The 144,179-nt window shown below is 43.5% G+C and overlaps 1 protein-coding gene across 2 annotated transcripts; it reads right to left on the reverse strand.

The window, feature by feature from the left end:
* Positions 1–18,563: 18,563 nt before the first annotated feature.
* NRIP1 (nuclear receptor interacting protein 1) lies at positions 18,564–119,858 on the reverse strand. Of its 2 annotated transcripts, none has more exons than XM_073584477.1 (2): positions 119,737–119,858; positions 18,564–29,161 (listed from the first exon to the last, which is right to left on the reverse strand). In XM_073584477.1, the coding sequence occupies exon 2, from the start codon at positions 28,868–28,870 to the stop codon at positions 25,460–25,462; it is 3,411 nt and encodes a 1,136-aa protein (XP_073440578.1). In that variant the 5' UTR covers positions 28,871–29,161; positions 119,737–119,858; the 3' UTR covers positions 18,564–25,459. The 2 variants fall into 2 exon arrangements, with proteins under 2 accessions (XP_073440578.1, XP_073440577.1); XM_073584476.1 differs by lacking the exon at positions 119,737–119,858 and adding an exon at positions 112,496–112,703.
* Between the last annotated feature and the right edge of the window lie 24,321 nt (positions 119,859–144,179).

A 144,179-nucleotide genomic window follows, 5' to 3' on the forward strand; every position in this document is an offset into this window, starting at 1 on the left:
TGAGAAGCACCTGTATATAGCCCATGGGACTATGGACAAACTGTCACTATTCATTCCTGTTTCATTTGTCAAAATTAGCATCAATTGCATTGATTTAACTCATATTACCTTGGGATCATCAGATTGGGATAATTATGACCGACTGAAGACCTATATCCCGGATATCCTGGAATGTTCAGTTTACTTAGATAGCAATAGTTATCTGGGGTTAATGATTCTTTCTACCTAATTACTCTCTTTCTGTGGTTCTGTGCTCTATACGGTACAGACCAAAAGTTTGGACACACCTTCTCATTCAAAGAGTTTTCTTTATTTTCATGACTTTGAAAATTGTAGATTCACTCTGAAGGCATCAAAACTATGAATTAACACATTTGGATTTATTTAATTAAAAAAAAAGTGTGAAACAACTGAAAATATGTCTTATATTCTAGGTTCTTCAAAGTAACCACCTTTTGCTTTGATTACTGCTTTGCACACTCTTGGCATTCTCTTGATGAGCTTCAAGAGGTAGTCACCTGAAATGGTTTTCACTTCACAGGTGTGCCCTGTCAGGTTTAATAAGTGGGATTTCTTGCCTTATAAATGGGGTTGGGACCATCAGTTGTGTTGTGCAGAAGTCTGGTGGATACACAGCTGATAGTCCTACTGAATAGACTGTTAGAATTTGTATTATGGCAAGAAAAAAGCAGCTAAGTAAAGAAAAACAAGTGGCCATCATTACTTTAAGAAATGAAGGTCAGTCAGTCCGAAAAATTGGGAAAACTTTGAAAGTGTCCCCAAGTGCAGTGGCAAAAACCATCAAGTGCTACAAAGAAACTGGCTCACATGAGGACCGCCCCAGGAAAGGAAGACCAAGAGTCACCTCTGCTGCGGAGGATAAGTTCATCCGAGTCACCAGCCTCAGAAATCGCAGGTTAACAGCAGCTCAGATTAGAGACCAGGTCAATGCCACACAGACTTCTAGCAGCAGACACATCTCTACAACAACTGTTAAGAGGAGACTTTGTCCAGCAGGCCTTCATGGTAAAATAGCTGCTAGGAAACCACTGCTAAGGACAGGCAAATAGCAGAAGAGACTTGTTTGGGCTAAAGAACACAAGGAATGGACAATAGACCAGTGGAAATTTGTGCTTTGGTCTGATGAGTCCAAATTTGAGATCTTTGGTTCCAACCACCGTGTCTTTGTGTGACACAGAAAAGGTGAACGGATGGACTCTACATGCCTGGTTCCCACCGTGATGCATGGAGGAGGTGTGATGGTGTGTGGGTGCTTTGCTGGTGACACTGTTGGGTATTTATTCAAAATTGAAGGCATACTGAACCAGCATGGCTACCACAGCATCTTGCAGTGGCATGCTATTCCATCCGGTTTGCGTTTAGTTGGACCATCATTTATTTTTCAACAGGACAATGACCCCAAACACACCTCCAGGCTGTGTAAGGGCTATTTGACCAAGAAGGAGAGTGATGGGGTGCTACGCCAGATGACCTGGCCTCCACAGTCACCAGACCTGAACCCAATTGAGATGCTTTGGGGTGAGCTGGACCGCAGAATGAAGGCAAAAGGGCCAACAAGTGCTAAGCATCTCTGGGAACTCCTTCTAGACTGTTGGAAGACCATTTCCGGTGACTACCTCTTGAAGCTCCTCAAGAGAATGCCAAGAGTGTGCAAAGCAGTAATCAAAGCAAAAGGTGGATACTTTGAAGAACCTAGAATATAAGATATATTTTCAGTTGTTTCACACTTGTTTGTTAATTATAAAATTCCAAATGTTTTAATTCATAGTTTTGATGCCTTCAGAGTGAATCTACAATTTTCATAGTCATGAAAATAAAGAAAACTCTTTGAAGGAGAAGGTGTGTCCAAACTTTTGGTCTGTACTGTATATTGGCATACGTTTGCATATTTATGTACATACAACAGTAGTATAACGTGTTAAGGAATTCACTTCTGGACTGATGGGGGCCATTTGGGCATGTGGGATCATCTAACCTTTACTTGATTTATCTCTTTATTTAAGTATACCATTTATACTTTGGCATTATTAAAGATCATGTATTACTATCAATGCTACTTCCACCTTTCCATCATGGACCACTGTCTGGAGGATATTTTCCTTGAGGGTCCATGGTTTTCACTTCATTCCACTACCTACCCAGTTCCATCTTAAATGAGATATGATCTCTCATGGGGTGCATGCTGCATGCACATGTGTAACTTGCATTTATCATTTATATACTTATACTAAGGCAATGCATGGTATGTACACTCCACTGGATGTTGACATCCATTTTTTATCAAAACTTACTTAGTCTGCTTCCTATTCGGTGTTACGGTATTTACATTTAATTGGCATTTATATAATTACTAATTCCTAACATCAATACTGCTTGTTACATGGATTACCCTATAGGACCACTATTACCTTTTTCTCCAATATCTTGTGCTTAAATTTTTTATACCCTAGATTTGTCTTTAATTTCAATTCACTTAAGTGCAGGCTTTTACTCCACCCATTCCAATGGATTACCCTAGATACTTGGGATCATTTGTTATGAATAATCCCATTGATTACTCTAAGCACATGGGTTCATTTGGCATATCATAGTTATTTTTCCTTTATATATATTTTTCTATTATTTACTCATCCTTTTGCTCACCTGAAGAATACCGTTATGATAATGCTTTGAGAAGGAGATTCATTGGCCTTGGTTACATCATGGCATTTATAATTTTGAGATGATTTTTTTATGACATAACATAGATCTAGGTTCTTATCGGTGTTATCTTTGTACGTAAGGCAATATTCACAATTTACATCCCTTTGGTTATTATATATCTGCGTTACATAATTCTGACGGAATCCATTATCTCGTCGCTGGTTTCCCTTTTTACAATAATTGTTTACCATCTATAGAGTTCATAATCTTGTCATTGAACCCGTATGTATTTTGTGCCTTGTACAGTGCCTTGCGAAAGTATTCGGCACCTTGGAACTTTTCAACCTTTTCCCACATATCATAGTTCAAACATAAAGATACCAGATGTAAATTTTTGGTGAAGAATCAACAACAAGTGGGACACAATTGTGAAGTTGAATGAAATTTATTAGTTATTTTAAATTTTTGTGGAAATTCAAAAACTGAAAAGTGGGGCGTGCAATATTATTCGGCCCCTTTAACTTAATACTTAGTTGCGCCACCTTTTGCTGCGATTACAGCTGCAAGTCGCTTGGGGTATGTCTATCAGTTTTGTACATCTGGAGACTGAAATTCTTGCCCATTCTTCCTTGGCAAACAGCTCGAGCTCAGTGAGGTTTGATGGAGATCGTTTGTGAACAGCAGTTTTCAGCTCTTTCCACCGATTCTCGATTGGATTCAGGTCTGGACTTTGACTTGGCCATTCTTACACCTGGATACGTTTATTTGTGAATCATTCCATTGCAGATTTTGCTTTATGTTTGGGATCATTGTCTTGTTGGAAGAAAAATCTCCGTCCCAGTCTCAGGTCTTTTGCAGACTCCAACAGGTTTTCTTCAAGAATGGTAATGTATTTGGCTCCATCCATCTTCCCATCAATTTTAACCATCTTCCTTGTCACTGCTGAAGAAAAGCAGCCCCAAACCATGATGCTGCCACCACCATGTTTGACAGTGGGGATGGTGTGTTCAGGGTGATGAGCTGTGTTGCCTTTATGCCAAACATATAATTTGGCATTGTTGCCAAAAAGTTTGATTTTGGTTTCATCTGACCAGAGCACCTTCTTCCACATGTTTGGTTTGTCTCTCAGGTGGCTTGTTGCAAACTTTAAACGACACTTTTTATGGATATCTTTGAGAAATGGCTTTCTTCTTGCCACTCTTCCATAAAGGCCAGATTTGTGCAGTGTACGACTGAATGTTGTCCTATGGACAGACTGTCCCACCTCAGCTGTAGATCTCTGCAGTTCATCCAGAGTGATCATGGGCCTCTTGGCTGCATCTCTGATCAGTCTTCTACTTGTTTGAGATGAAAGTTTAGAGGGACAGCCGGGTCTTGGTAGATTTGCAGTGGTATGATACTCCTTCCATTTCAATATGATCACTTGCACAGTGCTCCTTGGGATGTTTAAAATTTTGGAAATCATTTTGTATCCAAAACTGGCTTTAAACTTCTCCACAACAGTATCACGAACCTGCCTGTGGTGTTCCTTGGTCTTCATGATGCTCTCTGTGCTTCAAACAGAACCCTGAGACTTTCACAGAGCAGGTGCATTTATACGGAGACTTGATTACACACAGGTGGATTATATTTATCATCATTAGTCATTGAGGACAACATTGGATCATTCAGAGATCCACAATGAACTTCTGGAGTGAGTTTGCTGCACTGAAAGTAATGGGGCCGAATAATATTGCACGCCCCACTTTTCAGTTATTTAATTTCCACAAAAATGTAAAATAACCAATAAATTTCATTCAATGTCACAATCGTCTTCCACTTGTTGTTGATTCGTCACCAAAAATTTACATTTGGTATCTTTATATTTGAAGCATGATATGTGGAAAAGGTTGAAAAGTTCCAGGGGGCCGAATACTTTCACAAGGCACTGTACTTCTCAAAGGGCTAAGCAGCGCTGATTTTGGAGGTGCTGTTCTTTCCTGCAGCCTATACAGTTGCTTGGGACACGCTTCACTTTATGGGACAGAGCAGTAGCTCAGTGGTTACCTTCCAACAATGGAATCCTTGTTTCAGATTCCACCAAGAGCAACATCTGCAAGGGGTTTGTATGTTCTCCTTGTCTTCGTGTGGGTTTCCTCAGGGTTCCCCAAATCCTCCTTTACTCCAAAGGCATACTGATAGGGAATTCACATTGTGAGCCTCAATGGGGGCAGACAGTGATGAGGATGTCTGTATAGCGCTGTGGCATTAATGGCGCTATATAAGTGAGTAAAATAAATAAATAGGGGCTAACAGCATTGGTAATTGAAGTCATGCTCTTTTAATATTATATCTGCCATAGATCACTTACCCCATGATTGCCTCACTTATTTTGGTTCCAGGGGTGTTTGAACATTGTTATCCAATTTTTGTATATGTTTTTACCATGTACACGTTGTATGTCCTTTTGTGTTCAATAAAGATTTATATTTTTATATATACGGTAATTAGGTGTGCACATCCTTCATGTATTGGCCTTTTTTCTTCTTGCTCCTGTGCTACTTTCTCCACACATGATGCAGCACCCTTATATTTATATTGGATGATTAGGATTATTTCTGTATATTTTGGTGCACCCTGTCTTCTTTAGGTATCTTTAGCTACACAGTAATGTGACGCTATGTTGCAATCTTAGATACTAGGTTATTACTTTCATTTGCGCACTTTAAATGTAGTCAAGTGCATTACTGCACGATGTGACATATATAACATGCCACAACCGGTAATAAACATACTCATATTACTGCAGAACCTTGGGTATTGCCAAGGCTTCACAAGGTTATAAATCTTGACCTTGTAATATTAACTTACTGCCAGCTTCCTTCTCTTTTTCTCAGCCTATCCTATATTAACAAAAGTATTGACCCACACTCCTTAATAATTTTTTTTATTTACTGTCACAGGTGCATAAAATCCAGCCCTTCGCCATATCATCTGCCTTTACCAACATGTGACACAATGGCTGGTGGCAAAGAGCTCACTGAAACCAGCGCGGTCCTATAATAGGAACCACCAGTGTAACAAGTTTGTTTATGGCATTTTTTTACGTCCTAAATATTCGCCCATCACCTGTGAGTGATATTATTGAGAAGTGGAATAAACCACATCAACTCAGCCACGAAGTGGAGACCACTTAATGTTACAGAGCGGGGGGCCAAGTGCTGGGAAGCAGAGGGCAGAAAAACGCTCTGCTGATTCAGCAATAACTGCAAAGTCCAGAGATTCCAAACCTCCTCTGGCATTACAATCAGTCCAAAAATTGTATTGGGAAGGCGATCACCACTGAATTCTGGAACAGTGGAAGTGACAGATCACACAGTGTAGTGACAGATCACACTTCTTTATCTGGCATCCAATGAACAAGTCTGGGTTTGGTGAATGCCAGGAGAGCGTTACCTGCCTGACTACATTGTGTGAGCTGTAAAGTTTGGTGTAGAAAGGAGAATACTGCGGGATTGATTTTTGGGGTTGACCTAGGCTACTTAGTTCTGCTGAAGAAAAATGTTAATGCTTCCGTACACAAGACAGTTTTCTATTCCAGCGTGACTGTAACCAGTACACAAAGTAATTCTTTAAAAACATTATTGGGAGTTTGATGTGGAAGAAATTGACTAGCCGCAAAGAGCCCAGGCCTCAACCCCATCCAACATCTTTGGGATGGACTAGAACAGAGATTGTGAGCCCGGCCTCTCCACCATCAGTGTGTGACCTCACAAATGATCTTCTGGATGAAGACACCACCAAAATCTTGTAGGAGACCTTCCCAAAAGACTGGGAACTGTTAAAGTTTGGGACTAACACCATACTAATGCATATGGATTTACAATTGGATGTAATAAAAACAGAGTGATGTGCAGGTGTCCCAATACTTTTATCTTTATTGTGTGCTTATCTGTGTGATGGTGATGGCCTTCCACCTTTCTGACACCTTTCTGACAACTCCTAATATTTTATATGTGTGAAAATGGACTGTTTTATTGTCGTCCTTCTGTTAGGCTGCAGCCCGTCCTGGTCTGGTGTGACACGGGTTAACAATAGTTTGTCACAATATGGTGAACTCTTACTGGAACTGACAACAGAGGCGTCCCCCTGTGTCACCACACTCACCACCCTCCAACCCCTTCCACCACGAGGTCTGCGCCTCCCAGGGTTGGCTAATGGCGAGGGTTGAGACTTGCCCCTACTCTCCCGCAGCACATCTGCTGCTCCCATGGGAGAGGAAGGGGCCAGTTGCAGAGAGACAGCAGAGACGGTAGCCCCTAAGCAGCAGCCCTCACACGACTGCCCCCAGCTGACTACTTCCCTAGCCCGCCAATCTATTACCAGGTTGTGTTTTTTCAGCCAAGGGAGGCCTAAAACGATAGGCACCGGCATTCCCTCCAAGACGTAGCATGCCAAGGACTCTTCATGATGTCCTATCCGCAGATGGCTATTTTCTACGACTTGAGTCAAGCTCTCCTGGCTCAGAGGAACAGAGTTAATGGCCTGGACGCTTATAGGTTGGGCTAGCGTCCTACACCTCAGGCCATGAGTCTGGACAAAGCGAGCATCCACGAGACTGACTCCTGCTCCGCTGTCCACAAGCACCAGTATCACCTCCGGTACCCCGCCAGCCAACACCTTCGCTGACATAGTACCTTGGGAGGGCAAAATGGAGGAAATATACACTCACTGGTCGCCTCCCTCCAAGCGACCAGGGGAATGCGGCTTCTGGGATGGCATAGATAATTTGGCGTGCGTAGGGCAAGCCTTAAGGACATGACCAGTCTGCCCGCAGTAGAAACTTGCCGACACCACTCCCTGAACCGTAAGCAGCCCTGTACACAAACTAGTTCCTCCTACTTGCATGGGTTCGTCTGGAGACTTGGCACGCACTGGGCAGGCTCCCATTAAATGGCCCGGCTTCCCACAGGAAAAGCATACCCCCCACCACGGCGAGCCGCAGACAACCACTTTTTTGTACCAACGACACCGGGCTGCCTGGTTTCCTTCGTCCGCACTGGTGGGTCCTCCTCCCTAGCGAGGACAACAGGGGACACATTTTGTGTATGTCTCTCCCTAAGGCGTCTATCCACCCGGATGGCAACGGACATGGCGGCCTCCAGCGACCTGGGGGTGGCGTACTGCAGCAGAGTATCCTGCAACTTTGGAGACAGACCCTGCACAAATTGACTCCTAAGTGCAGGGTCATTCCACTGAGTGTCAGTGGCCCACCTCCTAAACTCTGAGCAGTACTCCTCAGCAACCCGGGCTCCCTGTTTACACCAGCGGAGTCACGATTCCGCCAGGGAGATGCCATCAGGATCCCCATACACTAGCACCAAAGCTGCAAAAAACTCGTCCACGGACTCTAATGATGGTGAATCGTCCGGCAGGGAGAAGGCCCAGGATTGGGGATCCCCCTTAAGAAGGGACATAATGATTCCCACCCGTTGCTCTTCACTCCCTGATGAACGAGGGCGCTGCCTGAAGTATAATTTGCAGGCCTGCTGAAAAACCAAGAATTGAGCTCTCCCTCCAGAAAACCTGTCAGGGAGGGATATCTTGGGTTCTGACTGAGCCTGTTCCTGAACCAAGCCCCCAAAGCCCACCAACAGCTGCATTTGCTGCACCAACTCACCGCACAGTCCCCTAATCTCATCAATAAATATCTACAGCATTTGGGCAAAGGTCTGCATTGGGTACATGGCTCAGCAGAAAAAAATGTATGGTTGGTGATAATGTGATGTCACGGGTGACTGGATACTCCACCTCCAGCAGGGCGAATTTCTATGACAGCCGTGACCCTGGATACACCGCCTCCAGCAGAGCGAATTTAAATAATGAAACGTGCAGCCGGATACACCGCCTCCAGCAAGCGAATTTCAATAGTTACACGTGTATCTGTATACACCACCTCCAGCAGGGCAAATTTACAGAGATAAGGGAAACACCAGGGAAACCGATACAATGGAGGGCCCTGCAATAGGGAACGGGGACATGGAGACCTCCTGCCCTCCCCTGAGTCAGTGTCTCTACACTCCTGATGGTCCCTAGGCAGGTTCCGCACCTGGCGACAAGCAGAATACCTAAAAACCCTAGCTTGCCCTGGACATATCCCTTTCTAATGAATTGGACAGTGCAGAAACTAATCCCACTACTGCACTAAAACACACATATGGAAAGTTACAAACAGGGAAAAACCACTTAGCTTTGCTCTGTTGCTATTGCTCCCAGCAACAGAGTCCAGCACCTGGGTACAGCTGACCCTAATGGCCACCGGGGGCAAAACTAACTTTAAGCAAACAGCTTAAAGGAAAAAAAAAAGGTAACGTGCTTTTATCTGTCACAATCCAGTATGGATCGTGACAGCAGAAAAGCAGAGAGAAATAAAAAGTCTAAGAAGAACTCCATAAAGTTTGTTAGAGTCCCTAAGGGTCCCTGGGGAATGGAAAAAGGTCAACCATGTCTTGGAAGCTGCGAGTCCGAGAAGAGACAGGTCAGCAAGGCTGGGGGCACACTCAGTAAGGTGGTAGCACTGGCGCACCATTACGTGGTTCTTGAAAAGTGGTTTGAAGGAAAGAGGTCACTGTAAAAGCTCAGCTAAAGTGTTTCTCTATATATAAAGGTTTAAGGTCTCTAACTTGTTCTACAAATCACCAACTGTGCCACTGAAAATGTTTATTGAAGACATGCCACTGCATTGTAACCAAGAGAAAGACATCTGCATCTCCTGCTGTGCTTTGTGTGGAAGACAAACTGTTAAGTAAAAAGGGTTTTATTTTTATGCACTGGTGTGGTTTCCCATTCATGGAGTTGCGGGGACTTGGATCCGTCAATGTGTGGCAAACCAGAAGGGCTGGGAGGTGTCTAGTACAGGACCTGTTCACACGCACACACTGAAAACAGATCTCATTTTTCTGTAGCGGCCGGGGCAGAGAAGACAAGTACCTTGCCTGCAGCTAGCACACCGAGCCCCGTTACATGTGGCGCAGTCAGCAGGTTCATGTTTGTGGAGAGAAGACCCGTTTCATAGATGAGAGGGCGCCCTGAGTTAAACATCCCAAGATTGCAGCCAGATCATAGACTCTAAAATGGCGATGACTGGTGAGCTGAGAAGAAGGACCAACTATCGCTGAAGTGGATGGTGCCCGAGCATGCAAAAATGTGCCCAGGTCATTGGGGTGTCGGCTTAGAAGAGCGTGTGCCCTTCATCTAGGATCCATCCCAAGAAGAAAGGCGCGTGCCGTAGGAGGGCGTAATTGAAAATGAAGTGGAGCTCAGAGGGTAAAGAACAGAGAGCTCAGGAGGCGTGGCCGAAGGCCGAGTTGCCGAGAGTGATGCGTGACGCAGTGGAGTGTCAGAAGCCTGGCCCCAGAAAAGGCGAAACAGTGTCAGGAGGCACTTGGCAGAAGGAAGGCCGGCACCATTAGTCTGCTAAGAGCCAGAGAGAACACAGTGTGATTTGTGTTCGCAGATGAACGTCCGTAAAAAAATGGTGCATTATCTGATAGAGGACATGAGCGATGAGAGACAATATGGGGATCAGCATGCAGTGGACTACTGGCAGAGATTTGGGGTCTTTTGCTTGCCCTGTGGGCCTGACTATCGCAGTCAAGTAGTTCAGGAGATACCACCATCATCAGTTATTGTGGTTCAGCTCGAAAGGATACACTCAGTGTTTACCGCTCGGGTGCCTGGAGAGTCTGTGACCACTCCAGAGTACCAAGTAGAGGTGGAGCCCACTGCAGAAGGTATGCAAGCTTGATTGTGAAGGCTGTGTTCATCAGAAAAAGTAGTATAACATGGTTGTCATCTAACATGTAGACAGAAGAAATAGCAACTTGAAACGTGTCTTAACGTGCTTGTCCCTTGTCAGAAAACTTCCTTTCACAGGCTATGGTGGTATAAAAAACAAACAAACAAAAAAAAAAACAAGCATTACTTACTCTCCTCGAGTCTATCGCCAGCTGTCCCAGTCTCTATTGACAGAGCTGCAGCCCATCAGTGAGCTACCTGTGCATAGGACACTAGTTGGCGTTGGCTGCAAGCAACAGACCGCGGCAGCCAGCGCTGGACCTGGAAAGAGTAATACCTGGTTTATTTCTTTTTAATAACTAAACAGCCTAAGATAGAAAGTTTTCAGAAAGGGGACAATGCAAGATCCGTTTAGCGAAAGGGTCCAATGGTTTCCTGCAGATATTAGGACCTTTGTTATTGCAGCACCGTAGCAGATGAGGATTGTTAGTGGCTCTCTATTCTGGCTCCTAGAGAGGGGACTCCTCTTAAGAATGTCCATATGACCTAAAAAGATCACGAGGATAATCGTGGTTGCTCTGCCAGGCTACACGGGGTGACCTCCATCACAACATGTGCCACTGAGTTCAAGGCACCAATGGCAAGGCGCCAGTGCCGGCCTCGGGAGCAGCAGCTGGTTTGTCATCTGCAGCTAAACTTCAAGTTCACTTCTAAAAAGGAACTACTAATTATATCTACATGTATATAATGAAACTTTTCCAGGGCTTATCACAATAGCAAATATTTGAGAAGGTCGTGCTCCTAACCCTCAACTTTTCCCAACAGTCTTCCCCCGAAGGCCACTGCAGCTGCCACTATAAAAGTAATGAAACTGATAACCAAGAACAATTAAAGGCACGGCAAACTCTCAGATCATCTTAAAGGGAAACTCAGCCTGAAATTTATTTTATTGGGTAACATCATAATGCAAAGTTTGCTCCAGAACAGCCACAGCCACCCCACATTTGGCAGCAATCTCAAGACTCCCCCACCTTCTTCACAGTCTTGAAGTTTCTGTAATCCTCTTCTCTATGTTTTCCTAAAAAAGTTAGGAGTCCATAAGTATGCAGTCAAAGAGGCTGAACGATCACCTTCCTTTTAAAGGGAATCTGTCAACAGGTTTTTGCTATCCCATTTGAGAACAGAATGATGTAGGGGCAGTAATCCTGATTCCAGTGATGTTACTTACCTTAGGCTAGTTTCAAATTAGCGTTTACGGCCGCAGCGTCGGGCTGCGCACGGCCGCCGTTAAGCCCCGCCCCCTGCCGCGCCTCCGCCGGTAGCTCTGCCTACAGACGCATGATGCTGCATGCGTCCCCTATCTTTAGCACTGGGGACGCAGGCCGTGCGCAGTATGCGTTTAGCGGTGCATGCGTCCTTTTGACGCTGCGCCGAGTGCACAAAATTGCAACCTGTTGTGTTTGGCGCTGGTCGGCGCGTCAAAAGGACACATGCGCCGCCAAACGCATACTGCGCACGGCCTGCGTCCCCAGTGCTAAAGATAGGGGACTCAGGTCGCATGCAGCGTCATGCGTCCGTAGGCGGAGCTACCAGCGGAGGCGCGGCAGGGGGCGGGGCTTCGCGGCGGCCGTGCGCAGCCCGACGCTGCGGCCGTAAACGCTAATGTGAAACTAGCCTAACTGATTGCTGCCTTTTTGATTAAAGACTTCTTTCTGCTGCAGATCGAGCAGTTCTCTGAACATGGAGCTCAGTATAACCCCACCCACACCACCGATTGGCAGCTTTCTGTGTGCGCTGTGCATAGGCAGAATCAGTGGCCTAATCAGTGGGGTTATACAGAACTCATGACTATGGAGAACAACATTTTTATATTTTGCCATTTCTTCGCAAGAAATTACTTTGGTATATTTACTTTTTGATCACTGTTTAGCAGGGATACCAAGTTTTTATTTTTTTTTGCTGGACAGTTTATTAAAAAAAATCAGACACATTTGAAAACCATTATAAAGCATTATGATTAGAAATGATACATGTCTAGAGCCCTTAATTCTGACAAGAAGACATCAGGTGCATTCACTATAAAATTATGATAATTAAAGTCAAAATAATCTGCATCATAATCTTCAGCTTAAAAAAATCACAGATGCTTTAAATTTTTTTTAAACTTAGGGCAAAAAAGTGTCCTATTGTTACATAGTTGGCCACCCTGTGCAGTAGGCATGAACACAAAACATAAAATCGGAAATTGTTTTTCAATTTTATTTTTTTGTACAGTTCACGGCGCAGTATAATTGACACGTTGGTAATATTCTCCAGGTCAATACAATTACATTGACACCCTGTTTAGAACCCTCTTTTATGTTTTACTACCTTTTTCAGAAGAAAAATCACACTTCAAAAAAAAAAAAAAAAAAAAAAAAAAAATATATATCTATCAGCTTTTTGGCCATCATTCGATAGGAAGAGCGCCAACTTTTTTTTATTGTTTCTGTGTATAGAATTGTAGGAGGGCTTTTTGCATAACGAGCTGTAGTTTTCATTGGTACCATTTTGTAATAGAAATTACTTTTTGATTACTTTTTATTTTATCAATGTAGCAAAAATGGGAAATAGTGCATCATTTTTCATATTTTATTATAAAGGCATTTACCATATGGGATGACAATTCATATTTTTTTTTTTATAGTAGAGGTCTTTACAAAATGTGGCAATGCCAAATATGTGACCTTTTGCTGAGGTGAGGGGGAGAGGGTTACAGATTATTTTTTTCTTATAAAAACTGTAGTATAATTTTTTTTGTAACACCTTTTACAGCTTTTCTTTTATAGTAATTATCACTACACAAGGGACCTTTGATCACATGATTGACTGAATGATAGTTAGCCAATCATACCCTTCCTTGGTGAGTTCTGATTAGTTGAGGAATATAGTAGACAGGGAGGCCATCGTCAGGCCTCCTTGTTGCCATAGAGACATTTAGAACCCTGTGATCGCTTTGGAGGAGAACCGACGGGCTTTGACAGATTTCTCACATGCTGCTGTCACTAATGACAATAGCATATGATGGGTTAACGTGCCGATACATGTACTATGTCCGGTCTCAGCACTTTTACCAGGAGCCTGTGTGTAATAGATGACTCCTGCTGCGGATGGCAAGGGCACAACTACTGTGCTATTCATTAGATGTAATTGGGCACCAAATTGCAAGAAATCACTGTAAGGATATGGACACACTGCCTACATTTCCCTCTTTAAAAAACAAGTTTTATTGTTGTTTGAGGTGATCTGTTATGTGATATATAATTTGAATAGCGTTGTGTGTTAATGATGTGTATAGTTGGACCATGGGGATAGTTAGAGTTAATATTCGGGACTAGCCCAGAGGAGGAGGGGCTAAGGTGCAGTGAAAGTGACAAGTTCCTGTTAGAGAGTGAGGTGGGGCCTGGAGAGCATGGTAAATTGACCAAAAGGTCCAAGGTGAGCATTGCCACATTCTGGGGTGACTGTAAGTGAGGAGACTGAAGAAAAGGGATAGCGAGATCCGGAGTATAAGCGACTAAGAGACAGAGTGACCTTCTGGAAATGGGTCCTAGGAGAAGATGCCTAACCACGAGACCCCGAGCTTATAACGCTGGAAGGTAATGGGCCTAAAGAAGGCCTGAGTAGGTGGGACGAGCAAAGTGTCCTGGGCAGGAGCTCCAGAGCTCAGCTTTATTGACCATACTGGCAAACTGAAGGGAAAAGAGGACACGGAACTGCAGTAGTTGACGCTTGTTAATCAGGACTGTTGTGTTGAAACTGGGTTGTGGTGAAGTAGTGAGAAGCAGTGGACTTAGTGAACCCTGGAGTAAACTCCTGAGAAAGGAAACTGTGGGAATATCATTTGAGTTGTAAAAGAAATGTTCATAAGACTGTGTACCCGCTATCCCTTGTATATAATCCTTATCAAGTTGTCGTTAAAGTTTATTTTTGAACGGTGGTCTCTCTCTTTGAACTGTGGAACATCTGGTCCTGGCAAACCCGCAACAATGGTTACATGTGGCCTGCACGAGTGTAATGCCCTCACAGCACAAATTCACACACCCAGCCAGGACCTTCACCTTCATGTAATGTGCAAGGGTGCAGCAGATGAGTACCTTGCCCACGCCTACTGCCCCGCGTTACATCACCTACAGTCTAGATTTACAATTAAGCCCATTTGTAAAAAGGGATTAAAGAGGATCTATCACATGTCATGAGTGACCAGTCATTGCTCTTATTTGATTCCCACTGCACCCGAGTATTCCATTTTTTAATCCACCATACGGATCCACAAATGCTCTACAGAATCTCTATGAGCAACATCCCCTTGTAAAAAAACAGAAAAATTAGGTCTAAATGAATTGTCTAGAACCATATGGCACATTTAAAATAAAGAAAATTCTTACTGGGTGGAGCCACAGGAGTAAACTGTGACCAACTGGCTGTTTATAACCTGGAGATAGGTCCTCTTTAATGTTCACATCTCAGATGGTAGAGCAGAGAAGGGGTTAACGTGAGCATTCCTGGTGGTGTATAGTGCAGAAGGGGATAATCAATGTTTGCAGTCTAGTGGATTACTCATCTCCACAGGCTCTAGCATTATTCATGTTCAGCTTTCTGATCATTCCCTGCATCGATTAGAGAGATCAGAGCAGGTTCACATAGAGCATCAAGAAGATGGAACTGAGCAGCGGCAGGGATCGCACCGTGTCTAGGGAGAGCAAAAACCTGTACCCATCATAGTCTGATTAGACATATTAAAATTGCTGCTGCCACTAGAAAAAAAAGAAAAAAACTACAAAACACCACTGGCGCCAGCCTTCTAGTATCAATTACTGGATGAAGATGGCCACTCATTGCTGGGTCGCAACACTAAAGTTGGCCATACACAGTACACGACTTACTCCCTTAAGCCCCCGTCACACACAGCGATCTCAACAGCGAGATCGCTGTGTGACAGCCATCAGCGACCGGCCCCCTGCCGGGTATCGCTGTTCAAATGTCTGGACATTTTTCGGGTCGCTGGTCTCCCACTGGTCAGCACGCATCGCTGCGTGTGACAAGCGGGAGTCCAGCGACCAGGAGCTCGTAATTAAGGTACACATCGGGTTTCTAAGGGGGCGCGCTGCGCCTAGAAACCCGATGTGTACGTTACCAGCGCGCTGATGCAGGGAGCTGGTAACTAAGGTACACATCGGGTTTCTACGTGCTGCGCGCCTCTTAGAAACCCGATGTGTACCTTAGTTACCAGCTCCCTGCATCAGCATGCTGGTAACTAAAGTACACAGCGACGCCGCGCGCTCGGCGTCGCTGGTGCTGATCGCTAGTGAAGCTGTTTGACAGCTCACCAGTGATCATGTAGCGACTCACCAGCGATCCTGACAAGGGGATATCTTTGTCGGGATCGCTGGTGAGTCTCTATGTGTGACAGGGCCCTTACACTCCAATGGCACCACCACTTTCTCCTGACTCAGTGGCGGGTTCACCCCCTCCGCTCATTTAGCTGTAGATCCACCAGTATTCACGGAAGTGTCTAGTGTCTGTTAGAGCCAATGAGGTGGTTTAATATAAATTTCAATGGGTCTTGTTGTTTTTGGCTTAGACCCAGATTGTTCCTGACCTTTTGCCTTTGTACCATATACTATTAAAATCCATCCGTCATGACCTGTACTGACCAAGGTATCTTGAAGTGAAGTCTTCTTTTCATCAACTGCTGCTAACAGACTGATTTATAGAAAGTGACCTGTGGATTCTCTATGGATTTGCAAATTGCTCCAGATCTCTCATATTTCCAGGGTGCCTTCTACAAACAGCAATTTTAAGATCTCTCCACAGATGTTCAATGGTATTTAGGAAGAAAAAAAAACGGTTAGCACTCGACTTTTTGTGAACCGGTGCTAGTGAAAAGAACCTGAGGTCGCATAAGTTCAGAGAAAATCACTGCACACGTACAAGTAAAATAATGCTTCAGGTGAGTATTTATTGCTGATAGGTGAAGCGACAATTTAATCGACGTTTCGGCCAATCATTGACCTTTTCAAAAAAGCATCATGGGAAAAACCAGGTAAGTAGTGTCACCGCAATAAAATATGACAGAGCCTATTGGGTCCAGTTTAGAATCAATGCCCAGTGTATGCAGTGGGTTCAGGAGGAGCAGCTCTCCAGAGAGTATGGGTTAGCTGGATTCATTGGTGGCGCAGTGGAGAATGCAGACACTTCTGTGTCCCTGCGGTGACAGAAGTGTCTGCATCCTCCACTGCGCCACCAATGAATCCAGCAAGCCCATACACTCTGGAGAGCTGCTCCTCCTGAACCCACTGCATACACTGGGCATTGATTCTAAACTGGACCCAATAGGCTCTGTCATATTTCAATGGGATTTAGATCCGGACTCATTGCTGGCCACTTCAGAACGCTTCAGTGCTTTGATTGGTTTATAAGAAGCCCCAATCGGACTATCCTGGATTGCAGCCTTTCATCAAAGTTTTTTTTCCCTCACAATTTTGTAAAGGTGCCAACAATTTTGTCGGGCCAATTTTTATGGGTTGTGTGTGAAATTATGACTTTTTTCAGAAATAAACATGTGTACAACAAAACATGTGGAACTGCTATAATTTTCTGGGAGAAATACATTTTCTGGAACAATTTCAAGGGTGCCAACACTTCGGTCCACGACTATGTTTTTCTGAGCTGCACTAAGCCGAATTATGATCACACGAGACATCAGAGTTGAATGTGCAGAAACCAAAGAGCATGTAAAAGCGTAATGGTGCAACATTTTTAATGAAACCCAATTTCAAAAATAAGTTGAGCCCCAACTATATCAATTTAAATAAAAAAAACCTTAGAGGGAATCTGTCACCCCATTTTAGCCCTATCAGCTGCCGGCACCGCCATCAGGGGCTTATCTACAGCATTCTGTAAAGCTGTAGATAAGCTCCCAATGTAACCTGAAAAATAAGAAAAACTAGTTAGATTATACTTACCGGGGGGGGGGGCGGTGGGTGTCACGGTCCGGCGCCTCCAATTTTCATATGATGACGTCCTCCTTACTTCTGCCGCGGCTCCGGAGCAGGCATACTGCCCTGTTGAGGGCAGAGTAAAATACTATAGTGCGCAGATGCCAGGAAAGGTCAGAGGTCCGGCGCCAGCGCACTGCAGTACTTTACCGGGTCCGATGGGTGTCACGGTCCGGGTCCTCCCATCTTCTACTGATGGCGTCCTCTTCCTTGCTTCTGTCGTGGCTCCTGCACAGGCATAATGCTCTGCCCTGTTCAGGGAAGAGCAGAGTACTGAAGTGCGCAGGTGACGAGAAAGGTCAGAGAGAACCGGCGCCTGCGCACTGCAGTACACTGCTCTGTCCTAAACAGGGCAGATAAAGCATGTCTGTGCCGAAGCCGCGGCAGAAGGACGGCATCGTATGAAGATGGGAGGTGCCAGACCGGACCGCGACACCCATCGGACCGGAGGACGCCAGGGTGAGTATAATCCAACTTGTTTTTATCTTTCAGGTTACATCGGGGGCTTATCTACAGCATTACAGAATGCTGTAGATAAGCCCCTGATGGCGGTGCCGGCAGCTGATAGGGCTAAAATGGGGTGACAGACTCCCTTTAAATAAATGCCAAGAAGTGTATAGAAGGAACAGCTATGCATTAATACAAGTACTTGGGGGCAGCAGTGCCATGTTATGTCAAAAAAGAAAGCCAATGACTGAGACCTCACTTCTACCAAATCAGCGTGAATCGGGAGCCATCCCTAGAAATTCAATTTATGAATTGTTGCAGATTATAAGACGCACTGAACCATAAGACGCACCCCAAATTTTGGGGAGGAAATTAGGAAATTTTACAAATATATATATATAGGTGAATATTATAGTCTGATTTTACGGTAGCTTACAGGGGAGGGCGGCTGCAGAGGAGCGAGGTCACAGGAGGCTGATGCTGCAGGCCCTTTTGTGAGAAGAGGGGCGAGGCTGTGGGCCCTGGGCTTTCATAAAATGTCACCGGTGAGTGAAGTCCCCTTCCCATTGATTTCTCTGCATCATAGATTCTTCTCAAATAAAAAAAATAAAAAAAAAAAAAAAACATAAAACAAACTTCATTTTAATATTTATTCAAATCCTCATCAGGAAATGAGCACTAAGATTAAAAAAAATAATAATAATAAAAGAATCACACCGCACTATATACAAGGCTTGTGACACCACAGGAAAACGATAGATTTTCCATTAAAATAACACAATTAAATAATTTTCTGTAAACCTCAGAATCCATAACTGAATGGCAAAGAAAGAAGGATTCCTATTGCGATACCAAATTACTTCATTTACGGTAATTCATTTTTTTTAATAAAATGAAAAATATATAACTTATCAGTCACAATACAATTGTGGGCTCCCCGCTGAAATCCAACATGATATATTATTAAATGGGACCCTCCATTTACTATACTGCAGCAGGGGGACTATGGCAAAAAGCCCACAACACTGTTATTTATGATTAATCTCTGACCTGACTGTGAAGTTGTATCGCACAGGTCGTCTTCCCATGCATCGCACATGCAGAATTTAATCACATTTTATTTTTTTCAATATAATTCAATTTCTGTACATTTTTCCCCAAGGTACAATGATATGCATACATGAAAAAACAAGAAGGCTGAGAACTCATCTGCTTCTATATACACATATCTTCACAGACTTCATGAAACCCGATTTTCGGGTTCTATACAAACAATACAAAAAGGTTGACTTATGGAAAACAATATTTACAGCCATTTCCTTCTTTTAAAAAAATGCTTACATACCGAGGCATAACTGACACATTATTTACAGTCAGATTTACATGGGAAAAAAAACATTTTATTCTTTTTTATTAAAAAATACAATATATTTTAAAATGTTATCTCCAAACGAGCTTTTTTTTTTCTTTATTTTCTTTTTTTACACAAATTTAAATATTGTTTTGCAACAGAAAAGTTTTGCAAATTCCGGTAAATGAAACAAATTTTCAATTTAAAATATTTTTCTTTAAAATTTTCTTTTGTAGAAATAAACTTTACAAAGAAAACTTAAAAAACAAACAAAAAAAACCACGAAAAACAACCCTAATTACTGATACATTTTAGGCCAGTATATGATCACATAAGGCACCCCGATCCTTTCATGGCAGACCCGGTCTAGTTCATGTTCAACGATGTGAGCAGCCATCTTTTATGTGAATGTCTGCGTTGTTCTTTGAGGTCCAGTATTCTGTGCTCATCAATCTCTTCACCTATGTTTTCCACTATGAGATGTGGCCACCACCATCAGGGGTTTATCTACAGCATTCTGTAATGCAAATGTAACCTTAAAGATAAGAAAAACGAGTTAGATTATACTCACCGGAGGGGGCGGTCTGGTCCGATGGGTGTCACGGTCCGGGACCTCCCATCTTCTAGAGATGACGTCCTTTTCCTTGCTTCTGTCGCGGCTCCTGCACAGGCGTAATACTCTGCCCTGTTCAGGACATCTGACTTTTCCCGGCACCTGCGCACTGCAGTACTCTGTTCTGAGAATTACGCCTGCGCAGGAGCCACGACAGAAGCAAGGAAGAGGACATCATCGCTAGAAGATGGGAGGCGCCGGACCGGACTGCGACACCCATCGGACCACAACCGGACCGCCCCCTGGGTGAGTATAATCTAACTCGTTTTTCTTCTCTTTCTGGTTACATCAGGGGCTTATCTACAGCATTACAGAATGCTGTAGATAAGCCCCTGATGGCGGTGGCCGCATCTCATAGGCCAAAAAACAGGTGACAGATTCCCTTTTAATGTAGTTAAATCTTATGTTATTTCTGATTCAGTTTTCAATAACTCCTTCATAGGCATAAACATTTTTTTAGTGGGGAAATATTTTTTCACTACAAATAGTTTTTATATTGAATAGTATGGAGTAAATTACATCAGATCCCCCTGCAAAATTAATATAATTCTATGTCTATATAGGTAGTTTTAGACCTCAAAAAACAAAGCTCTGACCCCTGCAATGTTTAAACCACAGAAGTATGGATGCATATTTTATAGATTAGTGGGGTTATCCATGCTTGGGGCTCGTCTGCAGTCACTCTAGTGCGCACACTGTGAGCTGTCAGGATTCTCTGATGCTGGGAATGGGTGGGCATGTGACAAGTATGCAATTTACATACATGCAGTCACATGCCAACTAGACGTGCGTGGCCTCACACAATACCAGAGAATTGAGCAAGACTGGACATGTCTAGTTGGAATGTGGCTGGAAGTATGCAAATAGCATACGCATACTTGCGATCACAAGCCTGCCTGTTTCCGACACCAAAGAAACCTGACAGTGAGCACTGGTTAAATCCCTTTAAAAAAAATTAATTGATACTTATGGTTAGGGATTAGCAATTCAACTTGCACTCCGTTAGTCCAACATCCAGTTCGATCCTCCTCGGCAGCCAATACTCTGCATCCGGCATCCTTAGCTCAGAATCCTACAAGCCCCTACAGCATTACGACGTAGAGGCACAATGTAAGTCAAGGTGTTGTGTGATGCCTAGTGGCTAAGCATCATCACTTTCGAGGGTCTTAGTAAGCACCAGGAGGACCGGGATGCCAGGTGCAGAACGGAAGACTGGCCGCCAAGAAGGACCAGACTTGACGCCGGACCATGGCAGTGGCAATAAAATTGCACATATCTACTTATCGTTTTTTTATAACTTTCCATTTATTTTACATTTATGAGCAGGTTTGAGTTCAACAAGAACACATCGGGAAAAAACTTTTAATTGTGGTGATATCCATAAAAAAATAAGAAAAATTCAGATGTAAATATTTTGGAATTCCAAATACCGGTATATATCTTGCATGACTACACTGACCGAAAACATGCTAGTATGGCCTCATATGCATGACTGTATTAGGGATCAGAAAAACCTCTGGTAACGCCAATGGCACACAAAATCCAAATAAGGGAGATGCCTAATGACGGCACATTGAGAGCCTATTTTTCCGATATACAGAGCTGTAGGGACTTGGTATGCCTTTGAGCGCTGGTGTGTGCATTAAACATTAATATTAATGCACCGACAATTTTTTGCATTAGAACATAAGTAATGAAATTTTCTTGAACATTTAATAGTTTTGATTTTTTTTTCCCCAGAATTTTCATCTTAAAAAAAAAAAAAAAAACACAAAAAGTTAATTTGTTTAATTCGCTAGAAAAAGAAAAAAAAAATTAAAAAAAAAAAAAAATAATTAAAAAAAAAAAATACATTAATAGTGATGTTTATCCATTTAAGAACTTTTGGAAAAAAAAAAAAAAAAAGATACATTATAGGACATTTTTCCCACATATCGCTTTTATATACATACACAGCATATACAGTAACTATATACATATTTTAGGCACACAACAAGTGAGGGCATGTCACAGATACTCATGTAGTAAAATGGTATTTTCAGTATTTAACATGTAAACTTTGTTAGCTGCCTCTTAAAGATGTAAAGAACTAAAAAAAAAAAAAAGTGTGTGTATAAAATAAAGCGTCAATCAGTTGAATAGTCACATGGGCTGTAACTAAAGTGCCAGATTTATCATAGGTCGGTAATTGTAGAAGATGTAGAGCACTGGTCTGGAGATGGATGCAAAATTTGGGGCTGACTGTAAACAAGATGTTTAAAGATAATCGCCCGTAAAATACGTTTACGAAAAATCAGATACCGTAATTAAACTTTAGCTTCACGTAATTTCATTAACAGCCTGGTCAGCATTAATCTAAACGTGTAACCGTCATTTTAATTTTTAATTCATAAATCATTAGTACACATGAAAATGAGAAACTTAGTAACATTTTATCAGCGAGATCTGCTTCTTTCTCCTCCTGGAGTGATTCTTTCACTCTCAATTCGTGGGTAAAATCTGGATTCAGTGAATATCGATTTTCCCGTTAATGAGATCGGAGATGACAGTTAGTGATTTTAAAATTCTATGGAAAGACGGTTACAGTTTTCCATAGAATTTTGTGAGCACCAACTGTCATCTCCTAGCTCAGTAATGTAACATTCTATTTTCACTAAATGCAGATTTTTACCCATAAATTGGGAATTATGAGAATGAATGTTCAGTCCAGGAGGAGAAAGAAGCAGATGTCTCTCTCAAGATATATTACAACATTACTTGAACTTTTGATTTAGGAAACATAAAATATTAAAACCGTCTTTAAATTAACCATTAGTGATGAGCAAACGTGCTCGGATGAGGTTTAATCAGAGCATGCTTTGGTGCAACCGAGTGTCTCCGGCGTGGAGTCCCTGCGGCTGCATGTCTCACGGCTGTTCGTCAGCCGCACCATATGCCTGCATTGCCTGTTTGTTAGACAATCCCTACATGTGTTGGGGCTGTCAAACAGCTGCGAGACATGCAGCCGCAGGGACTCGAACATATTTTTTGACCACGCCGAAGACACTCGGGTAGCACATGAGCATTTTGGGATAACACCTGATCCCAGCACGTTCGCTCATCAATAATAATCATCTTAAGAGTCAGGTTTAGGTTAGCGAGTGTAACAAAAAATATATGTAGAAGTAGTAAAGAACATACTTAATTGTTTCAATAAATACTAGGCTGTAGGTCTATAACAAAAGGATTGTCCAACATTTATTCTTCTCTATACGTTTAACTGAAGTAAGAGTTTGTAACTGAAAAAAAATAAAATTGCTATAAAATAATGAAATATTTTAGAACAATCAAATAGCATGAGACATTGTGTGATGCGTAAAAGAATGGATTTTGCACCTCATTTTAAGTCTGATTTGTTAAACATTTGTCCGGCCAATATTTATTTTTTTTTAAAGTGGTCGGAAAGGCTTAAAAAAAAAAAATTCAACAGAACGTAGAAACCTCACCGATCCCGGTCACTGCCGTCTTCCACTACCTCTGCCCATGCTGGTCTCTACTTCATGGTCAGCCTCTACACACAGGAAAAGACTGCTCAGCCAATCAGTGTCTGAGGTGGATCAATGCGGTGAAAGTGATTGGCTGAGAAGTCATTTCCTGTGTAGAGGGACCAGGAAGTAAAGCCCAGAAGGGAACTGGGCTAAACTCATTTCCATCAAAAGAACTGTCTTCTACTGTGACCTATAACACTTGATACCTACAGAACTCATTTAAATGGGTCATCCGGTGCTACTCACTTGTGCATTGGAGTTGAGTGATGACGATGACATTATGACCTTCTGACATTCTAATGAGCAGGACATGGTCACGATACCTGCCGATTATACCAGCATCTCGGCAGATGTATGCAGTTGTAATGTCATTGGCACCACTCACCTCTAATGTGCAAGTGAGTTACCCCGGAAAATCCACTTCAGATAAGTGTTCACTTTAACCTCCAGAACCTCTCCTGATCTATAAATGGAAGGGCGCTATAGCTCAGTCCTTGCTTATCCAGGCACAGTGACACCCGACATGCCACTATCCCTGGTAGTATACCCCAGCTCCACTTTAGTTAACAGGGCAAACTGCAGTACCAGGCATGGCCACACCATTGAAGGGGAAGTGTGTGTTTCACAAAACCACTTTAAACAAAATGTGTCAAATCTCTTTAAAAAGGTTGTTCAGTTTTATGCTACAAGTCTGCAGTCACTCTATGGTACTGCAGACTTGAGACATCACAATGCGTGCTGTGAGGATTCTCTTGTGCAAGGAGTGGGTGGCCATGTGACCACAAGTATGCGATTTGAAAAGTTTCGTGCACACATTCAGACTAGACTGTATCCATCCTCGCTCAATACACTTACATTGAGCAAGGCTGAGCACGTCTAGTTGGCATGTGACCGAATGGATACAAGTCACTGCTCCTGGCACCAGATTATCCTCCCAGCGTGCAGTGCGCACAATGTGAGAATTCACAAGTCTGCAGTAACAGAGTGACTGGAGACTTGTAGACTAAGACCAGAAAGCAACTGTAATGTAAATGTGCTCTATGTACGATAAATTTAAAAATGTAAATTATAGAAGATTTAAAAAGTAAAAAAAAGGATATAGTTCTATAGAAACAGTAACAATTTTAAATGATCAAGAAATCAATATAAAAAGATATCAATATTTATGGTCAAAACAAAATGTCAAAATGGATTTTCGCAGAAATGAGGCGCTGTCACAGTGTTCTCCTTGTATAAACGGAAAGTCATGTGTAAATTCAAGCGGCAATGTTGTTACCTTGGGAAAAGACTTTAAGCATTCCATTTACCACCGGGTTACACCGCTGTGACCTTGTGGTAACCAGCCAGGTTCACTGTGCTTGCTGCATTGATTTTTACATTAAAGACACTCTGCCAGGAGCATAAAGATATCCAAAAGAAAACCATAACATTCAGAATAAAAAAACATTCCTTTCTTGTCGCCGTCTGGTCACTTATGTGCTTAAAAATACCGAGAATGCTTAAATGCTACTTCTGGATATTTTGACACTGGAAATATCCCATGACATTGTAAAAAAAAAATAATAAAAAAAAACTGCATCAATAAAATGTCATTATAATTTGGAGGATCTTTTCTAGCAAATAAATTGTGGATTTCTGAAGGGCAATGAGTTACAAGTGTAATGTAATAGTTTACCCGTAATAAAAGTTTTCCATACCAAAAAAGTCACTAATTGCCCTTATTTTTTTTTTTCAAAGTTCGCCCATTATAACAGAATATTTTTTGAAATTGCTGAATTTGTTCTTAACAAGTATTATAAGCTGAAACACCTAGCTGCTAAATTAGGAGAAAAATAAGATATTAAAAGGTATAAAAAAAGAAGACGTTTTAATAACGATACGTGTACATTTACTAGGACCACAAGCAAGATCAACCTAAGTTCATAAAATAACATGTCCGTAAGATCATGCCATTTATTACGTCATGCATGATACAATGAGAAAAAAAAAATATTATTTTCTTTTAATTTGAAGCAATCTGTTACAATTTTTTTTAATCATTTTATTCAGGCTCCTTTTTTATTGTCAGCATATCGAGAAGCCCGTATTTACTGCTATTGGAATTATACAAAGAGTTATTTACAATGTTGGGCGGTGTGGTGAATGCAATCCTGTTTGTTCCTCTACTATGGGCCGACTCTCTTTTAAATGTCATCTCGGCCGCTTGACCCAACAGTGACTCAGTCCAGCTGGTTCGATCTCGTAAGTCCTGACTAGCGGCCGTTTGTGCCCCCTTTTGTAGCATGTAGTACAATATTGGATTGGTCTTTGTTAGTCTAGGAGAATCTTTCCCAAAGTCAGTTTTATCCATATCTGTGATAACCCATTTAATGGGACCTTTATCACTGGGGGGAGGGCACATATTCATATGTCCCGAATCAGTCCGTGATGGGTTATTTCTTAAAATATCCGGGGATGAATGAGGAGAGTTCTTTAAAGGAGATGGATATTGAAATGACATTTGACCTAAGTTATTTTGGTGAGAATGCTGTCCCATAAACATATTGAGAGAAGGAAGCATAAATTCGGAGTTTCCTGTCGAGTTACTTCTGTTTCCTCTTAGAAGTTCATCAACCGGCATATTGTTCCTATGCTGAGAGTCCCTGACACAATTTTCGGAAAGCAATAACTGTTTTAACACATTAAAACCTTTACTTTCTCTTGACCAACTCACTTTTTTATTTCCATTCAATGAATTTTGACTCGGAACGTTCTTGTTATCATGATCGGTCTTTGTGCCATTGACTTTGTCTTCGTGGAGAAAAGGTACCTCGCCTAAAGATGGTGACGTGCAGAACTGCAAGTTTCCAGCCTCTGGCGAATGCATTTTTGCTATTTTTACTTGGCTTTCTACAGAGTCGTTATGGTGCATTTTTCTTTTTTTAGGCACAATACAAGATATTTTTGAATCTATCTGCTTGGATTCAAGATTATTCAGTTTATTATTTACCTCCAGATCACCGGTATCATATACTTCATGGTTCTGACGTAGCAAACGACTTAAAAGGCCATTTTTTGAAAGTGAAAAGTCATGTGGAGATGAGTGTGGAGATCTGACATCCTCCGGAGCTGGTCTTGCAGTTTTGTGCAATGAGGCAACTACGGGGCTTGGAGCACTTGGCTCTTGGTCGGGAGCACTGATGTTATCCTCCGCTTCTGTTTTAACTCTGAAAGCTACAACATGCTCACTTGGCAACCTTTCAGTCCTGTCTATGTTAACTTCATCTTTTATTGGTTTCTGCACTTTTTCATTTTTGCATTTGTTGTTAGGTGTGGCTAGAAGCAGTTGAAGGACAGTGCGTCGCTCTAGAAGGTTTTCAATTTCAGAGCCAGAAAACGTAGAATCCACTGGAGTAGATGGACTACTAAATCCTCTACCTTCTTCGTAAGTCCGTGGTTGATTTGTAACAAGAGGACTGTTCAGTCTTTCAATTAACCCTAAAGATTTTGGATTTGCCGGACCTATTGATTTTGATTGCACCTGTTCATTGGGAGCAGAAGATGGCATTCCACAATGAGCTAAATTCTGTAACAACTTGCTAGCACTGAAAGGTGCATTTTGTGCTGTATTTTCATTGGCTAGTGGGTTAGTTGTTTGTAGTCCTTTGTTTCTGGTAAGCTCAATTAGATGATTTGATGCTGGATTTAGGACCCTTTCTGGTTGGATGTGGTTTACGAAAGAAGTGAACGGAGGTTTGACAGGAAATGGCTGGTGAGCTAGGTTCATGGGGGATTCTGCTTTTGAAGACGAGTGCAAAGAAAGTGCATTTAATGGAGAGGTATTGTGTAATCTTGGGCTTTCTGAGAGAGGGCCAGGTGATGAGAAAGTAAACTTTGACAAATCTGTAGCTTTCTGTGAGGTCTGGAGATCTTCAATTGTTGATGGGACATCTTCGGTTTTATGTCCGAGCAATAGTTGTAACAGTGTCACTTTCTGATATGGTTTTAGAGTAGAGTCCGTGGATAGGTCTTTATTTCCTTTGCCGATTTCTATTTCATTGATTTTCGGATCCCAGTTGTGAAGCAACGATTCAGTTAAATTTTCAATAGAACCTGCAGAATGTAACATCTTGGGCCTATCTGCTCTATTCTTAAAGGACAAATCTATAGGTACGCAGTTGGAGTGAGTGCTTTCATCATCACTGCTTTCTTCTTCGGTAAAGCTAGGATTGTTATCGGAACAATCATCTATAGTTGTAGGTGTTGCACTTCCTTCAAACGCAGTATATATCTCATTGTGTGCAAGTTTTTTTCCAACACTAGCCCCATTTTGGCTTTTCAGAAGATGCAAAAGTAAACTGTTGTTGGGTGATGGCTTTCCATGGGTCCTTTCCAACTGATTCTTATACCCAACTGTTTTCAGAGGAGAATTTGGAACACAAAGCGTGTTTGGAAAAGGAGAAATATTGCCTGCATTAGTTAAACCATTGGTTACTGTCCTTGCTTGATTATGGAGACTAGCTGGCACATTCGATGACAAGTGAAGTCGGCCAAGATCTTTTTCCGAACTTTCCTTCAATCTCGCCATTGCTGCCAGCCTTTCACTTGCTAACTGACTTGCGCTCTGTGCTTTAAGGGCATGTTCCCTAGAGTACTGCTGCAAGTGTGCTTCACTGGAAAGCAGGAGAGCAAGTTGACTACAGGCCACGCTTGGTTTAGGCGAAGCAGTGGGACTTGACCTTTTCTCCACCATATTAGCAACAGCTTGAAGCCTCGCAGCACATGAAATTGACTCACCAACCACTTTAGCGCTACTTTGTGCTGAAAGAGAAGGTTCAACAAACTTTTCCTGAACTGAACTTTTAGCCAGACCGGTCAAGTTACTGTCCACTGTATTATCTTTTGATCTGCTTTTGTTTAAGAGAGTCTTTAAGTGATTTGAAGCCAAGCCATAGCATTGGTTATCCTTTTCATCCAGTTTTCCCTGCTGGCTAAGTGCAAATCCTTGGTCTTTAAGACTTTGTTTAATCTGTTGAGTCAGTGCAACACTCTGCAGCCTGGAGCTAAATGACTGCAGCAAAGAAGCTAGCAGTGTGCTATCTTGTTTCCCTTTTGGAACATTTTCAACCATTCCGGCTAAGAGAGATTCATTTTTGCCATTTCCATTGATAGAATCAGATAAACGCCTTCTCTTTGCAGCATGCCAGTCCTCCGAAGACTGCAAGAGTCTAGCCTTCTTGAGATGCAACATGCCAGATGACTGACTGCTGTTGTGCATTGGGGCATTATTCTTACAGTTCGTAAAAACATTCCCAGAAATGTTAAAGTTGTCATCAGCTTTTACACGGCCTGAGAGTTTGTCAACCGCTGTTATAGAACCGCCCGCCGCCTGATGCATTAGTAATCCTTCTAGATACGTTAAAACAATGGGATCCTGTTGCATTTCAGAGCTAAGCTCTTCTCCATGAGTCATGTTCAACAAACGTATGCGTAGAAGCTCTGTCTTTACCTACTTTAGAGAACAATGAAGACTCGGGTCTAAAATTTCAGAGAGGTCTATGTTCTTTTAAATCATTTCCAGAATATTTTCCAAGCAGATGTCCTCTGAAGAATCTTTTGCCAAGAATATAAATGTTCCATCAAATTAGTGTTGAGGCAACATGTTGAAATGGTGTGCATCAATCTGTCCGAATTCTGCTCACATAAGACAATCTTCTCAGTTTATCCATGGAAATCGGCCTTTAATTATTCTATTTGCAATTACCTTAAATCAGAAAGAGAAAAGATAATAAATGTAAGTACTAAAATATCAAAAATAGTCATACAGCAGAAAGAACTTTTTACTGCAAACAATACTTTTTTGTTCATTCAATGGCATAGTGAACTTCTTTAAGGTTAAAGTACATAAACACTTATCAGTTACATATAAGCAGTCATATGCTAACATGTTTTTCATTGGCGTCTTCCCATGAAAACTTTGATTTCAAATATTTAGCATTTGTTGAAATGTAGCTAAGCTGCAATACCCTACACTACCAGTTACTTGTGCAGCTCTCTCTACCTCTAGCGCAGCAGGAAGTCACAGCACTCAATAACCAAATCACCATACCAGCAGAATAATTACTTTCAGTCAATTAATTTCATGCATACTAAACTAATCTTTGTTTTAAATAGAATTGCCACCAGATTTCTTAAGAAGCCCTCTTCCTCCCATCAAAGTTTTTCATCCTCTTAATGTATTGCCATCATCATATTTTATAGCACTGTGTACTTACAATTGCCCATTTTGCCTTTCTACCCAGCTAATTCTTCAATTTTCTATTAGGTCTATGACATAATGTTAATAAAGGGAACCTGTTACCAGAAAAACGCTATTAACCTTCAGATACCGGGTTAATCTGCAGCATATTATGCTGGTCGGTGCCTGCTCTTAGCCAAACGCTACAGGGAGAAAATTAAGTTTACTCCCCACGGCAGCATTCGGCTTTGGTCTGTATTCACAAAGTGGTGACTGAGTGCCGTCCCTGTGACTGAGACCGTGACAGGGTCGGGGAGGCAGTTTCAGTCATGGGGGGCACGGACGGCACTGGTTCAGTAACCACTCTGAGGATAGCCACGGCTGTAACCGCACCCCCGGCCCCAACTGACGCATGCTCTGCATTAGGGCCAACTGTCAGTCATTACCGGGGGTGTGGTTACAGATGCCGCTCTCTATACACAGAGCAGTGACTGAGCCAATGCCGGCGCCGCCCCGTGACTAAGACGGGAACACTTCAGGGGAGAATAAAGTTAACTTTCTCCTCGCAGCAATAGGCTAAGTGCAGGTGCCAGGCAGGTTAGTAATGCTATCAACCTGCAGATTAACTTCATATCTGAAGGTTAATAGAATTTGTTCTTGTAACAGGTTCCCATTAAAACTAAAAGAGTCCTTCTTGGCTCTATGTAGAAGTCTATTTTCCCTGTATGAGTCATAAGTCACTGCAAAAGTCCCTCACAGGGAGAGGAGGAGCAGCTGGGGTGAAGAGGGGGATGATTTATGCAGGGACAAGAGACTTCCTGTTTCAAGAAAGATCAGAGAAGAGAGAAGAATTAGTTGGGTAGAAAGGCAAAATGAGCAAGTAAGAACTCAGTACTGTATAATATGATGTCTGCAACATATTAACGGAATAAATACTTTGATGCGAGGAGAGCTTCTTTAAATCCTAAACAATCCCTGTTGGTACGCTCATCATATTGGTATGTTAAAGTGAGTCTTGGACACTGCCTAAACATTTATATAGGGGATCTGCGTGGGCACGCTCTGACCTCTGGCGCTGGTCACAGACAGGCATGATCGGGTCGTCAGAGCGCGTCCGCAGCTGTTGTGTGTGCCTATGCTGACACTATGAGCGCTGCTGCGATCATCCAGTGTCAGTGCGGAGGCGCAGACAGGAGAGGCAACGTTCGCTCTGAGCCTTAGAGACCGGTCAATTAATGAGGAGTAGTGGCTTTATTATGCAAAAAGGAGGGCGTAGTGGTGCAACAAGGCATAGGCTACGTCAAGAGTGGATTGAAACGCTCTCATCTGCATATCGAATCGAAAGTTGATTTTTAATTAACTATAAAGTTTAAGCTGTACTTAGTATGATATAAACAGGGGCTATTTCCACTACACAAAAGTTTAGGCAGTTTAAATGTCATTTTCTGGGCGACAGATTCCCTTTAAGGATAGGTCATCAGTGTTTTAGTCCTAGAAAACCCTATAATTGGAAACAATAAAATGTAGATATTTGCATTAATAAGGTATCCTAAAAACAGGTTAAACACCATACATCCCACTTAAATCAACCTTAAAAAATAGATGTTACACAGGGTAAGCCCACAACTGCAATGTCAAGGTCATAGACTAGCATGTAAGATTACCAGCAGGACTGATGTAACAGCTGGCATCTGATCCAGGCTCCTGGGGTTTAGAATACACTTAACATACACACACTCAATTCACGCATACTGTACATCGTATCACAAGGGTTTAGCACGCTTAAGAACGAGCAAATATTTAGCCTTGCATGACATCCTGTCTAAACCAATGGAAATACAGCAACCAAAGGGAAAAAAAGCTCTAGGAAAAGTAAGTTACAGCGCACAAGAAACCATGTCCGTCATGGCATTACTCAGATTAACACTTACTAGCATCGAAAGGCTAAAAATATATATAAATGCAAGATGCCTTACAAATAACAAATAAAAAAAAGGTCAAAGCTCGTGACAATTGCAATTAAATTGTTGGTCCCACGATGCTTTTTTACTGCTTAGCTGGCAGTACTGCTGACTATTAGCACTGCTGTGTCGCTGGTGGGAACCGTAATCTTCCTGATGATGATTTTTTGAGACGGCTTTGCCTTTACAGCATCAAAGGAGTAAAGTAGCACTGAAGCTGGCCGGGATCTGGAGTTGAGTGTGCTCAAGGCATCCTAGCCAGCCTCAGTGCAGTGCTTACAAGCTGAAGATAAGAATGGGGTTCTGGGCCTCCAGTTTGAATAAAGTGAAAGCTGACTAATCGAAAGCTGTAAATCGAAATAGCGAAGTACAGCTCTGGGGTATCTCCATAAGTCCTATGGATTGTGAATGGAGCAACACTACAAATGGGGAACAAGGGGGAGTCCTGTTCTCATGTTTAGTGAGATCTCCAGAATCTTGTGGATAGGTGACAAGATGTGAATGTGGAACAATCCCTTTAACTCTTTGATTAACTAATTAATCAGTGCTATATTTTCAGCCTAGGTAGATTAAAACGTGGACATAGACCCTTATAAAGGGGCAACCAACTATGATGCACCGTATACACTATTGGCATAATCTATTGTGTAACTTGGCCCTTTAAAGGAAATCTGTCATCAGGTTTTTGCCACCTAATATGAGAGCAGCATAATGTAGAGATGGAGACCCTGATTCCAGCAATGTGTCACTTTCTGGGCTGCTTGTTATAGTTATGAAAAACTCATACTGATAAAATAGAGATTTTCTCACTAGAGGACTATTAAATCTGCAGCCAGGTAGTTCTCCATATTCATGAGTTCTGAATAACTGCACTCCCATCAATGATTGGTAGTTCTCTGCCTATGCACAGTGTACACAGAAAGCTGCCAATCAGTGGTGGGGGCGGGGTTATACAGAAATCAGCATTTAGAGAACTGCTAGATTGTAGCAAATAAAACAGGGACACTATCAAAATTACAGCAAGCAGTAAACTAAGTGACGCATCACTGGAATCAGGGTCAGTGCACCTACATCATGTTGCTCTTAGATGGGGTAGCAGAAATCAGGTGACAGATTTCATTTAAGGCCCTAGAACCCAATTGTGACTGCAAATTTTGTAGCACTAGCACCCCATAGTTATTGCTTATATAAAGGATATTTGTGCAGTTGACAAAATATTTGTGGCATGTCTCGCTTAACAACGAGCTCCACACAGTTAATTTCCCATAGTGTAAGAAAAACTGATGACTTCTTTGTTATGGATTATATTTTTCCCTTTACACCAAGTCTTTCTGGCTCACTGGATGTGAACCTATTGATTGATGGAAGAATAAAGTCAGGGCTCCCTCCTCGTGTACAGTAATTGATGCCACACAGAAATTCCTGAAAACAGATCGGCTTTTCTCATCGTGACTGGTTTCTGGAAGATTGTTATTATCAAGTTCTTGTAATTATTTAGGAAAAAAAAAAAACACTTTCTTGTCAACAATTTCAAACTTTCCTAATAATCCTGAAGTCTCCACCGCAGCAAATACAACAGGAAATTCAATTTCTTCTCCTTTCTTCAATAAAAATCACGTAAATCCCTGGAGTTACCGTAACGTGGAGTCTCTGCCCAATGTCTGACTCACCGCTACTGGGGAATCGTTACAAGCACAGTATGTAATTAACAATGATTGCAAATAATTATTTAGCCTTTCCCTTGTGTAATGCTAGGTTTCCACGATGCTACACCTTTACATTCAGCATATGTGCTAGTGTGCCCATGTGTGAGACCATGCAGTCTAATGTGCCCATACACAAGGCCATACAGTCTAATGTGCCCATACACAAGGCCATACAGTCTAATGTGCCCATACACAAGGCCATATAGTCTAATGTGCCCATACACAAGGCCATATAGTCTAATGTGCCCATACAAGAGGCTATACAGTCTAATGTGAATATACACAAGGAAATTCAGTCTAATGTGCCCATACACAAGGAAATTCAGTCTAATGTGACCATACACAAGACCATGCAGTCTAATGTGCCCATACACAAGGCCATATAGTCTAATGTGCCCATATACAAGGCCATATAGTCTAATGTGCCCATACACGAGGCCATACAGTCTAAGATGCCCATACACAAGACCATACAGTCTAATGTGCCCATATACAAGGCCATACAGTCTAATGTGCCCATACACAAGGCCATATAGTCTAATGTGCCCATATACAAGGCCATACAGTCTAATGTGCCCATACACAAGGCCATATAGTCTAATGTGCCCATACACAAGGCCATACAGTCTAATGTGCCCATACACAAGGCCATATAGTCTAATGTGCCCATACACAAGGCCATGCAGTCTAATGTGCCCATACACAAGGCCATGCAGTCTAATGTGCCCATACACAAAGCCATGCAGTCTAATGTGCCCATACACAAGGCCATGCAGTCTAATGTGCCCATACACAAGGCCATATAGTCTAATGTGCCCATACACAAAGCCATGCAGTCTAATGTGCCCATACACAAGGCCATATAGTCTAATATGCCCATATACAAGGCCATACAGTCTAATGTGCCCATACACAAGGCCATACAGTCTAATGTGCCCATACACAAGGCCATATAGTCTAATGTGCCCATACACAAGGCCATATAGTCTAATGTGCCCATACAAAAGGCCATATTAGTCTAATGTGCCCATACACAAGGCCATATAGTCTAATGTGACCATACACAAGGCCATGCAGTCTAATGTGCCCATACACAAGGCCATATAGTCTAATGTGCCCATACAAGAGGCTATACAGTCTAATGTGAATATACACAAGGAAATTCAGTCTAATGTGCCCATACACAAGGAAATTCAGTCTAATGTGCCCATACACGAGACCATGCAGTCTAATGTACCCATACACAAGGCCATATAGTCTAATGTGCCCATACACAAAGCCATGCAGTCTAAGGTGCCCATACACAAGGCCATGCAGTCTAATGTGCCCATACACAAGGCCATATAGTCTAATGTGCCCATACACAAAGCCATGCAGTCTAATGTGCCCATACACAAGGCCATATAGTCTAATGTGCCCATATACAAGGCCATACAGTCTAATGTGCCCATATACAAGGCCATACAGTCTAATGTGCCCATACACAAGGCCATACAGTCTAATGTGCCCATACACAAGGCCATATAGTCTAATGTGCCCATACACAAGGCCATGCAGTCTAATGTGCCCATACACAAGGCCATATAGTCTAATGTGCCCATACAAGAGGCTATACAGTCTAATGTGAATATACACAAGGAAATTCAGTCTAATGTGCCCATACACAAGGAAATTCAGTCTAATGTGCCCATACACGAGACCATGCAGTCTAATGTGCCCATACACAAGGCCATATAGTCTAATGTGCCCATATACAAGGCCATACAGTCTAATGTGCCCATACACAAGGCCATGCAGTCTAATGTGCCCATACACAAGGCCATACAGTCTAATGTGCCCATACACAAGGCCATAGTCTAATGTGCCCATACACAAGGCCATACAGTCTAATGTGCCCATACACAAGGCCATGCAGTCTAATGTGCCCATACACAAGGCCATACAGTCTAATGTGCCCATACACAAGGCATATAGTCTAATGTGCCCATACACAAGGCCATGCAGTCTAATGTGCCCATACACAAGGCCATATAGTCTAATGTGCCCATACAAGAGGCTATACAGTCTAATGTGAATATACACAAGGAAATTCAGTCTAATGTGCCCATACACAAGGAAATTCAGTCTAATGTGCCCATACACGAGACCATGCAGTCTAATGTGCCCATACACAAGGCCATATAGTCTAATGTGCCCATATACAAGGCCATACAGTCTAATGTGCCCATACACAAGGCCATGCAGTCTAATGTGCCCATACACAAGGCCATGCAGTCTAATGTGCCCATACACAAGGCCATACAGTCTAATGTGCCCATACACAAGGCCATATAGTCTAATGTGCCCATACAAGAGGCTATACAGTCTAATGTGAATATACACAAGGAAATTCAGTCTAATGTGCCCATACACAAGGAAATTCAGTCTAATGTGCCCATACACGAGACCATGCAGTCTAATGTGCCCATACACAAGGCCATATAGTCTAATGTGCCCATATACAAGGCCATACAGTCTAATGTGCCCATACACAAGGCCATGCAGTCTAATGTGCCCATACACAAGGCCATGCAGTCTAATGTGCCCATACACAAGGCCATACAGTCTAATGTGCCCATACACAAGGCCATATAGTCTAATGTGGCCATACACAAGGCCATACAGTCTAATGTGCCCATACACAAGGCCATATAGTCTAATGTGCCCATATACAAGGCCATACAGTCTAATGTGCCCATACACAAGGCCATGCAGTCTAATGTGGCCCTACAGTCTAATGTGCCCATACACAAGGCCATATAGTCTAATGTGCCCATACACAAGGCCATGCAGTCTAATGTGCCCATACACAAGGCCATATAGTCTAATGTGCCCATACACAAGGCCATATAGTCTAATGTGCCCATACACAAGGCCATATAGTCTAATGTGCCCATATACAAGGCCATATAGTCTAATGTGCCCATATACAAGGCCATACAGTCTAATGTGCCCATACACAAGGCCATGCAGTCTAATGTGCCCATACACAAGGCCATATAGTCTAATGTGCCCATACACAAGGCCATATAGTCTAATGTGCCCATATACAAGGCCATATAGTCTAATGTGCCCATATACAAGGCCATACAGTCTAATGTGCCCATACACGAGGCCATACAGTCTAATGTGCCCATACACGAGGCCATACAGTCTAATGTGCCCCTAGACAAGGCCATACAGTCTAAGGTGCCCATACACTAGGAAATCCTTTTGACTATTCTGCAGTCAGATGTCCATAAATAAGATGACAACTGGAAAGGAACAGCTTTCCCCTTGCACCTTGTAATGTTTGGCCACCTAAGCAGAAGTGGCTGAAGTACCCATGGCTTCAGCAATGGATGGAGCAAATGATGACAAATCTTCTTGCTGTCACTTTTATTGTTTTATACAGCTAATAAGACATTAAATAAGCACAGATCTATAGAGATATTGACACTACACTGCCTATGAAAACAAAAGAACAAAAATAGAGCACTAGATGACAAATAACCCATGTCATTGTACATACATAGGTACCACTATGCCATGCAGGGTTTATGGTCATGCATAGAGCAGTATCTTCATTCTCACTACTCCAAGTGCTATATTGAATAGGAATCAGTACACCTTACACCAGCAGCAAGGGATATAACAGTCACTTACTAATTATCAGTCGTATGGCTCAGGAAGGTGAACGTAATTTAGGCCCGAGTGCAATCCGTTGTTTTAACGGACCAATGTTATTCCACGAGGCCATAGACTTGTCAAGATTTTTTCATGGTCCAAGGAAAAAAAATTGCAGCATGCATGATTTGCCTCTGAATCGGAGGCACTTGCCTATGTCTATGTGTCCGTGGAAAACATCAGACTGCACTCGGATGACTGAATGGAGAAGATGGAAAAAGTTTTAGTTTTTTCTCCATATCTAAGAAAAATGGATCCCACTCTGATCAGAGTGTGATTGGCATAATTGGACAGTTTATCTGAGATGGAGAACATACAGTGATCTGCACCTGCCCTTAAAGGGAGGCTGGGAGCACAAAATGTCTGTTCCAACTAAGCACAGTAAGCTCAGTGCACCCTTGGTGTGGCCAAAAAAGTCCAGTGCACCTTGCCACATGCTTGTTTTCCATCTCTCTCTGCCCTCCAGTCCTACCTTAATTGACAGCTCTGGTGCCCTGACCACTGACCATACTCAGCCGCACAGAGGGTGCCCTGACCATACTCAGCCGCACAGAGGGTGCCCTGACCATACTCAGCCGCACAGAGGGTGCCCTGACCATACTCAGCCGCACAGAGGGTGCCCTGACCATACTCAGCCGCACAGAGGGTGCCCTGACCATACTCAGCCGCACAGAGGGTGCCCTGACCATACTCAGCCCCACAGAGGGTGCCCTGACCATACTCCCTGACCCTGACCCTGACCACCCTACATCTCCTCCCTTGTTTCAGTATACCACCCTACCCGCGCCCTCCGTTCTGCTGATGACCTGAGGTTAGTATCCTCAATAGTCAGAACCTCCCACTCCCGTCTCCAAGACTTTACACGTGCCGCGCCAATTCTTTGGAATGCACTTCCCAGGTCAATACGATTAGTCCCCAGTCCCCACAATTTTAAGCGTGTCCTGAAAACGCATTTATTCAGACTGGCCTATCGCCTCAACACATTAACCTAACCTATCCCTGTGTGGCAGAGCCAAAAATTTTACCATAACCAGGTTCCCAGCATCATGTTCCCACATGCTTTATGCATCCATTAGCCCTCTGTGTCTGTACTGTTACACACTTAACATTATGGCTGGTCCATACAATCAGGGCAACTGTTACCACCCACCTTTCGTGTCTACCTCTTTCCTCATAGACTGTAAGCTTGCGAGCAGGGCCCTCACTCCTCTTGGTATTTGTTATAATCTACTGTATGTGATTATTGTTATGCTGTAATGTCTATTGTCTGTACAAATCCCCTCTGAAATGTAAAGTGCTGCGGAATATGTCGGCGCTATAAAAATAAAATTTATTATTATTATTATTATTATTACTCAGCCCCACAGAGGGTGCCCAGACCTTACTCAGCCACACAGAGGGTGCCCTGACCATACTCAGCCACACAGAGGTTGCCCTGACCATACTCAGCCACACAGAGGGTGCCCTGACCACTCAGCCACACAGAGGGTGCCCTGACCATACTCAGCTGCACAGAGGGTGCCCTGACCATACTCAGCTGCACAGAGGGTGCCCTGACCATACTCAGCTGCACAGAGGGTGCCCTGACCATACTCAGCTGCACAGAGGGTGCCCTGACCATACTCAGCTGCACAGAGGGTGCCCTGACCATACTCAGCTGCACAGAGGGTGCCCTGACCATACTCAGCTGCACAGAGGGTGCCCTGACCATACTCAGCTGCACAGAGGGTGCCCTGACCATACTCAGCTGCACAGAGGGTGCCCTGACCATACTCAGCTGCACAGAGGGTGCCCTGACCATACTCAGCCGCACAGAGGGTGCCCTGACCATTCTCAGCCGCACAGAGGGTGCCCTGACCATACTCAGCTGCACAGAGAGTGCCCTGACCACTCAGCCACACAGAGGGTGCCCTGACCATACTCAGCTGCACAGAGGGTGCCCTGACCATACTCAGCTGCACAGAGGGTGCCCTGACCATACTCAGCTGCACAGAGGGTGCCCTGACCATACTCAGCTGCACAGAGGGTGCCCTGACCATACTCAGCTGCACAGAGGGTGCCCTGACCATACTCAGCCGCACAGAGGGTGCCCTGACCATTCTCAGCCACATAGAGGGTGCCCTGACCATACTCAGCCACACAGAGGGTGCCCTGACCACTCAGCCACACAGAGGGTGCCCTGACCATACTCAGCCACACAGAGGGTGCCCTGACCACTCAGCCACACAGAGGGTGCCCTGACCATACTCAGCCACACAGAGGGTGCCCTGACCATACTCAGCTGCACAGAGGGTGCCCTGACCATACTCAGCTGCACAGAGCGTGCCCTGACCATACTCAGCCGCACAGAGGGTGCCCTGACCATACTCAGCCACACAGAGGGTGCCCTGACCATACTCAGCTGCACAGAGGGTGCCCTGACCATACTCAGCTGCACAGAGGGTGCCCTGACCATACTCAGCTACACAGAGGGTGCCCTGACCATACTCAGCCACACAGAGGGTGACCTGAATATACTCAGACACACAGAGGGTGCGCTGACCATACTCAGCTGCACAGAGGGTGCCCTGACCATACTCAGCCACACAGAGGGTGACCTGAATATACTCAGACACACAGAGGGTGCCCTGAGGGCCTGTGTTTGGTTTAAACACTCATTTTGTGCTTACAGTTGACACTTGCAGTTTTCGGCCAACAGCAAGCGTCAATCAATTAAATGAAAAACAGATCGGCGCCTGTTCAGAGGACTTTTAATTTGGTCAGCGCAAACTGTATAACTCACAAAAGATGCCCTCAGCTGTCAAACACAGTTTGCTCGTTTGTCAGTCAATTGCCGCTATGGATGCATGGGACAATGATCGGGAACATGTGATTTTTTTTTTTTTTACAATCGTTCATTTGCCCATTTATAGACCAAAATAAAAAGGGCCTTTAGAGCTCATGCATATAGTCTATGGGGCTATATTGTGACTCATTATGCCTGATTTCATACACAAGCAGATGAAGTTGTGGCATGCTCCATCAGATGCCATGTAAGTGACATATTCTTCTCTAGAACCATTGTTGAAGATCTTTGTAATACAATGCCAAACACCAGGATGCCTATTGCTCCATAGTATGGCACTGTAATCCATGTGCCTACATATAAGTCAGCCAAGGCCGATTTGTACTGTTTTCGAGGGTCTTGTGACTCCTAGATGACTTGGTTGCTCTTTTGGGGTTATTGTACTTTGTCCCAGTTAGCTCCAATGATCTCCTTCCTGTAAAATTTATTTCCCTTGGTTCTAAACAAAAAAGCTGCAGATTGCTATTCAGCTGAGAGCCTATAGGTACAGTCAGTTATAAAGGAGCTCTGAGCAGATCTCACAGTGTTTGCTAGAAAAGCAATTTGCATAAACCTGCCATGCAGTCTTAGCATTGAACAAAGCATACATTTATTTAAAGTCCATGACCTCACGCTAAACTCTAGCCACTCGGCTAATTTGGCATAAAGACATTCAGTACAATGCTGTACCTACTTACATCAGTTAAATGACCCGATAAATGAACTCTCGGCTAAAGACAATACGCTCACTGTACCGGCCATGTCACTGAATCAACAACTTATTTTTGCCTTTGTGCTTTGTACATTTTTATCGGATGATGTCTTAGCAGGAACATTCGATAATATTACATCATATGTTTTAGTGCGTAAATATTTGTGTCATTTTCATTGCAATGGATGAGACGATGAGAAACTCAAGGAGAGATCGGACAGAATCCTGCAAATTACAAAGAAATCACATCTTATAGAAGTTTTGGGACTTTTCCTTTTTACTTCAAGCTTCTATAACTTTATTTCTGAATTTAGTTGGATGTCCCCTTCTCAGCCACCATTTTTGGGGTCATAAAGAGTTGGGAAAGTGCCCCTCCTTGACCCTCACATGTCCCTCTGCACGGCTCTCTGCCCAATCCTCTGGTCCTCTTCTACATACCTCCTGTTCTTCGTAGTGGTCTTCTGACCTCTTGACTAGGCATCTTGATATCATGTTGTGTGTCGTCCCATGACAACACGGCATAGCGAGGACTAGTCATTGCAGAGGTGCCGAAGAGGACCTGGGGATCTACAAGAAGACTGGAGAACTGGGCAAGGAGCTGTGTGGAGAGACAGGTAAGGACCAGAGAGCGGTGAAACTCTATGTATTTTTGAAGCTCTAGGTTTTTGGATCTGGAGACATATTTGATTTGAAAAAGTATGATGTTCACATCAGCTCACCGATGACAAATCCTGGCTTAGGCTTCAGGTAAGTAGACATGAAGAGAAAAAGGCAAAAAGTCCAGCTGCCGCAAAAAAAACTTTTTTTTTTTAGAAAAACAAGTGAAAGAACATTATTAAAATATTAAAATCATCATTTATTTGAGTGCTTTAAAAGGCCTAGGTGTTTCGAGCACAACCACGCTCTCAATCATAGCCAATAATTAAGAGTGCTCAAAACGCCTAGGACTAATGCAAGGTTTTTTTTTTTAAAGTCTCTAACGTAGCATAAAAAACATAAGAGCTGCATGTGTGAGACTTATTTTTGTTATAGTTTTACGAAAAATACTATTGGCATGGGACACAACAAAAAAAGTCACCGACATAATGCAACTGGAATGTCTTATCAAGTGATATATTGCTGCGTGTGGATGTAGTTATTGGCTTCACTCATTTGTAAAATCACTGAACACACACAGGGAGAGACCTGTCAATCACACAGGCGGGCGGGGACACCAGATGGTGGGGATCTGCTGCTGTGACTACTCCGCTGAGTCACCCTGTTACTGGATCCCTGTACAAAGCAAGTTTTCTCTGAAACTCCGCAGCACTTCAGAGTGAGTCAAACCTAGTATTTATAATGCCGAAGCCGGCCTACGATTCATGGTGCCCATTGTTTGGCTAGCATGTATAATTGGACAGTTTCCCTTTAAAATATACCGCACTTATATTGTGGCTAAATGAAAACCGAATCCAGTTGCTTTAATATTTCTTATTTTCCATTATAAAGTAAGAAAAAAATCACACTAACAAATATTCAAGTCATAATAATCAGCAAAATTGGCAAGACTTTTTCTACAATCTCTGTTCTTTTAAAGGATTGTCTGGGACTTTTACACATTGATGGCCTATGCTTAGAACAGGTCATATATGTCTGATCCCCACCGATCAGCCGTTTACCATGCTGGCGATGGCAGCAACTGCTCAGTTGCGGAGCTGCACAGCACAGTGGCTGCGGCCGGGTACTGCACATTCACCACAATTTGAGTTGAATACGTGGCGGATGTGCAGTACGTGGCGGATGTGCAGTATCATAGTAACATAGTTAGTAAGGCCGAAAAAAGACATTAGTCCATCCAGTTCAGCCTATAAAATTCTGTCAGAATAAATCCCCAGATCTACGTCCTTCTAAAGAACCTAACAATAACTGCAAGATGCAATATTGTTACGCTCCAGGAAGACATCCAGGCCTCTCTTGAACCCTTTGACTGAGTTCGCCATCACCACCTCCTCAGGCAGGGAATTCCAGATTCTCACTGCCCTAACAGTAAAGAATCCTCTTCTATGTTGGTGGAAAAACCTTTTCTCCTCCAGACACAGAGAATGCCCCCTTGTGACCGTCACCTTCCACGGTATAAACAGATCCTCGGAGAGATATTTGTATTGTCCCCTTATATATACACTTATACATGGTTATTAGATCGCCCCTCAGTCGTCTTTTTTCTAGACTAAATAATCCTAATTTTGCCAATCTCTCTGGGTATTGTAGTTCCCCCATCCCCTTTATTAATTTTGTTGCCCTCCTTTGTACCCGCTCTAGTTCCATTATATCCTTCCTGAGCACCGGTGCCCAAAACTGTACACAGTACTCCATGTGCGGTCTAACCAGAGATTTGTATAGAGGCAGAATAATGCTCTCATCATGTGTATCCAGACCTCTTTTAATGCACCCCATGATCCTGTTTGCCTTGGCAGCCACTGCCTGGCACTGGCTGCTCCAGGTAAGTTTATCATTAACTAGGATCCCCAAGTCCTTCTCCATGTCAGATTTACCCAGTGGTTTACCATTCAGTGTGTAATGGTGATATTGATTCCTTCTTCCCATGTGTATAACCTTACATTTATCATTGTTAAAACTGCATCTGCCACCTTTCTGCCCAAGTTCCCAACTTATCCAGATCCATCTGCAGCAGAATACTATCTTCTCTTGTATTGACTGCTTTACATAGTTTTGTATCATCTGCAAATATCGATTTTTTACTGTGTAAACCTTCTACCAGATCGTTAATAAATATGTTGAAGAGAACAGGTCCCAACACCGACCCCTGCGGTCCCCACTGGTCACAGCGACCCAGTAAGAGAATATACCATTTATAACCACCCTCTTCTTTCTATCACTCAGCCAGTTATTTACCCATTTACACACATTTTCCCCCAGACCCAGCATTCTCATTTTGTGTACCAACCTCTTGTGTGGCACGGTATCAAACGCTTTGGAAAAATCAAGATATACCACATCCAATGACTCACCTTGGTCCAGTCTATAGCTTACCTCTTCATAAAAGCTGATTAGATTGGTGTGACAGGAGCGATTCCTCATAAACCCATGCTGATATGGCGTTACACAGTTATTCTCATTGAGATAATCCAGAATAACATCCCTCAGAAACCCTTCAAATATTTTACCAACAATAGAGGTTAGACTTACTGGCCTATAATTTCCAGGTTCACTTTTAGAGCCCTTTTTGAATATTGGTATGTGGCGGATGTCCAGGCCAGGCCACTATACAGGCGACAAACTTGTGCTGGACAACTTCACAACTGAGCAGTTCTGGCCACTGCCTACACCGGGCACAGCTAATCGGCGGTGGGGTGGCGGGTGTCACACCCCCACCGATCAGGCATTCATGACCTATCCTAAGGATAAACCATCAATGTTAAAGTCCTGGACATCACCTTTTAAGAACCAGCAATATTAGAATCCACCACCATGACCTTAGAAAAAAGTTACATCCATTTATTTAAAGGGTTACTCTGGCTTTTACAAGTTAACAACTACTCGATCTCTCCCAGAATGAATGGCTGATATCAGAGAGCAGTAGATTGCATATAGCAGCACAGGAAGGTTAGCTTCTTTAAAACCTAAAAGAGTGAAGAACCTGATAGACAGGAGGGGTTGGTAATACAGGATAATGGCCCTATTACTACAAACTGTAGGTGAAAAAGTCACAAAAGTAGCAAAAATACTGTAAAAGCGGCATATTATTAGACTATACTTATACTTGTGGTGCAAGTTGGTTTTGTAGGAATCTCCAGGAGAGCCTACTTGTACTTTAATTAAGTTGTCATTTTGATTGATTTCTTCAAGATTTGGAGGGACACCTGTAACCAGACGCGTCACAGTAGATGTGTAAATGTATAATCTCTATAATGTGCATGAAATACACAAAACACTTTCCATATTTATAAATGATGCATACATCATACATATCACATGTATCTAATTATATAATACATCAAATATTTATATCCCTATGCCCAACATGGCACAATACTGCATCCCACATAGGAGAAAGGTCGTCTAAGGTCTTTCCCCTCAAAGACACCTTCTCCACCCCCTCCACATATTAGACCATAAGCTGCCATGCAGAGTTAAGACCTGTGTACGTCTGCCACCTGCCCAGTAATGTTAATGGCACTGTCTGTTCTGCGAAAGTGGGAAAAGACAAATACTTGAGCTGCCTCCTCCGCCGTCACTGTAAACAGCGCATGGTTCACATAGTAGACCCAACATCACAAGGACACGAGAGACCATCTCTGGTCACTTTCGCTAAGGACCTCGGCTTGGGAGTTTCCAGTCGAAAGCATTCTAACGAGCGAGCGCCGCCGGGAAAAAAAAAAAATAAAATGATGCAAACTTTTCTGTAACACAAATCTATGGATATGATAGATGCCGGAATAAAGATTGCAATTGGCTTATCCTTAATTATAATTCAATCTTCCCGACGGAAAATAATCTAGGAATGCTTCAATTTGCGATACGGTAACAACAGATTACAAGCCTACCTCTATGTTTCTCTCTCTCGGCGAGCGCTGGTGCCCGGCGCAGGTACGGCGTGGCAATCAATTTGTTCTGCAGACAGAACGGCTTCCTTAGAATACTAATGAAAATGCATCCTTCGCTCTCCTTCGTCTTGACTCCCCAGTGCCCAGGTCCTGACCAGTACGAAAAGGAGGAGAGAATATCCTCTAAGACACCTACTGGTCCTAATCAACAGCATGCGTGTCAGGGCATAGGATTAAAACCTTTACTACGCTCGAATCGCTCCGAGCAGCTAAGCGTATGCAGGACAAGGTCAGCGTTAAACACGTATACACACACGCAAGACTGGAGCGCACTAATCCATCACTCGGCACCGTTGACTGGATTTTATCTCCAATTATGTCTTAGGGAAAGGATCAAAGGCATCGTAAAAAAATGCGTTCTAAGGATCGTCGCTTGTGTTCCATTGAGAATTCAGTTTGCACCAAAAAATAGGATTTTTTTTTTTTTTTATTGGCTTCGTGTCGCCACACTTGGGTAACGACGGAGTCGCCCGTGCGCGGTTTGTTATGCCGCTATAGCATCGAACAGCAGGTGACCTCTTTGTCCGGAGACGTCTGAGGGCAAGACACAAAAATCTGCCAAGCTATTCCCCTCCTCTGAGCAACTACTTCTATAAGGAGCACTAGGCCATGAAACATCTTATTAACCTTTCACGAGAAGGAGGAAGAAGAAGGAGAAAAAGACGAAAACAAAAAAAGAGTTAACGTCTAATAACAAACACAGCGTTCCGTCCCGGATACTTTTGAGACGACACAAAAGCGGCGTGCGATACAAATCGGCGACACGGACGGAATACAAAAAGGTCACAAAATAATAAAAAAAAAAAAAAAGGAAAGAACTTTTTACGAGCCGGAGATGTTGACTACGCAACGATTCAGCCGTTTGGTGACGGTATCACACATTCCGACTAATTCCAATGACAAGGATGTAGATCAATGTCCATATTATCATATCCGTTCTCCGCGGCTTGCTCACTGCACCGGACTTTAATCACTGACATCCAATATATAAGCAGCCGCAATGAGACATCATGAAAGGGACGATAATCAATAACCCAGCCATCGCCCTTGACACGGTGACATTGGATGGCGGTCATGTGTCACGGGGAGCCGCTTCCCCACCTGGCTTGTGACCTTGTCCTTTACTTAACCCGAACCCTCTTGCATGAGGCTGGAGAGACTCCTCCTTGCAGTCTCAGCAAGGTCGAATGGGTCAGCATGTCCCCATCCATAATCCGCCACCATTTGTCAGCGGGGAGGCTTGAAGGAGGCATGCTTGCTACAAGGAGAGAATGCCCAATTAGGCAGCTGTCACACAAAGCATTGGATGCAAAATTATCCCCTGTCAAAAGAAAGAGCAGCTGCGGGTGCCAATTACAACAATCTTTCCACCCTTTGGGTGCCGGAAACTGCGCAGAAACAACGGGGGGGATTTGTCACAACATGGCACTGAACTAGAGGAAGACCGAGGCCGTGCCCAGAGGGGCACTAGAGAGACACAAAGCTCCCAGATGACCCTCATGACCCCGTGTCCTTATGGAAGCACAAACATGACAATTACAGGGTTAAAAGCGGCCCATTGTATTAGCTAATGTACTGCTTAAATACCTATCCATGCAGATTCCCAGTATCCCATCACGGGCCACATTACTGGCAGCGACATGACAATCCAGCGTATATACCAGTGACCTCAGCGGCATTCCATCCAAGAACAAGGTCAGGCAATGTGCGATGATGGGGCGGCGAGAGAAAGGCGGCTCTGAACGGCCAAGTATAAAAAGCTATTATGTACCAGCAAAACGCAACACTATACAAAGATGCTACACTTTCCGTGCGGATTCTCACTAGGAGTTGTTGACCGAAAGTAAACTTTACAGAACTCACAAACCTATCATTCTCATGGGGTAAGATCACACGACCGCTTACGCCACGTCCGGGGGAGACGGTCCAACTATTCTGATAGGACCGCATTCACACTCTCAGAATTAGGTCAGTTTTTTACATCAGTATTTGGAAGCCAAAACCAGGGTGGAACAATCGGAGGAAAAGTATAATAGAAACACGCCATCGCTTCTATGTTTGGCTTACAAATACTGACCAATGTGTGAACGGGACCTTACAGTTTCTCGGATGAGGAGAGAAAAAAAAGAAAAGGTTCTCCACCTTCTTCCATTCCATCATCAGAGTGTGGTACAATTTTTTTCACGGATCCATAGACTGGCATTGCGGATTTTGATCTGAAACTTGAGTCATAATCATACATGTCTCCGATTTATTCCGACGACCACTCAGTTCGAGCAAAAAAAAAAAAATCAGCCATTTGCGCAGCCCTATAGCACTAGTACCTATAATATTCTATCGGTGAAAATCACGGATAGCAAAATCAGTCATGTGCACGAGCCTTTAAAGGGATCATCTCATTAAAGACAACCCCATAAAGGATGTGGTCATGGTGGAGATTACCAGCCTTTCTAATTTTGGCGTTTTCCTGCAATGACCTTTTCAGGGAAATACAAAAAGTATTCAGATAAGAAGGAGTCAGTGCAATACATGGAGCTGGAGCGCTGTCCTTGCTTACAGGCTCATGGGAGAGGGCCCTATAACACCCTAAGGGCTCATTCACACGTCAGTATTTGGGCAGCATTTTGCACCAGTGTTTATATGCCAAAACCAGAATTGGAGCTGGCAAAAAACTTCCTGAGACAACCCCTGTAAGTGAAAAATGAAAGCGCTGGACTCATAAAATGCTCATCTTTAATATGATACAGGGAAACGTTTAAAATTTCTTGGACAGCTGTTGTGACATGGACTTTCAAAATAAGTACACTGGCCTCATCAGGTATGAGAGATCGATTTATTAACGTATGCAGGATGTTTTTGTGAAATCTGGTGTCAGATCCCCCTGAAATACTATCATTTTAGGTGCATGGCACGGTTAATTTCTTACACATTTCTCATCATTTTCAAATTTAAATTTCGTTCTGTTTATTTGATGGCGAAACTTACGGCAAAGCAAGAAGCCAATCGCAATCACAGGTCTTGGTCAAACAATAGGTCAGTGACCTCACATCAATTAGCCGTCAGTCTAATGAGTGACACATCTGACACTTCTTGGCAAGTTCCTCTGAAGTAGGGAGGTGAAACAAGGACCTGGCATTAGGAGGAAACTTTCCGCTTACAGCAAGAAGATACTGGAAAACCTTGGCTGCGTTGAGATACACAAACTATCATTTCCTCTTCCTGACAGCCAAGCTACATTCCCAGAGAGGCCCAGCCATTCTGGACAGATGTGATGAATTTCATCATTATCTAACTATTAGGGTATGGACACCTATGGGGGTAATTTATAATTGTCACTATATGCATACATTTTGGGCTAAAAATCATTTTTGCAATTGGGTTTCGTTAAAAATGTTGCATCGTTTAACTTTTATAAACGGTATTGTACTGTTTATTGCTGGCTGCAGAATGAGTCAACTGAGCATTCATCAGCGAGGTCATGGAGGAAGGAGAGTTGGTAAACTCTTTGACTCTTATCTGTCTTTAAGAAGCTGCTTTAAACTGATTTATGATCACATGAAAAGTTCAGTTCTCCTTTAATGTGGTTTGCACTTCAAAATCAGCAGAGGAAAGCAAATAAAATTACAAATTCCCCATCAGGAATGATGAATTCGCTGATGGATTCTTAGTTCCTCACTTCTGCAGCCAGGAATCATCAAATATACAAATACTCTTGTTGCTAAATTTTTAATGAAACCCAATAGAAAAAATTATTTTTTAGCCCCAATACATGCATTTAATAAAAAAAAAAAGCCTCCAAAGTTCCACATTAATATATCATGAGATTCCGTAATTCCCTAATCCAGTCTTAAATTAGAAAATCCCCGGCTGTATTTTGCAGTAATTTTGTAAGGCGTACGACCGAGCATTGTCAGTCACTGCACCGGGACCCGGGTGTGAATGACCGCCGCGGCGACTGGTCGACATAGCAGACGTCTGTTACAATGATTTTTCACAATGTCTGACAGATGGTCCCCTTGAGACAGATGTCATACTGAGAGACACGACCGTTTGTCCAATGTGATAAGTGCTATTGTCCAAACGGAAAATGACTGATCCCCCCAAAAAAATTGTGAAAAATCACACCATGTATGACCGGCAGAAAAGCTGTGACGGACGATATAAGGAGGTCAAATGAATGAAGATACAATGGAGAACAACAACGTCTGCAAGGAGTCTGTATGTTCTCCCCGTGTTCGTGTTGGTTTCCTCTCACACTCTAAAGACATACTGATAGGGAATGTAGATTGTGAGCCCCAATGGGGACAGAGATGATGAGGACTGTAAAGCGCTGTGGAATCAATGACGCTGCATAAGTGAGAAAATAAATACATCTCAGCCTTTCATGGATGAAACTAAATATTTCAACCATTCTGTGTTCTGGCCAAGAGAAGGGGCTCCCCAATAATTTAGAAAATGAGTTGCAGCTAATTATAATAATATATATTATATATATATATATATATATATATATATATATATAGATATAGATATAGACACACAATATATACCTTGAAATTGTTGGTCAGCACAATCCACCATGTGTGAAGCTATGTAATATGCTCTGGGTTTAGGAAAAACACAAATGGCATTTTTCTTCCAGAATTCCATTATCGGAACCCCTGTCACTCCAAACAACATATTAAAGGGATTGTCTGGAGAGTAGTTTTGGAACTCTCAGATTGGTAAATAAATAAAAAGTAAATCGGCCGCACCCCACCTCTCTCTGACGCTACATCGTGCTGCGGTGCTGACAACATAGTCACATGGACCTACACAAGTGATCTACAATAAATAGTGATTGGAGAAAACAAGAAGCAAAAAACACAAATGTGATTAATAGTGATTGGCTGAGGGGATCGCATGTTCCTGTAACAGGATGGTCCTTTAAGGGTTCGCACACACCGACCAGTGTATAATCGCTCATACGAGAAAATCGGCCTAACTATGCTAATGACACTCGGCTGAGTTTGATCCGCATGAGAGAATCGCGGCACAGGCGCAGAGGAGACGGAGAACTTAGTTTCTCCATCTTCTCCATTGCCTCTGTGAGCGTACATCAGACTGCACTCACATGACATCTGAGTGCAGTCTGATATTTCACACGCACCCATAGACTTGTATGGGTGAGCTACTTGCAGCATGCCAAAACAGCAGATCTGCACTGCCCCATAGTATAACACTGGGCCGAGCGGTATCTGATAAAACATCATATAGCATTAGGGCATGTTATACGGCAGTGTAAGTGAACCCTACAGCCACGTTCACACGATCAGTATTTGGTCAGTATTTTACCTCAGTATTTGTAAGTCAAAACCAGGAGTAGGTGATAAATACAGAAGTGGTGAGGGTCATTCCATACATTCACAAGCCAAAAACTGAGTTAATAATGGCTACAGACTGTTCTATGAAGGCAGGCACAAAAATGAGTGAATGTATATTGTACATTAAACTATTCTTTACAGATTTCAACACAGTCTGATTTTTCTAGAATACAAATTAAATACAAAATACAGTGTTACTCGGTAACTTACGTTACAACACAATGTAGTAACTTACGTTACAAAGCTGCTGGTAACTTACGTTACAATATCATTACTTCATATGAGAAGTAAACTTATTGTAACGCAAGTTACTAACTGTGTTGTAACGTAAATTACCATGGAATGACCCGTGACGTGTTTCTACTATGCTTTTCCTCTAATTGTTCCACTTCTGGTTTTGACTTATAAATACTGAATTAAAATACTGACCAAATACTGAGATAGTGTGACCGTGGTCTAATAATGAGTAATGACCTTGATATTTGCTAGCTAAAAGAACAACACTGAAAATATATATATATTTTGCCACTGTTCTTATAAAGGAGTGTTCTGTTTTTCGAAAACCTTTGTCCTCAGGAACAAAACCCGGCTGTATTCTCCCTCCTCAGGTCCAGCGCTGAGTTTCCAATGTTGTGTCGCTGTTTGTTGTCTGCAGCGCCGGCAATCATGGTGGCATCACTGCAGCCAATCACTGAGCTCAGAGGCTTGTGTCATCTACACTGACAGCCTCTGAGGTCAATGATGCAGACGCAACGTCAGGGCCGCAGACATTACCTTAGCGCTGCAGATAACAGATCGGGGGGGGGGGGGGGGGGGGAGTATGAGGTCTGTTTTTTTTTTATTTACAGTTAACCACCTGGAGACACAAGTTTTCTGAAGTCGGAAAACTCAATTAATATTTTCTTGTCATTAACTACAGTCTATGTACATCTGCAAACAAGTCATATTTATGAAATAATTCCCCAGTTTGAAGATCCATTTAGGAGAGGGCAGGGGTAGCGTACCTATGGAGAACTGACCACCAAAAATAGTGTGCTTGCCTCCGTTATGGCACTAGGTCATCTGCTTCCTTCGAGCGCTGCAGCGCCGCCAACTCAGCGGGATGTAGCAGGCAATCATCCTGGTTCAGCTTCCCAATGGGATAAAATGTCCGGATTTCACCATATTACATCTTGTACCTTTGGGAAAATCTGAAGGCTAATGTGTCTCAATCATGTTCTCCAACTGCACCACTAAGCAGAATCTATCAGACTGAGTAGATTATGTGTCAATAGTCATAACATCCAGCGAATGTACTGGGATGGAGTAATTGGACTGGTCAGATTATATGCTATTGTCACTCTCCTCAGCAATACAAGCCTTCACGTAAAGGTCTAAACATCTCATCAACTCTCCAAGAAAGCCTGGTACCATAGCGCAGCACCTAGCTATACATATTAAATATCTGAGGCATGGATGAAGCCGGGACAATGGACCTATGTTCCCACAATAGTAAAGCTGGTGCGAGTCAATTCGCAGGACCCGGTCAATCGTCCACGTCTGTAGTCTGTGGTTAGCCTGAAGAACCGCCTCTAACCTTACATCATCATTCCATGTAAGGCACTCATGACGTAGCACCAAGCCGGCTAATTAAAAGAAGAGCTGGATGCCGTCAGGTAACAGGCGGTTCTCAGGGCTCCCGTTCAGTGGCCAGAAATCACTGACATGGCCGATGGACTGGGTCCCACAAACCAATTTGCACCACCTCTACATTGCAGATTTATGTCTAACATGTATGGCGGATTCTCACTTGACTATACTATACTACAGACAAGAAAGTGCTGCAAAATTCATAGTCAGTGGGTGAAGTACGAGGAGTTCCTATACTTTGTGGACATTAGGCAGGATACATAAGTTCAGGCCATCACATCACAATTTCCAACAGCCTTGTACATTGTAGCACTTCCCCACAAATAGGAGCCAAAAGGGATGAGGATTTACATATAATGGGGTATTTCTAGGAAGCATTGGGATGGGGTTTAAAACGGGGCTGTGGAGTCGGTAAGCCGAACTTCCAACTCCTTAATTTCCCTGACTCCAATTCTCCAGCAATGGTCACTACTGAGCATGGACATAAAGTGCAGCACAGATTCATCTCATCTATGACTCCACAGCACTGGTCACTACTGAGCATGTACATAAAGTGCAGCACAGATTCATCTCATCTATGACCCCACAGCACTGATCACTACTGAGCATGTACATAAAGTGCAGCACAGATTCATCTCATCTATGACCCCACAGCACTGGTCACTACTGAGCGTGTACATAAAGTGCAGCACAGATACATCTCATCTATGACTCCACAGCACCGGTCACTACTGAGCATGTGCATAAAGTGCAGCACAGATTCATCTCATCTACGACTCCACAGCACTGGTCACTACTGAGCATGGACATAAAGTGCAGCACAGATTCATCTCATCTATGACCCCACAGCACTTGTCACTACTGAGCATGAAACATAAAGTGCAGCACAGATTCATCTCATCTATGACCCCACAGCACTGGTCCCTACTGAGCATGTGCATAAAGTGCAGCACAGATTCATCTCATCTATGACCCCACAGCACTGGTCACTACTGAGCGTGTACATAAAGTGCAGCACAGATACATCTCATCTATGACTCCACAGCACCGGTCACTACTGAGCATGTGCATAAAGTGCAGCACAGATTCATCTCATCTACGACTCCACAGCACCGGTCACTACTGAGCATGGACATAAAGTGCAGCACAGATTCATCTCATCTATGACCCCACAGCACTTGTCACTACTGAGCATGAAACATAAAGTGCAGCACAGATTCATCTCATCTATGACCCCACAGCACTGGTCCCTACTGAGCATGTGCATAAAGTGCAGCACAGATTCATCTCATCTATGACCCCACAGCACTTGTCACTACTGAGCATGAAACATAAAGTGCAGCACAGATTCATCTCATCTATGACCCCACAGCAATGGTCACTACTGAGCATGGACATAAAGTGCAGCACAGATTCATCTCATCTATGACCCCACAGCACTTGTCACTACTGAGCATGAAACAAAGTGCAGCACAGATTCATCTCATCTATGACCCCACAGCACTGGTCACTACGGAGCACGTGCATAAAGTGCAGCACAGATTCATCTCATCTATGACCCCACAGCACTGGTCACTACTGAGCATGTACATAAAGTGCAGCACAGATTCATCTCATCTATGACCCCACAGCACTGATCACTACTGAGCATGGACATAAAGGGCAGCACAGATTCATCTCAACTAACAGCCGAGATCCTTATATCAGGAACAGAACAAACATTTATTGGACATTTCATAACTTTCCCAAATTCTTATGAAAACATTTACAGCACATCCTGCACTGAACTACTGAACAAAATGTATTATATGTTTTAGGACTCAGTCGGTCCATCTTATACCAACTCCACCAAAAGTGATTCCGACTATGACTCCACAACTCCAACTCCACAGCCCTGATTTAAAATATAACACAATTTGTTACAAAATCTGCTCCCCAGCATTACAATTAGTTCATACAGTGTAGGTGGAGGAGGAGTGATAAAAAAAATCTGGTCAGTAAGATACTCTTGAATGGTACATGTTCTCCTTGGGGAGATTCAGCTGATGTAAGGAGTAAAGAAGTATAAAGCTGGCCATACAGACTAGACAATCATCGGCCCAATGTTTGTTCGGCAGTCACCTATCTCTCCTGACACGAGGGCTCGGCAAGGCTGAGAATTTATGGGTTTTCAACAGAAACATAGGAGAAAGTCACTGTCAGACTTCTCTGGCAGCTGCTTATCTGTATTGAAAGCAAAAGTTAAAGTTCCTCCAACAGATGATAATGGAGGAGAGAGTTAGGAATCCTCCCATACAAATTAGATGGTCAGCTTGTCCTACTGAAATCGGCAATTTCGGACATCTTTTACCTAATATGCAATTGGGCCTTTTTGATCATTGCTTCTTGGAAAAATTATGCAAATTAACTGTCCTCTAGAAGGATGAAAATGGTCTCTCTAGTGCATCTGATAGGTAGCTATCTTGAAAATCAATGTCCAACCTTTGAAACATGACCAATGATATCAGTCAATCTGTAGATGACACTGTTTCGGAATATTTGCTCCTCATCAGTGCAGGATAGGATTCTGGTTGGCGCGTGAGATGCAGCTGTAGAAAGGTACCGATTCTTCCTTAGGAAATTCAGCTAGTGACAGGAGTCATACTCGCTATGCTTCTTGGGACTAGTAAGCAAATTAGCAAGGTCTTCACAGGGAAGAAAACGGTCTCGCTAACAGTCCAATACATTTTCTGCCAAATGGAATAGATCTCCCTGTCTTCATGGCAGAAGCATTATTGTTTCAACAATTATTGGTAAAATTGGCAGAATTATCTTTGGGTACACGACCACCTTATAACAGAAGGGAGATCAAAAAGTCTAAAATGAAGACTCGGCTCTACAACGGGAGAAGATCCCTTTAAATAATTGAAATCCTTTCTATCTACTACAAAGCTGTTTTGAAGCAGTTTAGCTTTGTTCTTTACATGTGTTCTAATTAAGTAAGAAATGACCTTGTCATCACACACAGCAGAAATCCTGGATTATGTCTTACAGCGGGGGGAAAAAAAAAATGGAAAAATGAAAAAAATAAAATAAGCACCTCGTTTACTGATGAGCAGAGAAGTTTTGGTTGGCTGGATGCTGTAGCAGTTTCACTGCATAATTTTTTGTGCGTTGAATGTCACAGGGCGGGTTAGCTTGACCTTGAGATGCATCAGCAACACAGCAAGGGTCGAGATGCCTGCAGGCGTCCTTGTACTGGATTTACAAGACAAAAACCTTCAAACTGGCTGAAGGACATCTTAAATCTCTTCAAAGGTTTTCTGAACTAATCTGGGCTGCTCTTAGCCGGATCTGTGCCAGTATGAAAGGCAAAATGAAAAACAAGGTCTTTAACGGGCATGTGGTCTCCTCTTAACCCTTTCCCGTTGTCATCATTTTCATTGACGTGATGCTCATTTTTACAAGATACCGATATGGACAACCCCACAGGCAGCAACGCAACAAACCTAATATATTCTCAGGAGTAATAGATTACATTACGGCCCCAATGTTTATTCCGCTGCTCAACGCCAATGTGTCCCCACGCTGACATTTTTGGGTCGGACCTACAGTACAGTGTGCGAAATACAATTAGTGAAGGGGATTGGGGAAATAATTAGGAAAGCAATTAGTGACATTACTAAGGCATTAGTCACTATGTGCTTCATGCTTTTTTTAATGAAAAGGTATATCATTCAGAATCAGTTACAAAAGTGATTTACGGTAAGTGAAAGTGGCAGGTAGTAGGAAGTTTGGATAACCAACATGGCTGATGCAAATTGTTTCGCACAACTCTAGTAAAGTCAAGAAGTCGTAATTCCATTTTAATATTAATAATATGTAATGAAATGGGAAGTTTCGGTCTACCAAGGAGAATGTTGGGCAAACAGACTACCTAAAGTGTATTGGGTTTGATGGCTGCAAAATTGGGGACAGGCATGTTGGATTATAATATGTCCGATCCTTTTGTTGTTTCGAGAGATAAGCTGTTGTCAGAGGAGCCTTTCGATGGCCTTAAGGGTTGTCCGGCCTTAGATTGACTGCAGACTTGTAGCCTATAGGACTGCAAACTTGTGAATCCTCTCATCATGCACTTTGCACACTGCAAGGATTTTCCAGGGCCAGTGACGGGAACGTGACCGCAAGTATACGATTTGCATACTTCCAGACACATTCTGACTAGAGGTGCCTTACACGTCTAGTTGGCACTTGACTGCATATATTCAGAATGCACGTTGTGAGCATTCGCAAATCTGCCGTCACATAGATTGACTGTAGACTTGTAGACTAAGGGTCCCGTTACGTTTAGCGATGCACCAGCGATCCCGACAATGAACCGACCCGGTCAGGATCACTGGTGCATTGCTAAATGGTCGCTAGTGAGCTGCCAAACAGGCAGATCTCACCAGCGATGCAGCAGCGGTCGGGGGTCGTTACTTACCTGTTAGACGGCAGCTCTGGTGACGACTTCCTCCCGCGTCCATGGAGTCGCTCGTCGGCGCCAGCAGGAAGCCGACGACGAGAAATGGACCAGGACGATCTTGCGCGATCAACGATAGCCAGCGGGGAGGATGGTCGGAGGTGAGTGTCACATGTAGCGAGATTGCTACCGATAGCGCTGTTGCGTCACAAAATCAGTGACGCTTTAGCGATATCGCTATGTGTAAAAGGCCCTTAAGGCCAGACAACCCTTTTAAGGGCCCCATACATAACAGATAAATGTCTATGTGAGAAGGATCCAGGAGAATAGAAGGATCCAGCACATTGGATTTCCAAAGGTTAATGGTTTTGTCCTCCTGGCGATAAGCTCGTTTGGCTTTTGCTCTCTCAGAGAACACAGGAGCGATCGGACCATACCTTTGCATGGCGGTGTCGGGAGAGATGGCTGTCGGTTGACAGCTACGAAATGTGTACGGGGACCTAATTCCACTATCCTCATTGAGAACGCATTCACTCCGTCCGTGTCTATGGGGGGTTGGTAGTTATAGCGGTCAGTCGAGAGAGCTTTCAGCTAACAGCTATTTATTGCGTATGGTCACCTTTATAGAGCTGATCTCCGCTTTCACTTAAACGGGCACTCCCGTCATGTAAGGCATATCAACAACTGTATGAATGAAGTTTACAGATCGATCCTTGCTTACCCCCGTGCTATTATTTCTGATCTTTCTGGTACATTACTGGAAGAGAAAAGAGGGAAAATAAAGGCAAGACTGGAAATAAAGGCAACATCACAAAGCCTATGTCCTATGGAGTCAGTAGGGTTTCTGCCATGGCACCAGAGATTGCTGCGCTATTTCATCCGGCATTTTTGTCAAAATTGATCGATCTCCCAAAGAGATGTGAACATAGCATCAATAAGAAAAGTTTAGATGAGTAGGGGTCTGACTGCCGCACCCCAGTCTAGGTTGTTTCTGTACCACTCTTGGAGTTGTATGGAGGATAGGGCTCAATCTTGTCTGCTGCTCCACACAACCAGTTTTGAAGGATGGAGGACTGATGTCACGATTCGAGGGGTTAAACACCCTATAAATCCAACATGGGTAATAAAGCTTATTGGTTGGAATATCTATTAAGGCTGATGATCAGAGAAATTGGAGGATACTTTGACCTCAATTAAATTAAAAAAAAGATAAGTTGTTATTTAAGTAATTTCTTAATACAGACAGGTACAATCTACGAGCACAGACACCAGGGAAACCGATCCGGTTTTCTGGAGTTAGAAAAGAAATATTTCATTAATGGAAATGTAAACTAGGAATCTAAAAGAAATTATTATTTTGACCTTAGGGAATTCACCTTTAAATCTTCAGCCGGGGCTAATATTGACTTAGATTGCATCAAACAGATGGAAATAATAGGGCTGAGCGAATAGAGAGTAAATAAGAAGGAATCCATTTCTGCAGCGGGAAGCTGATGGTATCGCGCACGTCTAGCATCAGTAACTGTGGTTATATTTGGTCAGAGCGGGCGAATTCCAGCTAGTGAGGCTCACGATGACAATGCCTCCAAGCATCTCTAGCGTATAGGTCACAGATGTCCTTGGGGGAAGACAGAAGAGGTGACAGGGAGACCAATACCTTCCAGAGCGATCAGACTCACTCGCCATGCATCACACAATCTATTTTGAACACCTCTGCATAGTTAGAATGGAGTAACACCCAAGAGTGGCGAACCAAAATGGCACAAGTCAGCATAATGGCACACAAAAGGCAAATAAGTGACATGGAACAGACCCTAATGCAAGTTTATTATTCTCGTATTAAAACGGAGTTGGAGCTTCTCCCAATCTGTCCCTTGTAGTAGCCAGACTTGGCGACCAGTTGATCGCTGCCTTTTAAATAGGGTTGGTCCCGTTTAAAGGGAATCTGTCAGCAGGTTTTTGTTGTGTGATCTGAGAGCAGCACACTATAGGGGCTGAGACCCTGATTCCAACGATAGGTCACTCTCTCTTATAGAGAAAAGAGAAGCAATCGGCAGAGCGATCGCTCCTGTGGAAGGAAGTGTGAGAAGAGATTGCTGCCAGCCGCACCATCATCGAACAATCGTTAGGCCGACAATTATCTATTGGGCTGAATAGAAAACATAGCACCAAGTACCAAGAAAATTATAAAGAGATAGAAGTTGTGCTTCGAGAAAATTACAGGGTTCATCTAACATACATAAGAGAGATACTTATTAGGAAACCCCATTATCTGAGTCGATGGTGTAATATCTCCTTCATCCAGTGTAAAAATGCTGCAAAAGAGTCTCTCTCCCAGGGGTATCTGGAACATCTGCGTATTACGCACACATCCCACTATGTAATACTTCATATTTCCTGTGGAGTCGCTGCAGAAATACTGAACATTTGCCACCAAATACCCCTGAAGCCTACAGATCTTTAGGTCCCTGTGATCAGCTGACTTTTGAGGAACACTTCTAACAAGAAATAGAATCCATGATCAGGTTTTTGCTTACCTCATCTAAGACCCTGATTCCAGTGATGTATCATGCTCTTTACTGGGTGCTGCAGCACTGATTAAAAACGATTTATCTGCTACAGATTTCCCAGTCCTCTGAATGCTGAGCTCTGTATAACCCCGCCCGTACCACTGACTGGCAGATTTCTGTGTACACTGTGCATAAACAGAAAGCTACCAATCAGTGGTGGGGGCGTGGTTAAAATAACTGACAGCAGGCCAAGTAGTCCACTAGTGATAAACTCCTGCTGATAAAAGTTTTGCTTTTTTATAAAAACTACAGCAAGCAGCCCAGTAAGTGACACATCACTGGAATCACCGTCTCTGCCCCTATATTATGTTGATCTCAGATTAGGTAGCAAAAACCTGATGACAAACTCCCTTTATGTTGCTTTTGGGGGGGGGGACAAGAGTGGCTTATTTGGTGAGGGTTTCTGCTCCCTGAAACCAGGCTCATCCCCAAAACAAAGGAGCAGTGTGTCCTCCACATTATTTACCAGCCACAGTGACTTGCCTGTAAGTGTGGCTGTACCTGGTATTGCATCTCCATCCATCAAGTGACAGACGCTGAGCCGCAGTACCCGCTGCAGCCGTACATACGGACAAGTTATTGTGTTTATCACTGGGTGGGCTCGCTAGAGAGTTAGCCCCCCCCGTCACACATAGCGACGCACCAGCGATCCCGACAACGATATGACCTTGTCAGGATCACTGGTGTGTCGCTACATGATCGGTGGTGTGCAGCCAGACAAGCAGATCTCGGCAGCGATCAGGACTAGCGACAACACGGTTAACAAGAGCGCGTGTCGCTTAGTTACCCGCTGTGTACCTTAGATACCAGCGTGCAGGCGCTGCGAGCTGGTATCCAAGGTAAACAGCAGGTTTCTAAGCGCCGCGTGGCGCTTAGAAACCAGCTGTTTACCTAGGATACCAGCTCCCAGCGCCAGCACGCTGGTATCTAAGGTACTCAGCGGGTAACTAAGTGACGCGCGCTTAGTTACCCAGTTTACCTTGGATACCAAGCTCCAGCTCGCTGATCGATGGTCTCCCACCTGTCACACGCAGCGATGCGTGCTGGCCAGCGGGAGACCAACGATCAAAAAAATGTCCAGTGCTTTCGAGCACGATCAGCGATAACTGGCGGGGGGGCCGGTCGCTGATACCTGTCACACACAGCGATATCGCTGGTGAGATCGCTGTTGCATCTCAAAACTTGTGACTCAGCAGCGATCTCGCTAGCGATCTCGCTGTGTGTGACGGGGGCTTTAGATTCCCACCAGTCAATTACTGATTGTCTGTTCGAAGCATAGGCCACTAATGTTTTAGCCCTGGAAACCCCCTTTAAGCCTCTTGGCGACCATACAGAGCCATAGAAGTATTGTACGTAGTGTCCAAATTGTCCTGAAACACATCTGAGAAATGTTCCAACGAATCTATAGATGAATCCTATGTAAGGCCTGTACATATGCGTTGTGGCGTTGTCCAGAAACAAACTGCTGTTGAAGTACATACTTAGAAAGCGGCTATTAGCAATGTGCAAAGCCCTGGAGGATGCGCGGCCCCCAGCAGATACTGTTAAAAATAACTCTCCGTTGAAGTACACTCCGGGTGGAGAAATAACCTTACAAAGTACCTGAGAATAACCGGTCAGGAAAGCTAATACTGAGCTGACCCTCTCCAGGGGCATATTATCTCCCGAAACACTAATGTAGGCCTGAAATATCAGCCTCCTGACTCGTACGAGGGTTTGTGGTAATATTATAATTACACGGCTATTTCAGTTACCATACGTAAAGCGACCCCCTGGTTTGGATGACGTCTAACGGATCGTGAAGAAATATTAGGACTTCAGCACTGGTGGGACACGCGAAAGTCTCATTCAGGTTTATGAGGTCCTTCAAGGTAGTGGATTTATTCTGGGTTGATCACGTTAATTCTACAGAAACCTACTCACTGTTTCCAAAACTATCACCCCAAAAGAAGAAGAAAATTAGGAATAGTGGGTAATTCTCACCTTTGATGTTTATGGCCCTATATCTACAGGGGCATAACCATACTGCCGGGGTTGCTATTTACATCGGAAGCTTAGATGCCGTTGTACCATATGAGAAGAACAGTGTTATTAAAGACCTATAATAGTTGGAAATTTTGCATTGAAGTCCACAAGCATCAAGTCATGCCACAGCATATGGATGCCATACTACAGCTTCGCACAACTTGGAGCTTGTGTAAAAGAGTAAGGCTGGCCATATACATGAGATAGATCTCTGCTGGACAAACATGGGGCCAATATAGTTGGTGTGATTCAATTCACAAGACCCAGTCCACCAGTAAGGATAGTAATTTGTGGCCTCTAGACTGGAACAAAAAACCACCTCTTAGCTGACATCGACCGCCGCTCTTCTCTCAATTAGCCTGCCTGGCGTGATAAATTCGCTATTCAAACTGGCAAATCATAAGAAGAACTGCGGACACTGTCAGATAAGAGGCAGTTCTGTCATGGCTGAAGGTCTGGGTCCGGCAAATTGATTTTTACCAACTGTAGCCAATAGTTGTCTCTCCCGACTCCCCCTACACGAGTGCTCGGCTTGGTCAAGCGCTCATGTGCATTAATCGGGTAGAGAGGGGAATGACAAACTCTTTTGCCAGTGACTTCTCTCTTGAAAGCAAAGGGATCGGGTGCTGATACAGTGATGACATTAGGAGAACGTCATCACGTCATCAGGCCACCATAAACATCAGATGGCCAAAATCAGGGAGTTCGGTTGACTATCATACAATGGTTATTAGGAGCCATAATACACTAAATATTAATATAAAAAATCTTTAGTATTTCAATGAATTCAAGGCATATATCATCTGATATCGCTGGATAAGAAATAAGAATAAAATTGGTGGAAGTTCTAACCGCGGCTATTTGGGAGAAGGAAGATGAGAGAAGTTGGGTTCACGTGTCTACCGGAAACTATATCAGTTGGATAAATCTGCTAATGTTAATATTAATGTCGCCTTTATAAATACTTTCGAGGAATCACATTAATAGAAGCAAGAAATCAAGACTCCTTTGAAGGACATTTGAAATCCAAGAGCTTAGCGCTTCTGCCGAGGTCACTTCAGGAGACTTGTTTGGTCTCTGTACCATAGACTTGGGGCTTACACACAACTCCTCGTAATAGGAGATTAAAAGCAAAATATCTGTTGGAAAACAAAGCTTCTTTAGGGTCCATTAAGGCTGGCAGGCAGATAAATGACTGTCGATTGGCTACATGCAAGCTGATCTGCAGTCATGGAATGTCCCGCCTTATGTAACATCCCGCAGTCATGTAATGCCCCACTTGGCCATCTTGGCCGCACTTCCATGCAACCAGAACGATTGTTAACATGATCATTCTTTGTACATAAACCATCTTGTTCTCAGCAGCACATCACCCGATTACACAGGACAATGTTGTCGACAAGGACAACAATGATTTTTAATCTTGCTTAAAAATAATTTCACCCAGCAAACAAGCATTTTATATCCATTCAATGAGTGATGACTGTTTAGACAGGCCAACAGTAGGGAAACGAGCACAGCTTGGATTATCGGCCAGTGTAAATGGGCCTATACGCATGACGTCTTTATGTATATTTTCCCTGTGCATGTAGAACTTGGTCTGGACATTACACTTGGTTTTATAGGAACCTCACTAAATTCCAGTCCCCATAACCTGTTGGGGGGGATGTTTGGAAAATCTTCAATATGCAAATTGTTTCTTCAGAGAGGAAGAGGACTTGAACTCTATAGCACTACCTGTTGGGAGCAGCGATCCTAGAAGTCACAATCAAGCCTTTAATGAGTCTTCAAATATGACTTTGGATAAAAGCCAAAACAGAATCTCAGTTTGCAGACACGGTTTACTGGGCTATTGGTCCTCATCAGTGCAAAGTATTAGATCTGATTTGGCTAGGTGAGAGGACATTCTCCATAAATCTACCCTGTTTATAGAGACTTTCCAAAGATCCCCCAATATGTTATGGGGACTGGGACCTCACAACGCTCCTCGACAATTACGTGGGAGGGGAGAGAAGGGTCAGCATGTTGGAATTCAAATTAATTTTGCTCTATGGGAGACACCCTGATGAAGGGGAGTCTGTAGGCAACTGGGGAGTCTGTAGGCGGCTGGGGAGTCTGGAGGGGGCTGGGGAGTCTGGAGGGGGCTGGGGAGTCTAGATGGGACTGGGGAGTCTGGCAGAGGCTTATAGAGAGCACAAGAACATTTGGCCAAGCATAACGTTTCTGTGTATTTATCAGGGCTGTGGCGTCGGTAAGCCAAACCTGTGACTCAGACTCCTCAATTTCCCTTACACCGACTCCACGACTCCGACATACACTCACTGGCCACTTTATTAGGTACACCTGTCCAACTGTGTGTTAAGACTTAATTTCTAATCAGCCAATCACATGGCGGCAACTCAGTGCATTTAGGCATGTAGACATGGTCAAGACAATCTCCTGCAGTTCAAACCGAGCATCAGTATGGGGAAGAAAGGTGATTTGAGTGCCTTTGAACGTGGCATGATTGTTGGTGCCAGAAGGGCTGGTCTGAGTATTTCAGAAACTGCTGATCTACTGGGATTTTCACGCACAACCATCTCTAGGGTTTACAGAGAATGGTCCGAAAAAGAAAAAAAATCCAGTGAGCGGCAGTTCTGTGGCCGGAAATGCCTTGTTGATGCCAGAGGTCAGAGGAGAATGGGCATACTGGTTCGAGCTGATAGAAAGGCAACAGTGACTCAAATTGCCACCCGTTACAACCAAGGTAGGCAGAAGAGCATCTCTGAACGCACAGTGCGTCGAACTTTGAGGCAGATGGGCTACAGCAGCAGAAGACCACACTGGGTACCACTCCTCTCAGCTAAGAACAGGCATCTGATGGCTACTTTCAGCAGGATAATGCGCCATGTCATAAAGCTCGAATCATCTCAGATTGGTTTCTTGAACATGACAATGAGTTCACTGTACTCAAATGGCCTCCTCAGTCACCAGATCTCAATCCAATAGAGCATCTTTGGGATGTGGTGGAACGGGAGATTCTCATCAGGGATGTGCAGCCGACAAATCTGCGCCAACTGTGTGATGCCATCATGTCAATATGGTCCAAAATCTCTGAGGAATGCTTCCAGCACCTTGTTGAATCTCTGCCACGAAGAATTGAGGCAGTTCTGAAGGCAAAAGGGGGTCCAACCTGTTACTAGCATGGTGTACCTAATAAAGTGGCCAGTGAGTGTATATTGCTTATATTTAAGTGAAAAAATTATTGTAGTACAATGTGAACATCAGACATTTAATAATTTCTATGATACAATAATCAAGATATTTAGATAGAACATAATATCTATTTATTGGAATACAGCTTTAGAACACAAAAAACTAATAAATTGTAAATATGTAACACTGTATAATATCGATTACATACATACGATACGGACCAAAGTTTGGACACACCTTCTCATTCAAAGAGTTTTCTTTATTTTCATGACTATGAAAATTGTAGATTCACTCTGAAGGCATCAAAACTATGAATTAACACATGTGGAATTATATAATTAACAAAAAGTGTGAAACAACTGAAAATACTGTGTCTTATATTGTAGGTTCTTCAAAGTAGCCACCTTTTGCTTTGATTACTGCTTTGCACACTCTTGGCATTCTATTGATGAACTTCAAGAGGTAGTCACTGGAAATGGTCTTCCAACAGTCCACTCTCCTTCTTGGTCAAATATCCCTTACACAGCCTGGAGGTGTGTTTGGGGTCATTGTCCTGCTGGAAAATAAATGATGGTCCAACTAAACGCAAACAGGATAGAATAGCATGCCGCTGCAAGATGCGGTGGTAGCCATGCTGGTTCAGTATGCCTTCAATTTTGAATAAATCCCCAACAGTGTCACCAGCAAAGCACACCCCACACCTCCTCCTCCATGCTTCACGGTGGGAACCAGGCATGTAGAGTCCATCTCTTCACCTTTTCTGCGTCGCACAAAGACACAGTGGTTGGAACCAAAGATCTCAAATTTGGACTCATCAGACCAAAGCACAGATTTCCACCGGTCTAATGTCCATTCCTTGTGTTCTTTAGCCAAAACAAGTCTCTTCTGCTTGTTGCCTGTCCTTAGCAGTGGTTTCCTAGCAGCTGTTTTACCATGAAGGCCTGCTGCACAAAGTCTCCTCTTAACAGTTGTTGTAGAGATGTGTCTGCTGCAAGAACTCTGTGTGGCATTGACCTGGTCTCTAATCTGAGCTGCTGTTAACCTGCGATTTCTGAGGCTGGTGACTCGGATGAACTTATCCTCCGCAGCAGAGGTGACTTCTTGGTCTTCCTTTCCTGGGGCGGTCCTCATGTGAGCCAGTTTCTTTGTAGCGCTTGATGGTTTTTGCCAATGCACTTGGGGACACTTTCAAAGTTTTCCCAATTTTTCGGACTGACTGACCTTCATTTCTTAAAGTAATGATGGCCACTCGTTTTTCTTTACTTAGAATTTGTATTATGGCAAGAAAAAAGCTAACAGTCTATTCAGTAGGACTATCAGCTGTGTATCCACCAGACTTCTGCACAACACAACTGATGGTCCCAACCTCATTTATAAGGCAAGAAATCCCACTTATTAAACCTGACAGGGCACACCTGTGAAGTGAAAACCATTTCCGGTGACTACCTCTTGAAGCTCATCAAGAGAATGCCAAGAGTGTGCAACGCAGAAATCAAAGCAAAAGGTGGCTACTTTGAAGAACCTAGAATATAAGACATATTTTCAGTTGTTTCACACTTTTTTGTTAATTATATAATTCCACATGTGTTAATTCATAGTTTTGATGCCTTCAGAGTGAATCTACAATTTTCATAATCATGAAAATAAAGAAACCGCTTTGATTGAGAAAGTGAGTCCAAACATTTGGTCTGTACTGTATATATATATATATATATATATATATATATATATATATATATATACACACACACACGATGACTTATAGCAAGATAAAGCCTAGATCCTCAGGCTACATTCACACTATGGGCGTAGCCAGGATCAAACCTAGGGGGGGGGCAGAACCTCATACTGTTCCGCAGAATCTCATACTGCGCACCTCAGCTGCTGCAGAACCTCATACGTCACACCCCTACACTTGAAAATAAAGCCTGCACCTTAAGAAGATGTGGTGATGAATGCAGTCTATTTATTCCAACTATCAATTGATATTGATTTGTTACTGAAGACGAGCAATGCCTGTCCTGGGCGTCCTTTTGGGCAGCTATGAGGTGTACCTGACTGGTGCTAAAAAAAGGAGTGTTAGTCTGTGTGCTATCCGGCTTTCATTCTTTTTGGTACAGATATGATATGGATAGACAGATATGGATAAATGGATATATACATACAGTAGATAAAAGCAGATTAGAAATCTGCTCTGCTATTGAAAACATTATCTATGAGCTCAAAAATCTTTCAGGTGATGCGGTTTTTTAAAAAGCTGATCTGCAGGAGAAAAGATTTGCCTTTATTAATGGTACTCTCCACAAATATCACACTAAATGGGATGTTTGGAATTTGAAATTTTCTTAATTTATGTTATCTAAAACTCTACTGTAAACTCAATATGACAATGTTGGTTCCTTTTTTGAGAGGATTGCATTCAAGCGATGTATTATATTTGTTTCTTATGTACACTACTTGTATTAAACAATTTTATTTAATGTGTGATGTAACACGTAGAGTAGAGTTCTCTACTTTTTACTTTGTCCATTTACCCTTTCCCTCTATACTTGAAACTTTAATAAAAAATATTTAAACATAAAAAGCTGATCTGCTTTTGCAATTGGAAAACGTATCCTCAAAAAACGCAGGAAAAACACTGTGTGTGAATGTAGCCTTAGATCAGGAATAGAACAGCCATTTATAGGACATTTCATAACTTTCCCAAATTCCTATGAAAAAATATTCAGCACATTCTACATTGAATTACTGTACCCAATTTATTATATATTTTAGGAGTCGGTCCATTTTATACCGACTCCACGACTCAGACTCCACCAAAATGAGCACCGACTCCGACTCCACAGCCTTGGTATTTATTATGTTTGTCTGACACACAAAAAACGTACGCATGTTTTTTTGCAAACTCTGTGCGCTCTTGGCACTCCACAACCAGGCTAAAGTTCAGGAGATGATTTCTTATGTAACTAAACTGATACTAGTGACAGCCAAAAAAAAGCCAAACCGTTAAAAGGCAAACAAGTGCAGGAAGCTGTGCTGTGAGAATGACCTACTGTACACACAGCTACATCCATTTCATCACTAGGAAAAGGGAAAAGTCAAAATGAAGAAAGAGGTCAAGAGCCGTCTTATTACACATTGTCACCTCTATATATATGGTATAAACTTCTGGGAGCAGTCGGAAAAAAACAAAACAAGGATAAAACAAAACAGCAATATTAAAGCACAATCTAGTACTAATAGTAGACAAATATAGATACAGAAGCGTCAAAGCAACAACAGTCCAGATAGCCAATATCCTCTACAGCGATGTTCTAGCCACACCAACATTATTGTCAGAGGGCTCCACAACATGGGCACTCATCTCTCCTTACAGATCTCAGAGCAGAAATTCTAAGCAGAGCCCTTCTCCTATTTCTTGATGGAATCCTGGGAGCAACTTCATTTTAAAAGAAAGTTTCCACAAGTTCTTTAATCACGGATGATAACCGATGTTATTCCCATTCTGCTTTGTTTGAAAACTACAAGTAGAAAGCATTACAGTCTATGCAATAGAGGCAGAGGCAGTCCAGCACATGTGATACAGGTAGAAATACACTGCTGGTAGGACACAGAGAGCAACACAGCACACCAGTAGACAGCAGTAGAGTACATGTACTACCAGTAGAGAGAGGTACAGTACATGTAGTACAGGAAGAGTACAGTACAGGTAGAGAGCAGTACTGTTCATGTACTACCATTAGAGAGAGGTATAGTACAAGTAGTACAGGAAGAGTACAGTACATACAGTACAGGTAGAGAGCAGTACTGTTCATGTACTACCAGTAGAGAGAGGTATAGTACAAGTAGTACAGTACAGGTAGAGAGCAGTACTGTTCATGTACTACCAGTAGAGAGAGGTACAACACATGTAGTACAGGAAGAGTACAGTACAGGTAGAGAGCGGTACTGTTCATGGACTACCAGTAGAGAGAGGTATAGTACAAGTAGTACAGGAAGAGTACAGTACATACAGTACAGGTAGAGAGCAGTACTGTTCATGTACTACCAGTAGAGAGAGGTATAGTACAAGTAGTACAGGAAGAGTACAGTACATACAGTACAGGTAGAGAGCAGTACTGTTCATGTACTACCAGTAGAGAGAGGTATAGTACAAGTAGTACAGGAAGAGTACAGTACATACAGTACAGGTAGAGAGCAGTACTGTTCATGGACTACCAGTAGAGAGAGGTATAGTACAAGTAGTACAGGAAGAGTACAGTACATACAGTACAGGTAGAGAGCAGTACTGTTCATGGACTACCAGTAGAGAGAGGTATAGTACAAGTAGTACAGGAAGAGTACAGTACATACAGTACAGGTAGAGAGCAGTACTGTTCATGGACTACCAGTAGAGAGAGGTATAGTACAAGTAGTACAGGAAGAGTACAGTACATACAGTACAGGTAGAGAGCAGTACTGTTCATGGACTACCAGTAGAGAGAGGTACAGTACATGCAGTACACGCAGAGAGTGGTACAGTACGTGTAGAGCAGGTATAGAGCAGCACACTACATGTATAGTGGCTCAGATGGAGAGGAGCCCAGCACATGAAGCACATATAGCATCACAGTTCATGCAGCACCGGTCCCCAGCAGCACTGTACATGTAGTACTGAGTGCGCAGTGTGACATAAGCAGCACTAAGCAGCAGAGTACAAGCTGTACAGTGAGAGAATAGAACGCACACAGGTTGAAGTGCAGTTTTGGCTGAACCCTGCCAAGGAATTGTGCTTTCCTGCATTTACTGCTTTGTGTAATTATTGCAGGTCATTAAATGTAGACATCTGACATTTTGTGCAGGAGGTGGCCACATGTGTACCGTGCAAGAACCTTTATCTGGAGACAGATTACTAAACCACAGTCTAGACACCTATCAGGAGTCGCTATAAACGAGAGATGTCTCACAGCAAATAATCTCGTTAGCTGTAGGAAATGGTAAATCAGGCAAACAAGCCGACAAAGACATGAACAATCTCACTGCACAGACATTAAGGCCCCGTCTCACTAAGCAATCTCGGTAGCGAGATCGCTGCCGAGTCACAACTTTTGTGACATAACAGCGATCTCACCAGCGAGATCGCTGTGTGTGACAGCGATCAGCGAGCGGCCCCCCTGCCGGTATCGCTGATCGCTGGAAGAAATCTCTGGACATTTCTTTGGTCGCTGGTCTCCCGCTGGCCAGCACGCATCGCTGTGTGTGACAGGCGGGAGACCAGCGATCAGGTGTAAAAAATAATTTAAAAAATATAGTTATTCTCACCTTCCAACGTCCCACGCAGCCATCCCGCCTCTCTCCACGCTCCGGCCCCAGTGATCCTTTGCACGAATGACCGCGAGACTTTGTTATCCCGCGAGACTGTGACATCTCGCGGTCATTCTCGCAAAGGATCACTGGGACCGGAGCGTGGAGAGAGGCAGGATGGCTGAACGCGACATCGGAAGGTGAGAATAACTATATTTTTTATTTTGATTCTATTTTTTACAGGATGGCCAGCGATGCCGGGCGCTCGGCATCGCTGTGCTGATCGCTGGTGAAGCTGTCTGTGTGTCGGGATCGCTGGTAAGTCGCTTAGTGTGACGGGGCCTTAAGGCCTGTGATACCGAATAGTCGAAAATATATCCAAAAGTGTTACATGGTGTTAGCTGCATTGTCATGAATAATCAAGTTGTGACATAAATGATTAGTGTTAAAGAATCTGAACATTACTGGACACTGTATATATATGTGCAGAACATCTATTTCAGAGACACCATGTAATGCTTCAATTCCCCTGCAGAGGCGCTGCAGGGAAAATGAGAATTTGCTGCCAGGTTTTCCTGCAGATTACGGCTCAAGTTCTTTGTCATAAAGCTTATCTGATGAAACCTTCCAGCAGGAAAAAAAATACTATTTTTTCCATTTGTAGATAACACGTTGGTAGAAAAGTCTGTTCCAAGTGCCAATCAATGAACACAATGAATGTCTTACGATTTCAATAACTGCGTTTACATTGCAAACTGGACAATAACTTTTAAGGGTATGGGCAATTTTGTCATATATTTTAGCTAAAATTATTTTTGGGATACGATTTCATCAGGCTTCATTCACACGGCTCATTTATTTGGTTTTGCTGTATTTTTTTTGTACTTTGGTCCAACTTTCTGAGCTAGGCGTCTCGTTTATATTGCTTCCCATGGACAGGTGTCGGCACAGTTGGGGCCCGGTCCTGCTCTGACTTTATTCACATTGAGGTCAGATGACATAAGGTACTAGAGACAGGTTAGAACCTTCCCGGCTGGTTACACCTTGACGTGGTGGGATGGCTTTGACGATTTTCTTATCAAAATAGTGTTAACCAAGTACCCTATGTTATTTACATGTACTATTACTATTACTATTTATGTATTTACAGTTGTGGCCAAAAGTATTGACACCCCTGCAATTCTGTCAGATAATACTCAGTTTCTTCCTGAAAATTATTGCAAACACAAATTCTTTGGTATTATTATCTTCATTTAATTTGTCTTAAATGAAAAAACACAAAAAGAATTGTCCTAAAGCCAAATTGGATATAATTCCACACCAAACATAAAAAAGAGGGTGGACAAAAGTATTGGCACTATTCGAAAAATCATGTGATGCTTCTCTAATTTGTGTAATTAACAGCACCTATAACTTACCTGTGGCACGTAACAGGTGTTGGCAATAACTAAATCACACTTGCAGCCAGTTGACATGGATTAAAGTTGACTCAGCCTCTGTCCTGTGTCCTTGTGTGTACCACATTGAGCATGGAGAAAAGAAAGAAGACCAAAGAACTGTCTGAGGACTTGAGAAACCAAATTGTGAGGAAGCATGAGCAATCTCAAGGCTACAAGTCCATCTCCAAAGACCTGAATGTTCCTGTGTCTACCGTGCGCAGTGTCATCAAGAAGTTTAAAGCCCATGGCACTGTGGCTAACCTCCCTAGATGTGGACGGAAAAGAAAAATTGACAAGAGATTTCAACGCAAGATTGTGCTGATGTTGGATAAAGAACCTTGACTAACATCCAAGCAAGTTCAAGCTGCCCTGCAGTCCGAGGGTACAACAGTGTCAACCCGTACTATCCGTCGGCGTCTGAATGAAAAGGGACTGTATGGTAGGAGACCCAGGAAGACCCCACTTCTTACTCCGAGACATAAAAAAGCCAGGCTGGAGTTTGCCAAAACTTACCTGAAAAAGCCTAAAACGTTTTGGAAGAATGTTCTCTGGGCAGATGAGACAAAAGTAGAGCTTTTTGGGCAAAGGCATCAACATAGAATTTACAGGAGAGAAAAAAAAGAAAAAAAGAGGCATTTAAAGAAAACACAGTCCCTACAGTCAAACATGGCGGAGGTTCCCTGATGTTCTGGGGTTGCTTTGCTGCCTCTGGCACTGGACTGCTTGACCGTGTGCATGGCTTATGAAGTCAGAAGACTACCAACAAATTTTGCAGCATAATGTAGGGCCCAGTGTGAGAAAGCTGGGTCTCCCTCAGAGGTCATGGGTCTTGAAGCAGGACAATGACCCAAAACACACTTCAAAAAGCACTAGAAAATGGTTTGAGGGAAAGCACTGGAGACTTCTAAAGGTGGCCAGCAATGAGTCCAGACCTGAATCCCATAGAACACCTGTGGAGAGATCTAAAAATGGCAGCTTGGAGAAGGCACCCTTCAAATGTCAGGGACCGGGAGCAGTTTGCCAAAGAAGAATGGTCTAAAATTCCAGCAGAGCATTGTAAGAAACTCATTGATGGTTACCGGAAGCGGTTGGTCGCAGTTATTTTGGCTAAAGGTTGTGCAACCAAGTATTAGGCCGAGGGTGCCAATACTTTTGTCTGGCCCATTTTTGGAGTTTTGTGTGAAATGATCAATGTTTTGCTTTTTACTTTATTCTCTTTTGTGCTTTTTCATTTAAGACAAATTAAATGAAGATAATAATACCAAAGAATTTGTGTTTGCAATCATTTTCAGGAAGAAACTGAGTATTGTCTGACAGAATTGCAGGGGTGTCAATACTTTTGGCCACAACTGTACTTACTATAGGGTATATGCTCATTGGTTTTTTTTCTTGGTTTTCGTCTGAGAATAACGTACATATTCTGTGATTTTCATGGTTAGAATGCGTATTCATTAATGTCTCGGTGCCGCCATGTCTTTGTTTAAGCAAACCAAATGGTCTACAAAAAGTAACAGAGACATGTTCGTATTTGATCTGATTCATGGCTCAAAATTACCTAGTCAAGTCTATGTGTCTGTGAAAAATCACTGACCGCACACATTGTCATCCCGTACAGTCTGCGTACTGTGGCGGGCTGATGAGTCAGAGTTGTGGAGTCAGAGCCCATTTTGGTGGAGTCGTAGTCAGTGTCATGGAAATTGAGGAGTCGGAGTCAGAGATTTGGCTTACCAACTCCACAACCCTGGCAGGGCTGTGGAGTTGGAGTCAGGGAGTCGAAGTTGGACCCCATTTTGGTGGAGTCGCAGACGGTGTCATGGAAATTGAGGAGTCGGAGGTTTGGCTTACCGACTCCACAGCCCCGGTACTGTGCTTTATTTTCCCCTTCGAGAAAATCAATGATGGTAAAAGCCGACCCAGTGACCAAATACTGAAGAAAAACAGACGGGTTTTTTTTCTGTGCTAGAAAAATCACTGATGCCTAAATAAAACCTCAGAACAGAAAACAAAATAAGCCTTTTGTTGTTCTGCAGCCTGCACGTATTTAAATGCATATAAGGCTGCAGAATGCAATTCAGCGTGAAATCCGTACATCAGGTTGAATGAAAGCTTGATCAATAATATTTTTTGTACAAATTAAATAAAGACATTAAATTTGGCCCAAACATGTTCTTAGCCTTTAAAACACAAGTACATCCAAAGAATCAAGCTGGAATGATCCAATATTTCAATTACCGATAGAGGAGATAAAACAGGAAAAACACAGTGGACGACGGCCGTCTCTAGCACAAAAGAGTTCCTTCTATATTCGGCAGATGAAGAAAAGCAAAAGCAACTTTTTCTTTAATCTGTACATTATCAGGTTGTTTTATATAAACACAAGCATGTGAAGCAGAAGAATGGAAAGCACAGTGATAAGCAGGTCATTGTGACCAGTCAGGCTGTTCTTCTAAATAAATAACAAAAGACGAAGTATGGAACCAGAAGCCATTAAGCAAAACCCCACGTAACTTTCAAGAAAGCGTAAAAACTTATCTCTATGGGAAAAGGAGTCATTGGTGTAAGACAAAAAGAATATACTTCTATGAATGAATACATCCATAATATGTTGCTGTAAAGTTGATAAAGTAGCTGCAAAAAGTTAACATGAACCCGGCAAAGTCACAACTGGAAAAAGTTAACCTAAACTCTCAAAGTGAATCCCATGTTAGATGGCTTGCTGATGCCTCGTGACACCCATCAGGTGTATGGCCCTTACATTTTTTAAAGGGAGATTGCTAGAGATGAGAAGATTGTTTGAAATTTGTGCAGATATCAATATTGGAAAGTTTTAATTGCTCAAAAATACACATACTGAAGAAGAGAGAGTCAATCTCACTGACCAGAAGAGCTTACACCCTACAGGAGAGAGAACTCCGCTAAACATAAGAGCTAACACTCTACAGAAGAGAGGACTCCACTGACCATAAGAGCTAACGCTCTACAGAAGAGAGGACTCCACTGACCATAAGAGCTAACACTCTACAGAAGAGAGGACTCCACTGACCATAAAAGCTTTCACTCTACAGAAGAGAATACTCCACTGACCATAAGAGCTAACACTCTACAGAAGAGAGGACTCTGCTGACCATAAGAGCTAACACTCTACAGAAGAGAGAGAGGACTCTGCTGACCATTAGAGATTACATTCTACAGAAGAGAGAGAGAACTCCACTGACTATAAGAGCTTACACTCTACAGGAGAGAGAGAGACTCACCCAATGACTCTGCACACGAAAGCGACTCGACTGTACAAACTATGCTCAACTGGGAACCACTGATCTGTGATGGTTAAGGTACTGACCACCACTGTACCAGGTACATTGATCCACTAGATGTCAGAGCTGCAGGGCACTATGGGGACGCCAAATGATGTTAGCCTGTTCTCTGATGCTTCAGCAGTGTGGGAAATGGTGCTATGTAAAGTTTTTTTCTTTGCAAGCTGTGAATCAAATCTCAATGTGTTCGAATTTGCGTGAAACTGTGAATTTCAAGAAATTCTACTCAAACTCGATCATCAGCGAACTGATGCACTCATCTCAAGAACGTGCCTGTCCCTTTTGACCATTGGCTTGCACCTACTTTGTTGATAATAATCTTTCTTTATACCATAGTCATCACGTAACTTACGGAGACCATCTTATATCTAGAGATCAGCATCTTCCACAATTCCAGTTATTGTCATGAAAGTTTAGGACTATAGGACTTTAGGAAGGCAGTAGTGCTATTCTAACACTAGGAAAATTTGGAGTACCGTAATTGATAAACTTTTGGAATACTGTAACTTTAAGAGACCATACATGAATATTTGTCTTGGGAGAGGTCTTCATGATGTGGCCCCCAGTCAGTCCATTGTTGTCTGGTCCCAACTATTTTGAATTGCAATAGGGCATTTGACAAGAAGAGTCCGGCAAACCAAGAAAAATAAAAATCAAAGAGCTGATGTAAAACAAGATTAAAGAAAGAGCTGCTAATAAAATTTACCTAAATGCAAGGAAGTTTTTCCGGACTTTCTCAGAAATGGTGATATACGAGAAGTTCTTGATCACGGGCCAAGGATTATTGCGGGCCTCCTTTCAACGCTCCCATTAGGTTAGCATTTACTCTGTCTGAAATGGTTACAAAGCATTCAAAAGTACAACACATGCGGTCTATAAAATCCTGCAGACACCGCATCAAAAATGAGCTAAAAGGTGACGTAAAAAAAAATAAGATCAGAATATATTTGTAGTTCAAAATGAGATCCTATATTAAAAAATATTAATCTCGCACAATCAGTTATTGGCAAAACACTATGAGGTTCTGATTTCAGAGACCGCATGGGCTATTTAATCTGGCATTAGTTATATTTATCTAATTGCAATCACACAAGTTTTCTTGTTATCACACAAGGGAGCGAGAAATCTTCTTAACTGGAAGGGCAGGTGACATTGATCCAGACACACAAGACATACCACCTTGGGCTAGAAGAGCAGACACCTTGGATAAGAATTGCCATAATTACTTTAGTTACATGACTCAACATTGTTCAGACCTGACTCCAAGGTCACCGTAAGGGGAAACGGCAGCAAAAAATAGTTGAAGGGCAATACTTAAGGGCACAGGTATTGACACAAACATATATGTATATAAAAATATGAAGTCGAAGCTGGGCCAGTCCCAAGAAGCCTAGAAATTTACCACTGAAACCAGAGTTGATTTCTTTAGAGGTCTAGATTAACTGACCACTAAAAATGGCAAGTGGACCCATTGTAAGGTCTAAAGTGCTTCTGTATTGTAACCACCAGTGATAATATATGAAATTGTGTCCTGATAATAAGTTTCAGCCTGAAGAACATTGGGCACACCAGAGGATTTTATTCTGAGGATCCACCTTTCTCCCCCACACAAAATCACCATAGCAGCTGCAAGGTTTGCACTATGAACTCTCCTTAAAGGGGTTGTCCGGGCTTTTCACGTAATCTCAGTACATATCTGGGCTGCAGAATTATGACAATACGTAATTTACTTTCTGTCACTAGTTTGCACGGTTTTCTAGATATTCTGAACAGAACGTCCAAGGGGGGGTGTTATGGCATTGAAATGAGAACTAGTCGTAACCTCCTACTCTACTCCAAACATGCCCTCTATAGCAACAACCCCACCCTCCATAGCTACAGGCCCTCCCCGTCCACATGAAGAAGCCCTCATCACACAGTAAGGAATTCTTCCCCTCCAGCAGCCTCAGTGCAGAGAGCAGTTGCTCCCCCCCAGACACACGCTGAACAGTTATCTATGGAAAGTGAAACTAGTGAGGAGTGAAAATCGTCCTGTATTCTGGGACACTCCATGATTACAATACATAACTCATTATCAGTAATTCCTTCCCTCACTGTCCCAGACTGGGTGATGGCCAGTGATGGGGGTCTGCAGCTTCTAATCTGCACAGGGGATGACAGTCACTGATGTAATCTGATGTAATCTGTTGTGTGACAAAGCCTCTGCTGTGTGAATGAGACAGCTCGGAGTCACTGATGTCTTCACACAGCAGCATATTTGGTGACATCATGCCTTCCATTGATTCCATCAGTTTTTCTTTCATTTGAAAATTATCCGTTTTTTTTACTGGATCAGTTTCAAATGGAACAAAACTGATGGCAATTTAACGGACCAGTTTTCCATAGATCAGTTTTTTTTTTAGTTGGAGAAAACACTTGTCTATGCACAATGTTTTTGTCAATAGATTGCTGCTGCACGATGTGCAGTGTAAAAGAACCGCTAAACGACAACATGTTTGATAGCCTGCTTACACAGGACAACTCGACTTCATAGACAAACTGAACAATCTGTAATAGTAAGGGTCCCGTTTCACATGGCAATGCACCAGCGATCCCTGGTAGGGATCGCTGGTGCGTTGTCACACAGCAGCTATTCTGAACGATTCCAGCCTGCGTCCCTGAGTTCTGCGTCGCCAACGAGGTTCTGCGTCGCCAACGAGGTCGCTCGTCAAACGACGATGAAAAAATGGCCCGATTAGAGATATCCAGCAGGGGGGGCCGGTCGCCGCTATGTGTAAACAGGCTATCAAACATGTTGTCGGTTAGCAGTTCTTTACACTGCACATCGTGCAGCAGCAATCTATTGACAAAAAAATTGAAATGTAAAGTGTTACGGAATAGGTCGGCGCTATAGAAATAAAATTATTATTATTATTATCTGAATGAGTGTTCCTAGGAATGTTCTTGCACGATAGTTGGACACTGCAAATGCACCTTAGACTAAATCAATGGAATATTTTCTGGCAATAAAGGGTTTATTATCCAGTTCAGTAAAATTGGTGACCTATCCAGTTAGATAGGTGGGAGAGTCGACTCTCAGCACTATTCCAATCAGCTTGTTAAAGTGGTTAGGGTGCCCACCTTCATTGTCTACACAGGTTTGTACTGCACGACGCAAAATATTTAGTACCTTAAGTGCCTGGTGTCACAATTCGCTAAAGCGCTATCCTTTCACAGGAGAGCCACAGGGCACTTTAAACAGCTGATGGAGGGGATGCTAAGAGCTAAAGGGTTTGTTCCGCCTTAGGATACAAGTCTCCAGGCACACTATGTAATTGCAGACTTATAAATCCTCACATCATGTGCGCTGCGCGCTGTGAGGATTCTCCAGTGGTGATGCCAGGAGCAGGTGGTCATGTGACAACAAGTAATTGATTTCCATTCTTCCGGCCACATTCCAACTAGACTGTATATGGCCTCGAAAAAATACACTGCATTGAGCGAGACCGTGCACGTCTAGTCGACACATGAGCACGTGTAAGCAAATCACATATTTGTGGTCACGCACCCAGAGCATGAGAATTCTCACAGTGCGCGTGATGTGAGGCTTCACAAGGCTGAACAATCCTTTTAAAACCCCCATACACATTAAATAGAAGTTGTCCGAACCTGCCAATTTCAGTAATCATCTAATGTGGCCTCTTGATTCTTCTCGGACAGATAATGTTGGGAAAGAGCGGGGTCTGGTCTGTTAAATTTCAATGGCTGATCCTTTTGTTTGATATTAGCCGTCATCAGAGATGTTGAGAGGAGCGTTCCTGAATATAGAGTAGTCAGGAGAGCTAGTTGTCAGCTATCTAATGTGTATGATCAGCTTTAGACACCCTTACTGACCTAATATTAATGGCTTACCATTGGTGGACATACCATTGGCGTAACCATTGAAGCTATGGGGGCCCATATCCACCCCTAAAACAGGTGGAATTGTGAATTACGAGCTTTTGGACTGCAAAGGACCATATATTGTTTTTACACAGGGGCCCTTTACTGTTGTTTCCACCAGTGGTGCTTACCCTAACGAGTGGTGTGAATGCGTCATGTTCTACCATTAACGACGGAATCTCTTCCTTTTTCAGCAGGTAACTTGATATAATCTTAAAAACACACACAGAAGTGAATCATAATAAACAAGAAACTAGAAGCACAGTTCTTTGTTGGCCAACTCCTTATTGCCTGTCACAAACGGCTTCAGACATGCAATAAGTAATTTATTAACAGGTTTCATAAGAGAGGAGAGAAAAAAAGGCTTGAAACATTTCCATCGCCAACAGATCAACAGCTTTTACTGAATACTTAATGACCGGGCTTCCTCCTCGAGTAATTGAGTTTCATTATTCATTTATCAGCAGGATGGCTCCAGAAACATCTTTGTACTATGAAGTCTGAAAACGCTCTGCAGTTATCTCAAGTCAAAGCCTCATCCGATCACCGGCCTGTATTTATATCCAGCCTTGTGGGGTGCAGAGATGAATTGTACATCCATTGTGATGTCTAGATCCACAATTCGCACTTTTGTAACGAAAACTGGGAATATTACACGGACGGGTCAAATAGAAGAACTGAGAACATACTGAAAGTTCTGTGCGGTGGAAGGTCATAACCGGCAGACCTTCAATACTATGTCGTAGAAGGTCAAATGTGCAGACCGTACCCTGAAGGCTTGGAATAAAATTCATCCCTGGTTTGTAGAAGGATATGAGGACACATCGGCATGCAGATACTAACACTGCTGCCAACCCAATAACAAAGCAAAATAGCACGGCTCAACCAGTGACTGTAACCCACAACTATTTTATTAAAAGCAGAGTTGAAAGGTTGTCCGAGGCCAAGCATCCAATCTTGGCTTTAAGTGCCTTCTGGCAAAAGCCAGAGTTTTCAGCTCTCCAACACGACCTTCCTCCATTATAATGGGTGGCTGGGGTTAATCCAAGATAAAGAACTCCAAGCGTCCAAAGGCAGAGTAAGGGGGCCTAAAAATATTCATACCATGACATCACTGAAAGTAACACAGAATGTCCGGCATTCACGTGGATATCTGTTAAGCCCACAGTATTATTAGGAAAATCATTCACGCGCAAACTTAAACTTTCACAGCTGGTAATTGTCAGAAATATCTGGACACAAAGGCACCACAATCTATAAGAAGGACAATATGTCTATCCCTGTAAAAAAAATAAAATAATTAGTGGTGACCAGTCACAGTGGTCACATAACCGTGTCAGGACATCAATGCTGCAGAAGGAAGTGGAATCCGGCTGGAAAAAGGAACCATCATAACAGGATCAATGGGGATCGGAAACATTAATATAAATATGGTTTTAATTTTTTAAAATTATTATTTCCATTATGTGCTGTTTTTCTCAAAATTTTGATGACGTTATCCCTTTAAAAGTGTTTATAAATAGGCTTCTTCTATATCATTTGTTTGGTATTAACCAAAGTAATCAATGTGGAGTAATATAGCTGATTCCTTTGGTCACCCGGTCACTGACCTTTCTATTACGCAAGCTGCTCCGTCATCTTTCTCTTTATCTATTAGCCTTATTTATCATATTGTCAGTGTACCGGCTCCTGTCTATACACAGATAGGAACGTTCACATCACAGCCGGCTAGCAATGCGTACTGCTCCTGATAGGGTTAATATTAGGGCTCGGAAATTAAATTCTAAATTGGATCTGCCACCAGATTTCATTATACAAATTGTATATATTATTAAATACTGTAGATCTCTTAGACCTGACGAGACTGGTGTACTTATATTTAAAAATCCATGGCAAAATAGCTTAATAATCCAGATATTAATCTGAGCATGTTTTCAGTTCAGCTATAGAATGAATTAGCTTAGGATTCCAAGTACGGTATATCCAGTCTTTGCCCACCCAGTCTGACATCTGCAGCTTGTACTGAGCACTGCGAGAACTCAGCAGAGATGGAGGGACGCTGAGGAAGTGTCAATCAGGCTAGGTGGATGGTCATTTTCATAAAGGATCATACAACATTTCTAATATGGATTTTCAAAGTAAATTATCATTGGGTCTCAGAGATCGATGTAATGCATGCAATTTGTACTGTTCAATCTGGTGACTGCTCCACTTTTAAAAGTGAGTTGTATTTGGGGTCAAAAGCCCCAGATCATCGACATGGTCCCCCAAAAACTGCTCCAATGCTCAAATCAAGCCGTCTTACTGAAGTCCAGATACAATCTTTATTCTGTTGTACAATATCTGAAAACCTGTGTTCTGGTAAAGAGGAATTATTGCCATCGCTACATTAGATTTATGATTTATAATGAATGGTATTTCTTTTTGGCGACTGTGTACTAATTCCCATGCGACCTCCCCTCCCTGTCCACACAAAAAGCAGTGTTACTTAAGAGACCGCTATCGTTGAAGAAATATTGTTTCATATTCTGTAAAGAACTCTTCCCACGCAGACGATAACGGTCTATTATCGTGAAAAGAGTGAACGCCTCCGTGCACAAACTGCTCAATAGTGAAAAACTGCATAGGCTTTACTAACAACAAAAAGTGCAAAGTGCCAACTACCCTATGCCAACCAAGGCAATGTCAGCAGGAGAAGAAAGCCTGACCGCTCGAGGACATTACACACAACTGCAAGATATACGGGAATATTTGAATTGCCCTATAGGGAAACATTTTAACTATTTCCTATTTAAACACTGAAAACCAAAATTGTCCTAAGTAATAATGTGTACGTCCTACAGGCGCGAAACACCGTTGAATTTTGTTATAATTTGTGTCGGGACATTTTTGTTTAGCATCCATGATTTTATTCAATAATTAAGCAGTAGTATTATATTACCACAGACACAAGAGTATGCCATCTAACATAATAAAAAAGGACAACAGTCTTCCTTTCGTTCCTGGACGGAAACAGGGTAGCTGAAAACATTTCTGCGTAGTCATGCTCTTTTTCTTAACCATGGCCCCATGCCTTGCCCACACTCCCTAGAAGCACCCGGAAGATTTGCCAATGACTCTTGAAGCCTTGGTGTTGGCAAGTCCTTAATGTTTGATCAATGGGACCCCGGGACTCTCATTCAAACAGCAAAACGAATCGGCATCCTCTTCAACACACAGACCTGGCAATGTAAAGGATCCGCCTGCAGAACCAAACTAACTTGTCTTTCTAGGCAAATCGATGTACCAGTGATAATAAAATGAAGGGGTAGCATAGCTCGCTGGAACAATGTGACCATTGAGGATTCCAGTTCTTCAGGTCAAAGACCCCTATACGGGACTCTGTCAGCCAGAATGGACATTCAACCCAAGTACAGGCGCTTGGAGCATTATGGCGTGGTCAAACATTTACCAATAACGGTACTTGTTTTCCCTCTACCTCCACTCACCCACTCCTTTTCTTTGGTTCACAGCTCTGGCTTTAAAAAGCCACAAAAAGACAGCAATAGATGGAAAACAAGTTGATGGGAAGGTGCACTTAAAGGGAGTCTGTCAACATAGAATGACTGCTCAAGCCAAGTACAGGTGGTCGGTGCACCCTTGGCGTGGCCAAACACGTCAGTACACCTTTCCACCTACTTATTTTCCCTCTATCACCACTCAACTGTATTTTAATGGTTGACAGCTTTGGATTTATAGCACCAGAGAATAGTGAAGATAGATGAAAAAGAAGGTGGTTGGAAGGTAGACTTAGTAAAAAAAACTACTTGGGCACACCAAGGGTGCACCGAGCACCTGTACTTACTTTGATCAGTCATTCTGTGCTGACAAGACTCCCTTTAAAGTAAGCCAAAGTTTCCAATATCAGCTGACCAACTGTGTATGGAGTCCTCACAACTTGAGACCCTGATGACACATGATGTTGGGGGAGATAAGGGTCAGCCAACACTTCTGTTCAGGACATAGGTCACCACCAGAGCTGTCTACTATAGACTTTCTCTACTCTACTCATTGAAAACACCTGATCGTTTGGCCAACAGCTTTGGAAGGTGTGTGTAGCGTTACAGCCTCGTCATCAATTTTATTACTCAGAATGTGGGACATCTTGTTCGTCCTTTCTGCCAACAAAACCTTCTTTTATACAAATATATGCAATTATCCTATTAGTCTAACCATGAATGTGTTTTGGCAGGACATGTTGGGTGTTGTAGTCTTACTAGTGCTCATGGTGAACAGAGCAGAAGATATTGCTGCGACACACCATAATATGAGCGTGAAATGGCCGCAAGGCAACAAGCCCATCAACTCCTCAGTGCACAGCTCTTCTGCACAAATACAATGAAGGTGTCATATTCTGCGACACTCGGCAAATAAGCAATTAATATTTCACGTTAAAACAATAGAAAGCATTAAAAAAAAAAAATCTTAAGATCAACGACTTTTGTTTGTAAGTTATGGAAACGCTGAAACAATTTGCTCCTGGCAAGGTTGATAAAATATATCCAAAGCTTTAGCAGAAAATGTTACTTGGCAAGGAGAAGAGCGCAGAGATTTCAAGGTCTCGCTGAAACTCTTTCAAAATGTAAAATTGCCTCCATAGACTTTTAGACCGATCTTCGCACTGACCTTCACATACCAGCACCTACGTCCTTCACATAAATAACATTACAGGAGATAACCAAAAGAGAGAATTTCACTCCAGAAATGGCTATGTAAAGTAAACTAAAATGAGCTAGAGGTGGGAGGAAAATGCCGGATCCCATGGACTTAAAAAAAAAAAAAAACACCGGTTGGTTTTTCAATGTATGTTATGGTAATAGCCATAAAGCTCTGTAGGTCTATTATATATCTCCGATATAATGCTGCCACATCATAGCATGCAGAAGCACCATATGGCAGCACAAGGAGTGCTGGCTCCCATACACACATAATGTCAGCAGAACACAACCGCATTACCATAGTTGGCCAACGGTCTACTGTGCATGGGGGTCTTCACTCCCATCTGTCAGAAGGTGATGTGGTGGAGATATTCAGCATGTCCGATTTTGGACTGCAAATACTTTTTTGTTCTCTAAGCGATAAACGATCGCCAAAAGTGTCTCACAGCTGCTCTCTCGTATGAAAAATAGAATCAGGAGCCGAACCATCGCTTGGCCGACAGCACCTAATTGTTCTTTAGAGGCTGTCCAGACTTGAGACTCAAGTTACAACGTAGAGTGACTGCAGACTTGTGAATCCTCACATTGCGCACAGTATGCGCTGTTAGGATTCTACAGTGCCGGTGGAGAGACTGAGCGGTTCTGTGTATGCAATTTGCATAATTCCGGCCACTTTCACACTGGACTTGTCCGGTTTTGTTTGAGTGAATCTTGAAAGTGCGCACTGTGAGAATGTCCAAGTCTGCAGTCACGTAGGATGACTGCAGACTTGATCCCCACGTCTGGACAACCACTTTAAGAAGCGTTATGAAGGTTGATTAGATATTTGCTTTAGGCAGGACATTCAGTCAATCGTTGTCCTCCTCATACATCCTGTTGCCCCAGGTACAATACTGCAGAGTCTTTTGATTTATGGTCTCTAGTAGGGATGAACTACACAAAGGCCAGTTTCACACATTCGACATTCACGGTTTGAAGACGGACCATGCTGTCCAGAACGGCCCTGAGTCTCCAGACCTAAACTTGCCTGTCTCATATACATATATGAGGCTGTTTAGTTCGGATCAGAATACCCATAGCTGTGCCTGAACATTGTGTACTCAAGCTGTGAATGTTGAATATGTGAAACTGGATTTATTCTAATTCTTTCTTACAAGGGACGAGAAATGCACGTGAGGCTGATGAGTTCAGGTCAGCGGAACTATGGTCAGTCCAGAAATTGTGGTCCGTTCTCAGACTATGAATGTCGGACAATGAAACTGCCCTATGTCCGTGTGGGTGGTGGTAGATGACTTACCATTGTTTAGCACAAACCACTACCTTACCTAGAGCGGAATTGACACCATAATATAGAAAACTTCTAAAGAATTTCCCATCACAATGATAAGACAGGCCATAAACATCTGAGTACAGCAATTACCTGTTAAGACTACTGTGCCCATACCACAAGAGCAAAGTCGGTCAACCTGGTGATATCAGTGGGACAGGATGACTATCTTATGACTCTCACCTCCATTACAGTCAGGAACTGTTCTCATGGGAGATAAACCACTGGGAAGTGTCTGGACACAGCTAACTCCCTCACCAAAATATGAGCATGTGCACGCTCCACCCAACTGAGAGGATCAATCTCTGTCCATTACAGCAAATAGCAGATTAGAAAACAAATCCTCGCTGTCTGTGAGGGTCACAGAAGTTGGACTCCTACCGATAAGACATTAATTGCATATGCTATTGCTATGCCATCAATGTCCAAGATGAGAAAAGCCTGTTAGCATACTTTTGGCAAAAATGGCTGCAAAATTCCTCGAAATACTTCTGATATTTTTACACACATATTAGGTCATTTTATTAGTAGGACTTGAATATATTGTTACTTTGTGTACAGTGATATCTTATAACTAGTAAGATGTATAGTGCAGATGTCAAATCGTTTTGTGTTTCTATATAATCCTTCATAAACAGATTTTTCCGGCCATGAAGAAGACCTTACTACGGTCACGTTTGGCATGGGTCATATGCCTGCAGAGAAAGCAATAATTACCGGGTCGTGGAACAGAGGTCAGGTTACTCCCTTATCGCACATTCTCCCATGACCTCCAGAACTGGAAAAATATTAGAGGTGGAAAGCTAACCTCTATTATCCTCCAATAACCTTTCCAATCTGGAAGGTCACACGGGCAGAGGTAAACAATCTGTGTGCGGAACAAATGTTACCCGGACTTTTATAAAAGGAACAAAAGAAAACAACTGGCTGCATCCCATATCAAATAATCCTCCAATGCTCGGAGTATCAGGTCATGTAGGTCATCCACAAAAATAATCCAAACTGAGCAATATTTAGTAAGTAGGAGTCCTCAGGTTGTTAAAAAGTGCCATTTGCACTTCTTTTCTTGGAAACTTGAGGAACAGACAATATGGCAGACATTACAGCTTCCACAGTAATGGTCACTTCACATTTTTATTATTTTCAAATATACATAAATCGGATTATGAACCCAAAACTTTTGCGCAACTAGACAGATTTACCGTCCATAAGCCTGGGAAACCCAAGAGCTTGCCTTTCCTTTAACAAGAAAAGAAATTTCACTACTGTAGACATAAAAACCTTGGCCAAGGCAGCGCAGCTTGTTGGCATCCCCTCTTCCATCCTGCAGGAGAAGCACATGACCCTCCTGTGATTGGTAACCACTAAGAAAGTTATAGTAGTGGCCATGTTGGTTTACATCTTTCTAAAAAAAAGGTTATAAACTATATGTGACCAGGGGCATAATGATCTCTGTCACTGAGGGCGCAACCGCGACCGGGCCAATGCAGGAGGTGGACCCGATGACTCCAGCCCCTATTTCACCTGGATGCGGGTCGTAGGACACAAATTCAGGTGAAATGTAATGTGGAGCAGGGCCTTGCCGGCTCCCTGCACTGTAATACATGCTGCCGGCCAATCAGAGGCCAGCTTGACAGTGACGATACATGCTGCCGGCCAATTAGATACCGGCTTGACTGTCATCGACTTGACAGTGACAGGCGGCACATGGCAGTGATCTTATGCGGTGGCCCTGTCACCTGCCGACTTCTGTGCAGACTGTAGAAGAGGACGCTGCACGTCGTGGAAGCGGGAAGGTAAGAAATCATTTATTTTATTTATTTTAATGTGTTGGATAAGAACAAAGGACATTATACTAGGAAAAGGCCCAGGATGGGGGGACATTGTTATAGAATGGGGAACAGAAAGGGGACATTGTTATAGGATGGGGCCCAGGATGGAGGACATTATTACAGGAAGTGGACCAGAATGGGACTTTATTAAAGGAAGAGGCCAGATGGGGAACATTATTACTGGAAGAGGCCAGAGGGGGAACATTATTACAGGAATGCTCCAGGACGGGTAACATTATTACAGGAATGCTCCAGGACGGGTAACATTATTACAGGAATGCTCCAGGACGGGTAACATTATTACAGGAAGGGGCCAGGGTGGGGACATTATTACTGGAAGCGTACCAGAATGGGACATTATAACTGGAAGAGGCCTGATGGGGAACATTATTACTGGAAGAGGCCAGATGGGGAACATTATTACAGGAATGCTCCAGGACGGGGAACATTATTACATGGGAGGGCAAACACACATGTCTTTATATGATGTAGAATGCTACAAGGTTCCATACATCTGACCAACATGCAGGTGAGGGCCCAGGTCCAAATTTTCCACTGGGGCCTATCGAACTCTAAGTACACCACTGTACGTGACCTTAACTAATTAAGCTAGCAAAAATCATCCTGTAAGTGAATAACAAGGTAAAAAAGGAACTGAAATGTCAGATAAAATGGGGCCTCACTTAGAAAACCTGTAGTTGATACATGGGACTTCCAACCGGACAAATGTAATAGTCCGCAGCTGGTGCATGCGGAGGGGAATGGTAGGGAAACTATAGATGTTCCCATCAATATATAACACGCACACGACTAAAAAAGTGCAAATCTAATTTTGAGTTTATAAATTGCCCATTAAATAGTCATTGTACTTTTTGACAGCCGGATCTAAGACAATCTGTAAACCACTTTAATTAAAAGATTATTTTATAGTCCAAGGGAAAAAAAAAAAAAAGAACACTCCAAGGTGTCAAACACCAGGTGTCTTTCCTCTGAGTAACGTTCTGTTCACTGCCTGTTGTGAAGTGTAATCCATCTATAGCAGCAGAGACCTTGAGACTGATTACAGGAAGCTAGGATAGGTCTTTGCAGTTTGACAGGCAGAAGTGCAAGATCAGAACGAGAAACAGGCATAATAAGGGGGTTTTCAATTCGGCGTAGGCAAGGAGCATTGCATGCTGTGAAGTGGGGGGAAGGATGATGCAGCACCTATAGTGCTGGTAGAATGCTGATAAAGCCTAATTAGGACAGTTCCTTGACATATTAGACTGGCTGGTGCCTCACAAGCAGTTTTACCCGTATGGGGAACAAGGGCAGGAAGACCATGTTTTTTTGTGTAAAAGGGTAGATTCACTTTAAGTAATTATCCAATAAATCTGTTATAGAAAGTAAACATAAGACTTCCCTGTAATTCAAGATATCTCCAGATATCTGCGCCTACTTCCTACCATCAGATTTACGGGCATATATTGACAAACGTCAGCACAATAACCAAGAACCTCATAAAAGCCTGTGGCCGAGGTTACTCTAAGGTAACAGATGTCAGTGTTGTTTTAGAGCGCGCCATATACCGAACAACGCCTCACTGTTAACAATAAGTATGGGGGCAAGGGGTACAAGCAGAGTCAATGATCTGTTTTCCAAAGAGGTGTGCCTGCTTATATCCAGCACGGCAGAGAAGGAAAGGAAAAAAAAAATCCCTCGTCTGATGTTCACCGTCAACAGATTTTTTTTCCCCTTCGTTGCCAAGTCAATCACACGTCCTTGAGACTGTGTTAATATTAGACAACGCGGCCTGACCTCCTCCTGACATTAAACCGGAGAACAACCTTGAACTGTAAATGAACTACAAACCTTATCCTCCGCAGATTTTTCTCTCATCAACATTTTATTAATAGGATTGAATTGCGAGAGAGAACTCAACTCTAACTTTACAAAGTCGCTCGGTGGACAAAAAAAAAAAAAAAAAGACCTACACTTAATGGGATGCGTAAGCAGAAGAGAAGGCCCATCCTTTGACGGTATAGAATAAAGGACAAGCTAAGAGTAAGAGATGATCTGTAATAATAGCAATAAACCCATCAATATACACTGACAGAGCAGTGCCGGGAAATCATAATACTACAACGCTAACTGTAACGTAAACACCCCTATACATAGACATTTAGGAAAGACCACAATCACATCCAACCAATACACCTAGACATCTGCAGACTGTAACTTTTTTGGTACTCGTTTTATTGGAATATACAACAGCTGCAGACTTATGCTATACCGGGACTATCGTGATCAGACAGGAGATGGCAATGTGTTCCATGTTCTAGCTTATTTATGTGGTTCCTCTCTAGAGTGTAAGACTTTCTGTCCTGTCCGCCAGGTTGTGATAATGTCGATAATGGTTACCGCAACAGATAAAGGGAAACTGTCAGCAAGTTTCTGCTACCTAATCCGAGAGTGAAATAATGTAGAGACAGAGACCCTGATTCCAGCAATATGTCACTTGCTGGGCTGCTTAGTGTAGTTTTAATAAAATCACAGTTTTATCAGCAGGATATCACTAGAGGACTAGTAAACCTGCTTCCAGGTAGTCTTCCATATTCATGATGTCTGTGTAACCCCACCCCCTCCACTGGTTGGCAGCTTTCTAACTATGCACACAGAAAGCTGCCAGTGTTGTGGGTGGGGTTATACAGAGCTCAGTGTTCACAGAACCGCTAGATCTGCAGCACAAAAAATGAGGATTTTATCAAAATAACAGCAAGAAGCCCACTAAGTGACACAGGACAGGAATACGTGTTTCTGCCCCTACAATATGCTGCTCTCAGATGGGGTAGCAAAAACCTGATGACAGATTCCCTTTAATTCTCACAAAATGCCTGAGTGCTGAAAAGTCTGCTGAAAGCTTAAATCTACAATAGTTTTCTCTTGATTGATTGGGAATACTTATTGTCTTGCTCCCAAAAAATCAGGATAGGAAGCTGCTGCTGTAAACTAGGTTTTTGTAATACAATAGTGCCAGCATATTAATAAAAATGGCGGATAGTTAATACTCCACAAGCATATGGCTAGAAACTGGTGTACAATGTAAGCTGTGAGCAACAAACATAGAATATGTGAGATAACATCAGTATTAAAGGGCGGTCTCAAGTTTATAAATGGCTTAAATTGCCAAGTGCCTGTAACAAGCAACTTTGCAAATAACCCCTTATTAAAAAAATCCTCTCCATTGTCAAGAACAGAGGGTTTCTTCATTTTATAGTGTACAGCTCATTAGCTAGGCTGCAGTTACAGCTCATTAGCTAGGCGCTGCAGTCTCAGAGTGACTGGTTAGGCCTGTTTCACACTTCCGTTTTTGTGTCCGCCAAACGGATCAGTTTCCGTTGTTTTGACGGAAACTGATGCAAACGGATCCGTTTTTTTTTAAAACGGATCCGTTTTTTTGACGGATCCGCGGTAACCGTAATGGAAGTCTATGGGACAAAAAAAACGGATCCTGCAAAAAATGGCGGATCCGTTTTTTTACGGAAAACAACGGATTTTGACGGATTTGAAAAAACGGAAGTGTGAAACAGGCCTTATAGATACTCAGCTTGGATATTTTGGAATATCCTTTAAACACCTGATAGATGTTGGTTCCGTCTATGGAACCCAGACATATTTGAAGTTTGGGAGCTTCTAAAGAAATGGTCGATATTGAAGTTGGGCAGATCACTTTGCGCAACTTCAGTCCACGATCCAGATTAGTGCTCTCTGGCCATGATCAGGATGTCTCACCAGCCCGAACCGAACCTGGGACCCCACAGGGTAAGAAAACTCATGTAGCTCCTGTCCATGGCCAGAGAGCACTGACCTGCACCGTTGACCGGGGTTGCGCAATGTGAATCTCTGATCTTTAGTTTCCATGCATGTGTGCAGATCCAGGAGTCAAAAATAGATTAAAAAAAGAAAAAAAAAAAAAAAGAAGTTTTATAGTCATCAATAGAAAATAATCCATGAGTTTAGACATCTTCAAAACCCATAGTGGCCCAGGCTTCGATACAATACGCCCCAACTCATCTTTACGAAAATCTATTTTGTGTACAAGACTTTTCTAAAAAAATAAAACCAGTATTTTGCAGAGATTATAAAATTCTGCACAGACAAACAACATGAACACAACCACCCTCATAAAAAATGACAAAGGATGCTTCACGTGGCTACATGGTAGATTCCTTTGCCCTTTACTCCAGGCTAGTCATTCAGCTTGAAAAATGGCAGAAGAGTAAGAGGACTGTGGGAAATCTACTTAATTGTCACACAGGCGAAGACACTCCTGCACTCTTCTAATTAACGCCATGTCTTCACGTTGTGACCTTTTGTTCTCTTCTATTATCCCTACCAAGCAGAAGTTCAAATGCTTAAGAAAAATAAACTTAATTGGGGAATGTGCAGCGAAACGGTGATGGAAAGAGCATAGGAAAAGCTTTGTTTGCCATGTCATGTAGGTTACAGTTCAGGCATAAAGTGGATTATAAAGAAGAATGTTGCACGCTTTCTCCATACACCTATTACGCTCTATGACAGCGCAGTTCCTTTGTGCGCTCTTTACTAGAATGCCTGCCTGCCTAGAATCCTTAATCGAAGAAGTATAGGACATTCACTGGGAAAATCATTGAAGCCCTTAAAAACCATAGAATTTTTGTAAAAGTCCTGGTTTTTATCATAAAATATGGGACAAAATCTTCGAAATTATATATACGCCAAAGCTCATAAAATCGCTTCCTGTGACCTATGCTGCCCACATATATTATAGGGGATCTGACAGCTTTGGGAGCTTACGGTATATATTTGCCGATCATTGGCGATTCATGTTCCAAAAAACACTTGTTTCCTGATAATCAGCAAGTCTAACCAGGTTGTCGATCATCATGAATGAAGAAACCACTCGTTACTGAAAAATCATTGTTCTCGGCAGCACAAGGTCCTGTGTAAACGATTGTTCCGTGTGCGTGATTGTATGAAAACAAAAAAAGCTGGTCCGAAGGTCAGATAGTCGAAATGCGCCCTTAAGGTCCACTTACACTATTACACTACACGATTATCATTGCCAGGAATACTCAATCAATCCAAACAGTCTGACGATCATCCGATGAATGAGAAAAACACTAGTTTGTTGGCTGAAATGGTGTTTTGGGCTACGATCACCGTTCTCGGCAGCGTACCAGCTTATGTAAACAGGACATGTGCTGCCGAAATCACTGACAGTCTATGTGCACAGAACGATCTATTACAGATCATCTGGTGTGCATCTGAAGAACTACTGAATGACCGCCAATCATCAAGTATGACGTTGGTCGGGGGTCATTTAAGACTGCACAGCGTAAATTGACTTTTGGCCTTAGCTACACTCCGACCCTCAAGGCCACCAAATGCACAGAATTGTATGTATAGTAGAAATTTTCACCAAAATTCTATTTTCAGCCATTGGTCTCCATTGACTATCTTTGGCCGATGGTCAAACTCAGGCTTCCGTGTATCATGGTTCAAGATGTACGGACTGTCCCAGTGTCTCCTGATGTGGAATCCGTAATCTAGGCATATTTCAAGGTTACCAAGTTCAGGTCAAGAGGCCTGTGGCATGATGTACATAAGTCTAAAATTTGGTCTGAGGCACAGATTTTTTAATCAAAATTATCTGGTCCGTAACATTGTAAGGGAAGGTCGGGATGGAACGCCATTCTCAAAAAACTCCCGACTAGTGACCTCAACAGAACGCTGACATCATAAGCCTTGTTCAGTAAGCTGCTTACTTGTCTGCATGTACAGCTGAAGAGACTATTCCCCAAATCCTCCACCAGGCAATAAAAGGGCAGGTTCCCAGCAGCCAGTAAGATGACAGTAGTTACAGTAACACGTTAGACGGTATGGATTATGCAGTGTCTAGGTCAACTCGTAAGGGATTATAGGGATGTATAAATTCTACCATTTTAAGATGAAGGGCATGATTCACTAATCTGCATGATGTCATCCTGAGCTCATTAGAGGCCAAAAGGGTAATCATTAGTCATTTATCTAGAGTCAATAAGGACAATGCAATGAGAGTCCGAAGACTTTCCATGGTGCGAGACAGCGAGTGACAAGATACATGCCGAGAAAAAAAAATAAAATATCAACCCGGGCAAGCCAAATACGGAACAACTGTAGGTGGGATATATCTTAGCAATTAATAAGAAGATATAAATTGGATGTGGAATCAGTGATGGCGTCAGCTGGCACCGATATCAGGGGAACAAATTTTGCAAGTTATGGCATGCGAATCACACGATGATCAAGATGCGGTGGGAGGTTTCACTGCTTCTATTATCTCAAGACAATAGCATCCAGGGTTTAGGTTTTGGCAAATAACCTTCAATTATTAACTTAATCTGGACTCCTCAGGGTTACTTACTAATTAATCATGTGTAGGAGTGATATGTTCTGCAGCCATCTACAAGAGCCCACCAAGAACTCAATGTTTGTTCTGTAAAAGCACACCCCCGTTCCTTTCTTTTCATGTAGGTATGTGCGAGGATGCCAGTAATAGTGAAGTCATATGATGCACACATTTAAGTATTCCAAAAAAATTAAGACTTTTATGGCAAATTTTCACTATAGGCAAATTATTGTTCGGGCTTAACAACCTACTGTCAACAATAATGTGATGTGTCAGCTAAAAATACATTATTGGCCAAATTCGGACAACCATTTGCCCCTTAGTGCAAGCTGAGTGATTTAGTTACCAGAATCTATTTTTTTATAAGGTTTTTTAATCTGTCAGCTTTATTTGGCAGGTAATTGGTTGGATCGTTCATGCAAATGATCTGACACATTATTGATTGGCCACATTTTATCCTTCGGTATCTCTTACATATTCGACTTATTTGACAGCGGAACTAAAGAATCAGGCAAAATAATTCCAACTGGCAAGTCCTTACCTACCCGAACATCAACTTTCGGGGGAGAGTCGGAAAAACACATGTACATTAGAAGACCGATCGATCCCACTAAATTTGGCCAACTTTTATCTGATCTGGTTTTTCAGCCCAGCTATAAAGTGGTGAAGGCTAGAGATAAGCAGATCACACTGTGCGATCCCCGGGCCATGGACAGGAGACGGCTAAATGTCCAGAGCTTCCACGTTCCCCGATGCAGTGTATGAACCGCCGGTCTTTCGTGACATCATCTGTGCAGCTTGTAGCGCAGAGCTAACGTCTCACCAGCCCAGGCAATCATAAGCCAAGCCTGGAATATCGGCGGGTAAGGAAATTCATGCAGCACTGACATAGACCACTAACCATTGATCGGGGTTGCGCGAAGCATTCTGCTCCTCTCTAGTGAAGGCCTATGCAACACATTACTGGTAAATAAATATCTGATTATATATTCACCAACACAGTGAGAACTTTTCCTCCTTCATCGCTCTCATTGTGGAGAGACTTTATACGAAAGTATTTTTCCTGTATAATATGGGGTATGGGAGAGGATTCTTTCACTGTGATTGGCTTCCAGGAAGAGCTGAAAGAGGAATGAAGTGATAGAAAAAACATCCCCAGAGGAACTAATTGAAGTTCATTTGGACACTGCATGGTTAGAAAAATATTTTCACACTTCTTCTCACATTGCATTCTTGAAACCTATCAAAAGGTGTTTGGTAGCTGGCCACTATGCTTAGCAGTCACCCAACCGTTAAGGTACAATATGTACGTGTAGTTTTATACCCTCCAAAAAATATGTACTTAAAGCAGTCATCAGATTAGACACTACAAACTGCATGCATAATTGTGTAAATCTCTACATCTAATGAGGCTCATTGTACTTACTTAAAAAAAATGATATATTTAACAATGGCCATGTAATCCTTTGTGAAAACTTTTACAAGTATGAAAGCATTAAAGATTCTAACACGGATTTTCCAAGTAAGAACATCAGCTTCATCAGGTTATATATATATATATATATATATATTTTTTTTTTTTTTAAATTTATTTATTAGTATGCAGGGTTTTTTTACGTGAACTCTAGTGACAGATTCACTTTAGCAAGCAAGAGAAATGTCAAAGTTTATAGGAGACCAAAGACTCTAGAAGAAAATCCAAACACACTGGTTCCAATTGTGGAAACCTTTAAATAAGAGGGTGAACACCTGTCATGAAAACTAGCATGTGGACCGCTTTATGGGAATTCACTTTTTAGGTGTACTCCTTCATGTCGGCACCTTATAGTTAATTCAGCATGACGTGTTCTTGGTGGTGATGCTGGCTGGACAACTAGGTTGATAGATGTTCCTCTGGGTAGATTAGCAGTACTGAAACCATCAGTCACCGCCATAACCTCTTTCATAATGACTACCCTACAGACTGTCTACTTCCTTCACTTTCCATCATGTGGCGATGCTCACGTCTTTCATAAAGTAACATATAGTTTGCATGCAAGTCGAGTGCAGCTCACAAGTTCAAAGTCGAATTTCTTGAACTTTTTACTTTTTTTATTCCTGCGCATAAATCAGTTTAAACTTAAATGGTCTGAAAAGGGGAAATGCGACCAGTGTAAAAACCGGGAAAGGGGGTAAAAGTTCAAGTTCAATATAACAAAGTTTACTATGTGTCAAGCACATAAAAGAGAGCGAAGAGAGTGAAGGGTGTGAGCTGCCGGTACAACAAAAAAAAAAAAAAAAAAAAAAAAAGCAGCTCCGGAGCAGATGGTGTGTAAGTAAGTGGGCGCACCGTGTGACATGGCAGACTGTACTACCTCGTCGTGAGCAGTTTTTTTTCTTAGGCTGTGTGCACACGCTGCAGATTTAGGTGCGGATTCATCCGCACGGATTTTGTAAAATCCGCAGGTGAAACCGCAGGTCAAAATACCTGCGGTTTTACCTGCGGTTTGCTTTGCGGTTTTTCCCTGCGGCTTTTCATCTCCTCAATGGAGGAGATGGCAAACCGCAGCAGAATCTGCAGAAAGAATTGACATGTCAATTCTTTCTGCGGATTGAAAACCGCAGATAATCCGCGCAGAAAATTCCGCACAGTCTGCATGGCGGTTTTTGATTCCCATAGGAAATCATGGTACTATACACCGCAGCAAAAACTGCTGCGGGTCCGCAGCGGCCAAAACCGCTGCGGAACCGCAGCAAAATCCGCAGCGTGTGCACACACCCTTAGTCTTTCCTCATTTATGCCAATACTTAATTTTTGTAAAGTTTTCACAGAACCATTTGAGAAAATATCAGGATACCAACCAAATGTAGCTTTATAGGCTGTAACTATAATGGGTGCAGGGGTACGGTCACCTGTGGACCCAGGAGCCTAATAGTGGTGGGAGCGTAAAAAGGTCAGAAGATGAGACCAATCTTGAAGAAGATTTTGATTGGGGCCCAAGAGCTTCAACTTTTTCTAAGAGACTTAATCCATTTTTGGACCTTTTTAATGATTTCTTTTATGGCCTTTACAAGAGGAAATTGCTCCCAGGATCCTCTAGGGCGTGTCCTTAGGCTGCTCTGCATAACTGCCCTGTGAGCCACGCCCCCTTGCTAAAGACAAAAAAAAATTGCACAAAATAAAATTAAAGCGCCTTTGGGACTATTAAAAAAATATATAAAACTAATAATAATGCTGGAGCAATGCTGTATTCTCTAATGGTGCCCAGCATATCTCCAATATCCAGGATTCATACAGATGTAGAACTGAAAGTTCTCAACCTCAACACAACGGGCCCAATTATAAGTCAATGGTGGTAGCCATCAAATGATGGACATGGCAATTCTTTTGAACACAAGACTAAAGTAGTAAAGGAATAAACTGATATTGGATAATTTGGTCTAGTATCCTCCCGTCGGTGACTGTCCTGCTGTTGCACAACAAGACATTATCATGTCTTAAATCCCGTAGACCTGTATGGCTTAATGGAATTCGTAGTTTTGGGAGGGGAATAGGGTGAATGGTGTAGATTTAGGCCAACTAGTCATTATAAAGTTTTCATGACCTCCTTATCCAGAATACAAACCAGATGAGTAGTCCCAGATGCCGAGGGAAGTCTAACCTCTGGTACCCATGGTAATTCAGTGACACGTCTGTGACATGTTTTTAAATACTAAACTGAAAAAATAAAGAAGCGCACTCGTGCTGTAGGAGGAGGTGCTGACTGAACGTGGATATACCACAGGTAAAAGTCAACGGGTAGACAGTTGCACTCAAAATTGAATGTCACTTGCATCAGAGTCATTAAAGGAATTATTATGATTTTTATTAATTTTTTTTTAAATAAATCAAGAAAAGTGAAAAAACACCGCAAACGGAGATCAGATTCCAAACATGAGTATTACACGGTTACGTTTCGACCTATACCTAGGTCTTTCTCAAACCATACTCAATAGGAGTGTCAAGGTATAGGGAAAGAGGACAATTTTTCAGAGTCCCAAAGTAAGGGCTGTGGCAACACCGCAGATCCCTGCCGCTCTCTTGCCACAGCCCTTACTTTGGGACTCTGACAAATTGTCCTCTTTCCATATACCTTGACACTCCTATTGAGTATGGTTTGAGAAAGACCTAGGTATAGGTCGAAACGTAACCGTGTAATACTCATGTTTGGAATCTGATCTCCGTTTGCGGTGTTTTTTCACTTTTCTTGATTTATTGAAAAAAAATTAATAAAAATCATAATAATTCCTTTAATGACTCTGATACAAGTGACATTCAATTTTGAGTGCGACTGTCTACCCGTTAACCTTTAAATACTAAACTGTCGTAAAGCAAGTGACGTCCATACCTTTATATCTGAAGTCCATTCCTCCATTTTCTTGATATCCAATGTCAAATGTTGATGAAAACGAGCTCACAAGTGCAGGGGGCTTGGTTTGCACTTTCAGCTCTCCGGCCTCTCTCCCTCTTTCCCAACTCACTGCTGGCCCTCCTGTCCGTGACTGGCAGATCACTCTTCATGACTTGCTCCTTGGCCTGAGATCCTGAGCAGGCTCCATCATTCAGGAGGGTAGCGCATCTGAAGATCGATAGTCCAGCTGTCACAACCTCATCAAGTCCCTACTGCGTATGCGCCGACCCTGAGAATCATAGTGCCTGCACTAGAACTCAAGCGGGGGAGCAGGCTAAAGAAAAGAGAGACCTGTCAATCACAGACTGGAGGCCGGCAGCAGGAAGAGAAAAAGTCTGTGAAAACCAGAGAGCTGTAAGTGCAGCTGTAAGTGCGCCTGAACTGGTCAGCTCATTCCATATACATTTGCCGCTGCGTTTCTAGAAAACGGAGGCGCAGACTTTTAATACAAGGGTTAGTTTAAAGTCTAAAAACCTGCAGAAAAGTTCCCTTTAATGCGAGTCTGGAATGAGTGATATCACTGTATATAAAGCTCTTCTCTTTAGTGCACGTAAGACGGGGTCTGCATTCAGCACTGCAGCTCAGTCCTCGCCAAGGCCAAAATGCTGAGCGCTGCAAATATCTGCTGATAATTTTATGACTCACAAGCCATGAAGATAATAAGTAGAGCAGGTACAGGTTAACTGAATTACAGCCTTTCTATAGTGAAATAATACAAATGAAAATCTTTACTAAGCAGAAGACTGGTCAATAACGGGCAATTTACAGGACAAGCTAAGCATCATGGGGGACGCCGCACAGCGACAGATTGATCAATTCAGGCTGTTGATCTGCCATCATAAGTCTTTAAGGAGCTGTCCATTTAGGATGCTTCTCTTCCTCATGGACCATCACATTTCATTTGAAGGGGTCATATCAATGCACTTTTCTTTTAGCTACCGTAATTTAATTTTCAAAAACGGTAGAGCTGTTCTAACAAGGACTACACAGATACTGATCCTGGAAGTTTCGGTGAGACTGGCCAACCAACCTATAGAGGAGCACAGATTCTTCATCGAAAACGGATGTTATCGTCAGACATGTTGGATGAGATGATAAGCTTTCGCCAACTAAAAGTCCATGTGGATGGGGGAGAGTTGTCACGAACATCGTCATGACGTGTGTGCCCAGGGTAACCTCTACAACAGGGGTCCCCAACCACCGGTCCGCGGTCCAGGACCGAGCCGTTGCAGTTCTCTTGCCGGTCCGCGGAGCTGGACACAAGGGGAGCCAGCGGCTGTAGCTTCCAGACCACATGGTCATGGATACTCACCCTCAGTTCCTGCGTTCCTGCATCCCTGTCGGCGCGGCGGCTTCACCCAGCGCTGAGCGATCACGTGGTACCGCTCATTTACGGTCATGAATATGGACGTCACTCCTCTCCCATAGGCGTGGCGTCCATATTCATGACCTTAAATGAGCGGTACCACATGACCGCTCCACACAGGAAGAAGCTGACACGCCGCGAGATGCAGGGAAGTTCAGCGACGTGAGGGTAAGTATGATGGGGGCGGATGGGGGAGCCCAGCCATGCATACATGGGTGGGAGCGGAGGCATATATACAAGGGAGGGAGGGTGGGAGCAGAGCCATGTATACAGGATGGGAGGGTGGGAGCGGAGCCATGTATACAGGATGGGAGGGTGGGAGCGGAGCCATGTATACAGGATGGGAGGGTGGGAGCGGAGCCATGTATACAGGATGGGAGGGTGGGAGCGGAGCCATGTATACAGGATGGAAGGGTGGGAGCGGAGCCATGTATACAGGATGGGAGGGTGGGAGCAGAGCCATGTATACAGGATGGGAGGGTGGGAGCGGAGCCATGTATACAGGATGGGAGGGTGGGAGCGGAGCCATGTATACAGGATGGGAGGGTGGGAGCGGAGCCATGTATACAGGATGGGAGGGTGGGAGCAGAGTCATGTATACAGGATGAGAGGGTGGGAGCGGAGCCATGTATACAGGATGAGAGGGTGGGAGCGGAGCCATGTATACAGGATGAGAGGGTGGGAGCGGAGCCATGTATACAGGATGAGAGGGTGGGAGCGGAGCCATGTATACAGGATGGGAGGGTGGGAGCAGAGCCATGTATACAGGATGGGAGCAGAGCCATGTATACAGGATGGGATTACATGTGTGGTGCCATCATATATATGGAGGATTACATGTGTGGTGCCATCTTGCTATACATGGGGGATAATATGTGTGGGACCATCTTGCTATACATAGGAGTATTATATGTGTGCGACCATCTTTCTTTACATGGGGAATTATATGTGTGGTACACCTTTTGAATATTTGTGAAATATGGGACCATCTTGTTGCAGGAAAACAAGCCCAGTGCTCCCACTGATACAGGGAAACAAGCCCGGTGCTCCCACTCATTCAAAACCTATGGTGAGTTGAGTCACATTCACATTATAAATGTTATATTAAATGATAAGTTATGCACTGACTACTAAACTACAACCCCGTCCATAGCCCCGCCCCCTTATGACCAAAGCCCCGCCCCTGCCACACCCCATCCCCGCCAGGCCATGGAAGAATGGTCTTGCTTGAAGCCGGTCCTTGGTGCAAAAAAGGTTGGGGACCACTGCTCTACAAGACCACCTAATCTTTCAAAAATGATTATAATATTACCAAAAACTGCCTAAGGTTTCGTTCAAGAGATAACACTATTTGGGAAGCTTACTCACTCACTTCTTGCCAATTTTGACGAGAAATGGTTGACCAACTCTCCTACAAAGGTGGACAGGTTAGTCCTAGACAGAAGATGGATGTCAAGGTCAGGTATGTTTACTGAGATGAGATAAGCTGTCCACAGCAGAGCCAAAAGTCCATGTGGATGAGGGGGGAAGTCATGAAGAATAGCTGTCAAATGAGTTAAGGTGTATGGCCACTTTTACAGTCATGGAGGTCATTTTTTACGATAGCAGTGCCTACTCAACAAACATCTGACAGAAGACCAATTATGTCAAAGATTAGTTATAGCAATGCAATTTAGCGAGGAAGCCTCCCACACCACTAGCTTTATGGAGGCGTTTGCATACGTGGGAGTTACATACTTCACCTTGGTGGAATCTTTATTTTTTTTCCTTTTGCAAAACAAAAACACGGAGCAATGAACTGTAAAGAGTTTAATAGCCTCTATTAATCTGTCCACCAAAGGGTAAGGTGTACACGGGTGGCAGAGGTGAATATCTCATCATTTCACTGGTTCTTTTGCACACTGTGATAGCCCACTGGGTGACAATGACAAACTCAGCCCTGAGAAAAGGGGCATTTGTACAAAAAGCATAAGAGTGAGTCTACGTAATCAAAGAAGTCCTGGTTAAAATAATCAGTGCTGAGTAATTTTATTCCCGCTGCTCCCCCATTTTTTCTTTTTAATTCACCATACAGTTATAGAGATATGGTCCTTTTTATTCATTGCTAATTTTTAGTCTTTCCAAGGGGGTGATGCTAACAGGGTAATTATGCAGAGTAGCCTAAAGACATGAAACCAAGGAATCCAGTAAGCCACACCCCCTTATTAAAGACTGGTAAATTAGCATTAAATCAAAAGGACCATGCCTATGTATGACAGATTAAAAAAAACAAACAAAAAACAGAACACTCAAGCAAGTATCAGGAATAAAACTGGAGCAAAAACTGGCCACTTTTAATTCGGTGACTAGTCCTCTCTAAATATATTACAATTTTATTACTATTTATATTAAAGGTGTTGTCCAGTACTCGGACAAACTCTTCCCTAGTACAATAATAACACTTATACTCACCTCTGTTGTGGGTGACACTCTTGCGGCTCACCCAGGGATTGCATGACATTGTTATGCCACACAATACCTGCAGCCAATCAGCACTTGCTTCACTCTCCTCTCCTACAGAAGTAATTGCGACCTGCAGCTGGTCTCTCACTCCTCCGGTTGTCTTGATATGTCCGAAGGTGGAGCGTGAACCCTGATTGGCCGCAGGGATCCCCGGGACAGCCAGCGCCGACATCACTAGAAAATGCCGATATTGGATGGGAGTATAAGTGTTATTATTTAACTGGGAGGAAATAGAGGGATTGAGGTTGTCCAAGTAGTGGATATCCCTTTTAATTTTATTACCTTTATATTTTTTTTTAAAGTGCATTACATTCGAGAAGCTTAACTCCTTCGAGATTTGAGTCAGAGTGGTTATTACTCATGGTGTACAGTAGTCATATGCTATGACTAAAAACAACAGAACTCGTAATAGTTAAACTCTTCGGGTGTTCATTACTTTGGCTTGAAAGATGCTTTTTTACATTCATTTTGTTTTAATCTATTGGATATGTGGTTGATCCTACAGACTTACACCGGTGTGCCGCCACACAACCTGAAATGTGTTGGGTGACAGTCTGAAGATGCAGTCAGCAGAACAAGATTTTTTTTTTGCAGGCGACCAAAATACATGGTTCCCCAGTCCTTGCTGTGCTCTCCCACTTGGCTGGAGGTCTTAGGCCTCTTTCACACTTCCGTTTTTTACAATCAGTCACAATCCGCCAGGTTTTGAAAAAAACGGATCCTCAAATTTTTTTTGAGGATCCGTTTTTTTCCCATTGACTTGCATTAATGGCGGATTGTGACGGATTGCTGTCCGTTGCATCCGTTTTTTGTGAGGATCCGCCAAAAGTTGCTGTCCGTCACCATCCTCAAAAATTTCAAAACGGAGCTTGTAAGGTTTTTTTCTCTGGCGGATCCTGCAAACACTGATTTAACCCGAATTTCTTTCTGGGTGCCGGACAAAAAAAAAAAAAAATTCTCTCTCTCTCTCTCTCTGTCTCTCTCTGTCTCTCTCTGTCTCTCTCTGTCTCCGATTTCTTCATTTTCAGGATCCGTCTGAAAACGGATCCTGTGCCATCAGTTGAGAACGGATCCGCTTGTCCGCCTATTTGACGGATTATAACTGATGCAAAAAACTGAAGTGTGAAAGAGGCCTAAGGATCTAAGATGATCACCATCCATAATTCTGTACATGAATGGGGGTTATCCGGATGGAAAAACATTTTGGGTCTCATTTCTGGAAACAATCTAAAAGAAAATCTGAGGAGTTTTCTTTCCCTGCAGCAACCAGTTTTCATTTTTAAAAAAAAACAAAAAAAAAACAGCTCTGGCCAAATGAAAACTGCACTGTGATTGCTTATTATGAGCTTCAGAAATGTTCCCCATTATGTCAAGGCTAGGAAGTCTCCCCTGAACATGCATGAACATTACGGGCTCCACGTAACAGTTACTATTACTGATTGGAGCCAGACAGCACAATAAGGAAATAGTAATTATAAGCTAAGAGTCACTGTAGGGATAGGTGGTCATTGATTAGAACATAGAAAGTCAAGAGGGAGAAACCATAAGGGGTGTATACAAGAAAAAGTGTGAGAAGAGGGCCATTTTAGGGGATCCTCAAGGTGAAGGGTTCCACCCGCCCACTGTATTTGAATTATTCTCATTACAGTGCTATAATATATACATATATGAGACAAATATAAGGGACATTTGGAAGTAATTGACATTTTGGGTCGCAGTGGCGGAGGTGGTGGGGGGGGGGGGTCCTTGAATTTGGTGTAAAAATTGGTTGGGGGGGGGGGAAATCAGATGGATGGTTCCCTTCAGGATGGAATTAGTAATGGCTGAGACTGGCACTTAGTGGGGTTCTGGACGGGGGTGTACCCTGGGAGCTGATGCTTGGCATTATTTTACCACCTACCGTGGTGTGCTGCCTTCGAGCTTGAGTTTCATGGCAGATCCGGTAGTTCCAAGGACCTCCCTCTTTTTTCCGGTATTCCTCTAATACAGAATGGTTATTGTACTATTTGTTAAATAAATGGCCGCCGTGGTCAATATTATCCAAAACATGGTCTCCCGTGTATGATTATCAAGGCCACTTTGGTTAATGGTACTGGGAATTTTAGTAATAGGGGGAGAAGTCCTTAGTTGCGCGAGTTGGCCATACTATGTCATGAGAACCTGTCATTTGCCATAAATCTGTATTTCTTTTAACCTTGTATAAACGCCGCTGTTCTCCTGAATTCAGCATTGTTTTCCTTTGGTTCCTACGCCTCTCCGTTCCTGAGATATAACCCTTTCTTTAATATATGTAACCTTAGTCTTTTTAGCCAAGAGGGCATGGTCCTCAACTGTTCTTCCACACCCCCTTGACTAAAATGTCTACATTTATATGCATGGAAAAGTGGGCCATATCTCTGGAATGGAGAGGCGTAGAAACAAAAGAAAAGCGATGCTGGATTCAGGAGAATAGCAGCAGGTTAAAAAAAAAAAAAAAGTACATGCCAGTATTTATTCTTCAGTTCTTTTTAACTAGAGAGGTCTTCACACAACACGTCTCACATAAAGAGTCATCTACACAAGATTCCAAAAGCGGAGGCTAGACAGTGAAGCTGCAGCCCAGCTACTGGATCCATCAGAGGATATAATCCACGCTGCCACTTCTTCCTAATCACAAACACATGGGAATCTCCTAGATAAGATAATAGAGCATTTCATGACTTCACCTTCTGGGGAACAAAGTCAAAGAATATTCTAGGCTAGGACGCTTGGCTGCCACAACCATAAAGGTGTAGGCGACAATCCAGGGCACACAAAACAGCATTAGGGAGTTAACGCGCCGTGTCTTTAAAATAAACATTAGTCCATCAGCTGTAATCTCCTTTCACAAAGTCCAGCGGTATGACATGGATCACCGACGACAAAACGCATATCTAATTCAGTTATTTGCATGGGGATATGCAGGGTGATGTATGTATAGGTTGTGGTGGTCTGATACATATTTATTTTACTCATTTATATAGCGCCATTAATTCCACAGCGCTTTACAGACATTGCTGGCACCGTCCCTGATGGGGCTCACAATCTAAGTTCCCTATCAGTATATATGTTTCCAATATTTGTCTTTGTTGGGGGGGTTCCATTTCGTAACCCGTCTCTGACTAATGTGATACCTGATATAGTAAATGAATGACCACAAAGACCCCAAATCAAACAGCCCCCATCGCTTTGCTAGCTGCTATTTTGAGGGTGATAAACAGTGACTAATATGAGATGACAAGCGATGGGATCATGTTCTCCAGAAGTCAAATGGTCTCACAGATAGCGAAAATCACATTCAGAATTTCAGATTCTAACAACAGCTATATATAAACAAACAAACAAACTATAAAAAGAAAAGCCCCTGATGTAAAATAGCCAAACAGCCTACAGTTCTTGGGAAAGTCCAAGGTGGTTCATACCTTCCAGAAACTTCTGGGACTATAACCCCAAGTTCTCCTATAAGACTATATATATATATATAAAAAAAAAAAAAAAAAAAAAAAATTATATATATATATATATATATATATATATATATATATTTATTTATTTATTTTTTTTTTTCTGGCATATCAGGGGCCAGGGATGAGGAGCACCACCAATATCTAGAACAAAGTGTACATAGTATTCTTCCAAGCATAAAACAGTGAATTCATAGTGTGTACTGTCGCGTAGCGTCGATAAATGAGCTGTAAACTGACGGCCCAGAGAATAGGGTACAGTGAGAGGTGGGGATCCCATTGTCCAGACCCCCATCTGTGCCATCCTTTCATATGCCGAAAAAAATATGGTATGCGCACATACCCTTCGCTGGGTGTCGGATCATTGTTGGAGTGTGCATATATTTTCAATGGGGAGAGAGGAGAAAGCAGCTGCCAGACTTCCCTGGAGGTGGCTCGTCTCCCTTGAGAACATGGGATTGGGCACATATGGTTCGGCATGTTGAATTTCAATCTATTTTTCTTCCACATCGGCCGGACAAACAGGAGCCTAAAGGCCCCATTCACACTAGACTAGCGCCAGCAGATGACATCAGAGAGAGAAGGATCGGGCATGTCCCATATCGGACTCCCAATTCTTTTATTCTCCCTGAGATAAGTCTCCACCGGAGGGATCTGACAGCGGCTCTCTCATAGAGAGCACCGGAGCGCCCGGCTGAGCCACGCTCTCTTTGCTGAGAAGCCATGAGAGACAGATCTTGGCTGAATGATTGATGTATCAACCATCTTGTTATTGCACGCTTGGACTTGTAGTTCCACAACAGCTGGAGTGATGCATGTTGATGAAATCTGTAATACACACTTGATGGATGGGCGGAAAAAGGGAAGTACAAGCTCACAACCATTAATAGTCACCAATGGAAAATATGGACGTGACTTTTTTTCCGACTCATAAATGACAAACTACCCAGATACAAAACTCTTGAGTCTGTAGTTTTGTCGTTATCTAATATTCCAAAATCATTACAATATATTTAGTTACTAGTTATGAACAAACATGCTGGGATAAGGTGCTATCCGAGCATGCCCAGGTGCTAACCGGGTGACTTCGGCCTGCTCGAATACTATGTTCCAGTCCTCACGGCTGCATATCTGTTCGACAGCCGCAACACATGCAGGGATTACCTAACAAACAGGCAATCACTGCATGTGTCTAACAGCAGCTGCGGGGACTCGAACATATTATTCGAGCACGTCGCAGACACTCGGTTATTAGCACCCGAGCATGCTGAGAAAACACCTGATCCCTGCACGCACGCTCATCACTATGAGTTACCTATCTGATATACATTGTGATAGCACAATGAACGCCGCACTACATGTCCAGCTCTGCTAGGTACGATATGATACATAAACTACTGAAAAATCCAACAGATACAAAAAGTGATATGAAAAGAAATGTCGATTTCTCTTTTTTTGGTGAGGAGAAATCACTTACTTGTTCCAAGGCAAAAAGAACCAATTGTTCTGTCTCCAACATTTGTGTTACATGAAATGTGACATCCTAAATTGCAATATAAGGTCAAAACAATGCAGGGGAAGCCAGCTGTGGTTAAAGTCCACCGCACTTGTGTGATGAGTACAACCATAACTTGGGAGAGCTGCCAGTTATTGGGCCGTCAGCGTGACTCACTGAAACACTCAGTCTCCCTCCTGTGTATGACTCTGAGGTTGTTCTGTACTGTGTAACCCCCGTCACCCCACTGACGAGATTCGATGTGAACGCCACATGCAAGAAATCCAAAGCTGAACAGTCCTGCATTGTAAGAGCGCTGCCTGGTCCGCGGAGCTGGCGATCTATCGCCCTTCTGTCTCGTGCGTCTGGCACTGATCTTACACAGCAGATCAATAACTGCTCTATTATTCTGTTATTGTATGTGCACTGCGGCCACTGATGACCGGACACGGTATATGCCGGTGCCATATCAATAAACTGCTATTACCATGTTGGTGCTACACTAATACACACCATTGCTACTGCTCCCATTCTGGTATATAGTAGCGTCAGGTATTTCCGTATTACCGGCTTTGACTGTCAGGTACTACGGTATAAGTAGATGCTTTATTAACACATCACTATCTGGACGGCCCTTTGATTGTACGGTCCTGTAGTATATATCAGTGCTATATTACATGCTATATACTGTCACTGCTATGCTGATGCTACATGAACACACATGGTCACTATCCTTTCGGCCTTTTGAATGTTAAGAATAATATTATTACTACGTAGGTGCTATATTAATACACACTATTACTATCAATGCTCCCACTACATAGGAAGCTCTATGGTATATATTGGTGCCATATCAGTATACTGTTATTACTGCCATACAAAGTACAGCTCTGCAGTATATGTGGGTGCCACACCAGTATACATTGTACAGCTCTGCAGTATATGTGGGTGCCACACCAGTATACATTGTACAGCTCTGCAGTATATGTGGGTGCCACATCAGTATACAGTGTACAGCTCTGCAGTATATGTGGGTGCCACATCAGTATACAGCTCTGCAGTATATGTGGGTGCCACATCAGTATACAGTGTACAGCTCTGCAGTATATGTGGGTGCCACATCAGTATACAGTGTACAGCTCTGCAGTATATGTGGGTGCCACATCAGTATCCATTGTACAGCTCTGCAGTATAAGTGGGTGCCACATCAGTATACAGTGTACAGCTCTGCAGTATATGTGGGTGCCACATCAGTGTACAGCTCTGCAGTATATGTGGGTGCCATATCAGTATACAGTGTACAGCTCTGCAGTATATGTGGGTGCCACATCAGTATCCATTGTACAGCTCTGCAGTATATGTTGGTGACACATCAGTATACAGTGTACAGCTCTACAGTATATGTTGGAGCCACATCAGTATACAGTGTACACAGTATATGTTGGTGCCACATCAGTATACATTGTACAGCTCTGCAGTAAATGTTGGTGCCACACCAGTATACATTGTACAGCTCTGCAGTATATGTTGGTGCCACATCAGAATACATTGTACAGCTCTGCAGTATATGTTGGTGCCACATCAGAATACATTGTACAGCTCTGCAGTATATGTTGGTGCCACACCAGTATACAGTGTACAGCTCTGCAGTATATGTAGGTGCCACACCAGTATACAGTGTACAGCTCTGCAGTATATGTGGGTGCCACATCAGTATACAGTGTACAGCTCTGCAGTATATGTGGGTACCATATCAGTATACAGTGTACAGCTCTGCAGTATATATGGGTGCCATATCAGTATACAGTGTACAGCTCTGCAGTATATGTGGGTGCCATATCAGTATACAGCTCTGCAGTATATTCTGGTGCCACATCAGTATACAGTGTACAGCTCTGCAGGATATGTGGGTGCCACATCAGTATACATTGTACAGCTCTGCAGTATATGTGGGTGCCACATCAGTAAACAGTGTACAGCTCTGCAGTATATGTGGGTGCCACACCAGTATACAGTGTACAGCTCTGCAGTATATGTGGGTGCCACGCCAGTATACAGCTCTGCAGTATATGTAGGTGCCACACCAGTATACAGTGTACAGCTCTGCAGTATATGTGGGTGCCACACCAGTATACAGTGTACAGCTCTGCAGTATATGTGGGTGCCACATCAGTATACAGTGTACAGCTCTGCAGTATATGTTGGTGCCATATCAGTATACAGTGTACAGCTCTGCAGTATATGTGGGTGCCATATCAGTATACAGCTCTGCATTATATGTGGGTGCCACATCAGTATACAGTGTACAGCTCTGCAGTATATGTGGATGCCAGATATCAGTATACATTGTACAGCTCTGCAGTATATGTGGGTGCCACATCAGTATACAGTGTACAGCTCTGCAGTATATGTTGGTGCCACATCAGTATACAGTGTACACAGTATATGTTGGTGCCACATCAGTATACATTGTACAGCTCTGCAGTAAATGTTGGTGCCACACCAGTATACATTGTACAGCTCTGCAGTATATGTTGGTGCCACATCAGAATACATTGTACAGCTCTGCAGTATATGTTGGTGCCACATCAGAATACATTGTACAGCTCTGCAGTATATGTTGGTGCCACACCAGTATACAGTGTACAGCTCTGCAGTATATGTAGGTGCCACACCAGTATACAGTGTACAGCTCTGCAGTATATGTGGGTGCCACATCAGTATACAGTGTACAGCTCTGCAGTATATGTGGGTACCATATCAGTATACAGTGTACAGCTCTGCAGTATATATGGGTGCCATATCAGTATACAGTGTACAGCTCTGCAGTATATGTGGGTGCCATATCAGTATACAGCTCTGCAGTATATTCTGGTGCCACATCAGTATACAGTGTACAGCTCTGCAGGATATGTGGGTGCCACATCAGTATACATTGTACAGCTCTGCAGTATATGTGGGTGCCACATCAGTAAACAGTGTACAGCTCTGCAGTATATGTGGGTGCCACACCAGTATACAGTGTACAGCTCTGCAGTATATGTGGGTGCCACGCCAGTATACAGTGTACAGCTCTGCAGTATATGTAGGTGCCACACCAGTATACAGTGTACAGCTCTGCAGTATATGTGGGTGCCACACCAGTATACAGTGTACAGCTCTGCAGTATATGTGGGTGCCACATCAGTATACAGTGTACAGCTCTGCAGTATATGTTGGTGCCATATCAGTATACAGTGTACAGCTCTGCAGTATATGTGGGTGCCATATCAGTATACAGCTCTGCATTATATGTGGGTGCCACATCAGTATACAGTGTACAGCTCTGCAGTATATGTGGGTGCCAGATATCAGTATACATTGTACAGCTCTGCAGTATATGTGGGTGCCACATCAGTATACAGTGTACAGCTCTGCAGTATATGTTGGTGCCACATCAGTATACAGTGTACAGCTCTGCAGTATATGTTGGTGCCACACCAGTATACAGTGTACAGCTCTGCAGTATATGTTGGTGCCACATCAGTATACAGTGTACAGCTCTGCAGTATATGTTGGTGCCACATCAGTATACATTGTACAGCTCTGCAGTATATGTGGGTGCCACATCAGTATCCATTGTACAGCTCTGCAGTATATGTTGGTGCCACACCAGTATACAGTGTACAGCTCTGCAGTATATGTAGGTGCCACATCAGTATACAGTGTACAGCTCTGCAGTATATGTAGGTGCCACATCAGTATACAGTGTACAGCTCTGCAGTATATGTGGGTGCCACATCAGTATACAGTGTACAGCTCTGCAGTATATGTGGGTGCCACATCAGTATACAGTGTACAGCTCTGCAGTATATGTTGGTGCCACATCAGTATCCATTGTACAGCTCTGCAGTATATGTGGGTGCCACATCAGTATACAGTGTACAGCTCTGCAGTATATGTGGGGTGCCACATCAGTATACAGTGTACAGCTCTGCAGTATATGTGGGTGCCACATCAGTATACAGTGTACAGCTCTGCAGTATATGTTGGTGCCACATCAGTATACAGTGTACAGCTCTGCAGTATATGTGGGTGCCACATCAGTATACAGTGTACAGCTCTGCAGTATATGTGGGTGCCACATCAGTATCCATTGTACAGCTCTGCAGTATATGTTGGTGCCACATCAGTATACAGTGTACAGCTCTGCAGTATATGTGGGTGACACACCAGTATACAGTGTACAGCTCTGCAGTATATGTGGGTGCCACATCAGTATACAGTGTACAGCTCTGCAGTATATGTGGGTGCCACATCAGTATCCATTGTACAGCTCTGCAGTATATGTTGGTGCCATATCAGTATACAGTGTACAGCTCTGCAGTATATGTGGGTGACACATCAGTATACAGTGTACAGCTCTGCAGTATATGTGGGTGCCACACCAGTATACAGTGTACAGCTCTGCAGTATATGAGGGTGCCACATCAGTATACAGTGTACAGCTCTGCAGTATATGTGGGTGCCACACCAGTATACAGTGTACAGCTCTGCAGTATATGTTGGTGCCACACCAGTATACAGTGTACAGCTCTGCAGTATATGTGGGTGCCACATCAGTATACAGTGTACAGCTCTGCAGTATATGTTGGTGCCACACCAGTATACATTGTACAGCTCTGCAGTATATGTGGGTGACACATCAGTATACAGTGTACAGCTCTGCAGTATATGTGGGTGCCACACCAGTATACAGTGTACAGCTCTGCAGTATATGTGGGTGACACATCAGTATACAGTGTACAGCTCTGCAGTATATGTGGGTGCCACACCAGTATACAGTGTACAGCTCTGCAGTATATGTGGGTGACACATCAGTATACAGTGTACAGCTCTGCAGTATATGTGGGTGCCACATCAGTATACAGTGTACAGCTCTGCAGTATATGTGGGTGCCACACCAGTATACAGTGTACAGCTCTGCAGTATATGTGGGTGACACACCAGTATACAGTGTACAGCTCTGCAGTATATGTGGGTGCCACACCAGTATACAGTGTACAGCTCTGCAGTATATGTGGGTGACACACCAGTATACAGTGTACAGCTCTGCAGTATATGTTGGTGCCACATCAGTATACAGTGTACAGCTCTGCAGTATATGTGGGTGACACATCAGTATACAGTGTACAGCTCTGCAGTATATGTGGGTGCCACACCAGTATACAGTGTACAGCTCTGCAAGTATATGTGGGTGCCACATCAGTATACAGTGTACAGCTCTGCAGTATATGTGGGTGCCACATCAGTATACAGTGTACAGATCTGCAGTATATGTGGGTGCCACACCAGTATACAGTGTACAGCTCTGCAGTATATGTGGGTGACACACCAGTATACAGTGTACAGCTCTGCAGTATATGTGGGTGCCACACCAGTATACAGTGTACAGCTCTGCAGTATATGTGGGTGCCACATCAGTATACAGTGTACAGCTCTGCAGTATATGTGGGTGACACATCAGTATACATTGTACAGCTCTGCAGTATATGTTGGTGCCACATCAGTATACATTGTACAGCTCTGCAGTATATGTGGGTGCCACATCAGTATACATTGTACAGCTCTGCAGTATATGTGGGTGCCACATCAGTATACAGTGTACAGCTCTGCAGTATATGTGGGTGCCACATCAGTATACAGTGTACAGCTCTGCAGTATATGTTGGTGCCACATCAGTATACAGTGTACAGCTCTGCAGTATATGTGGGTGCCACATCAGTATACAGTGTACAGCTCTGCAGTATATGTGGGTGCCACATCAGTATACAGTGTACAGCTCTGCAGTATATGTGGGTGCCACATCAGTATACAGTGTACAGCTCTGCAGTATATGTGGGTGCCACATCAGTATACAGTGTACAGCTCTGCAGTATATGTTGGTGCCACACCAGTATGTTATGGTTTTCCTGACAGTAGACATATAGGCAGAATAATAACAATGTATCACACAAGTTTCTCCCCCACTGCCAGTAACAAAGTGTGAGCAGCAGTTTCACTCCACACCCAGCTCTGCTCCATTGTGACAGCTCAGGTTGGAGCCCCCCAGGGTAACGCTGAGCCCCCCTGTAAGTAACCAGCAGTGGCCCCTCCAGTGTGAGCCAGCGTCTGGGGGGCTGGGCACATACCCCAGCTGTGCAGTGTCAGTGTGCCAGCTTCTTCCTAAGGTACAGCATTACCTCATAGCCATGAGCCAGAGGTCTAATCACAAAACCAGACGTCTCCCAGTCTGCGCCCTGCTCCGCACACAGCGCCGGGGACCACGGCACAACGGGGGTCCAGGCCCCAGGGACCACCGAGCGGTGCCCCCAGCCTCCCCCCTCCGGCTGAGTCAGACATCGGGCTGGAGGAGAAGCTGTACAGTCATCATGGCCATTTCCTCGTAACAATACAGCAGCAGCATGAGGAGAAAGAAGAGGAGGCAGAGGAGGAAGAAGAGGAGGCAGAGGAGGAAGAAGAGGAGGCAGAGGAGAAAGAAGAGGAGGCAGAGGAGAAAGAAGAGGAGGCAGAGGAGAAGAAGAGGAGGCAGAGGAGAAAGAAGAGGAGGCAGAGGAGAAAGAAGAGGAGGCAGAGGACAGGTACTCACCCAGAGCCGGGCCCTCAGGTGTCCAGCTGTCCAGGGTGCAGCGCATCCACATTGTCCCCAAATCCAGAGTGTGAGGTGCAGAGAGCGGCAGCGAGTGTGCGCGGCTCCGGGCTCTGCTGCAATGTCTGCGCGTCCCCCTCCGCTCACCCGGCTCTGCTGCACACAGCCCTCCCACTCCTGCCATTCATCCACTCAGTCAGCTCTGAACCCTTCCGCCCACACAGCACTGCTGTCACTGGAGCGGGAGGAGCAGCTGGGCTCCACGGCCACTCACGGCTGCCTGTCTGGGGTCTGCACCCACCGGCACTGGGGGCGTCAGCTGCTCCGCTACATGGGGTCAGTCAGAATCACATCTGCCTGAGAAGTGTACGGCTAATGGCTGTCCCTGTCATGGCCATTATACCAGAGAATACCTGTGTATACAGCCAGCACTCTAATATCTGTATATCCAGAGAATACCTGTGTCTACAGCCAGCACTCTAATATCTGTATATCCAGAGAATACCTGTGTCTACAGCCAGCACTCTAATATCTGTATATCCAGAGAATACCTGTGTCTACAGCCAGCACTCTAATATCTGTATATCCAGAGACTACCTGTGTATACAGCCAGCACTCTAATATCTGTATATCCAGAGAATACCTGTGTCTACAGCCAGCACTCTAATAGCTGTATATCCAGAGAATACCTGTGTCTACAGCCAGCACTCTAATATCTGTATATCCAGAGAATACCTGTGTCTACAGCCAGCACTCTAATATCTGTATATCCAGAGAATACCTGTGTCTACAGCCAGCACTCTAATAGCTGTATATCCAGAGAATACCTGTGTCTACAGCCAGCGCTCTAATATCTGTATATCCAGAGAATACCTGTGTGTACAGCCAGCACTCTAATATCTGTATATCCAGAGACTACCTGTGTATACAGCCAGCACTCTAATAGCTGTATATCCAGAGAATACCTGTGTCTACAGCCAGCACTCTAATATCTGTATATCCAGAGAATACCTGTGTCTACAGCCAGCACTCTAATATCTGTATATCCAGAGAATACCTGTGTCTACAGCCAGCACTCTAATAGCTGTATATCCAGAGAATACCTGTGTCTACAGCCAGCACTCTAATATCTGTATATCCAGAGAATACCTGTGTCTACAGCCAGCACTCTAATATCTGTATATCCAGAGAATACCTGTGTCTACAGCCAGCACTCTAATAGCTGTATATCCAGAGAATACCTGTGTCTACAGCCAGCGCTCTAATATCTGTATATCCAGAGAATACCTGTGTCTACAGCCAGCACTCTAATATCTGTATATCCAGAGAATACCTGTGTGTACAGCCAGCACTCTAATATCTGTATATCCAGAGAATACCTGTGTCTACAGCCAGCACTCTAATAGCTGTATATCCAGAGAATACCTGTGTCTACAGCCAGCACTCTAATATCTGTATATCCAGAGAATACCTGTGTCTACAGCCAGCGCTCTAATATCTGTATATCCAGAGAATACCTGTGTCTACAGCCAGCACTCTAATAGCTGTATATCCAGAGAATACCTGTGTCTACAGCCAGCGCTCTAATATCTGTATATCCAGAGAATACCTGTGTCTACAGCCAGCACTCTAATAGCTGTATATCCAGAGAATACCTGTGTCTACAGCCAGCACTCTAATAGCTGTATATCCAGAGAATACCTGTGTATACAGCCAGCACTCTAATATCTGTATATCCAGAGACTACCTGTGTCTACAGCCAGCACTCTAATATCTGTATATCCAGAGAATACCTGTGTCTACAGCCAGCACTCTAATATCTGTATATCCAGAGAATACCTGTGTCTACAGCCAGCACTCTAATATCTGTATATCCAGAGAATACCTGTGTCTACAGCCAGCACTCTAATATCTGTATATCCAGAGACTACCTGTGTATACAGCCAGCACTCTAATATCTGTATATCCAGAGAATACCTGTGTCTACAGCCAGCACTCTAATAGCTGTATATCCAGAGAATACCTGTGTCTACAGCCAGCACTCTAATATCTGTATATCCAGAGAATACCTGTGTCTACAGCCAGCACTCTAATATCTGTATATCCAGAGAATACCTGTGTCTACAGCCAGCACTCTAATAGCTGTATATCCAGAGAATACCTGTGTCTACAGCCAGCGCTCTAATATCTGTATATCCAGAGAATACCTGTGTGTACAGCCAGCACTCTAATATCTGTATATCCAGAGACTACCTGTGTATACAGCCAGCACTCTAATAGCTGTATATCCAGAGAATACCTGTGTCTACAGCCAGCACTCTAATATCTGTATATCCAGAGAATACCTGTGTCTACAGCCAGCACTCTAATATCTGTATATCCAGAGAATACCTGTGTCTACAGCCAGCACTCTAATAGCTGTATATCCAGAGAATACCTGTGTCTACAGCCAGCACTCTAATATCTGTATATCCAGAGAATACCTGTGTCTACAGCCAGCACTCTAATATCTGTATATCCAGAGAATACCTGTGTCTACAGCCAGCACTCTAATAGCTGTATATCCAGAGAATACCTGTGTCTACAGCCAGCACTCTAATATCTGTATATCCAGAGAATACCTGTGTCTACAGCCAGCACTCTAATATCTGTATATCCAGAGAATACCTGTGTGTACAGCCAGCACTCTAATATCTGTATATCCAGAGAATACCTGTGTCTACAGCCAGCACTCTAATAGCTGTATATCCAGAGAATACCTGTGTCTACAGCCAGCACTCTAATATCTGTATATCCAGAGAATACCTGTGTCTACAGCCAGCGCTCTAATATCTGTATATCCAGAGAATACCTGTGTCTACAGCCAGCACTCTAATAGCTGTATATCCAGAGAATACCTGTGTCTACAGCCAGCGCTCTAATATCTGTATATCCAGAGAATACCTGTGTCTACAGCCAGCACTCTAATAGCTGTATATCCAGAGAATACCTGTGTCTACAGCCAGCACTCTAATAGCTGTATATCCAGAGAATACCTGTGTCTACAGCCAGCGCTCTAATATCTGTATATCCAGAGAATACCTGTGTCTACAGCCAGCACTCTAATATCTGTATATCCAGAGAATACCTGTGTGTACAGCCAGCACTCTAATATCTGTATATCCAGAGAATACCTGTGTATACAGCCAGCACTCTAATAGCTGTATATCCAGAGACTACCTGTGTATACAGCCAGCACTCTAATATCTGTATATCCAGAGAATACCTGTGTCTACAGCCAGCATTCTAATATCTGTATATCCAGAGAATACCTGTGTATACAGCCAGCACTCTAATAGCTGTATATCCAGAGACTACCTGTGTATACAGCCAGCACTCTAATATCTGTATATCCAGAGAATACCTGTGTATACAGCCAGCACTCTAATATCTGTATATCCAGAGAATACCTGTGTATACAGCCAGCACTCTAATATCTGTATATCCAGAGACTACCTGTGTATACAGCCAGCACTCTAATATCTGTATATCCAGAGAATACCTGTGTCTACAGCCAGCACTCTAATATCTGTATATCCAGAGAATACCTGTGTATACAGCCAGCACTCTAATATCTGTATATCCAGAGACTACCTGTGTATACAGCCAGCACTCTAATAGCTGTATATCCAGAGACTACCTGTGTATACAGCCAGCACTCTAATATCTGTATATCCAGAGAATACCTGTGTCTACAGCCAGCACTCTAATATCTGTATATCCAGAGAATACCTGTGTCTACAGCCAGCACTCTAATAGCTGTATATCCATAGAATACCTGTGTCTACAGCCAGCACTCTAATAGCTGTATATCCAGAGAATACCTGTGTCTACAGCCAGCGCTCTAATATCTGTATATCCAGAGAATACCTGTGTCTACAGCCAGCACTCTAATATCTGTATATCCAGAGAATACCTGTGTGTACAGCCAGCACTCTAATATCTGTATATCCAGAGAATACCTGTGTATACAGCCAGCACTCTAATAGCTGTATATCCAGAGAATACCTGTGCATACAGCCAGCACTCTAATATCTGTATATCCAGAGAATACCTGTGTGTACAGCCAGCACTCTAATATCTGTATATCCAGAGAATACCTGTGTCTACAGCCAGCACTCTAATATCTGTATATCCAGAGACTACCTGTGTATACAGCCAGCACTCTAATATCTGTATATCCAGAGACTACCTGTGTATACAGCCAGCACTCTAATAGCTGTATATCCAGAGACTACCTGTGTATACAGCCAGCACTCTAATATCTGTATATCCAGAGAATACCTGTGTCTACAGCCAGCACTCTAATATCTGTATATCCAGAGAATACCTGTGTCTACAGCCAGCACTCTAATAGCTGTATATCCAGAGAATACCTGTGTCTACAGCCAGCACTCTAATAGCTGTATATCCAGAGAATACCTGTGTCTACAGCCAGCGCTCTAATATCTGTATATCCAGAGAATACCTGTGTCTACAGCCAGCACTCTAATATCTGTATATCCAGAGAATACCTGTGTGTACAGCCAGCACTCTAATATCTGTATATCCAGAGAATACCTGTGTATACAGCCAGCACTCTAATATCTGTATATCCAGAGACTACCTGTGTATACAGCCAGCACTCTAATATCTGTATATCCAGAGACTACCTGTGTATACAGCCAGCACTCTAATAGCTGTATATCCAGAGAATACCTGTGTCTACAGCCAGCACTCTAATATCTGTATATCCAGAGAATACCTGTGTCTACAGCCAGCGCTCTAATATCTGTATATCCAGAGACTACCTGTGTATGCAGCCAGCACTCTAATATCTGTATATCCAGAGAATACCTGTGTATGCAGCCAGCACTCTAATATCTGTATATCCAGAGAATACCTGTGTCTACAGCCAGCACTCTAATATCTGTATATCCAGAGAATACCTGTGTCTACAGCCAGCACTCTAATATCTGTATATCCAGAGAATACCTGTGTCTACAGCCAGCACTCTAATAGCTGTATATCCAGAGAATACCTGTGTATACAGCCAGCACTCTAATAGCTGTATATCCAGAGAATACCTGTGTCTACAGCCAGCACTCTAATATCTGTATATCCAGAGAATACCTGTGTCTACAGCCAGCACTCTAATATCTGTATATCCAGAGAATACCTGTGTCTACAGCCAGCACTCTAATAGCTGTATATCCAGAGACTACCTGTGTATGCAGCCAGCACTCTAATATCTGTATATCCAGAGAATACCTGTGTCTACAGCCAGCACTCTAATATCTGTATATCCAGAGAATACCTGTGTCTACAGCCAGCACTCTAATATCTGTATATCCAGAGAATACCTGTGTCTACAGCCAGCACTCTAATATCTGTATATCCAGAGAATACCTGTGTGTACAGCCAGCACTCTAATATCTGTATATCCAGAGACTACCTGTGTATACAGCCAGCACTCTAATATCTGTATATCCAGAGACTACCTGTGTATACAGCCAGCACTCTAATAGCTGTATATCCAGAGACTACCTGTGTATACAGCCAGCACTCTAATATCTGTATATCCAGAGAATACCTGTGTGTACAGCCAGCACTCTAATATCTGTATATCCAGAGACTACCTGTGTATACAGCCAGCACTCTAATATCTGTATATCCAGAGACTACCTGTGTATACAGCCAGCACTCTAATAGCTGTATATCCAGAGAATACCTGTGTCTACAGCCAGCACTCTAATATCTGTATATCCAGAGAATACCTGTGTCTACAGCCAGCGCTCTAATATCTGTATATCCAGAGACTACCTGTGTATGCAGCCAGCACTCTAATATCTGTATATCCAGAGAATACCTGTGTATGCAGCCAGCACTCTAATATCTGTATATCCAGAGAATACCTGTGTCTACAGCCAGCACTCTAATATCTGTATATCCAGAGAATACCTGTGTCTACAGCCAGCACTCTAATATCTGTATATCCAGAGAATACCTGTGTCTACAGCCAGCACTCTAATAGCTGTATATCCAGAGAATACCTGTGTATACAGCCAGCACTCTAATAGCTGTATATCCAGAGAATACCTGTGTCTACAGCCAGCACTCTAATATCTGTATATCCAGAGAATACCTGTGTCTACAGCCAGCACTCTAATATCTGTATATCCAGAGAATACCTGTGTCTACAGCCAGCACTCTAATAGCTGTATATCCAGAGACTACCTGTGTATGCAGCCAGCACTCTAATATCTGTATATCCAGAGAATACCTGTGTCTACAGCCAGCACTCTAATATCTGTATATCCAGAGAATACCTGTGTCTACAGCCAGCACTCTAATATCTGTATATCCAGAGAATACCAGTGTATACAGCCAGCACTCTAATATCTGTGTATCCAGAGAATACCTGTGTCTACAGCCAGCGCTCTAATATCTGTATATCCAGAGACTACCTGTGTCTACAGCCAGCACTCTAAAAGCTGTATATCCAGAGAATACCTGTGTATACAGCCAGCACTCTAATAGCTGTATATCCAGAGAATACCTGTGTATACAGCCAGCACTCTAATAGCTGTATATCCAGAGAATACCTGTGTATCCAGCCGGCACTCTAATAGCTGTATATCCAGAGACTACCTGTGTCTACAGCCGGCACTCTAATAGCTGTATATCCAGAGAATACCTGTGTATATAGCCGGCACTCTAATAGCTGTATATACAGAGAATACTTTTGTATACAATCAGCACTCTAATATCTGTACTGTATATCCAGAGACTACCTATGTATACAGCCAGCTCTCTAATAGCTGTATATCCAGTGATTACCTGTGTATACAGCCGGCATTCTACTAGCTGTATATCCAGAGAATACCTGTGTATACAGCCGGCACTCTAATAGCTGTATATCCAGAGAATACCTGTGTATACAGCCGGCACTCTAATAGCTGTATATCTAGGGAATACCTCTGTATATAATAATAACAATAATAGTATATCTGTATATCAAATGTTTAATCTATCAATCGATATATATATTCTCAGTCCTTTTATCTGTTATCTATATTATCTATTTATCTATCTATCTATCTATGTATCATCTATCTATACACCTAGCCAATATTTAGACATCTAATATCTATTCTATTTAAAGAGACCCTGTCACCAGGTTTGGCTGATAAGATAAGAAAAATAACTTTTATTATATTCACCTGGAGGGGGTGGCGGTCCGCTGCGGTCCGGTCCGACGGGTGTTGCAGGTCCGGGTCCGTTGACTCCAATCTTCTTGCGATGCCGCCATCCTGCTTGATTCCTGGCTCCTGGCTTTGCGCTCCTGCGCAGGTGTACTTATCTGACTTGTTAAGGGCAGAGCAAAGTACTGCAGTGTGCAGGCGCTGGGCCTCTGTGACCTTTCTCGGCGCTTGCGCACTGCAATACTTTGCTCTGCCCTCAACAGGTCAGATAAGTACACCTGCGCAGGAGCGCAATGCCGGGAGCCAGGAAGCAAGCAGGATGGCGGCATCGCAAGAAGATGGGAAGCACCGGACCCGGACCTGTGACACCTATCAGAGCGGACCGCCCCCAGGGTCAATATAATAAAACTTATTTTTCTTATCTTGCAGGTCGGATCGGGGGCTTATCTACAGCTTTATGGAATGCCTTAGCTAAGCCCGGAAAGGTAGTGGCCGCATCTTATAGCGGCCAAAACAGGAACAGGTTCACTTTAATATCTACTATATCTAAATATATTACTAAGTACCTATGAGTCTAATATATATCATGTATCTATGTAATTACTGTCTGACATTTATGTGCTTATCTAATATCTGTCTATCAAATATCTGGTATATCAATCTATATCTCTCACACAATCGAATATTTATCTATTTAGTTTTTACGGTGATTCCTGTCTATCTAATATGTACTTAGTGGGGCTGCCTGGGACTTTAACATTGATGGTGGACCCACAGGTCATCAGTGTTTGATCATGGTGTGGGACACCTGTCACCCCCCGCCGATCAGCTTTGGTGGATGGAACTGCTCAGTTGTGGAGCTGCACAGCATCGTCGACTGTGTAGTGGTCGCAGCTGGGTACTGCATATCCCCCCTCATTCAAATCAATAGGGTCATGACCACTATTCCATTATGTAGCTCTGCCCTGCGACAGTTCGGCAGCATTTAGTCACTGCGCCTAGGCCACAACATATTTGCCCATGTCTAATAGCAGGAAATGAGGGCTCTTCTTATTCTCACCCCCAGCATCAGAACAGCCATTGTATAGACACATAACGGTGGGTTTGGCAATATTTATCTGCGGTATATGGTCGCCATTCCTAGTACTCAGTCACACAAGAATCTTTCTTTCCACTGTTGTGTTGGCGGAGGGTCCATGTTAGGTCGGGATCACACACAGTGAGATACGGCCGAGTCTCGCAGGTTAAAACCAAGCTCTGGTGCCGGCACTCCGGAGCGGAGCGTGCAGCCGCACAGCAATACATGGAGCTGCACGCTCCGCTCCGGAGTGCCGGCGCCAGAGCTTGGTTTTAACCTGCGAGACTCGGCCGTATCTGGCTGTAGTGTGACTCCGGCCTTACAATGCACGGACCCTCCCCAATGCTGTCTCATGATGTGTAAACATTTTTTTTTTTTTTTTCAAATGATTCCTCACAGCTGCTACAAAATATACAAACGTGTTTTATCCTACATGCTGCATTACATACTGTATATTATGTGTAAACTTCCTTTTCACCCCCACTGGGGGTGGTCTTTGTTGTCCTTTCTCATTCTCGGGTCCTCTTCCAGAGGCCTGGGAGGTTGAGGGTTCTGCGCAGGATCTTGGTTGTTCCCAGCATTGCGCTTTTCTGGACAGAGCTCTGATGTTGCTCCTGGGATCTGTTGTAGCCATTCTTCCAACTTAGGGGTCACTGCTCCAAGTGCTCCTATCACCACTGGAATCACTGTTGCCTTCACCTTCCACATCTTCTCCAGTTCTCCTTTGAGGCCCTTTGTATTTCTCCAGCTTTGCATATTCCTTCTTTCTGATGTACTTGGCACTGCCACATCTGTTATCATTTCTGTCTCCAGGTCCTTGTCTACTATCACAATGTCTGGTTGGTTAGCCAACTCCTGCTTATCCGTCTGGATCATGAAGTCCCACAGGATTTTAGCCTTTTTATTCTGCACCACTTTCTCTGGGGTCTCCCACCTGGGAGATACTGTATATATGAGTGTGTGTATATACAGTATATATATGCAGTATGTGTATATATATTTATATGTATATACAGTACATAGTTAGGAAGGCCGAAAAAAGACATTAGTCCATCCAGTTCAGCCTATATTCCATCAGAGTAAATCCCCAGATCTACGTCCTTCTAAAGGACCTAATAACTGTAAGATACAATATTGTTACGCTCCAGGAAGACATCCAGGCCTCTCTTGAATCCCTCGACTGAGTTCGCCATCACCACCTCCTCAGGCAGGGAATTCCAATATTATCTGCCCTATACTCCATTATATAATTAGGGACATGTATTATTATTTTATCCCATATCATCCATCCATATTACCAGGAATAGCAGATTTTTGGCTCAGTCCCCATCTCCAAATATCCCCTCCCCGGCTCAGGGGATAGGGACATCAGACCGTAGAGAAAAGCAGCAGGGTTTTGTCAAGCGCAAACTGGCTTGTTCTCAGTCAGTGACAAGACCCCGGAGATTCTCCGAGCAAGTAGTAAGCGTATAAATCTCTGACCTGCTTCAGGGGTAAGACAGGGGCTGAATAGTGTGTGGTGCGTCAGCATCAATCACCTTGTGCTCCCCCAGCAGTGCGGGAAGATGCAAAGCAGGGTGGTGTCCGCGGCATTGTGACATGGACTTGCCCGCGGTCAACATGGCTGCAGGGAATATTCTTGCTGCCTGTAGGGTATATATATATATATCAATTCAAGTCTAGCAAAGAAGATTTACCATTTAGTATACAGTGCTCAGCATAAATGAGTACACCCCCATTGAAAAGTTAGATTTTAATCAATTTGCAAAATTTCATAGAACATTTTCTTTTAACCCATAACGTGAATTTTAGGTTAATAATATAACTTTCATTACAAAATCTTCATTTTTACTTATGGTAAATTAGTTGATGCAAAAATTAGTACACCCCACATAAAAAAACCCCACATCCACTATTTTGCATTAAGGACAGCACCAGCCTTCTAGGCATGGAATAAACTAGTTGGCGACATACTGCAACATTTTACTTCTTCCATTCTCCAAGAAGGAACCTGGATTCTGATACTCAACTCGTCTCGGAGAAGGTGTAAAAACGCTAAAATCAGTTTTTTTTTGTTTTGTTTTTGCTACTATGTGTTGCACAAACATTTGCATTATGTTTATTCTAGTTTTTGGGTGTAAGCTGATTAATTAATTTCCCCAATAAGTTTTTTTTTTTTTTCTTGCACTTTTATTTTGGAGTAAAAGTTTGGATTTTAGGCAGTTTTATTTTTGTGCCAAATTCAATATGGCTTTTACGCCATATTTACGCTAGTATTTCCACTCCTTGTCATTTTTGGGGGGTTTGCTCGACATGGGTTACATTATCCAGAAGCTTTCAGTTTATTCCTCATTCACATTTTTGAAATGTTGCTAGATTTTTGAGAATAGTTAGTACGCCAGGACACTAGAGTTGTAAAAATCTGTCTTATTTTATTTTATTTTTCTGCACAGGTGAAGACAAAGGGTCAATTTAGACGCCGGTCGGCAGTTGGCTCACTGCGCATAGGCTGCCATTATTCTCGGCAGCACGGGTTCTGGTTACACAGGACGATGTGCTGCGGAGAACGATGATCTTTTCTGCAGAACAAAAGATCATTTCACCCCAGAAAGTCCAAATGTGAAAAACAGAAAGACAAGGCAGAAAAAAGTCTTAAAAAAACATAGCTGTTGAAATGGGTCATAGTTTTTTTTTAAATTTTTTTTTTGAAGGGGGATTTTCAAAAATGTCATGTATGCTTTTCAAAGACATCCAATTGCAGTCCGACGTGTTGCACGCAGCCGCAGACTTGAATGGGTGCGCATGACCCAATTTGTGGCGCTACACACAGCATGCTGCGATTTTTTTTTCTGTTCTGCAGAAAAAGACTCAGTCTGCGCTGCGCCATAGTATGACATTGTCCCGAGTGCTATCAGATAAAACGTCGTGCAGTACTCATCCGAGTTATACGGTCGTGTGAGCGAGAGCTTAGAGTGATGATTTTCAAGTCCTATAAAAAAGCCTAAAGAAAATGTCTAAAAAAATTAGCATACTTAGGCTAGGCTCACTCTCATTTATATGGTGCGCTACACCGAGCACTTTTTTTTTCATCTAAGGCCAAGTTCACACGGTCAGTATTTGACCTCAGGATTTGTAAGCCAATATCAGGAGTGGAGCAATCAGAGGAAAAGTATATTAGAAACACGTCACCACTTCTGCATTTATCACCCACTCCTGGTTTTGGCTTACACATACTGATGTAAAATACTGACCAAATACTGAACATGTGAACGTGGCCTGAATCTCCAAAAAAGGACTAAATTGGAAAGAAACTGCCATCGTCAGCTGTGACCACTAAATAATGGACAGAGCAGTAGCGTTCTGCTTCGGACATTGCTTACATCGAGCCAAAGTTAGAGCAGATATCTGCGGATCGGTGGAGGAGCAGGGTGTTGGACACAAACCGATCAAAAATCGATGGCCCACCCACTGGAGAAGTCATCAGTATGCCCCCTTTAAACTCAATGGGGGTCACTAAGGCTATGTTCACACTAGGCATTTTTGTCCTGCAGCAAAACCTGCTCTCTTGGCAGGAAAGTCGCTGCAGAAAAAGGCAGGTATTTCTTGTGTTTTCTGAGGGTTTTTCCTGTGCTACATTTGTCTGTTTTGCATGCTGATAAAGTCTAGTGCAAAAAAAAAAAATCTCACTCTTTTTAATCAGGTTTTGGCACCAAAAAATGCTGCAAAACCTGATACTTGCATTTTTTGGTGCAGATTTTTGGTATTTGTTTTTCACCACCCATTACTTTCAATGGGTGAAAAACGCTAAAAAAACACTGAAAGTAGTGACATGATCTATAGTGCAAAAAAACATGTATCACCTCTATGCTGATGACACACAGATCTACATCTCTGGACCAGATATCACCTCCCTACTAACCAGAATCCCTCAATGTCTGTCCACTATTTCATCCTTCTTCTCCGCTAGATTTCTGAAACTTAACATGGACAAAACAGAATTCATCATCTTTCCCCCATCTCACGTGACCCCCCCAACGAACCTATCCATTACAGTAAATGGCTGCCCACTCTCCCCAGTCCCACATGCTCGCTGCGTCGGGGTAATCCTTGACGCTGATCTCTCCTTCAAACCACATATCCAAGCCCTTTCCACTTCCTGCTGACTTCAACTCAAAAATATTTCACGAATCCGTTCATTCCTCAACCAAAAATCTGCAAAAACCCTAGTCCATGCCCTCATCATCTCTCGCCTTGACTACTGCAACCTCCTGCTCTGTGGCCTCCCCTCGAACACTCTCGCACCCCTCCAATCTATTCTAAACTCTGCTGCCCGACTAATCCACCTGTCCCCCCGCTATTCCCCAGCTTCTCCCCTCTGTCAATCCCTTCACTGGCTCCACATTGCCCAGAGACTCCAGTACAAAACCCTAACCATGACATACAAAGCCATCCACAACCTGTCTCCTCCATACATCTGTGACCTCGTCTCCCGCTACTTTCCTGCACGCAACCTCCGATCCTCACAAGATCTCCTTCTCTACTCCCCTCTTATCTCCTCTTCCCACAATCGCATACAAGATCACCCCTACTCTGGAACTCTCTACCACAACATATCAGACTCTCACCTACCATCGAAACCTTCAAAAAGAGCCTGAAGACCCACCTCTTCTGACAAGCCTATAACCTGCAGTAACCACCGATCGACCAAACCGCTGCACGACCAGCTCTACCCTCGCCTACTGTATTCTCACCCATCCCTTGTAGATTGAGAGCCTTCATGGGCAGGGTCCTCTCTCCTCCTGTACCGGTTATGAGTTGTATTGTTTAACATTATTGTACTTGTTTTTATTATGTAAACCCCTCCTTACATGTAAAGCGCCATGGAATAAATGGCGCTATAACAATAAATAATAATAATAATAATGAAAAGCAAAAAATACTGATTACAAAAAACCAATGTGTGTGCATGAGATTTCTGAAATCTCAGACTTTGCTGATACTGTGAAACGCAGCTTTGCATAAAAAAAAGCTATGAAAAAACTAGTGTGAACATAGCCTTACTTTTCTGACATAATCGGTGACTTCTTAAAGGGGGGCAGATGCTTTACACTGCTCGGAGCGATTCCAATCTTTCTGTATTCAGTTTATTTTTATGAGCTGAATAAATGCAAAAAAAAATTCATTGTCAAAGGCCAAATTTACACGTACGGGCGAGTACATAGTGTACAGGCGGTGCATTTGGAAAAGATGAAGGAGCAGCGAGGTGACGTCGCTGCTTACAATTCCTCGGTGCTCATGTACAGTATGCTCCGCTGTGTGCCTCAGAGCAGTAGGAACTCAGATTGTCCTGAGATTTTCCAGGTCTCTGCCAAGTCTCCACAATCTGTGCCGGTCCCTCGGTGAGGTCACTGCTTCTTATTTACAGGAAAACACAAGTAGCTGATGTTTTCTCCTTTGTATAACATATGGATAGGAGTTATTCTCTAAATTATTGCAAACTCTGTTTTCTGTGAGGCCGTAAATCCCATAGGCAAAAAGTAAAAATAAATATATAATATATATTTCTGGTGAAATGCATGAGCCTAGTTGTAGGTCACATGCCCAGGGCAACGTTGTCTAAGCTGGAAAAGAAAATAAGTACCTTGTGTTTGTCACCGTGATAGATCAGTACTCACGAGATTCAGGATTGCCTCTTAAGAGCCGCTATGCTTTCCAGATGTGAGAAGCAATGATGTGACCACTTTATTTCATTATGTGCAGATACATACTGTTGTCTAATTGGGGATTAGATGACACCAAGATACTTTATGGGGAAGTCTGCTTGGGAAGCTAAAGTTCTGGCATTCATGTGCACGTAACAAGGAGCGGAAACGTCTGAGTTTGGGACCCCCTAAGGGTAACCATGTTTACAACTACAGTGGGCTTAGGAGAATCTCGGCAGTTGACCATGATGTTACTGAAAATGATTCTCTATACAAAGACCAACAACGATATTACTGCCATATGGTGACCGTCAGGGCCAGACTGGCAATTCTGGCAAATGCCAGATGGGCCGGTTTTGGCCTTTGGCTGCATCAATTAATGGTTTCAGTGTCCTCAGGATGCAGGTACTGCTCCATCACTTACTTTGGGAGGCTACAGAATACTTTGGATCCGTGGCCTGCTGGAGGAGAACACCACTCTGGTAATGTTGGTGATGCGATGATGTCACTGCATTGCGCCGCTGATGGTCACTACAAAAAGCGATAGAACACAATGCAACAGCTGCGGTGAGCGCAGAGACTGGATTAGGTAAGTATAAAGTTTTGGGTATTTTTTGTGAGCTGTGGTGGTCATAATGTGGGGGGCTATCACATAGTATTGGAGCTGCAAGGGGGCTAAGATGCTGTATGGAGGTTGTGAGTGGGAATCCTTATACTATATGTAGGCTGTGGGGGACCATTATACTGTATGGGGTCTGTGAGATAGATTCTCATACTTTATGGGTGCTGTGGGGGGATCATCATGCCGTAGTAGGACAGTGATGGGGACCATCATACAGTATTGGGACTGGGAGGGGGAACATCATAATGTATGGGGGCTATAAAGGAGTTCATACTATATGGGATCTGTATGGGACATCATACTGTATTGGGGCTGTGAGGGGACCTTCATACTATACGGGGACTGTGGTTGACCATCATACAGTATGGGGCTTTAAGGGGGACCCTCATACTATTTGGCGTTGTGGGGTACCATCATAATGTATTGGAGCTGTGAGGAGGACCCTTAAACTATATATGAGCTGGGGGTGACTATCATGTTGTATTGGGGCTTTAATGGGGACCATCATATCATATGGGGTCTGTGGGGGACCATAATACTATATGAAAGACTGTGGGTGGGACAATCATACTGTATTGGAACTGTGGGGGATCATGATATTATATGGGGGACTTTGGGTTGACATCACTGTATTGGAGCTGTGGGGGGACCATCATACTGTATTGAGGCTATGGGGGACCATCATACTATGTTTGTGGACCAACATTCTATGTGGGCGCTCTGGTGACCTTCATACTGTGAAGGGGACTGTGGTGAAAGCATCATAATGTGTGGAGGGCTGTGGTGACCATCATAATGTGTGGGGTGGCAGGAGTGACCATCTTATAGTGTGAGGTTTGTGGGATGGTCATACCGTGTAAGTGGAAGAATGTGGGAACATCATTCTGTATGGGGGAATTTTTGGGGCATCATACTCTATCTTTTCCATCCGGTCGAGACAACATAGCAACTTTCTCCAGCCATAACTCATCTGCAGAGCTTACAAAAAAGAAACATTTGACTTCTCACATTTCCAGGATCTTCCCCATCTGTTCCCAACTTATTCATAACCTCAAAGGTATGAACTGGGGTATAAACTGGTGTGCATGCAGTGTGTAAGCTGATTAAATACCCTGCAGTATATAAATAAACAGCATAGTGCATGAAAATAATATACGGTACATTAACATATTTTTTGATTAAAAAAAAATCCCACTACTCCATGGTGACCGTAATTGGGACAGTCCTAACTCTAATATTAAAATCCTTACTGTTTGTCACAGGGGCGTATCTGGTGGGGGCAGTCGGGGCAGTTGCCCCGGGCGCAGCCGGCAGGGGGCGCAGTCGGGCCGCCTAATGCAGTGGTCCGCAGTGTCCTCCCTGGCGGCTGCGTTCTGCCGCCCCCTGGCCTGAGAGTCGGCGGTTCTCTTTGTCAGCTGTCAAGCTGACAGCCGGCACAGAGGAGGTGCACGTGCCGGCTCCCAGGGAACAATTGTACTGGCGTCTATACAGACGCCAGTACAATTGAAGCTCTGACCGCCGGGCCAGAGCGACGTCAGCAGCGTGATCAGGTCATGTGATCACGCTGCTGACGTCACTCCCCGGCGCCCAGAGCGAACGCTGGTGGTAAGTGCTCCTCTGTGGAGCTGAAGACATCAAAGATGGGGGGTGTTAATGTGGGGGGGTTAATGAGTGGGGATGGGGGTTAATGTGGGGGGGGTTAATGAGGGGATGGGGGTTAATGTGTTGGGAGTTAATGAGTGGGGATGGGGGGGTTAATGAGTGAGGATGGGGGTTAATGTGTGTGGGGGGTTAATGTGTGTGGGGTGTTAATGAGTGGGGATGGGAGTTAATGTGTGTGGGGGGTTAATGTGGGGATGGGGGTTAATATGTGGGGGGTTAATGAGTGGGGATGGGGGTTAATGTGTGGGGGGGTTAATGAGTGGGGATGGGGGTTAATGTGTGTGGGGGGTTATTTATTTACTGCAGGGTATTTGATCATTATGTTTCTGTCTTTGGTTTATTCACAAACTTCTCATCCTTCTGTTACCCTAGTGTTGATGTTACGTAGTGACTAGGGACTGTGGGCAGCTACCCGATCCCTCGAATTAGGGGATGCCCTAGGCAATTCCTGTCACTGGATTACCCCAGGAGGTGGAGACACCTCGGTCATGTACCTTGATATGCTCCCATCTTAACCCTTATCTGTTCCCTCCCCCACCCAGGGAGGTTTGAGGACAAAGTGTATAGAATTACACTATCCAGACTGACGGAAGTAGGCAGACAAGGATAAAAGAAAACTAGTCATCATACAAATACAATCACAAAACAACAAAGTGGAAAATGGGAGAAAAAGGAAGGAGAAAACAAATGGGAGAGGATAAAGATAAACACACGCAAGCTAACTCCACACAGAAATCTCCTGATCAATTCCCAACCGCCCACTACAAACACTGAACTTCTCCTTCAACACCAAACAAGGATAACACTGGCAAGTAACAGTGGTAAGCATATATACCAGAGGGCAGTGGCCAACACAGAGCAGCTGAGACAATTAAGGATGGAGATCTCCAGACAGTCAACTGAACTGGTTAACTCTTGCAATGACAGAGCAAGGAAAACCTGCACTGGTTAATAGGATGGTGAAGCAGTTCTATTCAGAGCAAGAGTTCATGTAACCAGACGCCGCAATCTTCTGGCCCCTGCCTATTGTGGCATCCTCTTGACAGCTGAGATGCTGTTACCATATGTGTCCCTATTACTGAACCTGCTATGTAGCACAAAAACTGTGCTCCTCTTATTGCCCTGCCTACTAATGACCATCACGGTGCACCTTACAAAGTAAAAGACTGCCTTTGTGCATTCTAGATGGTAAAATTGCCCCCTAAAAAATATTAATGCCCTGTGCACGTGTGTCCTAGATCATAGTTCCCACATTTTGCCCCGTAGAAAGTCCCCTGTGTGACCTTTAGACTTTCACAATACCCTGAGTTCACCTATAAAAATAATGCTTCTTAAATGTTTACTTAACATTTAATAATCTTACGTAAGGGTGATACCTCGAAGCTCCCCAATGCAGAGTATATTGCCCCCACAGCTCCCTTTCTTTACAGTATGATGTCCCCACAGCTCCCATATAGACAGTATGATGTCCCCATATCTCTCCTATAGACAGTATGATGTTCCCACAACTAACCTATACACAATATGAAGGGATCACAGCTCCCATACACACAGTATGATGGCCACTAAAGACCACCATGCAGTATAAAGTCCCCACTGCTTCCCCATACAGAGTATGATGTCTCCATAGCTCCCCTATAGGTAGTATGATATTCCCATAACTCATCTATACATATTATGCAAGCGCTTAAGCCCCCTATACACAGCATAAAGCACCTATATATAGTATAATGCCCACCACAATGTATGATGACCCCCCCAAGTATAACGCCCCTATACACAGTATAATACCCAAAACCTCCCACAGTAGTCTTCACACAGTATAATGCCCTCAAAGCTTCCTATACACATTATAATACCCCTCACACTGTATGATAGCCAGCTACACTAGTTTTCATACAGTACAATGCCCTAAAATTATGATGTCCCCATAGCTCCCCTATACACATTATGATGCCCATCCCTAGAAGTACTACTAAAGTAAAAAATAATGCTATTATAATATTCACAGAGCAATTTACCGTACTAGTGGTTTAGCTGGGAGCTGCTTGTTATCAAAATATCATGGTCTCCTATTTAATACGTGACTAATAACGTAAGCTGAAGAAACTCCCACTGAATGGAAAACTATATAGAATATACAATCTGGGGTGCTGACTTCAATATATATCAATGAAATATATCAATTTTATTAATTAAAAAATAAAATATACAACAATTACACACAAAAAGAGGGAACACAAGAAGATATGACATCCTTGGGAAATGGCAGGTAAAAGGTAATAAATGACTAATTATTTTGCAACAAAACAGAGGTTCGCCAGATATATCAAAGAAGTGAGACCAAATTAAATGCATAATAGCTTGTTTTCCTATTCTCCTAACTCCAGCGACCTGACAGCTTTGTAATAAAAAAAAATACTTGTGCATGTACATAGCGAATGCAGCGCTTACCCATTATAAAGTGCCAGTGCAGTGTCCCCGGGAAGAGCCCCGTCGCACATTTCATATTTGCTTTCTCAAAGGGGTATAAAAAATAAACATCATTTAACATACTCACCTAAGACTGGATCCTGGCAAGTCCGCTTGAAGACAGTGGTAGGGTGCACATGGATCAACACAGTGATGTCATCGTGTTGGGATGTCCCAGTGCTATTACATCATCCCGTCACTTCGCCCCAGCCCCGGACTTGTCAACTGCGCCACCCAGCCGTTCTCTTGACCACAGGTAGAACCGAGAGTGGTGGTGCAGGTATACCTCTAGGCTCTACCATAGAGTTTAACAGACCAATACAGTTAAGAGTGGTGGCCGCTCCAGATGGGCACCTCTAGGTGACTGCTCCATCTGCCCCAGGTAGCTGTGCTACTACACCTACCTAAACACTGACAGATGAAGTACCTTAATGTCTTCCCAAATGGCAAGAACCTCTTTCAGCAGGATAATGCACCTGCCACACTGCAAGAGCTGATCAGGAATGGTTTGGTTTACTTGGCCTCCATATTCCCAAGATCTCAATCCAATCAAGTATCTAAAGGCCCCGTCTCACATAACGAGATAGTTAGCGAGATCGCTGAAACGTCACAGATTTTGTTACGCAACAGAGACCTCGCCAGCGATCTCGCTACGTGTGACACATAGCGGCGACCGGCCCCCCGCTGGATATCGCTGATCGTGCTCAAATGTTCTGGGCCATTTTTTGATCATTGGCGTCCCGCTGGCCAGAATGCATTGCTGTGTTTGACGCCGATGAGTGACCTCGTTGGCGACGCAGAACTCAGGGATGCAGGCGGGAGTCGTCAGAATAGCTGCTGTGTGACAAGGTCCCAACGACCGCCGAGGTCGTTGTACGGATCGCTGTATCGTTGCTGCGTCGTTGAGTAGATCTGCCTGTTTGACAGCTTACTAGCGACCATGTAGTGACTTACCAGCGATCCTTACCAGGTCGTATCGTTGTCGGGATCACTGGAGCGTCACTTAGTGTAACGGGACCCTTAGACAAGTCAGATCTATGGAAGCCCCAACCCACAATTTACAGGACTAAAACCTACCATACACATTAGACTAATGTTGGCCACACAGCTCCGGACAGCTTTGTTCTCCCAGACATAAGCTGCTGACAGAGATGTCTGTTGGCGTCTTTCTCTTGGAGATCACAGGCGTGCTCGGCCAAACGAACATTAGCCATGTATGGGAGAGATGACTGATGGCTGAAAGGTCATCTGAAGCATCATCCTACGACAGCCATCATATGTGCATGGGGCGTTTAAAGGATCTACTGCTAACAGTAGGATACCACAGATAACCTTTAAAGGTCTTGCGAAGCCTATGCCCCAATAATTAAAGGGCCCGTTACACATAGCGATATCGCTAGCAATATCGCTGTAACGTCACCAATTTTGTGACGCAGCAGCGATATTGCTAGCGATATCGCTACATGTGATACCTCCGACCGGCTCCCCCGCTGACTATCGCTGATCGCGCGAGAACGTCCTGGACCATTTCTCGTCAGGCGCTTCCTGCTGGTCTTCCTGTGGCGCCAAAGAGCGACGCGTGGACGCGGGCGGGAGGACGTCAGGATCGCCACGTCTGACAGGTAAGTAGCGACCCCCGACCGCTGCTATGTCGCTGATGAGATCTGCCTGTTTGCCAGCTCACTAGCGACCACTTAGCGATGCACCAGCGATCCATATCGTTGTCGGGATCGCTGGTGCATCGCTAAGTGTAACGGTATCCTAAGAGCACAGGAGTAGACCTACACAGTAGCAGCCAGGTGGTTATAATCTTTGTGGCTTTATCTTGTCTTTGCAATGACTTAATGTAAAGTTCTTTCAAGCCTTTCCTGCTAGTGAGAACCTAACGGTCTTTGACCTATGATGTAGGTTCATAGCTGCTGGCAAACGAGATCATGACCTTTGATGTGAGTCACAGTTGGGAGTGCAGCCAATGTCTCCAGACCTACGGCCTATCCCCCTCCAAGAACATCGTCCCTACTGTGGATGAAGGAGGAGATTGTCCTCTAGGTTGTTTTGCAGAACTCGGGTTGCTTCATAAAATGAAATATGCCTACAGGAATATATTGTGCTGCTTGGACCTACTTCTGCATTACATCCTTGGAAAGACCAATTCTTCGTATTACTAGAAATCCAAGATGCAGATGTACATACCGTATGTGAATTATTTTTAAGTAAAGCTCTTTTTCATGTAAACATCACATAAAGGCTTACAGTAGTATCATCAACTGAGAAGGGGCCAAAATTTTTAAAATATGTGTGTAAGCAGGTTAAACGGTTGCAGTAACGCAGAGGTGCAGAGCAGGGGTTAACAAGAGTGCGGTTTAATTTACAGTAATAAACTCCTTGCAGGGAGATAAGAGGGAATATAACAGGAAGGGGGAAAGGCAGGTGAAAACAGTGTAATTGTGATACCACACAACAGTTTTGCTATCAAATGCAATTTAACGTGACTCCGCAGTCCTTTAGTCGCTGGCGGTCCGATGAAGGATGTAATGCCAGCGGAGTCTGACACTGCGTCTTCTGGCTTCTCCGCCCAACACATGGTCTCGCTTCTGGCGGCAGCGGGCAGTCACCGGTTTTGCCCACTGAGCCCCTAGTCCATTTAACTGCGCAGCAAAAGAGTAAAGCTCTGCAAGGTCCCACGTGGCACGCGTCTGAGCAGCTGCCGTCACCTGAATGGCTGCTCTGCACGGCTCTGCTCAGCGTGCGCTCATCTGTGTGCCAGCCAACACCCGGATGCCCGCGCTGCAATGCTCGGCCTGGCGCGCCCACCGATACCAGTAAGTCTCTCATGCAGCTGTCCTGGATCTGTGCTCTGCGGCCGGGAGTTTTTCCCAACAAACTCCCGCTCAGCATACTCTGACCTGCACGCTCGGCGATGCTCCCCTTGCCCTTACTGCCCCTGCCCCTTATCTCTGCCACATGGCCTGTCACTGATCGTGGTGTGGTAATAGCAGGTACGCAGGATGCAGTGACGAGACACGAGACTCAGGTGTACCTTGGAAAGCAACTTTTATAAATGGGAGCCGCTAGGGCTATACTAAGCAACCAAAACAAATTAACAGCAATTGTCCTCACAGGGACTCCGTACAACCAAACACTATAGAAGAGAACACGACTAACCCGGCAAAGGCCGGTTACTATAGGGCCGCGGTGTGGCCGACTACGGGTCCTTAGTTACTATAGTGTCACTTATCCGCTTTAACGTCCCTCGGCGTCTCTGAAGAAGCTGCTTTGGCGTCGCAGCCGCTGGGGCCAGCTGCTGAAATTCTGGCGTAGTCTTCAGGTGCCCCAGCGCCCAGGAGGTGTTGGGGCACAACAGGCCCTGGTTGAGTCATTTGATGAGGTGACTCCCTGTAAAGACAGCGGGGTTCCAGGAGGGGTTGGGGCACAACAGGCCCTGGTTGAGTCATTTGATGAGGTAACCCCCTGTAAAGACAGTGGGGTTCCAGGAGGGGTTGGGGCACAACAGGCTCTGGGTGAGTCCTTTGATGAGATGATCCCCTGTAAAAAAAAGCGGGGTTCCAGGAGGGGAGACTTCAGTCCCCAAGCAGGGGTGTGTTGCAGTTACTAAGAGTGGCGGTTGATTGGCCGCGAGCACGCCCTGGGGCTGGGCAAAGAGTTTCTCTGTTGGCGAGGAGCAGGCCCCAAATGCCGACTGCAGCGGGGTGATGGCGACTGCGGGCGGTGATGGACAGGCCACAGCTGCCTGCTGAAGCGGAGCGGCAGCGTCGATGGGTGGCAGCGGGCAGGCCGCAACCGCGGGCTGAAGTGAGGCGACAGCGGCCGCGAGAGGCAGCGGACAGGCCGCAACGGGCTGGAGCACAGCGGCAATGGCCACGGACGATCGTGGGCAGGTCGTGACTCTGGATTGGAGTGAAGTGGCAGTCTCTTGTCGGTAAGCTTGACGTCTCCTACCCGAAGGCCGCTGTAAACCTTCCCTCTGCTGTTGGCCTCCTCTCTGGTTACTGTTTGTCGCCCTGGCTCTCTCACGCCCCCACAGTCTCTTGCTCCTCGTCTGCCGTTCTGCTAACTGACTCCCCTGCGCGCTCCCTGCCCCTTTTATACTTTGTTGTTCTGTCACTCTCAGCCGTCCACCTTCCTCCTCCGCCCCCGGGTACAGTTTCCTTAGGAACCTAGATGGCGGTCCCCCTGGTTCCGGCCCGGACACTCTGCGGGGGGCCCTCCTCCCCAGAGTGGCGCAGCGCAGTCCTTCACTCACTAAGCCCTCCGACAGGAAGCCCCTCTCTCTTCCCGCATAAACCTCTTTATACTCTCTGGACTCACCACGCCCCCTCCCTGCAGGGCAGGGGTCTCTTCCATCCTTAATCTGCTTCCCCCCTGCAAAAGGAGGTTCGTCCCCAACAGTTCCGGATCCGGCTTTTCAGCAGCACTCGCAGCCTGGTCCTCCCTTCTACATGTGCATGCCCTAAAGTCTATAGTCAAGGTCATATTCATAGCAAGGTTGACCATGTGGCTTCAATAGGGCAATTGCCATTACTGGACAGCCCCTCTTAAATAAATGCTTTGTTATGTCCATCTATCGTTGGTTGAAAACCTCAGCATCATGAAAAAGGTCAAGATTGATATTTTCTATGGTCGCCCCCTTATTTAGTGTCATATCAGTGGTGCTACACTGTATAGCAGTGTCCTCTATTTGAGGTTCTTTATCCTTTATTCTGAGGACCGATAGCGATTTCAGCAGTAATTACAGTGTACCTTAGTGAAAGTCCCCAAACTTTTATAGGAATACCCTTTTAAAGTTAACTTTTCACAATTTTTTTGCCATCTAATCTCAGAGCAACATGGTGTAGGGGCAGACACTCTTATTCCAGCGATGTATCTCTTACTGGGCTGTTTGTTTCAGTTTTGATAAAATCACTGGATATCATCACTAGAGGACTAGTAAAAGTCCTGCCATGTGGTCCTTGACATTCATGAGCTACAGTATGTATAACCCTACTCCCACCAATGATTGGCAGCTTTCTGCCTATGCATAGTACACACAGAAAGCTGCCACTCAGTGGTGTAGACGGGATTATGCAGAGCTCAGCATTTGAAGAACTGGTGGATGTCAGGAACACCGCACTGCACTTGCTCACTGAGCCAGTGCGCGTGTCCTGAGTAAAGCGAACTGTGCTCAAAGATACCTGTGGAGCGGGCAGCAGCCGAGTAGGTGCGTACTTCAGAACAGCTGGACCTGAAGCATGTGACTGCTGTGGGCGTGGCCTAAACTCCAGAGCGCTAGGAGCTGCAAGAGAACTAGCAGGGTAACTGCGAGACAAAGTTACCAAGGGGCATAGACAGGGAGGATAGTCAGGACGTAGCCAATGAGTCATACACAGAGATAGCTGCAAGGTACAAGAGGGGCGAGCAGAGAGTAGTCAGATCACAGGCAATGAGTCATACACAGAGAGGGTAGCGCAGTACAGAATCAACAGGCAACTCACAACAGGAAACAGAACCGGGTCAGAACCATATAAACAAGCTATAACAACGAACAGGCACACAGAGGTCACCACACTCGGCCAAAGGCAAAAGTATAACTGACAGGGATTGAAGCTTCCCAGGGGTTAAAGAAGCTCTCCCAGAACCAAAAAGAGGCCACAATCATTAACCCCAGGTGTGCAGGTCAAAACCTGCACTGAGCTCCAGACATTAACCCCTGACGTGTAGCTCAAAAACCTGCACTGGGATCATAACAGTGGATCTACAGCAGATAAAAGAGTGATTTTATCAATACTGCAGCAAGCAGCCCAGTAAGTGATGCATCTCTGGAATGAGGGTCTCTGCCTTCAGATGGGGTAACAAAAGCCTGGTTACAGATTCCCTTAAAAAAAGAACCTGGTATCACAAACTGCATTCATAGTATCATACAAAATGGTAATAGGTTCTTGAAGATGTCACTTGAAAGAAAAAAGTTATGAAGTAGCACATGCGACCTGTGAAGAGTCCAGTGGGCGGTTACAGTCCTCATGACTCATGCAGTCTCATGTCCTTCCTGGCTTGATTGGCCTCCAAAAGGCTGGGGTACGTCATTGCAAGCCAACTCCAGCGGCATCAGTGCATACGCAGTGCGAAGATGAAGCTTCTCCTGATGACAGTCCTATATATCCAAGAATCTACTATATAATCATCTAATTCTGTCTGTCTGTCTGTAATGGAAATCCCGCGCCGCTGATTGGTCGCGCCCGGCCGGTCACGACCAATCAGTAACAGGTGCAGCCCGGCCACGAATTGGCACGGAATTTGAACAACGCACGCCACTGCTACCGTCGGGATATCTGTGGCGCTAGCCGCTGATCTCCCGATGGTTGCCGCTGGTCATCCCCTGCCGCACGGATTTACCGCAATCAGCGATATTGGCGCAGAATTTAAAGGGGATCTGTCACCCCATTTTTGACCTATCAGCTGCAGCTGACGCCATCAGGGGCTTATCTACAGCATTCTGTAATGCTGTAGATAAGCCCCCGATGTAACCTGAAAGATAAGAAAAAATAGTTAGATTATACTCACCCCGGCGTTTGGTCTTGTCCGATGGGTGTCGAGGTCCGGCGCCTCCCATCTTCATATGATGACGTCCTCCTCCTTGCTTCTCCCTCGGCTCCTGCGCACGCGTACTTTATCGGCCCTGTTGAGGGCAGAGCAGAGTACTGCAATGCGCAGGCGCCGGACCTCTCTGACCTTTCACGATGCCTGCACAATGCAGTACTTTACTCTACCCTCAACAGGGCCGATAAAGTACGCCTGCGCTGGAGCCGAGGGAATCATGGAGGAGGACGTCATCGTATGAAGATGGGAGGCGCCGGACCGCGACACCCAACGCACCAGCAGCCGCTCCCCAGTAAGTATAATCTAACGTGGCCACCATCTAGTAACTCTATATGTATCTATCAGTAGGATATAATATACTTTTCATGGAATTAATGAGTTTCCTCTGTGATTGGAATCAGATTAACACTTCGATGGATGGATAATATCAGAATAAATGCAAATTTAATCTGTAATCTCAATATCTACATAAAAAATGGCAAGCATCTGTTAGAGAGGGAATGTAATGGGCGATTGAGGATGGGGAAGTGATGAAGCAAGAACATGAGTGACCCCTCAGAGAAGGAAATTGGTAATGAATGGAATGACTTTAGAGGAAATGAACTGCATGGGTTATAAAGATAAGAAGGAGGCAAAAAAGGGAAGGTCAGAGGGTTTCTCAAGAAATACATAATAAAGAAGAAGTCTGGGTAAGAAGATTTCTACTGATCATTACAGTATCTTTATGTTTCTATATTTTTTAATTAGTATTTAACAGCACATTTACCCATATTTATACCGTACCCATACATTATTTAGAATTTTTGTATGTAGATTTTAATATTTATGAATTGAGTGAAATGGAGTTTTCCATTGTGGAAAGTTCATCTTTCTGTATTTATAGCATGGTGGCTCAGTGGTTAGCAGCACTCTTGCTGTAGAGCGCTGGGGTCACCAAGGACAACATCTGCAAGGAGTTTGTATGTTCTGCCCGTGTTTGTGTAGGTTTCCTCCGGGTTCTCAGGTTTCCTCCCACACCCCAAAGACATACTGATAGGGAATCTAGTTTGCGAGCCGCAGTGGGGGATGATGATGATGATGTCAATAAAGCACTGGGAAATTAATGGTGCTATATAGGTGAGGAAAATAAACAGCACTAACACAGTAGGCATCGGGAGGTGATGTGTACTTATGAGTGGCCAGTTTGTCTCGCTGTTCCCAGGCGGATTGTCCTACCACAATTAAAATAAAAAATATTTTACATCAAGCGGTGAGTGCCTCTTCTTATCTTCTGGATGTCTGGAAGTCGTGTTGTGGCTTGTTTGGCTGGCAGTAAGGTGTTGTGGTGTTGTTAATTCCAATGGGATCTGTGTACTAGGTGGCCTTCTTCTTTGCATGATGGGGTGTGTTTGGTAATGGTGGTCATGAGAATATTTTGTCTGGCAGTGGTAATCCTGGTAAAGATGGAATCTGAATGGATTATGGGTGCAGTATTGAGGCTATGACTTTGGAAGAATTATCTAGAATAATGAGGGATACCATGGTAGGTACTTGGGTGGCACTCCGACTGACACAAGGAGCTGGTATGTCCCGTACTGTATGACTGATGGTGGTGCACTGGCCTCTTAAACCCATAACTAGAGTTGAGCAAATTATTACGCAATCGGTCGCCAAATGTGAATTTAGCATATTCGTGCCATATTGGTACCCTATTCGTGACAAATTTATATTTGACGATTGATTCCGAACATATTCGTTCATTTCTACTACCATTAACTTCACTTACGTCCGTATGTGTTTGGCGAATATTGCAAATACAATATTCACCACCGATTGTAATCGGAACTGAATTTTGAAAAATGTGCTCAACTCTACCCATAACCCTAAGAATGAAGGGGTCCTAGTGTGTTACACTAGTATGGATCTGCGTTGCAGCTTTACTCTAAATTGGGGAGCAAGAACCCTACAGGGCAGGGAAATATTGGCAATGGGATTACTTTTCCAGCCCCTAAAATACTATTTGAGGGCTGATTGCGTTTACATAATTGGGCCAGAAGAAGCGCAGAGTAGTGCGACGTGTCCGGGAGCCTTGGTGTTTTCTGCACCTTTGTCATTTGTCTTGCATCTCATGAAGATAATAAAAGAGTTTACCTTACCAGAGAGGATAGCAAGCCGATGCGCCATTGCTTGAAGTTATGTCGCGTAGTTGCTGTGCCGACCCAGCATCTTCGTGTTGAATTGACATTTATATGATTATGTAGCCGATCTGTTTAGTGATGTTTGGTAATATCACTGAGGCACATCATATCTCATGTTTCCATCACATGCCCCTTGTTTCAGCTATACGGTAATATGAGAGAATGAGATGTTCATGCCAGCGCTTGTTGCGGTTCCTTTGGGGCTTTCATTATTTTTAATACAAAAAAAGTGCAATGAATAATGGAGGAAATATCTAAAATAAATTATCCAAATACTAAGATATTTAAAAACTAAGCTAAAAACATAAAACTTCAATAGCAGCCAGCCGCTCAATCGGCAAGAGAGCTGTTCGTCTTGACCCTCCGATAAAAATGGACACTTTGGTTCATTAGGAAAAAGGGAGTGGGACACATACAATCACCTCTGCTGGTGACATATCTCCTAGAAGAAGAGAAGGATTTGCCATTCAAATTTTATTGTGCCCCTGACATAATCTGTTGGAGAAGAATCTACACATTAGATGGTCAGCCATTCCTAGTGAGTGACCGCCGGAGGGAAAAGGAAGTTGCTGACCTGGGCACCTGTAGGTGTGGCCGTAGATACCTTCCCCTTTAAGGACCATTGGACAGCAGGGCATCCCAATTAGTACATCACCGAGGGGAGTGGTGCGAGGGAGGGTGAATTGGACACTGTCCATATTTTATTAGCTTTAGTCTTAGGGGCTCCACAGTCAGAGGCACATTCCTTATGCAGTACTGTGCCTGCCATTATGTCTGATGTTGGGTACGAATGTTGAGTATGTAGGTACAGTAGTGTCCATTTTTTCTGGAAAAAGTAAGAGCGTGAAGTGAGTGAAATCAATGGTAGGAAACCAGAGAGGCAGGAAACTGAAGAAAGGTCAGTGAAGTTCAGACATAGTCCTTCTGATTTCTCAGATAAGGTAGACCAGAGTAAGGTCACCCCAGTTCCCACTTGTCTGTCGGCTTCTCCATTCACCTTCACTAGTGCTCATATTCCCTTATGGGCAGCTAATACCGAGGCGTAGGAATAATCAGCATATTTTTTAATGTAAAGGATCTAAGCATTCCTCACCTCGTTTCCCCTTTAGGCGTATAGCACTGGCCCTATATCACCTCGACTTTTGGCTCTATAATGATGACATATCACATAGCTTGAGGGGATGGTGGATACCGGCCAACACTAGAGAATTAAAGGGCAACTGAGGTGAGGAATCATCACTTCCCCTTCATAAACAAATAAGGAGAACCTCAACCCCCTCACTAAGAAAAGAGATAGGGAAGGCGTTGTGGAGTGGTTCAGACAGGAAAAAGTTAACAGGCAGCTGTAGGGAGTTACTGAGACTAGGGGCAAAGTAGCTGATGAGTAGAGATCCTGATATGTATGAAGAGATTGCTTTATCATGTTCACACGTATCACTGGCTATAAATTATAATGGAAAACAGGCTTGTGATCTAAAAAAAAAAAAAACCCTACTATTTAGAACCAGACATTTTTTTTACAGAAAATTTAATGCAAAAAGTTTACTCTATGTAAAATTGCAAAATGTTTATAAAAACAAGCAACTTTGCAATTATAATATTGTTAAAAAATTTTTCTCAGTTCTCGAGGTCAGAGGCATTTTTAATTTTATTGTTTAAAGGGAACCAGTCAGGTAAAATAATGCTATTAACCTACAGATATGGGCCTAATCTGCGGATTAATAGCATTCTGGCACCGCACGGCGCCCACACTGAAAGCCTCACTGCCCGGAGGAAGTGAGTTTCATTCCCCCCCGGCAGTGTTTGGCTTACAGTTATAGGGGAGCTGCCAGCACAGTTTTAGTCATCGCTCTGTGTATAGAGAGCGACAGCTGTAACTGCGCCCCCAGCACTAACTGACAACCGGCCCTAATTATAATCTGGCTGTCAGTTGGTGCTACACCTGTGACTGAAAGAGCGAGGCTGCTCGAAGGAATTAAGTTAATTTCCTTTTGGCAGTAGCAGGTGGAGCGCCCCTAGGGCCTTAGGGTACTCGGTACCGGGCCCGTTGACTTCAATGGGGATGTCACGGTGACGGTGACCCGATCGGTGGCCCTGGGCATCCAGTAATAAAAATTGAGGAAAGTTGTGTGATGTTGAAGTGTGACGCCACCCATGGTGTTTGGCAAGGAATGGCCGACGCTGAGATTTTGGTCCTCTGGGGCTGATGGTGACGCAGTAAAGAATGGTTCAGCTCCCCACGGGTAGAGCGGGGGCCCCAGGGCAAAGATATTTGATTAATGGTTCAGATGGCGGTGAACGTTGGGGTGCAGAGAAATATGAGAAGGACACAGAAAGGTGCAGGTTTCTTTACCTTTTACTTGCAGGTGGTTGCAATTCGGGGTACCACATACAGGTGATGGATTGAGTCCGACTCACCTGGAGGCATTCAGTGGATCCACCCTGCCAGGTGGGGTTTGGGACCTTCCTTCTGCGCTTTGTTTTCGGGTCCCTGCTGTTTGTAACTAAGTTGCGATCCTTTCTTGCGTGATGGTTTCTAACCTGTATGGCTGACAGCGTGAGCCTATATCAAGGGAACTGTCCTTTTCACCGTCAGCCCCGGGCTCTTGATCTGCTGCCGTGCCTTCAGGTGTTCAATGTCGCCCAGGAACCTGCAGTCCCCTGTACTTCCAGATTCGGCGATCAGGGCGTAGAGCTCCTGTTCAGCCTAGGACTCTGGCGTCCCCTTTTTATATCTCAGCGCTTCACTCTGAGGTCAGCTACACACAATTTTAGCTTCCCCGGAGCCTTTTGTCTCCGCTCCTGTCCTTTCCCTCTTCACAGATCAGCTCCCTGTCACCAACTGCCTAACTGTCGTGTCACGAGCTCAGCTGCTGCTCTCATTTCCATGACAACTCCCTGTTTACTCTCTCAGCTAACTACTTGCTGACTCACTAACCCCATCTGCTGGCCAGAATTTATAAGGCAGCTCCCTTTTCTGACCTGCAGCAGGCACTGTCATGTAATTTGTGTTAGCTGGCATGGGGGCCCCCCTCCTGCCTCCAGGCATGACTTTACCCCTTAGAGGGAGGCAATGTCACTGTGACAACCGGACTCTGAGGTGTCACACAGGGCTCTCAGTGTGGGTGCCGCACGGTGTTAGAGCCATAGTAACATGCTGATTAATAGCGTTATTAGACAGGGTCCCTTTAATGTTCAACTGCCATCCAGCAGCGCATCAAGGGATCAACAGCGCTTACAAGCTCTTTTCACTAGAGCCTTGCATGCACTGATCTAAATCTGGACGGATTGTTGGAGGGCACAATTCAGACAGCTTTAATGTTCCTGTGCGATTTGATGCTGCTGCGCATAGTTTAGGCCAACAGCACAACCATATCACTGATGTGAGCTGTCAGGCTTCAGGCGTGCCGCGTGCTCCGGAAGCCGGGAAATTTAGGGGCAATAGGCTCCTATAGATTAAATCTGAAAATAGTCCTTTAATCAATACTTATGGGTTTAAATGGAAAGTTTTCCATCTATGGTCATCTGCCATATACTTCAACGTGAGAACAAAATATATCTATTTTTGTAAAAAAAAAAAAAATCGACTTTTTAGAACAAAACTGAACTGACACAAACTAAACATTTCAGCCTTCCATTCAAATAAATGGGTTCTTGAACTGATTCTGTTTTTTTTCCGCTTTTAAAATGGAATAAAAAAACTTAAGAAAAGAAGAAAAAGAATGGTTAAAGGTCACTAAGGCCGGGCTCACCTTGTGTGTCCCTGCTCATTCCTGACTCTGTTGGACGTTTCTGTCTGAATCCCTGAAAAATAGGATTTAAACATGCCCCCAACAGAGCCATTGACTTTCATTTGATCTTCTTTCTGGTGGTATCTGTCTTTTAAGCTGGACGTAAAAAAAAAATATTAAAATTTGAGCGTCCGCAGTGGTTTATACCTTATAATGGCTTATTGAAAATTGTAGTAACAAATAGTAAACTTTCGAGACTACTCAGGACATAGTAACTTAGTCCAATGCAAATATATTTCTTTATAGTATTTTTTTCCGTAATCAGTATGCCTCCTCCACAAAGTGTTTTTTTGTTGTTTGAAGGAGAACCTGTTAATTATGAGAATAGCATGGGAAAAAGCGATAGTAGATGAAATTATATGA

Source organism: Dendrobates tinctorius, unplaced genomic scaffold (genome assembly GCF_039654945.1).
Source record: "Dendrobates tinctorius isolate UK_male_01 unplaced genomic scaffold, ASM3965494v1 ptg000084l, whole genome shotgun sequence".
In the NCBI taxonomy this organism is placed as follows: domain Eukaryota; kingdom Metazoa; phylum Chordata; class Amphibia; order Anura; family Dendrobatidae; genus Dendrobates; species Dendrobates tinctorius.

Excerpts from the sequence above, each read along its gene's own strand:
- NRIP1 (XM_073584477.1), bottom strand. The coding sequence starts at position 28,870 with ATGACTCATGGAGAAGAGCTTAGCTCTGAAATGCAACAGGATCCCATT.